Below are 144,179 nucleotides of genomic sequence, written 5' to 3'. Positions count from 1 at the left end.
AAAAAGTGTAAAAAAGTTTTTAAAAAAGTTTGAAAAAGTAAAAAAAAAAGTTTAAAATGCTTACATTTCATCTCCCCTCACGGATCATATCCATGAGGGAGGATGAAATTACATACCTAAGGCCCCCGGATTTATCCGCGGACCTTACCACAGCTTCTGCACACGTGGCCGTCGCCAAAGCGGCAGACGCATGCACAAAAGCTGTGGATTGCCAGGATAACTTAAAATCTTCCTGCTCTTGGCTACAAAACTTAGCCAAGAGCCTAGAAATTTCACGGGGGGTCGCGTTGAGCGGTTCCTGATCACGTGTTCACCGTTATCCAATGGATAATGGCGATCACGTAAAAGTTAAAAAAAAAGTTAGCTTCATCTCCCCTCACCAATGCGATCGGTGAGATGAGACGAAACTTTTTACCGGAGGCCTCTGTATTTGCACCCCGATGCGATCTTCATCCGTGAACTCACCCGGATTCTGCACATGCGACCGCTGGCAAAATACTGGACACATGCGCAGGAGTCGGGGAGCCCAGGAAACTTAAAATCTCCTTGCTCTCGGCGACCAACGGTCGCCAAGAGCCTGGAGCAGTGATGGGTGGCCTCGTTGAGTGGTCCCCGGTCACGTAATAAAAAAGTAGCGATCTAACATAGGTCGGTCTCACATGACCGGATAGGAATTACGGATTCCGCATGCGTTTGATCCGTGGTATTACGCAGATTAATCGCATTGGATTACACAATTCCGCTCACATTAGTGGGTTGGAATTGTGTAATCCACTCGCAGAAAAGAGAATGCAGTAGGTTCTCTTTTACCGCGGCTATCCGCAGCATAGAGCCTATTGTGCTCCATTGTCGTAGATATACCCGCTGCCCATACGTAACTACGTTGTGTACGGGTTGCGGGTACCCGTGTCATCGCTAAGCGACGGTGCGGGAAATACAAACAAACAAAAAAATTTGTACTGCGAATGACCACCTGTGTGAGTAGGCAGTTATGCGCAGTACATTACGCGGCTGTACGCAGGGTCACAGCCGGGCTCACAGCTGGGATCCGCTGCGGGCCTCCGCAAGCAGATTCCGTCTACGGCTGCATGAGCCTGGCGTTATTCAGACCGCTACCTGTAAACCGTAGTTCCAGGAGCAGCTTGTTAAGCGTCTTCTGTGCAAGACCGCCGCACCTCCGCAAGTTTATGAAGAATCACGGAACGCTACTTTTTACACCCCATACCCGCCACTGAGGTCAAAAAATGACCCCCAAAAAGCATGAGAGGAGGGGGATACCGGTTTTATTGCCCCATGTGCCCATTCCAACCAGCCTTCGTAATAACCCCTGTCTTCGGAAATACCACACAGTTCACATTATTACTTTTATCTACGATTTGGGGAATGCCGAAAAGGGCGCGCGGGGGGGGGGTATTTTTAGGGAGTCAATGTTTATTCCGTACAAATGAGCAATGGGGCCTGGAATTTATTCAGTTGTGCCCCGCAATCCAACGGGTGCTCCTTCCATTATAGGCCTTGCCATGGGCCCTGTAAGTAGATTAGGGCCACAATAGGTATGTTTCTGAACTCGGGAAAAACAGGGGTATCCATTTTGGGGTGAATGTCTTCATTCCTATGTACACTGTACAAAAAAAACAGTTTTTAAACTGAAAAAATTGCCAAAAAAATTGAAAATCGTAATTTTTTCCTTCTGCTTTGCTTACATTCATTGAAATACTGTGGGGTCAAAATACACAATATACCCCTAGATGAATTTGTTAAGGGGTCTAGTTTTCAAAATGGGGTCATTTGAGGGGGTTCCTTATCGTTTTGGCCGCCCAATGGCTCTATAAGTGGGCGATGGGGCCTGGAATTTATTCAGTTGTACCCTGCAATCCAACGGGTGCTCCTTCCATTATAGGCCTAGCCATGGGTCCTGTAAGTAGATTAGGGCCACAATGGGTATGTTTCTAAACTCGGGACAAACAGGGGTATCCATTTTGGGGTGAACGTCTTCATTCCTATGTACACTGTACAAAAAAACTGTTTTTAAATTGAGAAAATTCTCAAAAAAATTGAAAATCGTAATTTTTTCCTTCTGCTTTGATAAGATTCATTCAAATACTGTGGGATCACAATACGCAGTATAACCCTAGATGAATTTGTTAAGGGGTCTAGTTTTCAAAATGGTGTCATTTGAAGGGGTTCCTTATCGTTTTAGCCGCTCAATAGCTCTATCAGTGGGCGATGGGACCTGGAATTTATTCAGTTGTACCCTGAAATCCAATGGGTGTTCCTTTCATCATAGGCCTAGCCATGTGTCCTGTAAGTAGATTAGGGCCACAATGTGTATGTTTCTGAACACGGTACAAACAGGGGTGTCCATTTTGGGGTGAAAGTCTTCATTTATATGTGTGCTGTACAAAAAAACCTGTTTTTAAATTGATGCAATTGCCCAAAAAATGAAAATCGTAATTTTTTCCTACTGCTTTGCTTAGATCTATTAAAAAATTGTATGGTTAAAATACACAGTACACCCCTAGATAAATTCGTTAAGGGGTCTAGTTTTCAAAATGGGGTCATTTGTGGGGGTTCTCTATTGTTTTGGGCGCTCAAGAACTCTACAAGTGTGCTATAGAGCCTAAAAGGACTTCAAGCATAATCTATGTTCTGAAAACCACCGATTACTCCTTTCATTTTGGGCCCCGTTGTGCATCCAGACAGAAGATTAGGGCCACAATGGGTATGTCTCTGAGCACAGGACAAACAGGGGTATCCATTTTGGGGTGCAAGTCTTCATTTATATGTGTGCTGTACAAAAAAAGCTGTTTTTAAATTGATGCAATTGCCCAAAAAATGAAAATCGTAATTTTTTCCTACTGCTTTGCTTAGATCTATTAAAAAATTGTATGGTTAAAATACACAGTACACCCCTAGATAAATTCGTTAAGGGGTCTGGTTTTCAAAATGGGGTCATTTGTGGGGGTTCTCTATTGTTTTGGGCGCTCAAGAACTCTACAAGTGTGCTATAGAGCCTAAAAGGACTTCAAGCATAATCTATGTTCTGAAAACCACCGATTACTCCTTTCATTTTGGGCCCCGTTGTGCATCCAGACAGAAGATTAGGGCCACAATGGGTATGTCTCTGAGCACAGGACAAACAGGGGTATCCATTTTGGGGTGCAAGTCTTCATTTATATGTGTGCTGTACAAAAAAAGCTGTTTTTAAAATGACAAGAATTGCCAAAAAAACAAAATAGTTTTTTCTTTTTGCTTTGCTTGAATTCATTTAAAAACCATGGGGTCAAAATGGGCAGTACACCCCTAAATAAATTTGCTAAGGGGTCTAGTTTTCAAAATGGGGTCATTTGTGGTAGTTTTCTATGGTTTTGGGCACTCAAGAACTCTACGTGTGTGCTATGGGGCCTAAAACGCCTTCAAGCTAAATTTCTGTTCTGAAAGACACTGACTACTCCTTTCATTTTGGCTTCCGTTGTGCACTCAGATATAAGATTAGGGCCACATTGGATATATTTTTGAACACAGGACAAACAGGGGGATCCATTTTGCGGTGTAAATCCTCATTTTCATGTAAACTATTGAAAAAAAATGTCTTTAAAATGACATATTTGCAAAAATATGAAATTTTAATTTTTCTCCTCTAAATTGAATTAATTCCTGAAAAGAAACTGTGGGGTCAAAATACTCATGACATCCCTCAGTGAATACATTAAGGGGTGTAGTTTTTAAAATAGGGTCATTTGTGGGGGTATCTATTATTCTGACACTCATGAGCCTTTGCAAACTTGGCTTGGTGCAGGAAAACAAAGTGTTCCTCAAAATGCTAAAAAATAATGTTAAATTTGTACGTCTCCTAAAAATGGTTATGTACAGTATATTTGCACATATTTGATATGTTACAATTGAAAATGTGAAAAAATGATATTTTTTTCAAAAATTTCCCAATATTGGCACTTTTAATAAATATACACAAATTATATTGGACTATTTTCACCACCTAAATGAAGTACAACATGTGGCGAAAAAACAATGTCAGAATCACTTGGATATGCAAAACCTTTACGGAGCTATTCTATGTTAAAGTACACATGTCAGATTTCCAAAACTTGGCCTGGTCATTAAGGCGCAAAGAGACTTGGTCACTAAGGGGTTAAGATTATCCAAGTATAAAAGGCAAAGGAGTCACTTGTGTATGCATCATAAACTGAAAAAGTCTTCATGGCCCATACCTCTCTCATGCTGTTCCGACTTCAAACCTAGCTACTAAAGTTCTAACAAATCTTATGCTGCTTTTCCTCAGTCTCAGAGCTAACGATTATATAGCTCCTAATAGCTCTATTACCCAGCACAAACTTACTGTTTTAAAATCTAATTACTGTTTCAGATGGGCCACTTCTCACCACTCTTACTTGAGCGTCAAGCTCATGCTCTGTTACTCAAACCTCTATTCTGCCAACTACCCACCTACTATATAGTTCTTTCTGGCTTTGATGCTTTCCTGGAGGACACTACCTATTTCCTGGTTCCGTTACATTAATGCAATTTATGTGATTTCAAGTTTTCTGGTATCTGTTCTGCCCTATAGTCTCTTGAACCTTCAGAAAAAAATTGTCATTCAGAAGAATCCCACATCAGTATAGCTAAACATACGCTAAACACTGGGCCAGCACCTTTGTACGAGATAAGCAAAAGACAGATTTGTATTAACTATCCCCACTCTTCAGTCCTGATTTAACTTTTATATTCCTTCCTAGACAAATTGAAAAACAAAACTCAACATATATGCATGTTGGAACGGGATCTGTTGTTCAACAGGGACCCTCAGACTGGGCAAAAATGTGATTAAAGGCCCATTTACACGGAGCAATGCTCGCTCAAAAATCGCTCACACGACAGTTGGAGTGACAGCTTTGAGCGATCATTTTGCATAAACTATTAAGTACCTACTCAGCTACCTAATAGCTTATTAGTGTGCAAATGAAGCCTTTAGTTGAATGCAGTTAATAGCTGGAGGGCTCTTATCTGCATTCAGCTCTACCTGCGGAGAACTCAGCATACGGTCCTGATAAGACCACACAATGATTTTTAGGCTGGCTTGAATTTAACGTTTAACTAGCGGTGCACAAAAAGTGCACGATGGGCGCGTGTTTAGACACAATGATGTAAATGATCCTTAACCACATCAAAGCCATGCAGCTACATATATCTAAATGCTGTATTAACTTCACATTTTTTAGAATCAGACTACAAGGTCCTCATGAAATGCTACTTAGTCATGCAGATAACAAGTTATGTATAGAGTTATTCCTCGTATTGTTTTAGGGGCTGCATTGATCCTGGGAACATGTTATGTACATGTCCTAGAATAGTTCATGTCTGGTCTAGAATATATGGTATCATGCATAGATTATTCTATTTCATCTTTATCAAGATCCCTAGATTGCTCTCTTGCACCATGAAGACTGTCACTCTTGCACCTAATTCCTCCCTCTTTAGCAAGTATAAAAACTATTGTCTACTCATGGAAAAAAATAAATGTTCATAAAGTAAAAGCCAGAATAGATGGGTTTTAATAAATAAAACTTTTCTGAATCCTATTAGACAAGCACAACAAATTCCTAAAAATTTGGCAACCTTGGCTCCATGGTGACCATCCCCATTTATCTTTCTCTCATATCACCCTTTCTCTTTGTCCTGATAGCTTGCACAGGGCTACTCCAAGACCCTATATATATTTTTTCCAATATCTTCCTCGCCTAACCCTCTTCCTGTCTTGCCAGTGTTATCATTGTTAATTTGCTGTTCTGGAGATCTCTTACGTAGGCTGCATGTCCACAGGCAAATTTGAATTGCGTTCCCCGCGTTGCTATGGAGAGCGCTTCCGTCTTGTGACCGGCAAATCACTGCATGCTGCAATTTGCCGCGATTCGCCTGTCTATTAGATAAGGTTGATAGCAGAGATCCATCTGCCGACTCCTGCTCCCGGGCGGTGGCTCCCGCGGAGGATCCGCAACTCCCGTGGACAGGCAGCCTTAGACTCTTACCTTGCCCACTATGTACTACATAAATGATCTTTGATATCACACAATTGCGGGATACGAGTTTTTGGTTTTGTCAGATGGGGCCTGCGGCAAGCCGGAGTCACTCGCCTGCAGATCGCTGACCTCTCCATCGGGAAAATGGAAATGGAAATTGAATTTGTGCAGTACTCTTATCTATATGAGCAATCTTCCAGTATTATATTGGTCAAGCCTTTATATTTCTGTTAGTACTAATAATTATTAGTACTACCGTAACAGAAATATAAAAACTTGACCAATATAATACTTCCCTTCTAACAGTTATCTGATACAGGTGTAATCCTGTGGTTTTATTATGACATGTTTTCTGTATAAACACACACTTACCAAAATGTAGTGGGCCTGCTTCCTAAGGGGACGTGCCTGGTGCAGTATTTCATTCACTACAACATGCTAAGCAACTGCATGACAAATGGGAAAATAAAACCAAAACAGGACACAGGAGGACAAGAGGATAGAAGCATAAACAATTGTGAAATCTCAATGGGCAGTCACAGGAAGCAATTTGAATAATTCACAGTAAGAGAACTAATTAACTGCAGCTCAATCTAGCAGCCAGACAACAGTATGATTACAGCAGCTGCATAACACCCAGCTACAATCATAGCAGGTGCAAGTTCAATGTTTAGTAAAATGGTCTGGTAAGGCATCACTCCATACAATTATGTACAGCTGCATTGTACACAAAACAGTGCTAGTTTACCCTCATATATCTGTTACACACATCCAAAATTTGCTAAAGTGTGTGTATGTATATATATATATATATATATATATACATACACATACATACATACATACACACTACCAGTCAAAGGTTTCAGGACACCTTAATTTTTCCAATTTTTATTCATACCTGCACAGTTTAATGTCTTCTCTACTTTGAAATTAATGCATAGGACGATTAAACAAGTTAAAATGAGTAACAAACAATGGATTAAGGATGCTTTCATACCTGCATTAAGAGTCAGTTCAGGTTTTCCGTCACTTCTGTTTTTGGAGGAAACAAATTAAAATAAAACTGAAAAAAGGGTAAGTTTTTCTCTCCATTGATTTCAATAGCTTTTCAAAAAAATGGAAAGCAAACAAAGGCTTTCATTCCATGGATGGAAAAATAGCACAGTCTGCAGTGTTATTTTTCTTTAAAAAATTAAAAATCGGAAACCTGACGAAATGGAAGCAAATTGAAGCCTGTCAGTTTGCTTTCCACTTTTTTCAGACCTGATTGAAATCAATGGGGGGAAATACATATAAGATTCTCTCCAACAATGGAGCAGAGAGACTAAAACCCTGAACTAAGCCCTAATGCAGGTATGAAAGCAGCCTTACTCTGTTTCACCAAATTAAATCCAGATTTTTTACTCCTCAAATCAGCTTACATAAGTTTTACACAATCAAGGTATTTTTTCTACACTTGCATTCAGATTTTATTTAGAAATTTCCTCCCAAAATTGTTGCAAAAGTTCCCACAAATGTGCTGCTCTAAGGCTAGGGTCACACAGGGCGGATTTGTTGCGGCTTTGCTGCGGTTTTTCCGTTGCGGTTTTGACGCAGAAGAACTGCTTCTGCGGCAAAACCGCTTCAAAAGGTTAATTTGGGCTTGCGGATTTTGCTGCTGATTTTTCGTTTTTTTCCGCAGCGGTTTTTTACTTTTGTCGCGTATTTGTCGCGTATTTGGTGCGATTTTGGCTGCGTCCATAGAGGTCTATGGACAAAAAAGCGCTGCGGAAACGACCAAAGAATGAACATGCTGCATCTTTTAAAACCGCGGCGCAGTTGCATTTCCGCACTGCGGCTGTGCGGAAAAAATCCGTCCTGTGAGAACAGCTTTTTGGCAAATCTCATTTGTGCTGCATTGCACTGCTAACGCAGCGGTTTTGCCGCAGTGCGGATATGCAACGGCAATCCGCGGCAAAACCGCGGCAAATCCGCCCTGTGTGACCCCAGCCTTATAGGTTGCTTTGCCTTTACCCTTCTGTCCAGTTTATCCCAAACAAGCTCAATGGGGTTTGAGTCTGGAGGCTTTCTAGGCCATTCTATTCTTTGCAGTCTACCACATTCTCTTTGTCTTCTTAATTAGTTCTGACATAACCTAAAATTATATTTTGGATCATTGTTTTGTTGACCAACTAGGCGCACACCAGAGAGAATTGCATGGCATATCAAAATGCTGTGGTAGCCCTTTTTATCTAGTGTGCCAGTCACCCTGTGCAAGTTGGCAACTCTTAATCCAGCAAAAGAGCCCCAGACCATCATTCTTCCTTCTCCATATTTTACAGTTGGCGGCACACATTCAGAAACCATCCTTTCACCAACTAGACAGTATACAAATCAGTCCATAAGACCTTGATTAATCAGTCAATAAGACCTTCTTCCACTCTTCAGTACCTCACTGGAGGTGTTGCTTGGCCCAGGGAAGTATTTTTTAATTTTGCAATCTTAGCAAATCTGTCAAACTACAGATAGAAGTCTTCCCTTCACACTGGAAACTAGTTTATTTTTTGCTGCATTTAGCTGTGCTTGAAGATTCTGTGCTGTGTGGTTCCAATTAAGCAAACTGTTGACTCCCCAAAATTGAAATCTGATTTTGTAGTGGCGTTTGCTCTTCCAGACCTTTTCCTTTCAGTTTCCATGGTGCCTTCTGATGGTATGGGAAACTGTACTGTCACATTGGCTTTCTTGGCAATTTCTCTGTAAGACAGACCTACACTTCTTAGAGTTATAATTGTGTGTTGTCTTTCGTTATTTGCCTTTTTCTTGCCATTATGATAGCAATGCGCTCTGTTCTGAAGAGCAAAACTGTCCAAATTCTGCTCTAGAGGGTGTTGTAATGCAGTGTGTTGCAATACTGGTTATACAGAGGTAGGAGGTTTGAAAGTAATCTACAAAAGTGGAGACATTGTTTGCATCTAATTTCAAACTGTAATTTGCTTTCTATGCTGTAGAACAGCTGCCTTTGATGTGTTCACTGAAAAAAGCCCTTTTGTTAAAATCATAAATTCTAACTATGTTTGCATACCAGGTTAAAATTTTATATTTTTGTGTTTTTAACTTACTTTTGAACCATTTCACATTATGTGCTGAACTTTTTAAACTGTCGTAATGTAAAAAATAACTGGGAAAATTGAGGTGTTCTAAAACTTTTGATTAGTAGTGTGCATACCTTATATTTGTGACCCTTGTCACAAATTGAGGTGTTCTAAAACTTTTGATTAGTAGTGTACATACCTTATATTTGTGACCCTTTTTATTAACATTTTTCTACCATGCACACAAGACAACAGAAATGGACTTTATATATAGCAGTCATATTTCACGGGTAGTAACAGTGTCTTCCAGTTCTCAGCCCCAGGAATTACAGTAAAGCCTAAATTTGTCATAATTAGACAGTCAAATCAACAATAACATATGAAGCATATATCAATGCTAGTAGGCAACACAAATTCAAAAATAGGAACTATTCTTGACAATAACTATAAATGACAGGAATTGAATGATAGTTGGTAATCAGATGATGGCACAGATGGATGATGGTCATGGTAATTAGATAATGGAGCAGATGTGGGATAGTGAACCAACAAACAAACTGACAATTTTGCTGCAAGTAGTTCATGATCAGTGCCAGGAAAGGTTTTTATTGCAACGACTGAATGTCGCCAACGATGATTACACAAGATGTAATCAATCTGATTTGGATGGAGGCCATTGGGAGATGTCCATGTTTACAGTCAGCATTTAGGTTTCATAAACCATGTGTTTTCTATCCTGAGCCAATTTTCTTCGCAGAACTGTACCAGGCGATCACCAGCTTCATTTCTTTCACCAAGCCCAAATCTGTGATGGTTGCTTCTGGCTGGCTGCCGACTTTGGAATTGAAGATGCCTCTAATGTAAATGATGTCCTTCTTTGGCACTTCGTTTAGAGTTTTCTGGACGTCGGCATAAAAATCTTCAATGGTTTGCTCATCAGCATCAGTCGTTGGGGCATAGACCTGTAAGATTGGGATGTTCACTGGCTTACCATGTATCTGGATAGCAATGATGCGCTCGCTGATTGTTCTAAAACTTTCTACTGCCTTTGAGGTCTGCTTGTTTGTAATAAAGGCTTCTCCATTCCTCATGATTTCCTTGTGTCCAGCCTAGTGCAATGTGAAGTCATTGGACTGAAAATATCCATTACCTGTCCAGTGCAATTCACTAATTCCAAGAATATAAATTTTAAGTCTTGATATTTCGCGTTTCACAATGTCCAATTTCCCTAGACTCATGCCACACACATTCCAGGTTGCTAGCATGTGAGCTTTGGTACAGCGCAGTCCTTTCTTTCATCATGAGGTGCATCAGCAGCTGGGCTTCCCGAGTGCGTTCCCCCAGTTGCGTCATGGGGAAAACCACGAGTACTTGTACTCAGACCTTACTCTTCCCCAGTAGCATTTAGAGAATCCTTTGATCTGTGTGGCCTGTCATCGGATACCATATCTGAATCATTTGAGAGCTCTTTCATACGGTTTCCAAGGCAAAGTTTTTACAGGGTAGGTCACCGGGTGTTTCTCTAACCCTCCCCATTTATCCGGTCTTGGGACTGGCGTGTATGGATGACTCCTACACGGCTGGGATAAAATGGGGCCATAGGTCAGTGGTAAACACATTATATGTTCCTTGATGTCCCCATATACATATCATGGTTTAACAGTGATTTAATAGTAGCAGCCCATTATATCACCATTAGCAGTGATCTGTATGCAAAGACATGCAGACAAGATGAACATTGCATCTGCTCTGCATACCTCCAAGCCCCCTGTCTGCAGAGTAAATCCCTGTGATGTCATTCTGGTGTCACTGGATTCCCTAGCAACCATCTGCATGTGGAAGCAGTGCTTCTGAATTCTGATACACAATGCTCAATATGACCATGCTCTGTGTGACAGGGAACTGATTTTCAGTTCCTTGTCACAGTACAGAATCGGGCTGTCAGTTGGACAGCCTGATCCTGCCGATGGCGCTGTGTTTAGGAAGCGCACAACACCATTAAACTCGGGATGTAAATTATTGGGCAACAGGTACAAGGACCAGCCTGCTTGCCTGTTAATTTATGTGGTGTGGTTATGAAGGGGTCAAAAGGCTTTTGCAGAACTTTACTATTGATCAGCAGGAGTCACCATTTGGAACCCCTGGCGATCAGTTAATATTGGATATTTGGCTCTCAGTTGGGACCGAGCTGCAATCTGACAGCTTCATCCAAATTGTAGTGGTCCGGTTTTGTAATAGCAGGCAACGCTGCACATTGACAGCGATGCATGTTCTATCTTTGGGCGTTTTCAGCCCTGCACCGTCCATTGAAATGAATGGGTAGCGGTTTCAGCACCGCTGAAAACGCAGCAAAACTTGGTGCTGCATTTTTGGTAGCGTTAACCGCACACCGATTTTCGGAGAGAGGACTTGCAATATAAGCCCTACCCCGAAAATCAGTCCTAGCTACACTAGATGGGAAAAAAAATCAATGCTCACCTAGCAGCTGCTGTCAGGGTCCCAGCCACTGTTCTCTGCCGCGGCTCCGGGCTTCCCCTGCACTGACAGGTCTATTGCTGTAAGCAAGGTTTGAGAGCCCTGCCTCCAGCAATAGATTGCTGTGAATGGGTATTGAGCCAGCGCCGAGAACCAATCACAGCCATTCATTGATTGTCTCAGCCAATCAAAGCTGGCACAGCTGGCAAGCTCCTATTGGCTGAGACAGTTAATGAATGGCTGAGCTTGGGCAGGGGAAGCCCGAAGCAGCAGCAGAGACCAGCGGACCCTGACGGCAGTTGCAAGGTGAGTATTGATTTTTTTTTTTTTGGCATCCTTGGCTGCGTTTGCAGCTGTGCTGAAAACGCTGCGAAAACATTGGCATAAAGAATGCCAGCGCTTCTGAAACCGGGCTGAATCTGCAGTAAACACAGCGTTAAAAAACACTGCGCTTCTGCAAACGCCTGTGTGAGGGAGGCCTAATAGCAAACTGGCAAATAGTGTTTCAATTAAGATGAAATTGGAAGTGTTTTTTTTCCATTAAATAAAGGCAATCAACGCCTGGTTATTGACAAATGTGAAGAAAAATAGCTCCATGTGAACCATGCCTGGATGAAAATAGCTGTCAGAAGAGATATTATAAAGATGCAATAGGCTTGAAAAGCCTACAAAAACATTGCTAAAGACTGAGTGAGTGTCCTGTTAAAGGGGTCTTCCAAGCCATTGAAGAATTAAGGAGAGGGCAGGAAATAAAAAGCTAAGTTATTCTAATCTAACACCCCAGCTGCCATCCTTGCAGCCAGCTTTTGTTTTACTTGAAAGCCGCTGTGACATTTCACACTTGTGATCTTGGTACCTAATCACTGACCTCTGTAGTATACAGGTCAAGACCACTGGTCTCTGATGGTTTGCATTGGTCATCTATATGCAGACACATTACCACAGCAGTTTGTCAAAAATGACTGATGGTGAGGATGGGTGTGTTAGCGATGGACCATAGGGGATCAGAGCAGTGAGTAAAGCTCTGTTTTGTTTTTGTATAAATTCCCATCCTCTTCCCAATTTTTTAATAATTTGTTAAACCACTTTAAAAGGAAGCTGTCACCTTCAAACAGCACCATAAACTAAGTTATGGTATTCGGGGAGGTGACGGGGAGCCAGGGATGGATTTTTTTTATACTCCCCCACTCTCCAGTTCCCACACTGCCCTCCAGTGACGTCCGCGCACAGTCTGAAAATCTGACTAGTTTCAAACTGCTGTTCGCACGCTCTCCCATAGCCTTCTAAAGTTACTTTGCCATGTCGCACACGGACTTCACCGGCACATTCCCTGGCCCTCCATCACTTTACTTGGTTTATGGTGCTCTTCGGAGGAGACATTTTCCCTTCAATAGCCCAATAGGCAATCCTGAAAAAGAACACATGGATAATAACAAAAGACTTTACCAAAAATTCTACAAATTGTGAAAACCTCTGTTCATGTGTCTACTACAGCATTCGCTTGTTCAAACAAGAAATCAGCAAGTCTAAACAGACTCTTAGAATCGTACTTTGAATTGCTCTTTGAAGGGTAATAACTTTTGTAGCACTAGTAAGTGTTTTTTCTCCTAGGCCTGTTAAAAACATTATACACTTAGTTGTCAATTACAGTTGACTGTTGGTGCTTAATGATGTCTACTTCATTAGTCTACTAGAAATGCTATATGGCCAAATTGTAACTACCTGCATCTGACAGTAGGCATATTCATAATTACAGTGTGAGCATGCTCAGAACACTGAAAACATATTCTGCCTGTTTATCATTGCCCCAAGCATAACATTTCTGGAGTGCATGCTTGGGCCATTCATCATTACTGGATCATATCACTGAAAAAGGACAAATCAATTCAAAAATCATTGCCAGCAGCTATACTCGCTGATATACTCATACAAAGATACACAAGGGCAGATATGTATACACAACTTCCCAACAGAATGCAGAGATCCAAACTGCCACATGGCGGAGTTTGCCTGTCTGCATTCTTTTCGGGAAGAGATGTATCATTACTGGGTCGCACTCAACTGAGCATGCTCAGAGTGTGTTTGCAGTGCTCCATCTAAAAGCAAGGTTGAAGGCAGATCACAAATATGGCAGCGCCCAGTTCAAAAACTATATTCCAATTTATCCTTGAAGCACAGTTATACAGCATTGAAATGGATGCAGAAACTGCAAAGCTGTATCAGACAAGTAAATATAAAGCCCTTTCTCTCTCTGATTTAGAAGCACCTAGAAGTAAGGTTAATCTTGGTAATATCCTCAGTGCCTGACCCCGGAGGCAGCCCTTTTGTTTATGTTCAATAGGTCTATAATATGAGGAAGGGCCTGCTCTATTTCTTCAAGTTTGCAACCAAACAAATCATTCCTTGTGGCAGTCCACTACTGCGCCTTTCAGGGCTTAAACACACTGCTCTAGGTACAAGTACACTCAGCGATATGGAGCGTAGTTGCACCTGAACAAAGGAAATTCCTTCTCCTTCGCCACTAATTCAAACTCTGCTCAAGATTTTGAAAAACAGGCGCTGCCCAATTTTCCACGCATGATGTATTCACTAGTGCGGGGAAGCTGGGGAATATCTTTTCTCAGCCGCAGTATTCACAGCCGAGAAATCCCAATAGTGAAAACGAAACCGCACCCCTAAAAAAGCTTATCAAAATCAGTGGTGTGTGTTTGCCTTAGGGATGATGTAGGTGGAGGCTATGAATGCTGTTATGTGTTACGAAGAGATGCGAGCTGATGAGGAAAATGTCTGTTCCAATTTTTATACCATATGGCGGCCTTGGATAGTAATACGGGAGTCCCAGAGATGCATAAATGGCTGTCCAGGGGTTTGATTTGATCATAATTTTTGTCTGAATCATTTCTTAGGGAGATTTCTAGTGGCGTTGCACTAGTGCCTCCCCTTCCCTTTCTTCCTTCCTATTTTACCTTATGCTATGTTTTATTATGTTTGAGTGGTTTTCTATATAATTCACTAAATATTTGACATCTGCATTTATACTTGAATGTATATTGACCACACTGGAGATGTCAGATTTTATTTTAGGATGCATCCATTGTGGAGTTGTATCACTTGTTTCATTCGTGTCTCATTCGTGTCTGAATGCTCTTTTTTTTCTTTGTTATACAGATTTCCAACAAAAATCTTTTTGAACACAGAAATGTACTGGTTTAATTAGCTTTTCTATATGCTCTATCCCAGCCAGTGCCAAAGGCCATGTACATTTCTGAGTTTTCACTCTACCTCTCATTTACATATGGATGTGACTAGCATAAGGAAAGTCAGCAGCTGGATACACATTGCTAAACTTAAGTGCACTGCATAAGGCTAGAAGCTCCAACCCTGTACAATGTATCTTCACCTATCTATTATTACTACATAAGGCTTCTTTCATACCTGCGTTAGGGCTCACTTCAGGGCTTCCATCTCTTTGCTCCATTTTTAGAGGAGAGAACCTGATTTAAAACAAAAAAAACCCAAATGCAAATGGAAAGCCTTCCGTTAGGTTTGCATTTTTTACAGAAAAATAACGCAGTCTGCAGTGTTATTTTTCTGACCAAATGAAACGCAAACGTGGCGGAATAGAAGCAAACAGAAGCTCTCCATTTGCCCGCATTTTTTTGTTGTTTTTTTTCTTAAACCATTAAAATCAAAAAATAGCAGAACCAATTTTTCCATTTTGTTTCAGTTTCTCTCCTCCGAAAACAAAGCAGAGAGATGGAAACTTAGACCTCAGCCCTAATGCTGGTGTGGAAGCAACCTTAGATCCAGCTTTTTGGTTTTGTTTTGTTTTTCTCTTTTTTTTTTTTACACAAAACTATTCACAATTTTATTACTGCAAATACTTCACTGTTTTGTACTTCATAAATCTTTCTCCAGTGTGGAAGGAGCATAGAACGTTTACCCCTAATTGATATATATTATATATTATGTATATATTATTATGTGTTCAAAGGTGATTATTAAACGAAGGGCTCATTTACATCAGGGTTTGGTGAATCTGTTTTCCTGCTCCATTCAGGAAGCAAGAATATGGCACCCTCTGCTGGAACAAAATGGTGCCAAATGCCCCCCATTGACTATAAGAGGGGCCTTTAATTTCCAGCCAGCAGTCCAGCATTCCGTTGAAGTTTACAGCCTGCTGATCTATTTCTTCCTATTTTCAAGCGAAAATCAGCTACGAAGGTACTGAACGAACCCTAATATTCTCCGTTTATCTGTAGACTTTCTACAGAAAACAGAGAATTAGGACAGGCTCACACAAGCGTAATTCTATAATACATTGGAAGTACATTGATTTATTGATCCATTCATACTTGTTTATATACCTTGCGTATAATACACATGTAAAAAAGAACACAGCATGTTCTATTTTACCATGTATTACGTACGATAGAACCCTATTGTTCTCTATGGGCACGTAATAAATGCTCTACATATTACGTCGTGTATGTGTGCCATTTATATGCAACGTCACTATGCGACAGAATAGGAAATAAAAATTATTTTTTTTTAAAGTCAGACTACGCATGACAGCGTGCGTAAGATGCGCTTTCATGGGCAGTGAGAAATCGTTGCCATACACAGGGATAGGCAGGCTCCCGCAGTGGTAGATATATGCGTTATACATGCAGCGTTATAGCGCACGCTGTGTGAGCACATTATAGCGCACACAGCCTTATCGGTAGTTAGAATCACTAAACTTTGAACACCTTAAAATGACATTCCAGCCAGGAATCCTGTCCCACAAGGCTTATCATTATAATGCCTCCTCCAACCCCCATCAGTGCTGTGAAGAGCAGGTTCCTATAGACACGTCCTCCTCCCCCCGGGTGCTGATTGGCAGCCACCCCTTCTAAGGAGCATGTTTTCCTTCCTGGACTCTTTGTTGTTGTTTTTTCGCTGTGCCCTTTCTTATTCCTCAGCTGCCACCATCCCCCTTTAGGCTGCACATGGTGATAACACATGCAGCGCTCCCCGCTCGCCCTGTCCAGTCCGTGCATTGCCCAGGTCACAGCCATCCAGAGGAAGATGTGCTGAGACACATGCGCACGGCGGCAGCGCAGCCCGTCCCCCGGCAGTAAGTGCTCTCTGCTCCACCAGTCTCCGGCAGTAAGTGCTCTCCTGCGGCCGCGGCGCTCTCCGCTCTGTCTGTCCTCCGGCTTGTGCGGCACTTTCTCCTCTCATCATGCAGTGATCAGGTCAGAACTGCTCGCAGACACTTGGATGGAACTAGTGCGGGGTGATCAATGTGAGCCGATAGCCGACTACTGTAGGGTCTATGCTGGAGGCATGGGAGGGTGCCCCCATAGAGGTTTTACATTCTGTATAGCTGAAGGGTAACTGTTTTAGGGGTTTATGTTGATGTCAAATGTAAAACAATCACTTTTGCTCATAGATTGACAACGCTTTATAATTTGTCAGGTATTTTGTGATTATATTGATACATCAGCGGTATTATTGCAGTTAAGTGACTTACAAATATTTTTTGCAAGCTCTGTTAAATTGTTGGATTTGATTGTCAATCTGCACCTTTTACTATCTGTGGTCAAATGGAAATGTATAATAAGGCTGATATATATAAAGACATCTGATACCTACTTTGTAACAATATTACAGATGACAAGGAGAATTATTATTTTTATGAAACTCCCTGCTAGTTAATCTTCCTCTCCTTAAAGAGAATTATTTCCTAAAATACTAATAAGTTATTATATCCCTTGAAACAACAGGTAATGTATTTTTGGCGCACCCCCTAAAAAGCTTAGGCAATAAGAAAAGAACATTTAAATTGCATAGCAAGACATTATTGTTCTGTTACAGTGTGTAGTATGGTACTGACCCCTCCAATCAGCTATGGGTGTGATGGTGAGACAACACCTAGTTTCACCTAATTATCAAATAACTCAATATATACAATATTATACGTAGATAAAACTGATGTATATGACTATTTGAATGTTTTGGGAAGGCACTGTTTTTTCTTGTGGACACCACAATGAGTGTGGATTCTTACAGGCAATGCTTTATTATGGGTCGGACATTGGCTTATAAGGTACCTACCTATAGGTGGCATTAGAGAATCATTTTTCTTCCTTCTGGAGGAGGGCTATTTTGAGAGTGGAAGATATTCTCCTTTTTTTACTCTAAACAGTACATATGAAAATACAAGTTTATTTCCTTACTGAAGATATATGCGAGATGGTTACATGTTAAAAGTAACAACATTAATTATTGGCAGAATATATTATATTCTGTTTAGTTAATAGCTTCCTTGATTTTCTTTCAGATTCTATATCTAATTATTGTTTATATACTAAGCAATTAGTGTTAATAAACAGGTAATATACAACATACATGCACACAAACTAATACGCAGTATTACAAATTTATAAAAAGTGTAATTGAAAAATGTGTAACTAATGTGTAATTAAAACATTGTCTGTAACTGCATCTTTAGCCTTAGGTTCATAATTAGTTAATTTTATTACTATTCATTTTTAATAAAGTGGTTAATCTTATGTAATATTTATAGACCTAACCAATAGTTTTCACTACTTAATCTTCACTTGTAATATATAAATATCCATTTCTTCAAAATAAAACCCATTTTATTTTAGGATTCTGCATTGTGATTTGCTTATGAGAGATTTCTCTCAACAATGAGCACAAATTGGATATTTGCAACGAATATTTGTTTGCTATAAAAAGGTAAATGATGTAAAAAGTCAAACAGGTTTAGTAAATATATATTGTTTTGCTTTATCTAAAGGACCTGTAAAAAAGAAAATCAAACTGATAAGATTAGTTCTTCAGTAATTTTCATGCAGATTTATGTCGCATTTAATCTGTCAGACAAAGATGCTGCCTGCTACTCTTTACTGCAAAATGAATTCTCTGGTTTTAATGAGTGTTTTTTGTATTTTAAGGTGTTAATAAGTGCTCAGGCAGCTGTTCTTTCAGTGTAACTTTTCAGAATCAGAATTTTTTTGTTTGCTTTTACTTTCTTTTCTAGGTCTAATGTTCCTTTGATGGATGATGTGTATAATGAATGCCATACACAAACTATCTTCTTTAGATATAAACACATACTACCTGTAAAGAAAGGCAAGGAAGAGTGCATGGATTTAAAATGTCTACAAATGACTCAGAGTAAACAAAAATAAGTGTATAGGACAGGTCACATTCACACTTTTTTTCAAGACAGATATTGTATGTTATATTTTTTAATCATAGCATTTAATTATTTTAATAAAGGGGTGTATGATGGTTAGTAATTTCAATTAAAACCTCTAGCATGCACTTGCTTCCTTGTATTTTCCGTTTCTCATTTCATTATATTATAGCATTGCATTAAAAGTATAACTTCAGTCACAGATAGTTTGCAATACAAATGAATTTGAAGGGTGTTTTGAGCTAGTAAATGTAGAAGAAAAGGTTAGAAGCAGATATGAGGAAGAATAAAGTACTGATTAAGAAGTGCTAACATTTCATATATATAATAAAATACTAAATTCTGTATTTATATTTTAGTAATCACTCTTTTATAACATAAGTAATGTAATGCTGTATATTCTCAAATAGCTGCTTACATTTCTTGCTCTGTGATATGTGTATATATATATATATATATATATATATATATATATATATATATATATACATACTTTGATTATTCTAAAAACCCATATTATTTGATTGCAACAGACCAGTAATCATTTAAGTTAACAGGAAATTAGTCAGATGAAGAAGCAAATAACATCCATTATAGTAGATTAAAAAGTGGGATTTAACATGATGTGACACAAATCCACTAATATGTTTGTAAAAATATTGCTGAATAAAATATATTTGCAATTAGTTTATGAGAAATAGTTGTAAAATACGTACTAAACTAAAGTTCTACCTGTGAGGTTAGTATATACACATTGGCTATTTAAATAGTAAACATTACAAGTTAAATCCAGAACCAAATTGGAGCTAGTGTTTTATGTTAGAACTTTAATGCTACATTCCCCCAAATTAGTTAATTGACTGCATTATTAAAAATACTTTGTATTAGAAAAATCTGAATGTACTACTCACCTCTCTGTTGCTTGATTTCAAAACTGATGCATACACCTTAGTTATCTGCAGACATCTCCCTTTTTATTACAGCCTACAATCAGAAGTCTGTTTTAAACCTGTATCAAATGGGGATTACCAGACATGGACATTTTCAATCCAAGCAATATCTCCAAAAGGATTTTAGAATTTTATGCAGCTAATATTCGAGGCACTGATTTTTCAAACATCACAAGTAGTGCTTTGTAGAAGCCAATAGATGTTTTTCAGTCTAAAATTATCATAAAATGAGCAGTAGAGTAGGTTTAGTTAGGCAACAAAAATCAAGCAGCAGAGCAGTGACAGTATTCAGATCATTCAAGCTTTTTTAAACAGCTTTAGTTTTTTTTTGCTCATTTATATTAGGAAGGCATTCTTTTCTTAATATTTAGAGTACAGTATAGCTACGTAGTTGAGCAATAAATTAGACATTGCTCTTTATTAAAACATAAAAGTGTTCTTCTACAGCTAGGTGCATAATGTCTCCAGATCAAAAAATGCTTGTTGCTTTATGGCTACTTGCATCCAGGCATCTCTTCCTTACTGCTATGTGTAAGAGGTTTGCAAGGATAAAACGGACATGATTGAAGGAAATGGGAAAAGCGCCTTCACATGTGAGAAAAAAATAAAATTAACTTACACCAAAGTTTGAGTTGGGGGTACACACAGTTTTCCACAGTCCTCCAAAGACACTTCCAAATTACCAAAAACATATTGTTAACCCATCACAGAAAGGCAGTGTCTTGATAACATGAGATTTTGTCAAACATTTTGTTACACTTGAATAAAACACCAACAAAAGCTCATTGATTGGTTCTCTGCTATATAATGCAAAACATAATTTTTGGAATAATTTTGTCTAGTTATTGCTGTTACACATTAGTTCTAATGCTGCCTGGTGTTCCTTTGGTTTTCTTTTAAAGGGGTTTTGTCATTAAAACAAAACCCTGAGCCCTTTCTAAAATGGCAAACAAGGGCATACTCTTCACTCCCAGGACACAGCTGACATTCACCGCTGGCATCAAGGGTGACTTCTGGGTAGACAAGCCAGGCGGAAGCATGTAACCACTGCAGCCAATCAGAGGCCGCATCATCACTCATATCCTGGCCGCTATGATGCCAGGAGTTTGGGGATGTGACGCAGCATCCTGGAGTCAAAGTCGAGGAGAGTATGCCCTGGGGGACAGTCTTTTGTTTTAATGACAAAAATCCATCTATTGTGTCCATACGTGCTCAGTTATATAATATCTACTAATAGAAATATAGCATTATGGTGACTTAAAAATAGTTTGTAGGTACATAGTCACCGACTTGCTCTTCAGTCAGCCACAAAATGAAATTTTGACATTCAGGTATATTTGTTCATATAATAGATGGATAAAAATGTTACATTATTTTATCGAATTCCTATGGCCAGAAACCTAAAACCTGTTCCAATGTGCAGTGGAAATAAAAGCAATATAGCCTTACCATACATTTTTGCCTTTCCCGCTCCTACATTCCTAGTGTCTGTTATAACTGTTCTCTCACGTAGTGGATCCATAGTGGTAGGGCTGTCATCATCATTTTTTTTTAAGGGGGGTCATTTTGGTTATATGGCATAATAAATGACTGCATAAAACCAGGTACAAATCTTGTTCCCTAATAATAATCTTATGGTAAAGGAAGACTTTCCTTTAACATCTGCTATAAGGGGCAGTCAAGATTCCCGGAACACATTAGAAGGTATGGGCAGCTTTAGACTGAAAGATACTTCCACCTTACTCCACAAATGCCCCGCTATACCAGCTGAATCTGAGGAGTACTTAGCGGTATTGTCCAGTTTTATGTAAATAAAGCTTAACCCTTTCCAATCCAATTTGTATCCTGGTTTTCCTAGGGGGCTTACTCTTTTTCTGCCATTATACAACGGCGCTATATTAATCATTGTAGAGTGAAAAGATACTTACATTTCTATTATGGTTTGCATTTCAATTTGCTGTTTGCAAAATCTGTACTTGCTTTCAGTGAATGTATATATTTTTGCTTGCATCTAGACCTTGAAAACTTGTACAGATGTAATAACTCACACTAATGACTTTTGCTACAATGTGTCCAATCTGTGAGGTAAACATCTGATAGCACTTAAGCTCTGCACATACCTGCTTGCGGTGTACAAAAGGGATATACATTAGGAAATACTCCTGACGTATCTGCCGACATAAATACATGTCAGCCATTAGCTCCCATTCTCCATATAAATGAATATATATATATGCATATATCATATCACAAGGTATACATTTTTTCTAAAGTGCAGCAGGCTACGCATTCCTATATGGTAGAGAAAAAAATATATCAATATACACCTGCCCAGGAGATGCAAAAAGGTCACACTTGGCATCTATTAGGTCTATAGAGCATATCGTATATACTTTGGGAGCTTTCCTGACAGACATGCCAAAAGAAAAGGGGAAAACTCTGTGAATGTAGCCTAACATACACTGATGCGGTGATCATATATGCTTACAAACATTACATGAGCAAACCCTCAGAAGACAGACATTTGCTGTGCTTCTGTTGTGTTTAGCTTATAGGCGATGGCCTAGACTAGATACATTATAGAAAACCCTTCTAAAGGGCTTCTTCAAATGAGTGTATGTGCAAATATGCTTGCCGCAGCGCTACCTATTTGCACAGTGAACAACTTTTTTGAGCACGTTTCTGCATATAGAACTGTTACTTTTTTGCGCACACAGCATATGTTCATATGTGCACTCAACACCTTCCCCCATCTTGATTTAAAATTTTATTTAGCCTAATGAGGTCCAGATATGTTCTATTTTATATGGAATTGTGCTGCATACTATGGATTTATGTGCGTATTTGCGCACTCCCTATAGACGTCTATAGAATGTTTGCTACGCAAATATACAGAAAGATATGCGTGCACATGAAATCCATGTACAAAAAATCATTCATGTGAAAATCCATTGACAGCAAAAATGCGCACAAATAGGTTTGTCTGAAGAAGCCCTAAGGCAAGGTGTATATTTCCTATGTGTGTGAGTTGCACCCAAGATGTTCAGGTGCAACTCACATTGGTGTCTGTGTGTTTGTCTGATTTACCCAGAGGTACCACATTGACATGCATTTGCATGGCCTGTTTATCATCTGTGATATGATGATCCACGAGAAAAAATGTCAATGTGCATAGCCTTATAAGCTATAATGGGGCAGTGTGCTGTCCATGGATTAACATGGACAGCACATGGCCTCAAATATGCCTGTGTGCCAAAGGCCTAAGAAGTATTGATGCAAGATAGATTCGCAATCTCTACCTCATTAAGGGCTTTTACAGATGGCCGTATGTGCAATTATGTTCCGTGCTATGGAGCATAGTTGTGCATGAACAAGGTAAAAATCTTTTTTCAATCTCTGAACTATTTCATGCGAGTTTGAAAAAAAAAGCAGGAAGATAGGGCAAGTCCTATCTTTTCTTGGATATTGTATTAACGCCCAGTAATATTGCTAGTGAAAACAAAATCAACCATTGATTTTCACGGCCGCATAACAGGAACAAATCATGTCCATCTGTCTAAGCCCTGACAATAAGAAAAGACCTGGAAAATTGTGGGGAATTGAAACACACTGGTCTTAATTCAAATTATGCTGGAGTGACATGCCAAATTTAATACATTTGGGGCATCTTTTGGCTGTATGTGCTCCAGAAAAGCACATCTATGGCAGCTAAGATCTGACATAGGTTTTGTGCTATAATTTATGCTACTTTCTGATATAAATTTATAGTAAATCTGCTGGGCCATAAGAGACAATGCTCTCCTCAAGTTCTGCCCACTTTTATTTTAAGATGGGAAGAGTGTCAGAAAAAGCCACAAATATCTACACACATATTATGTGCAGAAAACGTCACATTTTTTTTACTCCAGTAAACTGACAAGTGATTCAATACTGGATGGATGGATGTCTTTTCGGCTTAACATACTGTATTACTACTATGTAATAAATTCCCCCCAGAGTATATTAGAAAGATGTATGTAACATATATTTTACATCCTTCCCTACAAAAAAAACTGATAAAATAAAAGGGCATCTTACTTAAAGCCCAATGCAGTAATTTCTCAATATTTGTCTTCGGGATAATCATATTTCACAAGAGTGAATTCTGATGCCTAGCTAAATTCTTGGTAAACTCACAGTCATCACAGAGTATGTTTGAAGTGACCACCACCAACCTCCAAGCAGTTCTGAACCTGGTGCTCCATGTTGCTGAAAGCACTGCCACATGCCCGTATTGATTGCAGCAATTTCACATCTAATGTTCTTGTTCAGTATAGCAACAGAATAGGTTTTATTGGCAAATACTACTATTTAAGTAGCCCCACAGGGAAAAGTCTGCTGGTGTGAGGTCCAGTGATCTTGGTGGCCACAGACTCTTCAAGATGATCCTGTCCTCAAAGAATGAACTGATTTCTCTTATTCTCTGATTTGACATGTGATAAGTCATCCTGTGTTGCTGAAAATAACCATTCTGCAGCTGGCTTTCAAATTCTATGAAAAATGTTGGGTAATGTCCAGTGTTGATGTTGTCATTGAAGAAGATTAATCTCATGATGCCATTTTTTGTCATACTTATTGTTACCTTCGTCCTAGAATTCAAACAGAAACCTGGCACAAGGGCAGCCAGAATAGACATGAAAACTAGTTAATACAGGTGGCTAGATGCAGGCCGGACACAGAAGTGAGGTAATGGACAGAGCAGGGCACTCAGAACCCCTCAGACTGAACCCACCTCACAGCGGAGCACTCGTCCCAAAAGACACAGCCCCACTTTTTTGCATGAAAACAGAACGGGGGTTCAAGGGGAACCAGAGTGCTGGCAACAAAGGAACAAGACAGAGACAGACAATAACTGAAAGACACGAACAGTTGAATGCCAAACAAACAACAGGTACAAAAACAGGGAATAAACCCGAACACAGGAGCTCTGAGCAGGCTGACTGCTCAGGGAACACTGAAAATTATCGGCAACTCCCAGCCAGGAAGAGCGGGATTATATAGGGAAGAGGGAGAAGCTGACTGATTGACAGAAATGTCAATCACCAGCCACACCTTGCTGACAGTTGCAGGCCTAATTAACCTGAACTAGTAAGCACAGGAGATGTTAACCCTAACTAGTCAGAATAGCATCCACAGAAACAAATGTGTGCTGGCAGAGACTTGACCGTGTGCTGACTGTGACGTGACACTAATGTTTTTTAATTTAGATTCTTTTATTATATCTGCTATCGCTGCGTCCATAAAAGTCTGCTCTATCAACGTAGCATGTTATTTATTCCACACGGTGAACGTCATCTGAAAAAAAAAAAAACAATGTCAGAATTATGCTTTTTTGGTCAATCCATTTCCAAGAAAAAATGTAATGAAAAGCGATCAAAAAGTCATATGCATTCTAAACTGGTACTAATAGAAACTACAGGATATCCCGCAAAAATTGAGCTCCACACAACTAAATCGACAGAAAAATAAAAAGTTGGCGATAAAAAAGTTTTTCTCCCAATATATTTAATATTTTAAAAGTAGTACAGGAAAAAAATAAATTATATATAATTTGGCACTGTAGTAATCTTTATCCATAGAATAAAGCTATCATGTCATTTTAGTTGTAGTCTCTACACCTTAGAAACAAGATACCCCCAAACATGGCAGAATTGTCTCTTTTTTCCATTTTACTGCACTCAGAATTTTTTTTTACGTTTTTCAGTACATTATATGGTACTTTCAATAGAACTATTGAAAAATACAACTCATCCTGCAAAAAACAGGCCCTCAGCTTGTTGCTATGTTGCTGGATAAATAAGTTATTTATTTTTTTTAAGTGGGAGGAAAAAATTAAAATGAATTCAAAAAAAGGGCCACGTTCGTAAGGGGTTAAAGGGATTGTCTGCTTTCTACTACTTTTTACAGTTTTTATTTACTTAGTTACAGGCTCATACAATTTTAAAATTCTGCTCACATCCCTTTTTTATAGCTGTGCAGTGTGCCCTGTCTGCACAGTAGAATGGTATAGTCTATAGACTGGACAGTCCATAGTAATGACCATCAGTCAATCACCAAAGATGTCATATGAATCCCCGTTGTGCAAATCACACTGATCAGGTAAATAGTAGATTATTGAGGAGCAGAACTCACACAGTATTTGTAACTGCAGCATCATCATGTGAATGAATGTGATGGCCAATGTGGACTAAAAAGTGAATGTCTGCATCCACAAAACTATGATTCAGCAGACAATCACTTGTTCAACCATTAACCTACTTCTATCTAATGTATATGGTCACCCTTAAAAGAATAGCTGTAGTTTTCACAAACTTTTCACATGTCAGAGAGATAAGTCAAAAGTTTGGATCAGTGGGGGTTCCTGCTACTGAGACTCCTGCAAATCACCAGAACGAGGGGGCTACAGTGCTCACTTCAACACGGTGCTCCTTCGGCTGTCTTTGCTGATTTTATTGCTTCTTTCACACGAGCGATGCATTTTCACATTGGCCGCATCACTGCCAAAAATTGCGTAAATAAAGAATAGCTGCGATCACGTCCCAAGCTTTAGCCGCATTTTCTTGTCCGTTCACACAGGCAGCGTATTAACGAAAATAAGTGCTGCAGTGCGGAGATCCCTTGATCGACATAAATCCTTGGAATGACTTATAATAGTTAAATAGGGGCACCTGTCTTCTTTTCCCAGTGTTGGACGCTGTTAAACTCCCCCTTTTTTTTCAGCTCCTATAGAAGCTTAAGTAGAGTTTGCAATTATGTACTGCAGTGCTCTTTTCTTTGTTACTTGCAAGAAAATGCTTTCTGTAAGTGTGGCAAAATTATGAAGCCAATGGCTTCATGCAAATTTGCGAAGTTTTAACGCTTGCGATGCAGCGTTAAAACAAAATCGAGGCATGTCCATTATTTTTACGTTCTCGCCCATTGTTTCTAATAGGGCCAGCGGCAGCAGTGCCAGCCCCATTGAAATCAATGGGTGAGGATTGCGATCCTCTGCCACTGCTGTATGACAGCAGTGGCAGGGGACTCTGCGACAAGGATTTTTGGGGGCTTCCATTGACTTAAAATGTAGCACACGAAAATGGAGCATGCTGCGATTTGTCCTCCGGGAGCGGAAAATCACAGTCGCTGTCCGCTCGTGTGAGCGGACATGCAGATGCTCCCTTGATTTGGATTGGTGCGTAATGCCGCATATCGTCTGCGCAGGAGACAATTGCGGATTCCGCAATTCAAACCCGGTAGTGTGCAGGCAGCTTAAACATAAATATATTTCTAGACATGGTTTTAATGAAAGCAAAAAAGTTGTAATTTCATATGGAATTTTTTTTTTATTAAGCTGATTATTGAATATTTTGACATTGTATCAAAGTATCAAGCAGGCTACGTAACATGATGCAAGGGTTTCATTTGATAGCCTCATTCTACACTATCCAAAAATATTAGCTATTCTTTCATTTTGGCATTATTGTAAGTTCGGACACTGCTGCTAGATCTCTAATGTACATCCCTAGCCTAAAAAATAGTCTGTAGATGGAACGAACATCCGCAACATTACATAGATTGATTTGTCTAGAGATTATTGCTAGTTATAGAAATAGTGAATGGAATATTTCTTTTGTAGGCCTGCAGTCTCCTCCCATTACATCAAGTAACAGTTCTGCACTAAATGTCAATATAATGATATTTTTGGCACTTTATTGATGACAGATTGCAATAAAGAGGATTAATCAAAATGAATCATAATTTACCATATCTGCATCATTCTGACACAGTAGGTTTGCTGAGAATAATTCATAGGAAATTTGAGCAGTGACCAATCAATGACAAGACAGGACTGTCCCCTAAGCAGAAAACTCTAATTAACCAGATGATCAAGGGTCCATGTTTACACAGTGCCTTTCTCCTATTGACCTCTTGTGTAGTATAAGCACTGTAGGGGAATAATAACTTGTCCTCTGGTTACTTTTTTCCATCAAATATTAATAAGTGGAAAGAACTCATTCTATTGTGCAGGGAGTTTGATGTATTCTTATCTGATACCATTCATTGTTTTCATTATAATGGCAGGGCTTACACTTCCTCATCTGTAATAGGGGATCCCCTCATAGCTTTGGCATTTGTGCATTTGGAAGCAACGTCAGTTAATTTGTGAACACAATCCGAAGGTCATTAGTTCACAATAGCCAATAGTCTGTTATGACTTCTAATGTGGTATTAAAAGTGATGAAAACAAAACGTATCATGAGACTGACAAAACTTTTACTTTTACAATAGGTCCTGTAGAAGATGAGCAAATCTTTAAAGAAGTCGCCTAAGAATCCAGGTCAGTTCTTATGAATGCTTTATTACTTATAAACATTAGTGTTTCATATGACATTTCCGCAGCAGACATTCCATATATTTTCCCTAAACCCGGGTTCAGTGACATCACTTGCTTTTTATGTACGGACTATATATGATACTATGTATATAATAGTTCTAGATACTTGGTTTGAAAGCATAAAGATGATTATAGGCTTAATCACATTACCCAATTCTAGCCCAGATGTCCAATTTTGAATTCTATGTGACACCCTGTGTGTGAAGGTTCTTATTATTCTTATTATTTTGTATTCTTGTCTTGATTTAATAAATAACATAAGAAATATATATATGTGTGTGTGTGTGTGTACATACATACATATATAATAGCTGTAGAAATCCCCATATTGTAGTTTCCCTTTTCATCACCACATATGCATCAATTGTAGTGATCAAAAGGAGCATTGTTATGTAGGTCAATGTATGATTCGATCTGAGTTGGCCTGTCTTGATAAGTACATTCTATGGATCAGTATTTCCAAACTAGTTCTCAAAGTATTCCTACTGGCCATATATTGACTATTTCCTTAAAGGTTTACAGGTGATTGAGTTAGTTTCCCTCAATTAATTAGCTCATGTTTTAAGTGTGGGAAATCCTCAAACTTGGACTGTTGGGGTTCATTGAGGACAGGTTCGGAAAACACTATTAAGGTGGACTCACATGTAGCAAAAATATCTGCCACAGCCAAATCCACTGCAAAATCTACATTCCTTTGCAAATGTGCAACCAATTCACTTGTAAGACGTGAATTTTGTGGTTGATTTTTATGTCAAATGCAAGTCTATCCTTATAGCCAAGATCAATTAACAGTTTTACATCAGAGCTCTATTAAGGCATCTGCAAATGCCTCCTCATCATCTGCAAATAGGATAATTTATTTTAAAAAAATCTAAAGGTTTATTTTACTGTGTACTTTTTAGATTTTCATTAAATCTGATTTTAGTGAATCCCAAGTGTTAGGCTGCTTTTAGACCTGCATTAGGGCTCAGTTCAGAGTTTCCATCTATCTGCACTATTTTTGGTGGAGGGGAACTGGAATTAAATGGAAAAAAAGATAATTTTTTTCCCCCATTGATTTCAATGGGGTTTCAAAAAAGCGGAAAGCAAACGGAAAAGCTTCCATTTCGTTAGGTTTCCGTTTTTTTGGATGGTAAAATAGCTCAGTCTGCGGCGTTATTTTTCCATTAAAAAAACTGAAACCTGATGGAATGGAAGCAAACAGAAGACTTTCCGTTTGCTTTTTGGTCTTTTGAAACACCATTGAAATCAATGGGAAAAATGGATCCATCTTTTTCAGTTTTATTTCAGTTTCTCTCCTCCAAAAATGAGCAAAGAGACAGAAACGGTGTCCACGGCGGCTAAAGTCTAAAACTGTCCTTGAAAGGACATAATGAGAAAATGTTCATCTCCAACCACTTTTAGAATATTTACTGCCTTTTTACTTGCAGTGGGCAGTAACAGAAACAATTTTATTGGTTTCTGTATAGTCTTTGCAAGCATTAAGAAATATCAAGAGTGCATTAATTAACTAATTATGTGTATCCTTTAGTAATCATAATGTTATCTGAAATCTCACAGATTTCCCTGATGAAAGGATTCCATGCCTTTGAATATTTGGGTTAATTATATACACTTAGGCTGGGTTATCACGCTGTATCCATGCTTTTTCATAGTTGCTTCAAATCTGTAATGTTCAGTAAACTGTTATAAAATACACAAGGGGCAACAAGCTTTTGTAAGCTTGTCGTTAATTGCGATTAGCACTGCTGCAGTGTTTTTGTGCTGCTGTTACTTTAAGAAAGAACATTACAACAGGCAGCCTCCTTGTAATAGATTTTACAGTCAGCAATTCAGGGCTTTTCCCTTGCCTACAGCAAGAACACCTATTGGCTGTGTTGCTGAAAGTGGGCAAGGCGAATTAGACACAACAGTGGTATTGCTCCATTGCAGGACTCATACTGTGCAGCGTGTGGGCACAGATGTTTGCCCAAAGTATGACACTCACTTGTTCTGAGGCCAGGATCTGTTAATTATTGAAATACCGATCCAACTACCTGTATCTCAAATGCAGTGATGTGTCAATAGAGCCTATCATCGTGCACAGAGCTAGGAGATGAAGACACTGGGGCAGATTAACTAATACTTTCGAATAGTCAAGACAGTGCAAGGTTAGACTGAACAGTCTTAAAATGCACCAGTTTTATCAAAGTGGCTCTGATGAATGATAAATCTGTCAAATTTTAAGACTGTCTATTCTAACTTTATACCACCTGTTAGCTGGCTTAGGTTACACCAAAAATTGCACCATGATGTTGCATTTGGGCCACACCCCAAAAGCCCATTTGTCAGACGTAGTAAAAAAAAAGTGTTCAAAAGTGTGTAAAACAAAGCAAATCTTGAGCAAAGTATGTAAAACAGTTTTCTGTCGAATTTTCAATAGTAAATCTGTCCCATTATGTTGTTTTTTGCAAGCAGATCTATTTACATACTTTACAATGTTGGCTAAAGGGCCATTTACACCGGATGATTATCGCTCAAAATTCGTTCAAACAAATAAAATTCAGCGATAATCATCCCATGTAAATGCAAAAAAAAATAGTTTACTATTCGTTCACCTCTCATTACCGCTGACTGTCAGTCAGCATAAAATGTCGTTGGATCACGGGATTCTCGCTGCGTGAAAACGCTCCCCTCTCAGCGCTTCACATAGAATGCACTGAGTTAGAAGCAAGCGAGAAGTCCGCAAAACAGCAAGCGCTAACAACCTTAAGGCCACCTGCAGACGGCCGGGTCGGATCCGGCTGAGAGAATTCTTGCAGCGGGACCTGACCAGAGCGTCTGCAGAGAGCAGCGTGACACTCACCTGCTCCCACGGCCCCGGCTCTTTTATGTACCGGCTGCCGGTGCGCAAAGCGGAGCCGGCGGCCGGCGAGTGGAGCGTGCTGCGATTTGTTTGCTGCGCGAGATTTCGCGCGGCCATCTGCATAGGATTGCGTTTGTTAACACAATCCTATGGCAGCTTCCAGGGGTGGAATTTCTGCCCGTCTGCAAGCTGCCTAAAGGTGATATCGGCGCTTGTGCAGTCGTTTAGACTAATGGAACTTTGTGTTGGTTTCACTCGAAAGTTGTTCAAAATAGTCACTACAGTGAGCTGTTAGAGAACAAACAACTGTTGTCTGTTTGCTTTTTGTTCATATTTGCTGTCCCTGAAGCACATACCTCCCTGCAAAGTTTATTAGTTGAAAGACAAACAATTGCCTTTTTATGCCACATGATGATTTAACCAACCAACCAACCAACCAGTGACTATTTTTAGGTAAGCTAAAAAAAGCGACTATTGAATGAATTTGTTTGTCACCCTATTGGTGGCTCGTGGCCGTGTTTACAGAGGACAACTATAACTTACATTTGCTTGATTCAGCGATAATTCGGATAATAGTTGTTCCATGTAAAGCCACCCTTAGAGCTTATTCACACGAGCGTATATCGGCCGCTGTTTTCACGGCCGGCGTTATACGCTACCATCTGATACATTGGATTCCAATGCAGCAGATCCCACAGGTGTATTCCCGCTGCGTAAAAGCGCCCTAATGGCTAATATAGCACTGGACGCTTTTACGCCGGGCAGCAAAATAGTCCTGTAACTATCTTTCTGCCCAGAATACATTGGCTGCTGCATAGACCCCTATGGGAGCCAATGACAGTGGCTGGAGAAGGGAGTTGGGAGTGAGTTTAGCAGCTTGACTGCTAAACTCCATCCTCCTTCTCTCTTCCTCCCCTTTGGCTGTTTGCAATGGGAGGGGGCGGAGTGGAGCTAAGCTCTCCCCCCTACATTGCTGGCTGCGGGCAAGGGACGGGGAAGGTCAGGAGCTTAGCTCCGCCCCCGCCCCCTAACATTGCAAGCAGCCGGAGGGGAGGAGAGAGGATGTAAGCCGGTGAGGGAATGGGAAGACAGCTTAGCAGAGCTAAGGTGTCTCTCCCTGTCCAACAGCATTGCGGCCTTGACGTATATGCGTCGGGCCTAGGCCATCTGAATGGACGCAGAAACGTTAGATTAGATTTTTATGGTTGGCACACATAAACATGCCTACAGCCGTGTGAAAGAGCCCTTAGGGTGCCTTTCCACTAACCTTTTTTTATTGCTGCGTTTTTTTTAAACGCGATTGTCAATGGGACTTTCTAATGTTAAAAATGCAATGCAACGCAACGCAGCACAACTTGCGTTTTTGGTGCACTGCGTTGCGTTTTTAACATTAGAAAGTCCCATGGACAATCGCGTGAAAAATAAACGCAGCAATAAAAAAGGCTAGTGGAAAGGCACCCTTAGGCTAACTTCATACCTGCGAGTGTGATATGGGGCCATGAATCCTGCCTCTATATCACATTGCCCACTATGTGAAAGCCCCCGTGAATGTGAGGTGTTTTCATGGGAAAACAGCATTGCATCACTTCGGGGAAGAAAGGAATTCTCTGGCCGCGCCGCTGTCACAGCCGCCGCAGAGGATCGCGGGGTTCCTCCCATTGCTTTCAATGTGACCGGTGCTGCTGCCAACGGCCCTATTTAGAATAATAGGGCTACAATGTGACATCACTCAGCCAGATAGAATATACAATGATTTGCTCCCACATAGCATTGTGGTGCCACGCAGGGGAAAAAAAAAGATCACTCATGTGTATGACCTCATTCAAAAGAATGGAGTTCATATTTGTGCATCTCAACGCACAAATCTCACGCGATTTTCTCGGCAGTGCGAAACCGGCCTTGCTGTCAGAAGATCTTGCAATATGTTTCTGGTAGGAAGACTTTTTACAATTATATTGGAAATTACTTAAATGGCAGCTTCCAAGTGTAATCCTAGGACAGATGTTAAATCTTTAAAGTTCTTCATTCCCAAATATCACAAATACTGCGAGCCGTCACTAAAGCAAAAGGAGGCAATGCAGAGTTTGATTGGACCTAAGGAATCTTTCTAATAGTGTATGATCACTGCGTATTAGGGCTCATTACCATGGGTGTATGCGTAAAACGCTGCAGGTCTTCCCGCAGTGTTTTACCAATTTGTAAACATTGGCTTTGCCGACAGAGAGCCGCACATTCGTGGTGTGACTCTTCACGCTGCCTATATGCAATGTATTGCGTATGGACAGCGTTTCATACGCAGCCCATACAAATGTATAGGGCTCATGCTGTGAGCAGAGAAATAGAGCGTGCTGCGATCTATTTCTCATGCGTATTGATAAGCAGTGTTTACACGCACATGTGCATCAATCAATGAAAGTCTATTGACTTTCATTAACTCCACTCACTGCGTGTAATGCGCAGTGACAACACAGTCGTGGGCATGAGCCCTAAGTTGTGCAGTTTTTGCATGCATAATACACAGTACCAATCTCCCATACATGTCAAGTGTAGTGTATGGGGATTGTCGGTACATAATAATTGCGTACTTTCTGCTTGCTCGTGTGTGAGAGATACGCACACAGCGCGCAGGTCATTACATCCGTGTGAGAAATGCCTGAGGATATGTAAACTTTTGAACAGGACTATTTTCTTATTTCTTTTGCTACCATAGTTTGTTTACTGGTTGTGTTTTTCTGTGATGTATAGGGTTTTCAGCTGAAACGCATTAAAAATAACATACATATGATTAGTTTGGCCACTCATGTTTTCTTTTAAATTAAAAGTAGACTGCTAAAAAAATCTGCCTGGTGTATGTAAATTTCTGAGCCCAACTGTACACTTGTGAATTTCTTAAAACTAGTGGAACCTATGCACATTGGGTATTAGTGTATCTTGACGCCACCAGGAAATCCTGGTGGAGTAAAGATTGACAGGGGGGTGATGCCCCCTGTACCTGATTGGCTCCACAGTGGCCTGTGCTGCAGGTCCTTTCAGCCGACTAAGGCCAGCTGTGGAGGCAGAGAGCAGCGTGGAATCATTTTTCATTTATGTCAGGGATGGAGGGTTAGGGTGAGAGGTGGGTGTTACAGTTAGGCTTACAGTTTAAATATAAGCCTAACTGTGACGCTTACCCCTCACCCTAACCCTCCATCCCTGACATAAATAATAAAAGACGCCACGCTGCTCTTCCCCACCACTCCCCCTGCGCCCGTGGAGTCCATACTGCTGTTGCTCACCGTGTACCGGCAGTGTATAATTGTGCTGCCGATCCCCCCGCAGCCAAGGCAGCTGGGAGGCGTGTAAGTCTCCTTGGCGCTGGTGTCCCTGGGTTGCACTCCTGCACCTACGGCAAAGTTACCTTCCCCTTGCGGTGCAACAAATGGCCAAGCAGGCTGGAGGGCTGTGAGTTGTGTCCCCACGTAAGTCCGCCACTGCTGCCTCCCGTGTCTGCTTCCCCTGCAGCCAAAGCAGGCGGAGCGCTGTCACTGAGGTTCCCGGGTTTCACTGCTCTTGCAGTATGGCTTCGGCTCCCCCGCGCGTGTCAGTGCTGTCCACAGCTAGTAGGTCCTTCCAGGAGCTTTGGGAACTTTGTTTCTTGACCCTATCAGGAGCTAGGGGTGTGACAGGGGCGTTCCTCCTGTCAAACCCCTAGCTTACTGACAGCGTCAAGAGACACTAATAGCTGCACATTGCTTTGACTGTAATTATCATCATCACAGCCCAAAGCAAATATTCACATTCCAAGCTAGACCTAGATTACTTAAATTTGGAGAATATGATTTTTGCCTAAATTATTCAGAAGAAAAAAAAAGGGATGTCAACAGACTTGGTGGTGATCATTGTGTGGTGTCTTTTTGACTTTCAACAATAAATAGCTTCCTATTATAAGAAACCATGTACACGGCCATATTACATCGCCAATTTGTCCGGAGCCATAAAAGGGCTGTCATAGAGGCATATAGGACTTGTATAGTACATATCTATCAAACTCCATATATACTGATGACTGCTCCTCTACCATCATTCCTTCTAAATAAATCTTCCTATGCACGGCATCACATTGAGATCATGTGGCTTTGCATTAGGGCTCCTTCACACAGCTGTATTGTGTATTTCAATAGGTTTCCAGAATATTCATGCAAGCCCATTGATGCTAGTAGTCGATTTGGGGGTGTAATAGGGACCAAAATAGGACAAGCTGCATTTTTTTACATGTTAAAAAAAAATTGTGTGAAAAATACACAGCCATGAATGAACCCATTGAAAACAATGTGTATTACACTGCGTAATATGCTGCGAATTTATATTCGTGTGAATGAGCCCTTAAGAAGTTGTAAGGTCAACAAGCACTGCCATTCAGGCTCTGTCCTATTTGCATGTTATTCTTCAATGAACAAAAAATATTTTTTATGTCTGAACTGCACATTTTTAATCCATCATGAAAATACTTTGATAATGTTATAATGTTAGAAGGATGTGACCTGAAAACCCCATTGAAAAACCCTTATAACTGTGTGCACCTTTCAGTTGACCATGTAAGGCTGTTGTCAAGTGGGCTTGAGTGCATTCGCGCTGCATATTTGCGTAATGAGCATTGCGTCTTTGCCTGCACGTGTTTTACTGTACTTTTTGCATGTATAAATCATGTGCATTTGTGCACACATAAAAACACACAACCACGCTCTCATTAATTAAAAAAGAAAATTAGTGTAATTAGTATGTGTTCTTTCCCTGCGCAAGTACGCACAAAATAGAGCATGCTGCATATTTTTTCACGCGAACAAAATGCATACACAAAACACGCTTATGTGAACGAACCCATTGAAATCAATGGATTCTATTCACAGCGCATTGTGCGCGCACATTTTTTCACGCTTAATACGCTGCACAAATACCTTCTGGCTTAAGTATCTCAGAAGTAATCTTAGTAAATTTAGTGTATTCTGACAGCTCAACTCTGCTTTCTAATTATTTGCACTTTGGCTAGCTCACAGAATCTTAGTGCAAAGTCTATTGGTAGATGTCCCAAGGGAATGTAGTCACAAGGCTAGATCCGTTTTCTGCTAAATAATGCATAAGGCATTATATAGAGCAAAGTACTGAAATAAAAAAAACTACAGACATATGTACAGTTGTTATCAAACTAATGAGTAGTGTCCAGTGGATCTGTAGAGGTGAATAACATAACAACATGACATATTTAATATTGTAGCTTCTCAACATGGGAATCCAGAAGGGTATAATGCCTTGTGTTTAGGGGACATTTACACTGTTCTCATGCTGTGCAGCAAAGTACATGATAATGGCCTTGGAGTATTTTAGTGTAATTTATTTGAATAAGTGGTATTTGGTTTAGGAACACTGAGAAACACTATTCTATATAACTAGGGACAACTGCAGCATGGTTTATAATTTCTGCTATTCCAGCTTCCTTCAAAAATAATAGGTGCACAGGTGTCCGTAGTATGTGGGAGTTTTCTGACATAAATACGTATGTATCATTTTAATATAGCTTTTTCCACTGAAGTTCATTGTATTAAACGATAAATCTGTTCACTGCCCAGCATGCTGGATTAACACAAAAATTTTCATAGGCTATTCAGTGATTTTAGTTCAGCTTCACGTAGAGATACTAGCCTGAACGAACATGCCTTGTAAGGGCTTCTACCCACTACCATTTTTTTTAATGCTGCGATATCGCTGCTTTTTTTTTCAATGGGACCTGCTAATGTTAAAAATCGCATCACACAAAAGTCACAAAAAAATATATATATATATTGATTTTTGTGCGATGCGATTTTAACATTAGAAAGTCCCATTGAAAAAACGCAGTGATATCGCAGCGTTAAAAAAAAAAAAAACACTACTGGGTAGAAGTCCTTACACCTAACTAGTTCTATGTAGCTTTTATGTTCTAGGAGTTCTTATAGTTTAATTGATTATATGTTGCAGTTTCTGATACAGTTTTTTCACCCCAAGCCAACAGTCGATCCAAAAGAAAGAAAACTTTTGAGTTCGCTAAAAAAAAAAAATGCATATGTTCATCCAACCCAATAAAGGATTGTTCACATCCAATATAATAATGGTTGTGAAAGTTATCTTTGTACAAGCAATAATCATAATAATTGGATCACACTTTGGGTCTTAAAATCGTAGCTTCTTTATTTTATTTATTGCATCACATGTAGAAGGATATCATGTACCTCAGATGTCACTGCCACTTTCTACGGCTAGAAGAAAAGAATATCCAAAACAGAGGTTCATTTATTTTCTAATGTCCAAGGTGTGAAGCTTAATATTTTGGTACATATATGTTTTCTACTAAATAGATCCTGCATACCTTCATCTACAAAGCCAACATGTCAGATTACACGAGTGCTTCAGGCAATGCAATATATTCTATGTGGATGGAAATTTAACTATACGTTATTTTTTGAATAATTTTTGGCAAGTTTAAAACATAAAAGAAAGCAGTTCTTGCTGCCATTTTTGTGTTGGCGCAGTAAGTGGAATTAACACAAATATGTTTCAGATATACGGTAATTGTATTTTATCAAATAAATAACAGTGAAGTGTTTTCTGTTGAACTTTGTGTAAAATTTACAATATTTTCTAACTGCATTTTATATATTTCTTAATGCCGTAGTTTTGAGATTTTTTGACAACATATAAAAATCTTAAAAGACACCCCCCACCCCCAAGTCAAAATTACTGGTATTGTGAAGGACATTGAGAAAAAACTGTATATTATAATGAGCATTAATTAACATTCAAGTGTAGGGTTTCTACTTGACCATGTTAAAAAGCAAGCAAACATCAGTACAGTAGCTGAAAAACTATTGTGACGTGAGATAAAAAAATATATTTTATCCTACCACTTATCTCACATGACTACCTAAATAAAATTCGGGAAAAACGTTAGAGCAAGTGGGGTGAGCTCATGGGTGCTCAACAAAAGGCACACAGCTTCTCATAGTACCCCTCTTTTTATACACAATGATTTCTAGGCATATATGCCTATTAACCCTTGCTATAAATTCCGATATTGGTGAAAGGTTATTGTCTTTCTGTTGAGAAGCAATTAGTTCAGGAGTCTGATATAAAAGCCTGGCTACTGTAATTCTTATGTTTTCTGATACCTCTACCTCAGATACATGCCCCAGCAAGCAAATTATAAGGTCCTGATTAATCAAAGCATTATAGACCTTGTTGATGAATTGAAGAACTTGTTCCCAGCAACCCCGAAGACAAAGGCAGTTCCACATAAGATGAAAGGGTGCTGTGCCTGTCACTCTACATCTTTCACAAGATGATGTATCAATAAAAAAGCCTTGCATATTATTATTTACTTTTGAAACATTACCAAAGTTGTGAATCGCCTATTATTTTACTTATGAAATACTGAAACATGAGTGATTAAAACAGGCTAAAATGTTTGTGACGTGTATTCTAGCAATATAATAATATAATAATAATCTTTATTTGTATAGCGCCAACTTATTCCGCAGCGCTTATATCTAGACAATATCTAGACAATCACTATTCCTGATTGTATTTATTTTTGCAATGAACACTGAAAATCTAATAATGAATGTAATTGGCAGTTGTGCTTGGTAGTCACATCACATTTGAAGTACACACACATTTTATTGATCACTGCTTTCTCTAATAGGTGAAACAATAATATTCCATATATTGTCAAGAATCTGGTTTGCCTTGAACACAGTGTTCATGTGATATAGGCAACAAAAATGGTATTTTTAGAAAGAACGTGTAATAAAACTGCTGGTGTTAGTAACAAATACTATTTTGTTTACAAGCTTTTAATATAATTCAAAAGATCCTTTCTATATGATGCCCAATGCCCATGGATGGAAATTCTGTGGCGAAATTTCCGCCGTTGCATGCTGCCATAGGATTGCATTAATTTATGCAATCCTATACTGACAGCTGCGATTTGACTGCATGGAAACTTGCGCGGTATTAAAATTCTCGGCATGTCGTATTTCTGTATCGGGCCTCACAGAGGCTCGTACAGAAACGTCACCAATGACGCGCCAGCTCTGCTCTGCACATGTGTGGCTGTGCGCCACCCGGCGCATTGCAGACCACAGAGAGAAGACGCTGGACAGATAAGCGGGAGGTCAATGCCGGGGCACAAGTTGCATCCCACTGCGTGAATCTTGCAGTCGGAATCCAACCCGGCTGTGGGCGTGAGGCCTAAGCCCTAATGTCCACATGTGGATTTTAATTATAAAATCCATGCGTGTCTGCCACGAGGGAGATCCGCAGCTCCATAAGTCCATAGGGATGCATTAGCATTCGGAGGGCAATTTAAAGCAAGCGGATGGGATTTTTTTTTCCCACCGTGTGGATTGCACGCGTGGGAAGAAATCGCAGCATTCTACATTTTCGTCTGCAGATCCTGTGGGACGGCTTCCATTGAAGTCGATTAAAGTCATCTTATCTGCAGCAAAGCCACAGCTGTCACTGTGGCTGTGCCACGGATCCACGGCAAAGCAGGACGTTCAAAACAAAAAATGCACTACACATGCATCCGGCACGTTGCTGGCACGTCTGGACGCAATCCGCCGTGCTGAAGTAAGAAGATCTGGCCGGCACAGAGGAGATCCGTGCTGGAGCCCGAGAGGTAAGAAAACCTTTTTTTCTCCCAATGTCTAGGGGGGAAAACAGGATTCCGCTGCGGGATTCAGCAATGGAATCTATGCGTGCAAGTGGACATGAGGCCTAAGAGTGGTTCACCCGTGGCCTATAAAAAGGTTCTCAGAGGATACTTTGGGTGGTGACCTCTTTTTCAGCTTGTGTAGAGCTTGTTGACCAATGTACAATGCAGAGAAGAGGTTTTGCCCAGTTAACAGAGTTTGAGAGGGGTGCATTTAAATGTGAGAAGCTGGATGGTCGTATCAACCTCCCTTTACGTGTTCCGTTTTCTGCAATAAATTATCCTTTTGCTCTTATATTAACGTTCCAATCTCACATATAAAGTTTAATTTGATTCCGACAACTCCTTCTAGGCGCTTGATTTTTTTTTACGACATGAAATTGATTGTCCAGGATTTGAAAAACATGGCTGTTTTTTCCAAAAACAAAGCCATTACACTGCCCTGGTTGCATGACATATTTCAGCTCACCCCCATTCACTTCCAAGAGGCTTAGCTGAAGTACCACAACCGACCTGCAGACAACCTGTTTGTAGAAGAATAATGCCATGTTTTTCTCATCCTGTACAACCATTTGAAGGTGAACTGTATAAAATAAGATTAAACTTTAAAAAGTCACTATTATTCAAATGAAGGTCATGAAACCCGATTGTTGATATTATTTAATTTAGCAAGCCTTTTATGGTTAGGGCTACACAATAACTTTGGCTGCAACACATGCCATGGTGGCCAAAGATCGCAGTATTGACATGCTATACCGCAACCTAATGTAAGTGAATTCAGTCACGTTGTAACTTGCAAGTTTCTGTGACTATGAATTTTCTTTGATTGTCGATTCCTGGCAAGTTGCTTGTTGCTACATGACTGCATTAACTTACATTAGGTTACAATGTAGTATGGCAGTTTGGCTGTGTGACACATGCCTTGGCCAAAGTGCAGCCCTAGCCTCTAGGATTGATATACTGCGCTTTGTAAGTAGTAAGTACAGTGCAACATTTAAAAGTATATTCACACAAATCATCAGTTCATACTTAATGCCTTTTCTAATATTTATACGTGTACCTTCATAGAGGTACAGTATACCCATCATTTTTTTTCCTGATATCTGATGCCTTCTTTTACTATGACTATAGTCCAGTTCAGCTGTATATCGTTGGAAATTGTTGACAAGCTGTGATATATATATTTTGTTTAGAAAAAACAGCTCTGCCCATTGCTACAGCACCCATTATACTAAGTGCTGCATATGAATGTACATGACCCCCAGCACTGTTTGCTTAATGTATGTGTCACCGCTGCAGTAAAGAGAGGCTCTCTGTGCAATGTATGGGTGTCACATAGATTGCTCAGACAGTGAGAGGGGGTAAAGGCCCATTTAGACACCGATTATCTTTCAAAAGATGTCTTTTGAGCGATAATCGTTGTGTCATTTACATCACAAGATCATCGCTTGTTCTCTGCTTCGAGCTGTTCCCCGCTGGAAGCGCCCGGCTGTCATACAAGTGTCCCTGCTTGCCTTCTGCATCCAGCTGTTTCCCGCTCAGAGTGCCCGGGTGTGATACAGCCGAGCGCTCTGAGCGCAGGATGCAGAAGACAAGCGAGGTGTCCCCACTTGCCTTCTGCATCCAGCTGTTCCCCGCTCCGAGTGCCCGGCTGTTATGCAGCCGAGCGCTCTGAACGTAGGATGCAGAAGACAAGGGGGGGGGGGGGGGGGGACACCCACTTGTCTTCTGCATCCAGCTGTTTTCTGCACGGAGCGCCCGACTGTTATACATCCGAGCGCTCCGTGTGGGATTTGGAGAACGCAGCTGGACAGCTGCATCCTTCATACCCCGCCTGTCATCAGGGAGCAGGATACAGCTGAAAGAACAGTATCAGCTGTATCCCGCTGTGAATCCCTGATAAGACTCGTCGTTGTCTTTCAGCATGCTGAAAGACAACGATGAGCGATGGTTTAACGCAAACTGCACATAGTCAGTGCAGTTACACACAACAATTATTGCTCAAAAGACGGCTTTTGTGTCTAAATTGTGTCTGTATGGGCCTTAAGTTATCCTGTATGTTTATATGCAGCAGTGCTCAGTTCAGTGGATGCCATACAATGCGATGATATTTTTGTTAATATACATGTTGCTAAGTCCTCTTAGAGTATGTTCACATGGCGGAATTTACTGCGGAATTTTCAGTGCATTCTACCCTGTCAATTCCTCCATGTGAACATACTCTTATTCTGCAAGAATCTTAAATAAATAGTACAGTGTAGGTTCCTCTTGTACCCCCTGACCTGTTGAGGCCTGGACTCCACAAGACTACTAAGGGTGTCCAGTAGTTTTTGGCATGTTAGAAGCAGATCCTTTAAGTTCCTTAAATAGTAACGTGGGAATCCATGGGTTGGACTTGTTTTTCTAACAAATCCCTCAGATTCTCGATCAGACTGAGATCTTGGGAATCTGGAGGCCAAGTCAACATGTTGCTCCTAAGAAGTGCTGTACTTGGTCAGCAACAATGCTTAGGCACGTGGTACATTAACATCCATATGAATGACCCATAGTTTTCCAGCAGACTATTGCCTTCTTCCTATACCGTACCCTGGTGCCATCTCTTCCCTAACTGACTCACATGCACTCAGCTGTCCACATGAAGTAAAGCAAATTTTGATTACTCAGAACAAGCCATCCTTCTTACATTGCTTTGTGGAGTAAATCTGATGCTCACATGTCCATTGTAGGCAATTTCAGGAGTCAGAATTTGACAGTCTAACCCACAGGTGTCAAATACAAGGCCTGTGGGCCGAATCCGGCCCGCCACCTCATTTTCTGTAGCCCGCCGGCTGTGCACAAAGTTCCCTCACCTCCGTGCTGCTGTCAGTAGGTGATCTCTTGGCTTGTTCTGTCTAGTGCAGACAGTAATAGAGGAGTGCCGACTGACAACGGCTGCGGAGGAGGGAAGAAGAGTGCAGAGACCATAATCTCTGCAGGGAGGAGAGCAACGCTGAGGAGGAGCAGCTGCAGAGTGAGAGCCTGGTCAGCACTGACCTCCTCTCACCGGCCCTAACTCTACTCATGGCTGCAGGCCTGGGAGACATCAGGGGCCCAAGTATGCAGGAGGGCCCCAAGAAGAGAGCAGCCGGTATACCTGCCAGTGGGACCACATTGGATGCAGGCAAGTATAAAAATGTGTATAAAAATGCAGAAGTGTCCTTGTGCGTCACTGGCCGCTATGGGGGACCTTATTACCAATTGGGCCACTGTGGGGTTCACTTTTACTATACTGTCTTACAATTAACAATTAGAATCGGACCATTGAAGGCAACTATAAGGCTGATGAGGCCCTCGGTGAAAAGGAGTTTGACACCCCTGGTCTAACCTGTCTGTGGTTACATAGTCTCATATACAATAACTTCTTATGCACTGTGTGTTCTGACACTTTTCTATTATAGTCAGCATTATAGGGGTTCTCCCAGGATTTAAAAAAAAAAAAAAAACGCCTGCTGGCCATCCTGACAAAAAAAATAAAGGAACAGTGGTGTGCCACTGAGCCTTGAGATTGTCTGCAAACAGTCGGTGGCATTTTGCAATAAGGCTGACTGCAACATTTAAACAGAGCACTGCCAGGGTGAAAAGGAGGTGCGGCACTAGAGCTACAGGAGTCTGGGATAGGTGAGTATATATGTTCATTATTTTTAAGGGTGGCCAGCAGGTTTTTAAAAAATTATCTTGGAAAACCCCTTTAACTTTTCAGCAATTTGTGCTTCAGTAGCTGTTTTGTGGGATCATAGCAGACAGACAAGCCTTTGCTCCCCACGAGCATCAATGAACCTGGGTGCCCATGATCCTGTCACAAGTTCATTGGTTGTCTGCCCTGGAGCACTTTTAGTAGGTACTCACTGCTGTATACTGGGAATACCCCACAAGACCTGCCATTTTGGAGAGGTGCTGAACTAGTTATCTAGCCATCACAAATTGTCCCATGTACAGTCACTCAGATCTCTATGTGAACTGGAAAATGGTGGACATATATTATAAATTGCATTTAATGCATAGAAAGCATAACTTCTGTTACCCTAATAAGCATTTGTGATGAATTGTGTACATAAGTAAAATAAGGTAAAGGTAAAGTCCCCTGGTGCAGGCACCGAGTCGTGACCAACTCACATCATGACGTTTATCTTGGCAGACTGTTTTTGCGTGGTGGTTTGTTATTGCCTTCCCCAGTCATCTCTACTGCAAACTGGGTACTCAATTTACCGACCTCAGAAGGATGGAAGGCTGAGTCAACCTTGAGCCATCTACCTGAACCAGCCCGCAAAAACAGTCTGCCAAGAAAACATCACAATTAGAGATGAGTGAGTATACTCGCTAAGGCACATTACTCGAGTGAGTAGTGCCTTAGCCAAGTATCTCCCCGCTTGTCTCTAAAGATTCGGGGGCCGGCGGGGGGCGATCTCTCTCTCCCCCCCCGCACCCCCCTGCTCCCCGCCGCAACTCACTTGTCACCGGCGCTGACCCCCGAATCTTTAGGGACGAGCGGGGAGATACTCGGCTAAGGCACTACTCACTCGAGTAATGTGCCTTAGCGAGTATACTCGCTCATCTCTAGTCACAATGTGATGTTACCCTAGGAGTAGGTCACGACTCAGTGCTTGTACAAGGGGACTTTACCTTTTTTCTTTACCTAGACTACATGAAAAAAAAGCAATACATTAACTAGCATTACAGGCTGGTCTTCGTAATTACGGTGGGTTTCCTTGCAGTTCTTAGTTGCCGACAGAAGATTGCTTGCTGGTAATAGGGTTTGAAAACCCCGCCTCCAGCAAGCGATTGCTGTGATTGGTTCTCGAGCAGCATGGCTCACCAATCACTGCAGCACTCGATGAACCAATCACAGCCATCACATTATATTTACGCTCATGTGAAAAAGCCCTTAACTTGCATTTGTCGATTGCATGGTGAACTGTGTTCACAGACAATGATTTTTGGAAGTATTGAATTGAATTACAGAATCATACCCATTTTTAATGCAGTGACGCCTGAGCGAAGATCTCAAGCATCCAATATTGACCATCAGCCTTGTCTCTTGTGCACATGAATTTTTCCAAATTCTATGAATCTTTTGATCATGTTATGTACTGTAGATGGTGGGATATTCAAAGTCTTCACAATTTTTCATTGAGGAACATTTTTCTGAACATTTTTAGCCACATTGAAATCAATGGTAGCATTTGACAACATTTAGTTCCGCATTTAAAATGCAGCGTTAAACACTTAAAAAAACGCATGTGTAACAGTGGCCTTATACTTTAATTTTGTGGGTCAGTACAATTACAAGAATACCAAATTTATACAGGTTTGCTCAGCTTTGCTTCTTATATAGCGCCAATTCTATGTGAGTTGTGTAAGCTTCGTAGCACAGGGTATTTGACAGTTCCTGTAAACCTGTTCACCTCTCACGGACTAGATGCAGTGGGCAGATGGACTTGGTAGGATAGGATGAGGTTATTCTTTGAGCAGAGAATACCCCTTTAGCATGCTTAAAGTTTAAAGGGGTATTCCCATTTTGTCAGGTGATAGATTATTACTAGGCTTATTACTTGGATATGCCAACACTTTATGATGGGTGGGGGTCCAACCTTTGTGACCCTGATTGATCCTGAGATGAAGGGGCCATTTAGTGCTAAGGTCCATTTGCAGTTGACTACTTGCTGTGTAGAGAACTGCACTGTGGACCCATTAACCCCTTAAGTATGTGGTGATTTTTGTTTTATACCTTTTTTTTATTGACACATTCAGAAAGTCAAAACGTTCATTTTTTTTATTTTTTTTCGTCGATGTAGCTGTATGAGGGCTAGTTTTTTGTGGGATGAGATGTATTTTTCAATGGCACCACCTTGGAGTATACTTAACTTATTATCTAGCTCTTATTAAATCCTGGGGGCATGGAAAAAAACAAGAATTTCAACATTTTTTTCACACTTACTATGCGGCGAAATAACAAGTTACCTTTTATTCTGTGATCAGTATGATAACAGTGATACGACTTTTTTTATGATTTACTACTTTTGCGTACTAACACTTTTTTTCAGAAAGATTTGAATTTGTCTTTGTATTGCCATATTCTGAGAGCCACAGCTTCTTCTCAATTTTGTGTCGATGGAGGCAAGTGAGGATTTTGTTGTTTGCAAGATGAGCTATAGTTTTTATTACCATTCTCAGATATGTGCAACTTTTTGATCTGCCATTATTTAATATTCTTGTGTTCACCATGCAACAGGTCATTAAGGGAACATAAATATAAATGTCTTTTTGTAATTATTTCAGTTTTATACATAATAAAGCAATATGAAGGTGTAAGGGCATTATTTTTTTGTTTCATTGTATTTTTTTTTACACATTTCATTAAACTTTTTTTCTCATTTTTTTCAGTCCAATTGCAGGACACCACAACGTGATTGCTTGATTAATACACTACAGTAGTTCTGTTTTGCAGTGTATTGTAGATTACCAGCAAATTTTACATTTTTCTGACAGGCTCTAGTATGCTTCTGTAGATGGCAGACTTGGGCGCTATTGTAAGGGTAAATGCACACACAGCAGAACTTTTTCACATAGAAATCCGAACCAAGATCCGCAATGAAATTTGCACATGACTTCAATGCAGATTTACATGCAGATTTTCACCACGGATTTCATTCCTTGCATTGCAGTGAAATAAATACCCTGTGAAAATCTGCCGCTTTCTTTATCAGTCAGACTCCTGACACTGATATGTGGGTACAGTGAAAGTACCCAGGAGAGCAATACTTGATAGGTATATATCTGTCATCGAGCACAAAGTAACCCTCACTCATGATGTATATATCTGCCATGGAGGGTAAAGGCGTTAAAGTGAATGAGACTGGCTGTTATTCCCTGCATAATCAGGTTTGCCATTCTATTCAAACAAGAGACACGGGACCCCCTTTCTTATAATTGGTGCGGGTCCCAACAGTGGAAACCCCAAGTGATCAGACACTTAGCATCTAACCTGCCTTTATCAACTCGCCTTCACAATGGAATTTTAACATGGGTTTTGTTGTGTATTCTATGCTGAAATCCATCAACAAACTGCCTCATTGACTTTAATGGGAGTACTGCATGGTAGTTCAAATGTGGCCAACTTCAAGTGCTGATTTGATACTCACAGTTTGGGAAAAAAACGTGATATCACTTTTTTACAGTAGATTCCACACATACTTTATTCATTGAACTATGGAGACTAAATGTGAGCAGAAGCAGCAGTGAAATGTGTTAAAAATGAGTGTGGGTTATGGAAATGGTTAAAAAGTGAGTCTTTTTCACATAAAGGAATGGATAGCACAGGTGCTTGCCTCATTTTGGGTGGATTTGTGGGTGCAGGACCAATGAGGAAAATTAGGTATAACATAGGCATCCCCAGCCTTAAGCCCACATTGGCATCCCCATTACTTTAGTTTATGGGGTTCATAAGAGATGACAGAGTCTCTTTAAGGTATCCATGGAAGTAACATTAATAATATACTCTTAGGTATGGTTTGGGGCAGCCTCTAGATAGACAATGGACTTGGATTTTCCCAATGCAGATCTGACACTATGATCTGTGGCAGAAATCAGATTCTAAACCTCAGAATTCAGCCGTCGATTTGCATTTGGAACCGCACATGTGTTTAGCCCCACTCAGTGGGGGGAATCTGCATGCAGCCACCCAATGCAGTTTCTGTGCAGAACCTGTGTCAAGAATTGACACATCAATTCTGTTTTTCCCTGCAATACAGATTTCCAAATCTGTGCCGTACAAACTGTTGTGGATTCTACTGTGGAAAATATGCCACATAAGTAGGATATATTGGAAAAGCTCATACACTGTGCTATAGCTAGTGCAAGGTGTGATTGGTCAGGGCATGCTACAAGGAGAACAGAGAAGAGAGAAATCCCTGTGTCATGCAGACTCCCTCTGCAAATCATCAGGAAAAATGTTGGCAATTTCACTTCCCTACACCCCTCCCCCTTCACATCCTGCTATTTAAACAACTTCCTAATACAGCATTTAGAGGGAGCAACTTCACTATTTAGGGTGTATGTCCTGTCATGGTGCAAAGGCCCCTGATTCAGAACTTTAGATCTTTTCATGCCAGTGTACAAAAAGGGCGAACATGTTACATTGTCTTATATGGTATTGTGCATTTGCTACACTGCACACCTTTCCTGTGTGGAAACAAAAAGTCGTAAATCCCAGTGGGAATTCCATGAATTATGTATAATTACAACCCTATACATTTTTTTACAAACATCTTACAAAAGTATAAAGTAAAGGTACCTTTACATGGGGTGATTATCGCCTGAATAATTGCTGGAAACTGCGATTTTCAGTGATAGTCCATGTACACACAGTCACCGGCACTGTATAAGAAATCGCTCACCTACTGGAGTTGCTTGGTTTTTAGCTCACCTAACGACTGAACAACTATTGCACCTGTGTGAAAGCATAGGAACAATAGTCACTGGGACAACAATCAAGTGCTTATATGCCCAACAGTTATCCCATGTAAGGGTACCTTAAAAGATGGAATACTCATCTTACCAGTCCCCTGCTGCTCCCATACTGACACTTGCCTAGTATCCTGCCTTTCCTCCTTTACCTGGCTGCAGTAATGATGCAGCACCGAGATCACTGCGGTGGCTAGTGATTAGCAGCATCGTCACATGTCATATTGACATGACATTGCTGGAACTGGGTAAACAGCAACAGGTAGGGGGCCGGAGAAGCGTTGGCATGGGAACAGAAGGGGACTGGTAAGATATTTGTTATTTTATACCAACATTAGTTGTTTTTTCTTTTTCTTCCTTTCAATTTTTTGGGGTTGGAGACTCCCAATAAACCAGTTTCAATTTGTTGGACAGTCAATCTCTAAGGCTGGGCTGGGTTCACACAGGGCGGATTTACCGCGGTTTTGCCGCAGCAGATCTGCCCGCGGCCGCTAATCTCGGGATTAGCCAGCCATGTGGATGAGATGCAGCATCAAAAGATGCAGCATGTGTATTTACTTTTTTTTGGTTTATTTTCATCGCGGCCGCGCTCTCCTCTATGGGAGCGCCGGCCACAACGGAAAAGCAAGCGGCCGGGCCGCTTCAAAGCCACCGCGGCTTAAACCGCGGCGGTTCTCCCGGCGGAGATCTCGCGGTTTTTGCTGCGGCCAAACCGCGAGATTTCCAACGGGAATCCGCCCTGTGTGAACCCAGCCTAAGGGAACTTTCACATGTGCACGTAAAGACACAGTTTAATCTGCTTCATTTCCCGTAATGTATACATGCAGATTTTGGTGCAGAATTTTCTGCGTCTTTAGGTGTGTCTTTCAGAAAGGTCTCTAAAAGTTGATTAGATTGTAGTTTTGTACAGCAAGGACGGTGTTAAAATACCATGATCTGCTGCGATTTTGCAAAAAAACAAGGCATTTTTGGGTGGTTTTGATAACTGCAGTAAAAATTTAATTCTGTGAGAGCAGTGAGGAAACCCAAAATGGCACCATGCATTATTAGCGGAAAATACTGTAAGGGCGCCTTCACACTGGCGAGAAAAAAAAAGCAATTTTCACGCGATGCGAGAGTGAGCAAAGATGCAGAATTAGGAGAGCAATGATTTTCAATGGTTTTCTTCACATTTGCAATGTTTTTACTCATGCGATGTTGCTAGAAAAAAGTTGCGGCATGTTCTTTCTTTCTGCGATGTGTGATTTATTTTTTTTTATCTCCCATGTTTACCTATGGAGCCTTCTTTTTATCACATTGCAAAGCACAAACTTGCAGTTGTCATGCGAATTCACGCAAGAAAATCACAATCAGCGGTGATGTTTAAGTGAGAATAAGCAGCGCTGACACTCAAAAATCTTGGGAAAAAAAGACGTGGCAAAAATCGCAATTGTCAATGTGAAGGACCCCTAAGGTCGCTGATTTACTGCAGCTTTTGGTGCAGATCTGCAGCTCATTTCACCCTTCGAATTGAATTCAAATTGAAGGATCAATTTCTGTGGATCTGCAGCAAATCAGTGACATGTGAACACACTCTAATACGTCTTTCACACGTGCTGAATATTTCCACAGTATGCACCTAAGGGTGCATTCACACGAGCGCATGCGTATTTACGTGCGCAGCGTATAATCACCGAAAATAACGTTTTTTAGCAATCACGCCCAGAGCTAGAAAGCGTATTCTCGTCTGTTCCTACTTTTCAAACTATCCTTTTTGGCCATCGTATATGCGTTGGCGCGTATTTCAGTCGCGTATGTTCAATTTTCTGCGGGTTGCCGTTTTTACACGCCGTAAAATCGCCCGTGCGAATGAATATATTGGAAGCCAATGCCTGAGATGGTCACGTTTATACGATTGGGCGTAAAAACACACCGTTTATGCGCTTGTGTGAATTCACCCTAAGTATGTGGATTAATCTGTCGCTGCAGATTTCCGCTCCATAACCCACATGTATGCAGATTTTGGAGTGGAATTTTCTGCATCTTCCCATGCATCTTGCAGAAATATTCTGCATGTGTGAAAGGTCCCTAATTGCATGAGGCTGAGTAGGTTGTGTGTAGTAGGGGCATATAAGGGGGTTTAAGTTGCAGGAGCAACTAAGGGCTCAGTGGGAATGCCTGCTGAGGTACTTTGTGAAGTAGGACACACAAAGAAGAGCATCTCTATGTTATGTGTAAAGAGAGCTTGCAAACCTGACCAACTGTGAATGTAGGGGGGATTACTACTGATCTTTTAGTTACCTCCCCAGTTCCAAGCACTATGGTTGGTCAATAATTTATTACAGGACTACTCTTTCAAACTGAGGTGAGAGGTATAGTTGGAAAGGCAGTGAAACAGCTGTAGTGAGGTCTGGGTGTAGCTGCAGTTATTGTCGGGAAGGCAGTGAGACAGCTGTAGTGAGGTCGGGGTGTAGCTGCAGTTATTGTCGGAAAGGTAGTGAGACAGCTGTAGTGAGGTCGGGGTGTAGCTGCAGTTATTGTCGGGAAGGCAGTGAGACAGCTGTAGTGAGGTCGGGGTGTAGCTGCAGTTATTGTCGGAAAGGCAGTGAGACAGCTGGGGTGAGGTCGGGTAAGTGTAGCTGTAGTTATTATCGGGAAGGCAGTGAGACAGTTGTAATGAGGTCTGGGTGTATCTGCAGCTATTGTCTAGAAGGTAGTGAGACCTCTGTAGTGAAATGGGGTAGGTGTAGCTTCAGCTTTTTGTTGAAAAGCCAAGAGACAGCTGTAGTGAGGTCTGGTGTAGCTGCAGCTATTGTCGGGAAGGCAGTGGGACAGCTGTGGTGAGGTCGGGTACGTGTAGCTGCAGCTATCGGTGGGAAGGCAGTGAGACAGTTGAAGTGAGATGGAGTAAGTGTAGCTGCAGCTATTGTCGGGAAGGCAGTGAGACAGCTGTAGTGAGGTCGGGTACGTGTAGCTGCAGCCATTGTCGGGAAAGTGCAGTGATATGGTTTTACTCGGGAAATTTGCGTCCTATGTACGACGGGTTTAGTCTACAAGACAGTTTCAGTTTTATAATTGTTGCTCACCGTGTTTTTCAGCTTAACCAGTAGGCTGAGGCTGTTCAAGTCTGTAACGTGTAATTGTCGGATACTACCACCCGATAACCACTGTGGCTTTATATGGGATGCCTCATGACAGCGCTTGGTCGCTGGTCGTAGCGATGCTCATTCGATTTCCACTTTCTCTGAGGTGGAAGCTTGGTTCCCGTGTATACATGTCTACGTGAGCCATCCTCAGACTCGTCCTTGCCCCATACTTGCATGCGTAAGGTGAGCGTCTGCAGTCAGTGCAGGAAACGAATGAGCAGATTCCATGTGACACCGGTGACCGTTCAATTGACCCCGAATCTGATTCTTTCTCGAGTCGACTGCGGAAATCTAACGGAATATCGGGAGTAGAAGGTGCACCCCTGCCGGGATAGATAGCCTGTGGAGTGATATGGGCTGCTGAGACCTAGCCATGGCTGGGGGAGGACGGATATACACCGGCAGGAAGAAAGAAAATGTTGGGGCAGAGTGGTAGCAGCATCCGACAAATGCCAGCAGAAATTGGGCGACAGCGTTGCCCTGTGCAGGGGGTCGGCAGCTGGCTTCGGGTGACCGATATCTGGGACACAGAATATGCATTTGTATGCTGATCTAGTGCCGCTTTTCATGGCGCTTGTCCGGGACTGGGCTGTGAAGCTTTATTCGTTAGTCCATATTTCGTAGTGACTTGCTAGCTGTATGCATGTGGGCATACAGGCTATACACTTTAATCGAGCATTTAGATAGAGCGACATCCTGCAAAGTTGATACATTTTAGGAAGCTGTGCAGACAAAGTAACCGATTATTCTCAGGGGGCTTGTGGTGTTTTCCCCAAAGCTAATGTGTCTAGAATATAACTGGCAGCAGTGGCACAATCATCGCCCTGTGTAGTAGATGGAGGCTGTGCCAGGCTAGTGACTCCTCACCACCAACATGGGGTAAAGTGTCCCCTTCTCCTTGTACATCATGAGTAACAGATGAGTGTTCTGCTCCACACATCCCACCTATGTACTATTGATGGCTTGCATCGCCCCTCATCGCTCAGCCCATTCGTGCCCCTCCCACAGCTCTATATAGGGCGCTTATAGCCAACAAAACCTATTGCAAATTTACGGTTCAAGACTGCAAAGGAATTTCAGGATTAGGCTTCTGCTTCACTTGTCTGATCGCTGGAATTCTTTCCTTCTCTAACATCTAGTGTTGTGGGAATGGGAAGGTGTGTGTAAAGTCACCCAAGTGTTCCTGTGGACTTTTTGGAAATGTATCCTGTAATTATTGAATTGTGGCCACATAAAATAGCATTCATGTGGACTAGACCCCATGTCCCGCATCGCCTCGGGGGCCGATAATCGCGATAGGATCTGGGGTACTGAGCCCACTTTTACCAGTAGACTGATTTATCTGACAGCTGAGGTCAAGTGCTGCTAGTCTGGGTGGTTATTCCATCCTGTCCCTAAATAGATACTTGACAACTCCGAAACACTTGTCATAGCAAGCAAATAACATTTGTGCCCAAGCAGCTCCTTATGATTTCTTCCTATCATCTCCTCGGGAAAATTCTCTCCTGTCTGAAGTCTTCCTCCTTGTTCTCTTTGCAATCCTAGGCTGGTATTTAGGAAGTCATTAATCACATTCCCTCCCCCCGGAAAGAGATGGCGGATCTAACCTGTGAAGTTGGATCCAGCAGCCGCCTCCTCCCCACCCCCTCGCCTAAAACACACACGCTGCAATATCCCCGTTTAATATCTGGCTTCCTTGCCTTGTGGCGGCACACGGGTTAATAGTGCTAGATTGGGGGAGTCGGCTCCCCGTCTGGTCCGTGCATTGGGAGTCCAGCCGGAGGAGGAGGTGACACGCGTGTCTGCCCTCCACTAGTGTGTGTAAGAGTCGCAGGCGTGTTTAGGGCTTCATTCATAAATGATTTCCGTGCTGGTGAGGAGGGAGCCGGCTATTGGCTGAGCCCGGCCGCTGCCAGCCCCTCCAGGCTCCGTGGTGAGATTAGTAACAAGGAGGCATGTAATTGACAGAGTCACGTGTGCGGGATGAGGGGGCCGGGGAGCGAGCGCAGCGCAGGGAGCAGCACAGGAGGGAGAGCACGCTAGACCATGCGAGCTAAATTTGGGATCGCTCCAAATCAGGATGTCACATTGATGCAGCAGATCACCCGCATCTCCGAGGAAACTTCTCATCTGTCGTTTGTGAAGCAGGCGGCGTCATGGCCGAAGGTTCTTACCCCTGGATTTTGTTGTATCTGCTATAGACAATCGCTGCTTTTGAGTCGGCCGAGCCAGGAGCATAAGCAGGGGGAGGGGAGCTTCAGCCACCTACTAACGCCTGTATAGTGACCCCGGGCACGGGAGAAGGGCTATTGTCTGCAGTACCCAGCGGCTACGAGCAGATGCTCCACCTGTCCCGGGCTCTGCGAGTAACCATATAAGCGGTAGAAACAATGAGCGCTCCGTGCAATAACAAGTTGTTGTGCAATAATTCCCACTCCTCACTTTTCTTCCCTCCCCACCTTACACGCCGGGCGCAGATCACCTACCTATGTGCTTCCCACAGTCTATGGGGTTGTATACAAACATGCTCATGTTATGATAGGGAGCGAGCAGCTAGGTGCCCTGAGATGCCACCGGTTCTGTGTTCACTATGCATCGTTTGTTTGTGCTTTCTTACCCAGGAGGGGCTGGTAAAGGTGGCAGAGAAGAGCAAGGGAAGCTGCCTGAGCAGGAGGAAGAGGAGGAGGACATCCAGGTCCTGCGTGGTGCAGGCCACTGCAAATGGTTCAATGTGCGGATGGGATTCGGCTTCATCTCTATGACCAGTCGGGAGGGAAGTCCTTTGGACAACCCGGTTGATGTTTTTGTACACCAAGTAAGTGGACCTTTTTCCTCCCCCCCTCTCATTGCCACCCACTACGAGATGGATAAACCACCCACTTTGACTCTTTATACACCAGGCGATTTAGGGAGGCATCTGTTTGCCTTGCTAGGCTTTTTTTCTTCACTTCTTTAAACTCTGTTTTCTAAGAGCCTTCTTTAGTGGATGTTTATTACAACTGTAGTGAAGTATTTTTGTACCATAAATTGTAGTCTTTTGCAACCTTTCAGACAGTAATGTTTCACTGATAGTATAGTTAAAGGTGTATTAATATACCACAGTGAGGATTGTATTTAACAGGTAACAGTTTATATAACTCCACCCCAATATAATGGCTTCATGCTTATTTTTTTTAACCGAGAGAACTTGAAATCTGGAGATTTTATTCTTTTAGACTTGATAGTGTTGGTCTAAGAAAGGCCTAAGTGCCACCAAAAGACAAGGAGTCAATAATAAATTTAATGGCTGTGCTTTAAAAGGGCCATGTTGCCTTTACTCTGGTTGTGAACAGCAGGAAATCTCATGAGTCCCAGCTCTGTCTCTTTAAGGGCATTGAAGTCAAGCAAGCATGTGGCCAGAGGCAGTTCATGTTTATACTTTGTGTGGACTGTACATGGTTTGTACTTTCTCCCAGGCCCATGTAGTATGTTTGATATTATGGTCTTTAACACATGCTTATTTCCAGATATAGTGGTTACAAACTACAGCATCTCCTAAGATTAAGCATAAGGGATTAAGAGAGAGAGATGTAGAGTACTATAATACCTGAATGGTATAGCATAGGTCTGTTTGGATTTAAACCTTTTATAAAATGCATAGCTGTTTACAAAGAGCCTGATTACATTTTGTGGTGTTGGTCCAATAAAGAGCTGTGTTGGTACAGAACCACATGACTGGAATATATACTATTAGAAAGTCATTCACTATAACTTAACTTGTGTATGCTTTAAACTATATACATACTGGAAATGATTTCTTTAACTAGGACTAAACATTCCTTTTGTCCTCCACATACTGGTCCAATATCCTCTTGTGATTGCTTTGATTGGGGCCATGATACAGCCCCAAAGAAACAAAGCCCTGGTGACATGGAGCTTGATGGGTCACATGGGGACATCTCTGCTCTTTGCTGGATAACTTATGCCAAGGCCTGGCGCTTGCTGCTTTTGTCTTTTTTTTTTCCTTTTGTTTTTCTTTTCTTTTTCAACAAATAGGTGTTGAGTGTAAAATCAGATGTGGGGGGGTTATTTTTCTGTAATGACTCTTATCTTCCCTCCTTCACTTTTCTTCACCCCCCACCCCCACCCCCTTGTTTTTCTCTGCAGTTTGTCATCCAGTCCATAGTGTGTGTGTGTGTGTGGGTGTTTTTTGAGATCGTTACGTTTCTTTTTTTTTTTTTTTTTAAGATTTAGTTACCTAAATCTTAGTTAAATCTGATGGATATCGGTCTTTTAGCTCCCATTTCATTTAAATCTCCCCAAGGTTGTTAAATTGTTTTTTACGATCCCATAAATTTTCTTTATAGATGAATAAACTGCAAGAGAAAAACAAAACTTCCTCTTTGTGTAACTTTATCTTTGTTTCCTTTTTGTTTCACTTTTGGTAAATTATAGTTCATATGTTTTGTTTGGAGAATACTAAAACTGATGTGCAGAATTTTGCAATAGTATGTTGCCTCCACACTTGCTCAGTTATGCGCTTGTGTACATATTTGTGGAACAGTACTGATCAGCTAGAACAATTGGCTGATCTAGGCAGTAATTTCCTTAACCTTTTATGTACAGTAGATTTTGAGGTTCAGCTGTTGACTGAAGCCTGCTTTTGAAATGCTTGTTTACCAACTATATTGCACGTGTAGAGTTATATGCAACCTTTTATTTTGTACACCTTCAGGCTCAAGACTGATTTTATCATTTATTATTTTAATAACCTGGCATGTCAGCAGTCTCATTTTAAATGAATGCTCCTGTGTGCATACAGATATAATCCACAATGAATAGCAGGGTTCACTATCAATTCTGTTATACTGTAGAATTGGAATGCTGTGGGTTATTTTATGGTACCTTTTTTTAACTTGGGATGTCATGTGTTCCAATATGTAATTATAATGCAGATTGGGAATTTTACTACCTTGCTCTTTATTTCCTAAAGTAAAATGAATTTTAGGGTTATTTTAGGAATATTGGTTATTGAACATGTTATTGTCAACCCAAATAGGCATAGGTTCTTGACTTTCATTTAAATGTATATATTAGTATAGACAGATGATTTATTCCAGTAGTGAACATGGAGTAGAATATTCTCCCTTTAACCATTAAAGGTCCATTACAGCTCAAATGCTGACTGTATATAATTTATGTAGTAGGGGCACTTGACAGAAAGCTTTAGTTATTGGTCTCGCCTCTATTGTAAAATGAATTACAACCCAAATGGGTTCACTTGCAGTGATGTACATACATTGTCCTGCATCTCAAAGTCTGATGTAAAGGGTAGCTGTGGTGTGTGGTAGTAAATGTGATTTACCAATTGATCACTTGGTTAAGTGTATTATAAATGGTGTAATATTTTTCATTCTAAAATCCAGTGAGTATGCATTCTCTTTTGATACTATTTACTCAAGTCCTTTATTTTACATATTGACAATACAGAGTTTAAGCAACAATGTTTCTTGATGTGTATTGGTAGTTCTAATGACATAATACTTTCCTTCTGTGTTTATTTTTCCCCCTTCAGAGTAAATATGTCTTCTGGAGGCAATGGTTATTAAAACTGTTCATAAGTTAAATAAGGGTTTTAATCATTATCTGTGTGTTTTTTGGGTTTTTTTTTTTTTGGTTACTTGTTCTAATTTTGTCAGAGTAACCTGTTATTTTGCAGCTAAAATAGTGTAATGTGATCTATGAAGGAGGGGTCTCTACTATATTGACATTCTATTGCTGAATTTGCTTTCACAGTACTACACTTTTTTTTGGCTTAAATTATTTTCAACAAACTGTTACTATAGCGTAAATGAGTTCTTAGTTGTATAATGAGAATCACAATTTACCAGGCAAACTTCAAGAAATATGTTGTTTTTATATTAAATGTATCAAAGTGCTTCAAATTTTGCAACCCTTTGTTAAATGGCTCTGCAATAATTACATTTTGCTTACAATGCAATGGCTTGTTGCTTAAGCTCTGAATTTGCTTATAAAAACTGTAAACGTATTAGTCTATAAGGAAGTACTTGCCAGCTATTAAGTTTCACTATATTGATTGTGACATATTGTGGCCTTTAACTCAGTATATTAACTCTAATAACCAGTTAAATGGGTTTGTTTTATGGAAATTCTGGAAACAATTAACAAGTGTTCATGGAATTTTTACCCAGATACTTTTTATTTTTGTTTAATTTACATGATTCTGTAAAGTGTTTGTGTGTGTTACATTGACCTGGATTATTGTGAAGGCCACATATTTGTACTTATTTTATGCCTTAGGCTTTTTATTGCTCCATTTTAGCATTACCTTTCTAATTTTTACAGATTTGCTTTTTGCATTGCCTAATTTACATAGGTTTTAAAGGGCTATGACGTAATTTTGCAGTTTTGCCTTGCATAAAAAATGCTTTATCATTTTGAAGCATTAGCATTACATGAGTGTCCTAGTGTTTTTTTACAACTTGACAATTTTAGCTGGTGGTTAATCTTAAAATAGTTCATGTGCTGTTTTAAATAGAAATAAATGGGCATAGCAAATTTCCTGGTAGAATGAATGAAATCCTTTTTATATTGTTGTAAATGAGAAAACAATCAGTACAGATGTTTGTGCTGTAAAGTGTCTGTTTCACAGAAATGGGAGCATTGATTAACCTGTATTTTCATTTGCATGTTTGCTTTTCCTTAGATGATGCCCCCAAAGTTACTAGTGGACCTTGTATTTAAAAATATTAGTGCTTGGTATCTGAGAAGAATAAATTCAAATAAACCTAGAAAAGACAAGCTGCATAATCTGGTTAGGTCTAGAATTGCCAATAACACAAATCAGCCATGTTCCTAGACAGGAGTTGAATAGTTTCCCCATTGACAGCCTGTGCCAGTGATGTAAGTGGTAAGCACCAGATGCTCCTCTTGTGTGTTGTATATTTGTTGTTCAGGGATATGTCTGGTTTATCGTACAGTTCGATGCATTTATAAGCTTTAGCTTTGTAAGCAGCCTAAATGGTGATCAAACAGTAATAATGTTTTTTATTAGTCTTCATCCTAGTGAGACAATTTTACATTTCTTCAATTGGTTGTATAAGCTATTCTTCCTGTGTGGTAGAATGGGTGCCATGGATTAGAAAATTGTGTGTACATGATGTGGTGGGCTTTATATAACTGTTCATGGGAAATGACTTGCTGACTATCTCAAGCTGCTAGATATTTGACTTCTTGATGTTTGTACTGACATTAAAAAGTCTACAGATTTCCCTTAGCACAGTCATTCTGCCATGTGTTCTGTCATATGAACCAATTTGTTTGTGCTCAGCAGCACAAGGGTTAACATTCCTTCCCCCCACTCCATTGAAGATCTTTTGAATGGGAGGAATTTGCACCCTTTGGCTCAGGTTGCAGACTCTCTTGATCAAACTAGGGAAGTTGAGGGTTATAGCTGTTCATTACTTACTACTTCCTTGGGCACTGATGTCCTCTTTAACCTTTAATTCTGTTTGCAGTAGGTGTATAGATGCTTTGGAAAAGCTTTATATATTTGATTTGTGGAATTTCATCCAAACTGCATATTTGCCAATTTTGCTTGTCATTGATTAATTTATATATGTATTCAATTCTTTCTTTTAACCCACTATTAATTGGGTTTGAACAGTGAATGAAAGAGCAGGAAGGCTACTTAGGCTGAAAAGCCCTATTTCAGATTTTGGTGTTTTAGCCTTCTGATTTTCAGTTCTTCAAACCTTTTTAACATTTATAGGTCATCATGTTCAAACAGTATATTTTTCAGAATATTTCGTTTCAGAGGTGGAAGTCTTTTGTACAATGAAAAATTGTACAATCTAGATGTTGCATACAGGATAAGATTTCCCCCCTCAAAAAAAATTGCAATTGAGTTTATTTTTTTTATACTGCCTTATGTGTGTGTTTAAAATTTTACATTTTGTTGCCTGAAAAATGCAGCAGAAACATGGGATATATGGATGCTCTATCACCCATGCCTTCAGAAGCTGCATTACTACAGTACAGCTTATAAATTGTAAACATGTATCAAACCTATATATTAACTCATAATGCTACAAAATATTGGTGTATGCGGTTAATAAAATAATGACTGACTGTTCTGAATGCTGCTTATGGTTTATCATTGGGAACACTAATGTGACAGGAAACCTGTTGGGGGAGGTGGATGCAGTGTTCGCCTTTTTGATGCATTCAAGAGGTTAAAGTGGGGCCCTATTAAGCTTAACCTCAACCTATTACAGCTTTTTTGACATGCAAGCCACACCCATCAATGTCCCTGGACAGCTAATGCCAAGCTTTTGTTTCTCTGGCAGAAAGGTTGTGTGTGTATGTATTTATGTATATATTCTTATTTTTTAACCCCCTTTAACTGTGCTGAAAGGAAACACTCCTTTCTCAATGTTCTGATCAAGTGACTCTTCCCTTCAGTGAGTCAAAGATTGGATTGAAGGTGAATCACAGGATGAATCAGACACTTAAAAAAATCCAATTTTTTTGTCTGAAAATAAATATGGCTCATTTCTAGTAGTTCAATTGTTCATAATAAATAGTAATAGTTGTCTTGTCTTACTGCATGCTTTACATTACGATTCTACTTGCTGGTAACACAGGTTGATCATAAAAGTACATGGTCTGTATGACTGCCTTTTACCTGTCACTCTCTATTTTTACCTTCTATCTTCATAATATCCATGTAGTAAAATTCAATAGGTTAGATAAAAAAAAAAAAATCTATATATATTCTTGTAAGTTTTATATGGCCACTATTACATATATGTGATATATGGTATTGCCTGGTGTAATAACCATCTCCCATGTCATGCTAGCTGTTTGTGAAGATAGTGAATGTTACCATATTTTCCTCAGAACTCGCATGGCAACTACAGTGGGGGAAGGGTCCCACCCACCAAGCTTCTGGTGGGGGCTGGGATTCTTGCCTCAGAATTGCGGTGATAAACACTCCAATCCTTAACAAGGCAACATAATATAAAGCCTACATCGTGTAACCTTCAAAAACAAGATAAGTGACTACCTTTTTAGAAATGAGTCTCTTATGTACAGCACCTTTCTCACACTTGCATGTCTGTTTCTGAGGGTTTCTCAATCAATATAGGTATACAGTCTCCTATATGTGTTTTTGCTGAACATGTTAATGGCAGTTTTTTTGTCCTGAATATATATATCATTTATTCTCTGCCCATGGAGTCCTTTAGTGTAGAGGAGAACAAACCTCTTTTGTTGGAGTCACATTTTGATCATAGACAATAGATGACTAGCAATATTTATTTATATAGGAAACTGGATTTGGTTGCATACAGAATATGGTGAATGAAGTTGAATTTTATTTTTCTAACTTCTATTCACTTGCAACCATGGTTGCCTTGAGAACTCTTTCATAGGATTTGACAAGAGATTGGGAGAGAACTACATACTGCGTGAATTGGGTATCCCTGAAAGTAGCATTTAACTGTTAATAGCTGCATGCTACTCTTGAGTATTTCTCTGCACTGTAGCTTCATAATTAAGAGGTTTCACCTGTTTTTAATATAGATAATATTTTAGTTTTTTAATTGGGGGAATTGAACGAAAATCAGCAGCCCCACCCATCTGACATATTTTCATTCACCTAGTTCATAACATTCCTTTGTTCAATGCATGTATGGAGCAGCCCCTCTTGCATGCCCTGCTGGCGGGGGAAGCAGCCTACCTAGCGCATGCGCAGTCTGTCTGATTACTGTATCTTGCACTAATACAGAGCACCTAACACTCATTCTTTCATGTCTTGCTGTGCCAGCTTGAACATCATGGCTTACTTACCTAGAATGCATGAGTCGCACACATTGTGTCATTTCGCAGTAAAATAATGCACTTTTGCTACATAATGTGAAATCTAGGTATGGTGAGATTGCCATGCATCTATCAAATGTGGTGCATACACTAACCTAGAACCTCCTAACTCATATACCCTACCCACTACACTATAGTAGCTTTGTATAGCATAGAAATTAGACTGCTGGAGTCTAGATTACAATGCTAAAAGCAGTCTGTATATAATAGGTTACACAGGTAGCATGGGTATACATGCACAGTGATAAGATCATACAATCTCACTGGCACGGGCAGTAAAAAGCATGGTTATAGAACAAAGGTTTGGATTCCACATAACGCTTATCATTTCTATAGCACGCAATTTATAACATGTTTTGTTGCAGTTTGAACTTGATTAGCGCTGTGCCTGTAGAACACACTGAAAGGCCAGCTTTTGGAGGGTAGCATCCCTGTATTGGCACAGTAACAAATATTTAAGCCATGGCTTATTTGTTGGATGTGCAGACTTTTGTTTTCTATATGCTGGTATTAGCACAGGTCATGTGACCAGAGCATTAAGCCAATCACTAAGACTCTGCCCAACATGGGAGGGAACACCCAGACTATGAGAATTCCAGCTAATCAAAATAGATTTCTTTCAGTTGCACAGTGATTTGTCTAGATAAAATAACATGTTTCCAGGTCATTTTATTTATTTTTTTTCTGATCTCAAGTAAACAATTTTTAAAACAGAATTGTTGCACCAAAATCTTCATGTTGGCCACAGAGTTTTTGGCTGATAGACATCCTGTGGATAATGCTATAAATGTCTTAGGGCTCAAGTCCATTAGGCATTTTTTTTCTCCACATATTATGCATGCGATGCATGGCCGCATAATACATGGTGAATGGAGTCAATGTACTTTCATTGACCCACAAACATGAACGTGTAGACCTGCTTGAAAAATCACAGTATGCTCTGTTTCTCGGCCTACCACACCAATTCTTTTGTATAGGCAGCATATGGGCGCGATTTCATATGCAGCCCTGCGAGGAAACAGTGGGGAATTAGTCTCACACTGCGCATAACCATATGCAGGAGATACGCGGGCATGCGCAGTACACATTTGCTGTCGGCACTTACAAACATCGGTAAACTGCTGCGGGGAGACCCACAGTGTTTTACTAAAACACCTATGGATAGGAGCCATTAGATGGGAAGTCATACCGTAGGTATGAAAATTTATTTGGATGAACTTTTATCTAATGTGTAAGGGCAACTTGGCCCGCTGTCAGTGAAGTGGACTGGATGTGCATCATAGACTGGAGTGGAAGCGCCCTAGCTGGCTTCACAATCATTAAAATCGATGGGAGCTGAAGTGGCTACTACATTTCCACATCTGTTCCTGGTTTCGGAGGTTGGAGTGTAATAGTCCCTTCAACTTCCATTGATTTCAATAGAAATGAAGCCAGCTAGGGCACTTCCGCTCCCATCTACTATGATGCATGTCAAGCCAGGGTGATCAGGTGACCACCAGGGATCCCATGTGTTGAGTTCTTGGCGATAAACTATTGATGACCTATCCAAACGATAGGTCTCTGAGTAGTTTTTGCCCAATAAACCCCTACAACTTGTGAAGCTAAGATATTGAGACTTACTGATCTTGCTCTGGTAAATGAACGTTGCTCAATGTGATAAGTGCTCGTCATCTGGGCATTTACACGGGCAGATTCATCCTCAATTTGCAAATTAACAATTGGTTGTCCCCACACAGCTGCCATTGGTAGGCTGCACAATTTAATTTCTGCATATTCGGTTGCATTCCCCTCCAGCTGTGAATTACTTCTTGTATCTCATTTCTACATAGAATAAGTGTCCAAATGATCTTCTTTTCAGACCTATAAATACAAATCTATATGACTTGCCATATTGGCATGCATTTGCATAACTTTTTTGCCAATGTAAAATTACCCTAAGGGCCTCTTCTGACTTCCGTATTTCTGTGCTGTGTGTATTTCACAGACAGCCCATAGCCCCATAACTGTTTATGAAGCTACTCACATGGCTGATTTCTCACCTTTGGGCAGTATGGAGAAAAAGTTTGCATGAGCTACTTTTTATCTCTATTCATGGGTGAGAATAGTACATACAAAGCGAACGTGCCATGAATATCAGACTGCAAACAGATGGGTGTCCGTGTGCTGTTCGATGTGAGTTGCACCCAAGTTTCTCAGAAGTAACTCACAGCCATTTGAAAAACCACAAAGCCATCTGTACTTGTAAGCAACACAATATTTATGGGAGCATGTAGTCAACAATTGGAGTAGGGATGGACAATAAATGTTGATCACAATATTACACTATGTATCAGGATTGCATTAAAAAATACAGGGATGTTTATGGCGTTGCACAGCTTGCACCAGGCCAGTTTTCTGCAATGGAATTGTCTGCAGAAAATGTGCAGCATTTATAGTACAAGCATTGTGGAGAGGAATTTGGAAATCGCATCCACAAGCTGTGAACAAAATCGCTGCATAAAGTGACTTGCACTGTGGGTTTTAAATACATAACACGTCAGCTTATGCACTGGATTTTCACAGTGAATTTCACTCCATCAAGAGAAGGAATGAAATCCACACCATTTGGTGTAGATTTTCTGCTGCAGAAAATCTGGAGCAAATCTCCACTAGCATAGCTTTACGATAAAGTGCTGAGTTCTAGGATTTGCTGCACCAGCCTGTGACTTCACATATACAGGTTGCAGCAGCCTGTAAACCCTACGTCACAGGGGAGATACAGAGCTGTGGTGCTGAATATAATGGGCAGTTGGGAGGAACGAGTATACAATCTGTTATTTTTATACATGGGCAGCCTATGTAAATAAAAATTGCGTATGTCCTCGGGCAGGTTGAATTCCACCTGCGGGAGCCGACCCTGCCAGCGGCTGAGGACTTTTTTTGTTTTCTTCTTCAATAACCTGTTCGGGTCTATCTCCTGCACTGCGGATGTGTGCAAGCGCTTGGCACACTTTTTTTTTTTTTTTTAAACCCCTGCGGATCTGCGGCACGCCTGCAGTGTCAGCCACAGGTGTGCCGCGGATTGGATGGCTTCTATTGGCTTTAATGGAAGCTGCCAGTGCGGGATCCGCACAGAAATGGAGCATGCTGCGATTTTGTTTTATAGATCAGAAAATCCACAAATGAAAACCGCATGCTTTAACTAATTCGCGGATGCCCATGCATCCCTATGGACAACTTGATTTGTGGAACTCCCGCGCTGGTGCCCCACGCAGATTCTGCAAATAAATCTTTGATAGAAGTGTCCCTTTTTATTTAAAAAATTAAATAAACTTCTGATTTCAGTGGTAGGCAGTTGTGTATGAAGGTACTGGTGTATTTTGTCTCCACCAGAGTTATGGGTGGTGACATGGGCTGGGCTGCCGGGGCTAGAGAGAACACCCACAGGTCCGGATTGGCTGCCGGATACACACCTGCACCGAGCTGCGGAGATTCAAAAGGCGCTGTTCTGGCTCCCGCTGTGCTAAGCTGCAGCAAGTGTGTTTGCTGCTGTACTATAATACTTTCCCCCTCTAGGCTAATGTCGCAGCCACTCTCCCTTCTCCCCTCCCGGCTCCTGCGCTGACCGTCACCCCCGCGGACTGCCACATACGCTGCAATGCGTGCTGTCTTAGTCCTCCGCCACTGTAGGCAGACGCATTCTGTCTCTCTCCCCGCCCCCCTGCCGACTGTCAGATCTCCCAGTCGGCCAACGCCTAGGAGTGGTGGTAACTTGGGCTCAGCGGGGAGCTAACTCGCCCACAGTGACAGCCGTCCGGCCTCCCTGTATATCAGCGGCTGAGAACTGGTCGGGACAAATTAGACAGTACAGCGGGGGCATGAGGAACAGAGTTGCTGGAGAGTGTGGGGAAAGTGCTTGGGATGAAGCGGGGTCAGGACGAGAAGAAGAAACATACATGCCTGAGGTTAGCAGAGCGGGGGCCAGAAAAGCGGCTTCTGAAAATCAGGTGTGTATTCGGCAGCCAATCCGGTGCTGTGGGTGCTCTCTCTAGCTCCGGCAGGCCAGCCCATGTCACCACCCATAACTTTGCTGGAGACAAGATACACCAGTACCGTGTATGAAACAGTGAGCCCCAGCCTTCAGGCTGCTTGGATGGTCATATGAGTCAGGTTGCACAAGTGGCTTTGGCTTTGAAGCTTTTCTAGTCCCCAAAGTGTAATGTATTCCACAGGTAACATTGTGACAATATGCAAGTTAACACATTGCTGCCCAAGGTATATTACAGTCAGCTTTTCTTGTTGTAGTCCGTAATGTGACATAAGCAGCTGAACATAGAAAAGATAAATGACATTTTATTTTAAGAAAATTAAGTTAATTCAATCTCACAAAGTTTATTCATGTGTAGTAGCAAAAAGCATAAATCACTATGATGAGACAGTCTCTCTTGAGTCTCAGTGGGGAGAGGAAAGGCAGACCAAGCGTTACCTGCCCCGCACAGATTGTGAGTTACCAGACTGCAATTTCCTATTAACAGCACTCAGACTATTATCGGCCACATAAAATGCTTCAGTGAATTTCAATAGCAGACACCATCTAAAGTCAACTGTTCAGAGGAAACTATGAATCAGCTAAAAATGAACTACTAGTGACTTCCTTGAGCTCATTTATTTAGCTTTCTTAGGAGGTACTGACCAACTTAATTCTTTGATGATGATATTATCATTATTCTTTTTTTTTATAACTGACTTGGATGCTGGAGGCTTTGTTTTGGAGCTTCTGGCATGAAATACTGTACAAAATAGCGCAGCATGCCCTATTTTTGTCCAGGAAAATTTCATCCTGCATATTGAAAGCCAGGTGAACTCCTAATGTAGTTAATGGAGTCTGTCTGACCTGTGTTTTTTTCATTGTTCGACTCCAGGGATGGAGGTGAACAATGAAAAGCGCACAGAGGCTTTCCTGCAAGTATGAGTGTATGAGATCCCAACTGCTCTAAGGAATTTGTGTGCCTTTTTCTTATGCATCCTCTTGAGTATGTTCAAACCCCCCCCCCCCCAGTTACACTGTAAACCAGTGAACATCTTCAATGTACACGAGTGCACTCTATTTGATCTTCATTTTTTTTGTAGGCACCATGTAAAAGTGATTATTGTATTCGTCATATAGAAAGCTTTATGGCAGCCCACTTCCACCTCCCCTCTCAAGTGACAGGAAGTTAAATACTATCGGATGGACACAGACTGATGGAATTTAGCTTCCGCTTTCTGTACAACTCTGTGTAGATGATGGTACAGAGAAATAGATTTTTCTTTGTATATCCTTTTATAACCTGCCTTTACTGTGACCTTGGAAAAGTATTTACAAGATACATGAGTGCTAGTACTCTTTCCAGTTAGTGGTGTGCTGAACTATAAAACTTAAGATGTTTTAGACACCAAGCATAATGTGGTTTCCTAAGGAAATAGCCCTTTTAAAGGGCCACTGTCATTTAAGAGAAAAATATGAAGCTCCACCACTTTATAGACACACAAACACTACTCTTTGCAAGATCTTCACATCTCTGTTCAGTCTACAGGGTTATAAACCTGTTTCTTAAACATTTTTATCATTTATGTCTACATTTTGTAACTGCCCTTTTTTATTTATTTATTTTTTACAAAATTTATCAAATGCGCTTAGGCACTTTTTAAACTGCTGGTTCCAATTGGGCAACCCCTTTGCTAACAGCCACTCTCAGCTGATTTCAGGGATAAGGTGCTGTGACAGTGGTAGACTACAGACAGCCACAAGTATGTCCTCTGCAGTGGTTCTAAGGAGAAAAGTAGATCTACTCCAGTTAATACAGAGTCTCCGGTATTAGTGTATCTTGACGCCACTGGAAGCTAGGGGTTTGACAGGAGGAACGCCCCTCTCACACCCCTAGCTCCTGATAGGCTCAAGAGCTGAAGGTCCTACTACCCTGGATTTGTGACTGAAGCCATCGGCACTCAGCGAAATAGGCTACGTACAGTTTCTCCCCTCTGCTCCCCACTCGCGATGCTGACCTCCCCCGGCTGCGCTGCGGCCTACAGCGCTGCACTAAAATGCTCGTTTTCCCCTGTCTCAGCTCCGTGGTTGGCGAATCGCACTGCTTACCTCACCATCGCCTGCTCTGCAGCCTCCGGCGGTGCACTTCAAGCCGTTGCTCAGCTCCCCTCTGCTTCCACTTGACCGCGCTGCGCCGGTCTCTTGTGGTGGCTTAGCGCCTCCGCTCCCCAGTCCTGTGCAGTGTGCCGCTGTGTCACCCGCTGTGCTCCACACTCGCCGCTGGGTTCCGGACTCTGAGCTCGGGCCGGCTGCAGTCTCCCCTCTACTCCGCTTCAGGCTCTGCCGTTCCTATGTCCGCGGCGCTGCTCCCCAATGCCGCTGGGGCTCCCCGTTCCTCTGGCCCTGCAGTGGGAGGCCTCAGAAGGCCTCCGCCGCACCACAAGCAGCACCCAATGGAGTCGTGTGGTACCAGAGACCAACGAGCCGGTCGCCTGGTGAGTAGCACTGCTGCGGGGCACGGCACAACACGGTCACTAACAGTCAATGGGGAGGTAGGGGTGTGACAGGGCCATCTCTCTATGTAAGCCCTGTCGCACCCCTACCTTCCGGTGGCATCAAGATACACTAATACCGGAGTCTCCTGTGGATGTTTTTACCTGACTTGTGAGCAAGAGAACTGTTACTCAACACAAACACAAACCTTTATTACATCCGTGCATGACAAACTCTGTCACCACAATGATCAGTTTTTAGCTGGGGTGTGTTGCTGGGTATATCACTTTCCCTTCAAGATAGCTCCCCTAAGCTTTCCCCACATAGGTGCTTTTTCTTTTATATACGCATTTTTGTTTTTGTTTTTTTTTTAATAGAGAAATCTATGGGAGCACATGAAAATAAAACTAGAGCATGCTGCATTTTGAAAAAACAGCAATGCACCCAAAGTAAAAAGAATCGGGTTCCATAACTTCCTATTGACCTACAGCTATTCTCTGGTGTATTTTGGTTCCAAGAAAAAGTGTTTGCTTTTCTTAAAACGTTATATGTGAAAATCTTCTTAGGCTGGAACCTCGCATGCAGTTTTTATAGGAGTTTTTTGAGCCAAACATTGTGGATACAAATAAAAAGAATTATCAGTCTTTCATTTTACACTTTCCCTTCTTTTTAGATCCACTTCTGGCTTTGGCTCAAAAAACTGCATCAAAAACTGTCACAGCGGTGTACCGCTGATCGACTGTAGCAGTCACATGTTATCTACGTGACGTCACTGTCGCAACCCTGTAATCAAAGACTGGCGGGGAGCAGTGGAGGACTGGCATGGTGGCGATTTCAAGTAGTAAGTAAGACTTATCTTTGTTTTTTGCACCATTCCCTGCCTTTCCTCCAATTTTTGTCAGGTCTTGGCCAACTTTTTAATACACTTTCTAATTACAGTTTGAATACTTTTGAGGGGTGCAGTTTTTAAATCTGGGTGGTTTTTAACATTTTTGCCTCTCAAATTCATGAACAGAATTGTTTAGGAAATTTACTTTCAAATTTAAAGAACTTGCTAATGCTGGGCTCATACGACCATGGCTATACGCTGCATAAAAATCACTGGGTTTTACCAGCGTAGGGAACTGCATATTGCGTATTTTTTCTTTTTACCTAGTCCCTCACTCAAGTATAAGCTGAGGGGGGGCTTTTTCAGCATAAAAAAGTGCTGAAAAAGTCGGCCTATACTCGATTATATACGGTGTATGTATTTAGCATTGCTGTCTTCTTTGTACCGACCCCCTGAATAAAGTCAACCTTGAATGCTGTACTAAAATGAATCAAATAAAATGTCCAAGGGTGGGTTCACACGAGCGTGTTTTTGTGCGTACATACGTGCGCACCTAGGTATGAGCAAAAAACACGCGTGAACACAGCTGCGTGCTTGTTGTCAATGGAGCCGCGGCTGCTGCCGGCGGCTCCATTGAAAACATGCTCTGCCGGCTCCCTGCATTCTTTTTCAGGGAAGGGCTTTACATATAAGCCCTTCCCTGAAAAAGAGACATTTTGGTGGAGAAAAAAAAAAAATTGCCGCTGCAGTGACCCCCGCAGGCATGAAGAGCACATCTGCTGCATGCGGCAGATGTTTCCTTCACCCCTGCTAGTTAAAAGAATTCCCTGCTGCTACATCTGTGACATCTGTGGCAGATGCAGCAGAGGATTTGAAATCCCCGCCTGTTGGTAGCTCTGGCTGAGCGCTCAGTCAATCACAATCAGAGCTACCAGCAGGCGGGGATTTTAAATCCCCAGCTGCTGATAGCCCAGAACTACCGGCAGCTGAAGGTAGGTGAGTATTGATTGTTTTTTGGGGTTTTTTTTACACTTTTTTTTTTTTTTTTTTTAAAGTGGCTTTTCAGGGAAGGGCTTCATAAGCCCTTCCCTGAAAAGCCATTGATGGGGATGCCGACAGCAGGATTCTCTATCGCAGCTGTCATGTGTGACAGCTGCGGTTGAGAATTGAAGAATTCCTCTGCTGCATCTACCACAGCTGTGGCAGATGTAGCAGCAGGGAATTCTTTTAACTAGCGGGGGTGAAGGAAACATCTGCCGCATGCAGGAGATGTGTTCTTCATGCCCGCGGGGGTCACGGCAGCGGTGGAGAGGTAATTTTTTTTACATTTTTTTTTCTCCACTAAAATGTTTCTTTTTCATGGAAGGGCTTATATGTAAAGCCCTTCCCTGAAAAAGAATGCAGGGGTGCCGTCAGCAACCGCGGCTCCATTGAAAACAATGCATGCATTCCCTGGGGTGCACGCATGTCCTAGCTTTGCAGGCACGCACCTGCAAAGTACCGACATATAAACATACCATACGGAATGCAGTGTTGTAAATACAAGCTTGTTTTTGTACATGCGTATGCACGCACATAAACACGCTCATGTGAGCCCACTCTTTAGCCTCAGAAATATGTCTGGCGGTCTTATAAATACATACATATGGAAAATATAAAGGAAGGTCCTATACCTCTCCTTCCTGCTGGATCCACCACTGGCTTTGGCTCAAAATACTGCATGAAAAACTGCAGCTTTCAAAAAAAAGTGTCAGATTACCATCAGCGTGTGTGTGTGTGTGTGTGTGTGTGTGTGTGTATATTTTATGCGCACACACACGATGGGCAAATCCTAGCAATAGAATTCGTCCTTCTACAATTCATCAGACAATATGTGTAAATGTTAACCCCTTAGTGACCCACCTTTTTTGTTTTTCTTCCATTTTCGTTTTTTTCTCGCCCCTTTGTAAAAGAAAAAAATCATAACTCCTTTCATTTAGCCATAGACATGGCTGTATGAGGGCTTGTTTTTTGCGGGACAAGTTGTATTTTTCAATTGTACTAATTAATGTACCATGTAATGTATTGAAAAACCTTAAAAAAAAATTTTAAGTGGAGAAAAATGGAAAACAAATTAAATTCCGCGATCTTTTGGTGCGGCTTGTTTTTATGGCGCACAAACTGCAATACAAATCATATAACTTTATTCTATGGCTTAGTATGATTACTAAGATACCAAACTCATATAGTTTTTTTTCGTTTTTTTTGTTTGTTTGCTTTTTTTGCAGTACTACTTGTATTTTTTTCTTCTAAAAATAATTAATTTTTCAAATTATATTCTGTCGCCATCTTCTGAGCGCAACAACTTTTTGATCACTTTTTATTGCATTTTTTCCCTTAAAGACAGGGTGACGAAAAAGCGAAAATAATGCGTTACTTTGATAGCTCAGACCTTTTACGCAGCCATACTAAATTTGTATTTTTGGTTTTAATTATTGCATTATAAATATGGCAAAATAAATATTAATCTTATTATTTTTTATTTATTTTTTAACATTATACTGCAAACTGAGACGCAGTCTATTAAGCCACCCCACGGAGAATGCTTGATAGGCAAAGCAAGGCCTTTCAGAAGGCTCCCAGTTGCCATGGCACCCACACTGCTCCCTGCGGTCTCATTGCGGGGGGGGCTGTTTGGGACCCCGCGAACATCAGTCAGGAGATTTCAATGCCACGGCTCGTCGGAGCTGTTGCCCACGGGTGTCATCTGTAATAAACAGCCGGCACCTGCTGTGTATGGAGGGAGATAGCCATGCAATCTCCCTTCATGCATGTCCTGCAACGGCGTAAAAACACATAGGACGGTCACTAAAGGGTTAACTAGGATGCATATTAAATACAAAATCGAGTGATCCGATCTATGCAGGAACGTCTGTGTTAAAGTAATCGTCTAATTTAGGTGATGCTCAATAATTTCACTTTACAATCAAAGTATAGCTAGCCTCATACAATAATGTTTTTATTATTTTATTTATTTGTGTGTGTGTGTGAGACCGGTCTTGGATTTGAATTGCGGATTCCGAAATCGACGCCCACACAGACAATCGATGGTGAAACGTGGGCATTAAAAGGCATTTTTTTTCCCTTTACTTTCGCATACACATTGTGTATGCCGCAAATGGAAGAAAAATCACAGCATGCTCTATTTTATTGTGGTTTCTGCGTGGACTGCTTCCATTGATGTCAATGGAGGCGACTGATCCACAGCCCATACACAATTAACATGGCATATGGGTACGCGCATCATCGCTAAGTGACAGCGTGGGAAATGCAAAAAAAACTTACTACTGCGCATGACCACCTGTGAGCCACCGCAGTCATGCGCACAACAGTAACGTGCCATTCACAAGGTCACCAGGTGGACTCTCAGCCTGAATTCGCTCTGAGCCTTCTGCATGGGAAAACCAACGTGTGTGTGTGTGTGTGTGTGTGTGTGTGTGTGTGAATGTGAATATTTTATGTATTTATAAATTTATTTAAGCAATAGGGGAAGCCCTGGAGAGAAATTTCCTCTTGGGACCAGATCGATTTAGGCTGAATTCAGATGTGGATCTGCCATAAATCCACCAAGAATTCATTTCAAATTCTGCATGTGATATATGCATTATACCGCAACAGAATGAGCATGCTCAGATTTCCGTCAGGAAATTGTACTGTTCGGGTCATGTGATCTGGTTTTGAAAACCTCAACCACTTGTATTGTACGTAAATTGCCTCGAATTTGTTGTATAGAATCTATACTGAAAATTTACAGCTCTTGCCATGTCTTGAAGCAGCCTAATTACAGAATTGCCTTTTAAGTCCTAAAAAATGCAAAGCACTGCAAAATTAAGACCCCAGGAAATCATACCAAAAATTAATGCAAACCCAAGTTACCAAGCCTCAATTAAATTCAGAGGTCAGAGCCTCAACAGCAGAATTGATGCAGCCATCAGACTATACAATTCAGTCATTAGCCTCAACAACAAATGCAGCGTTGACAGTTAGACTCCTTGAGTGAATAATGGCCACCCTCCTCAACTCCTCTCTGGCGAGCAGAGCCAAGGGAGGGTCTACTGGCAGATGTGCTTAGTTTGCTAGATGTAGACAGAAATTTTATTTTTGTTTCCTCAAAGTTCTGGAGTGTTGCGGCATCTCTGGTGGGTTCTCATGGCACCCCAGGGTGAGGCGTCTATGGGCACTGGTCTTGAAGAACTGTGAAAAACTAGTGTATGAAACCCAGAACTTTACAATCTCATGTTACTGAAGAGCTAATAGCTCGCAATTAATACGAGGATACCTAGATGTGAAGTTCAAATGTCAAAAGGACATTCATATATAATATCACTCTGGAGCCAAGTCTTTAGGTCCAAGAACTAGACTGGATTCCTATCGGCACAAAAACATGCATAGCTACACTAATGGGTCATAAGATGGGTGAGGTGAATAACATTATCTCATGAGAATGGCAGTAGTGGGGTATACAGGCTGTTTCAAAAGTAATTAATCCACCTTGCTGTGTTTCCTGTTTTGTTAGCATACAATTCTTTAAGGACGCGGCCGAGGAAGCAACAATTTTTAGGAATTTTCATTGCTACTGTTTAAAAGCCATAACTTTTTAGATTTCTCCAATGAGGGCATGTTCGTTTGCTTGGCAAGCTGTAGTTCTTATTGGTACCATATTGGGAAAGGTTAAATATATAGGTTGTTTTTTAAATATTATTTATTTTTTTGGGTGGGGAGGGTGATAGGGCACATCAATTCTGCCATATCTTTTTTTTCTTTTTTTTTTTTCCGGGAAAATAACTTTCTGGCATTGCTGGATTCAAAGACCCATATTTTTTTTTCCTCATGAACAGAGCTGAGTAAGGGCTCCTTTACACTCGGTAGCCCGATATCACCCCAAGAAAGTCTCGGCAATATCACATTTTTATGCAATGTCTGAGCGACAGTGATGCTTTTTCCTGCAAAAACATCGCATTACAGTATGCTGCAATTTTTCGTGCGTATTAGATATCAGAGTCTCTAATGTTAAGACATCGCACAAACCTCTTAAGTTCGTGTGTTGTGATGCGATAGATCGGACGCTGCATAGGGAAACCTGAGCGGGGGGAGAGGGGAATCACAAAACGCAGAAAGATAGGGCATGCAGTGATTTTCAAATATCGCAGCATCACATGAGAGAAAACCTCACAGATGTGAATGAAGTCATTCAAAAGCTTGCATTTCATAATTGTGTTTTTTCACACCTTGCAAAAAAACGCATAACAGGTTGCTCCCCTGCTGACCTAAAGGGACAGGAAGAGGCAGAGCATACAAAAAACCTCCCATCCACCAACACCAGTGTTTTTCCTGTCCCTTCAGGACAGCAGCGGAGAGCTCCAGCGTATGCTTCACATTCCGCTGAATCAGAACTCCTCATGATTCCTGGGGTAACTTGGCCGCCCCGGTTACCCCAGTGGGAAGTACCTCACCTGGGTGCTTACTGGGGACTGCGTGGGCCTGGATCCAAGGACGGGCTTTCCGGCACCACCATGGCCGCCACATTGGGTCTCCTGGCATTGTGGATGACGGCAGACGCTCCGCAAGGGGGCAGGGCGTCGCACAGAGCGCACAAAGGGGGTGTGGCCTAGCAGAGCTTTGTGCCAGATTTGAAATTAAAAGCCCCTGCATCGCATGTACGCTACAGGCAGCTTCTACAAGCTGAGATCCCTTCCAAGGACAGGAATCTGAACCCACAAGCGCAGGGTGTCAGCCAGGGAGGACCCAGACAATTTCCAAACTGTAAGTGGTCCTGTGGGCCAACCTACAAAACACCTGCACTTTACTCCCTTTACGAACAGAGTTATCCCTTGTAATTTCAGAGAGGGATACTCAAAAACCTAGGGAGGCTAGGAGAAGTAAAGTGTCCAGTATGCTTAGCAAAGCTTCACGACTCCTATGCTAAAACACTATGCGCTTCCTCTTCAGCAAAAATTTAGCAGGAAGAAAAATCTTCCCTTATCTCCGAAATCTGGTCAGTACAATCCTCCTTCTCTGACCTCCAACCAGGGCCCTCAGGGCCGCAAGAAGGTCCGCTATGGCAATGTCAGAGTCCGACTCTAACATGGCTGATGAATTAGATCTGGAAGAACTAGGTGAAGTGACGCAGGGAGAGAAAAAATATCTTTTCTCCGCCACTAACATGGAACAATTATTAAAAGCAGTTCGCAGAACCATGCAAGTGGAGAAAGAAATTCAGCAACCTCGCACAGCGCAGGATGACCTATTCGCAGGTCTGCTTCCACAACGTAGAGCCACGTTTCCAGTAAATGCCACACTTAAGCAGTTGATCCTTAATGAATGGAATTGTGTGGATCAAGCTCCGTTAATTTCTAAAGAATTTAAGGAGCGTCTTTTGTTTTCTGACGAAGACGTGGCTATCTTTGACGAAACGCCAAAGGTTGATACAGCCATCTCTATGGTAACAAAGAGAATAGGGCTATCCTTTGAGGATATGTCCCATTTAAAAGATTCTATGGATAACAAGGTGGATATTACCATGCGGAAGGCTTGGTCCACGTCCAGTTTGATAATGAAATCCAACATTGCGGCCACTTCTGTGGCTCGCTCCATGGCAGTTTGGCTAGATCAGCTTACTTCCTTAATTGGTCAAAAAGCCTCCAGAGAGGAGAGGAAATTGTGGGCGGCATCCCTTTGCTTCAGATGGCCACAGGATTCCTAGCGGATGCATGGCAGCCTTATCTAACACTGCCAGAAGGGCAGTTTGGGTAAAAGAATGGTCAGGAGACCTAACCCTTCAAGAAAAAAACGGTGTACTTTACCCTTTCGCGGTCTATGCATTTTCAGACCAGACCCGGATTGCCTTCTTGAAAAGGCAGCAGACAAAAACCAGGGACTACCAGCTATCAGACCTCCCAAAAGACCCTTCACTCCGCGTCCCTCAGTTACGGCTTACGTAGGGAAAGGAAAGACCGGAAGCTGGTCTTATCCGAAGGGAGGCAAGGGTAAGCCTCTTACAGTTGTCCCTCAGTCTACATCTCTGTGCCTGGTGGGCGGAAGATTAGCTCATTTTTGTACCAGTTGGCGAAATATAACAACCAACGAATGGGTGTTACATCTGGTGGTGGAGGGTTACAGGATTGAGCTAGAATCTCGCCCTCCGGATAGGTTTGTGTTAACCTCGGTGCAGTCTCCAATTCTAGAGCAAGCTCTCCTTAAGGGAGTACAGAACCTGTTGGATCTTGGTGCTGTTATCCCTGTCCCCTAAAGGAAATGGGGGGGAAAGGGTTTTACTCCCCACTTTTTTTCACAAAAATTCTCAGAATGGATGTGTCAAGATATCCAGCAGTTAGAGCAACCAGATATCCGTAGAATTCTAGATTTCCTCCAGGAGGGCCTGGATAAAGGATTGAGTCCAAATACTCCAAGTCCAAGTGGCGGCTTTGGGGGCATTCTTTGCTCACGCTTGCGGAGCACAGATGGATTAGGAGATTTCTTAGAGGGGCGAGTAGACTCCATCTGTTCACTAGGCTTACTGCGTTCCCCCCCGGATTTGTCTATAGTCCTTCAGGCCCTTTGTGAACCCCTGTTTGAACCTCTTGGTGACCTTTTCCACCGCCATGCTGACGTTTAAGGTAGCACTTCTTGTGGCAGTTATGTCGGCTAGGCGCGTGGGTGAAATCCAGGCCCTTTCACAGAGGGCCCCATATATGACTATTCACCCTGACAAAATCTTATTCACCTTTTAAACCCTTCCTTCCAACCAAAAGTCTTGTCAGATTTCCATAGAGGCCAGTCAATTGTTATTCCAGCCTTTTGTCAAAACTTCAAAAATGAAAGGGAGCAGAAGCTCCATAATCTAGACATTAAAAGAGCTGTTCTAGCGTACCTTGAGGCGACGGAAAGTTTCAGACAGACTGACAAACTTTTCATTCAATTTCAGGGGCAGGCCAAAGGAATGGCCGCTCTAGAGATTCGATCACCTGGTGGCTCAGCGAGCTGTCCAGGAGGCTTACATGGCCAAGGGCATCCCTCCCCCAGAAGGACTGAAAGTCCACTCTACCTGGGCGGTGGCGTGTTCCTGGGCGGAAAGAGCCACGCCTCAATTGAACCAATCTGTAATGCGGCCACGTGGACTTCTAGTCATACATTTATCAAACATTACAGGCTGGACATTAAATCCAGTCAGGATGCAACCTTCGGGAGGAAGGTGCTACAAGCGGTAGTTCCTCCCTAAAAAAGCCCCTGACATTTATTTGGTATTCCTCCAGCATATGCTGTCATGATGTAGGGAAATAGGGAATTATTGGTAAGAAAAATTCCCCTTCTTGAAGACGACATGACAGCATACGGGCTTCTCCACTCCACCCTACCAACATGTTTAACTTTATTTTGTTTACACATGAGGTAATGTGTATGCATAAAATTTATTTGTCTGAGGTCTGTGATGCCAATAAAAACACACCTTCTGGTTAAGTATTCTGTCACTGTAGTTATTTGGAACGCACTGGTGTTTGGTGGAGGGGAGGTTTCTCTTAAGCTCTGCCTCTTCCTGTCCCTTCAGGGGAGCAACCTCCAGCGTATGTTATGATGTCTTCAAGAAAGGGAATTATCGGTAAGAAAAATTCCCGTTTTTTTTTTTTTTTCTAATTTTCTTAGGTTTTTCCATTTTTTCCTGCAAGAAAACACTTTTTTTTTTTATATTTGTTTTTCTAAATTGCTGCATTCAAAGTTCTTTCCATGGATGAAGCTCTGTGAGGGCTTGTTTTTTGCGTGACAAGCGGTAGTTTTATTGGGTACCATTTTGGGTTACCTATGGCTAAATTGATTACTTGTATTGCTTTTTTGGGAGGCAAAATGAAAAAATAAGTATTTTGCCTTAGTTTTTTAGCGTCTTCTTTTTTTTTTTTTTTTTTTTTTTTTTTTTTCCCTCCGCTTTTTGCTGTGCAGGATAAAAAGTGTGTTTTTTTAATTTGTTGTACAAGTCGTTACAGATACGACTATACCAAATATGTGGGATTTTAATCTTTAAAAAATGTTTTTATACTAAGGGGAAAAAGCACAAAGTGTTTTTTGCACATATTTTTATAGATCTCCATCTATATATTATATATATTTTTTACACTATGTTCCTGTGGGGGACCTGATCCATAGCACCTACGATCGCTATGATAAAGCATTGCAGGACTTCTGTCCTGCGGTGCCTTATCACTTGTAATTAGTGATCATAGGCATGTAGCTGGTGTCCTGTTGCCATGGCAACCCATTGGGCCTCCTCGATTATATCGCGAGAGTCCGATGACGTCAGCGGGAGTGCGCTGATGGCAGGGAATCACGGCAGGGAAGGGGTTAACAGCGGGGGGGGCGCTGTCCCGATGCACCCTCACAGTTGCAGGCAGAGGCCAGCTATCGGTGACAGCCGGCTCCCGCTGCCGGATAGCGTGGGATTACTCCTGATCTCGCGCTATCCACGGGACGTAAGCCAGGATGTACAGTTACGCCCTGTGGCGTTCAGGAGTTAAAAATTGCGCAGAATCCCACCCCCCCCCACCCCCACCCTTTTTTTTTTAACTGTACAGGACTTGGGCCTGTGATCCTATGATTAATCAGATAATACATTGCAGTACTACAGCATATTATGTATCTATGCTGTGGCACACCTTGAGGACATTGGTTGCCATGATAGCCAGTTAGCTGTCAACCGACACTCCCCGATTTGATGGCACAGAGCCAATTACGTCGTAAAGGGAGCTCATTTTACAATTCACATTGATCACAGCATATAAAGGGTTAACGGTGGCAAACTGAGTTCTCTCCAATCCCCACTGTTGCAGTAGGATCCCGGCTGTTGGTTTAGCTGGCTTTCCTAGTGGATGGAGTGGCTTCTGAACCCACACAATCTACAAACTGTACATGTATGGCATTTTGTGCAAACCACTTTCCTCCCATGATATACATGTACATCATGGGGTGGGAAGGGTTTAATGTAGATTTTTATTTAATAGTTGAATGAAGAAAAACTTGTGAATACACTAAACTTCTCAGCTTTTTAAAATTTATTTATTTATTTTTATCCCTTTTCTATGAGATCCCTTTTAATAAGATCTGGTCGAACTAATTAACTTCCAAAGTCAAATAATTAGATGTTTCCATTATTTTGATAAACCTTAAGGCTCATTGATGTGCTTAGGGAATGAAAGGTACTCTGCCTTATCTAAGGGAGAAAACAATTTGCTGAAAGTTATGATTGAAAGCAGTTAGAACAGTGTCATCACAGCTTGCTACATATGGGCTTCTGTAGCTGCAGACTAATCCAAGCTGACCCTTGTCCACCACTGAAAGAGCCTACAGTGGGCATAACCGCATCAGAACTGGACCATGCAGCATATAACCAAGAGAGGCTGTTGAGAAAATGCTTTATTGTAACCTAGAATCTCACTGTGCTGGCAAAAAGCTGATGGAAGGACATGCTCCACAGGTTTTGTCCCTGCAGAGTGATGAAAGCTTGTAGATATTTTGCACTAAATATTAATGCCAATGGCCCTTGTATAATGGTCCATACTGTAGTGTGTAACACACAAGTTATATGTAAATTGCCACATAGCAGCGGGTATAAAACTGTTCAAGACACAATGGGGCAAATCTATTAAACTGTCTTAAGGGCCATTTAGACACAATGATTATCGCTCAAAAGATGTATTTTGAGCGATAATCATTGTCATTTACATCGCAAGATGATCGTTCAAACGTTGAGCAATCACCTTGCGCTCCGCGTCGCCGCTTGTTCTCTGCATCCAGCTGTTCCCTGCTGGGAGTGCCCAGTTGTCATACAGCTGAGTGCTCCCAGAGGAGGATGCAGAAGACAAGCGGGGTGTCCCCACTTGTCTCCTGCATCCAGCTGTTTTCTGCACGGAGTGCCCGGCTGTTATACAGCTGAGCGCTCCGTACGGGGTATTCTTCATACCCTGCCTGTCATCAGGGAGTGGGATACCGCTGTAACAATAGTATTAGCTGTATCCCGCTGTGAATCCCTGATAAGACTCATCGTTGTCCTTCAGCATGCTAAAAGACAACGATGAGCGATGGTTTAACAAAAACTGCACGATGTCAGTGTAGTTACACAACGATTATCGCTCAAAAGATGGCTTTGAGTGATTTTTGAGCGATAATTGTTGTCTAAGTGGGCCTAGCAACCAATCAAAACGCAGCCTTCATTTTACCAGAGCAGCATACAAAATGAAAGTTGCGTTATGACTGCACGCTATAGACAGCTAAGACAGGTTTTCTTTTTGACCATTTCACAAATGTGGCCCAATGCCCCTACTTTTGTAGTAAGCTTATTCCCTCTGTGGCCCCACACTAGCCAAATAGCCGCCACAAAGTCTGCAACTAAGCCAACCATACCGTGTTACTGTATCCTGGATAATGTATGTGCAAAACTTTACACAGATGCTCCTGAAATTGGTGTGGTTATTAATCGTATGAATGAACATAATAGTTCAGTTGTCAAAAACGTTAAGAAAAATCTGACTTTTTTTCAGTTCTCTTATAGAAATGTAATGCAAAAGCTGTTTTTAATGGTTGACATTTCTGTGCGTATTGTATGTGTCTTCTCAAGCAGTTTTTGAGCTTTTTCACATTTTTAACATGATAAAGCTGTATGTTTTTAGTCATGTTATATAGTAACTAGAGATGAGCGGGCCTACTCGGTAAGGCAGTTACTTGAGCGAGTATCGCTCTTGAGTAACTGCTTAGTGATCTGAGCAGGTTCGGGTGGGCTGCAGGTGGGGGGGGGGGGAGAGCGGAGCAGGAGGACGAGTGTGAGAGAGATCTCTCTCTTCCCCCCTGCTCCGCTCCATTTCCACCCCACCCCCCCCCCCTCCCCGCAGCCCACCCGAGCCTGCTCGGATCACTAAGCAATTACTCGAGAAGTGCTATGCGCGCTCGAGTAACGGAGTTGGCTTGCTCATCTCTGATAGTAACACTAAAAATAAAAAATAAAAGAGGTACTATGTTTCACCATGTTGCTAGTATGTTGTGAATGTTGGCTGAAGTTACTGTTCGTGCATAAACTTGAGACCAGTGGAATAAAATATTCCAATGGACTTGCTTAAATAATTTAATGCCACTTGATATCACTGTACACTTTTGTGATGGATCTTACTGGATATGAACGGTAGTGAAACAAGGTATGGTTATTGTTTTAAGGTAGTCTCACATTTTATAGCTGTATATTTTAGAAAAGGGTTTTTAGTCCACGTTTCTGTTTAATGCCTAAAGAAGTCAGTTCCTACATGTAGATAATTAAAACACACTATCTCTATCCTATTATATTGAACAAGTTTGCAATGACACCAATGCACTGAAGTGTAGGGTAGATTACCATTTTACTACAGTTTTTTAGAATATTGGTGCCAAAGTATCGCTCCCTTGTCAGAATTATGACACTTGTGTCCTGATACAACATTTGAGAAGTACATGTCACGTGTGTAATTACATTTTTTAATGCTTCCATCCAGTGTATATGCAGTGGTAGTCTACTGGCATACAGTATGTGCTGAATATAAAGCTCTTGACATATACTATACAGTCGTATGCCACGTATAGGCCCACAAGCACAGAAAACATACAGTGCAGTGTATAAATACTTTTTATTGTAGCTGCCAGTATAGGAAAGCCTAGCAAACAGTTGTTTAAAAAGAAAAGGAAATCTGTTGGATTTGGCATATGCCCTGGAAGTATTTCTGGCAGATACTCTAAACATGCCCAAAAGGTATGCTGTGAATAGACCCTCGGGCTACGTTAAAACACATTAGGTTTTTAATCTCTCAGATTTGATGTTGGAAGACCTACTAGTGAACTGTTGACATATTGTCTATGGAAATCTTTCACAACAACAATGTATTCACTTGTCCTGCACTTAAACAATTTTAGTATTTACTAACCTTCTATTTGAGGTCTCTTTGCTACCAGAATTGTGTGGAGGGCTAATTGTTCACCATTTGCCTATTTAAATAAATGGACAACCATATAAAAAGTAATCATTTTGAGCCTTTCAGATCCCTTATTGTAGCTCGACAAGAAGGGCCCCAGGCACAGGACAATGGGATGATGTCTTTAACAAAAATTAAACTGCCGCAAAACCAGAACGGATCCACATGTGCTAATATAAGTGTGAAGAAGGCTTAGTAACTGATGCAAGATTTAAAGTTTGCCTTCCTAAGTGGCCGTTTACATCTGTTCGTTTGCTCTAGTTGGGGTATATGCTCCAGTTGATGTATATACGTTATTTGAAGGCTGTGATGGATGCCTAACACTGGCATCTGTTGCCATAGACTAGAGTGACATACTTGTAACGGATACATTGTAATCTTTTTCACGACGGATCTGTTAAACATATGCCATTATAGCCTGTGCGTGACAGATGTTGCTGTTAGGCATCCTTTTAATATATCAGTCGTCCTTCAGAAGCTATAACTGTATCCATTTAATTGATCAATTATGAAAATGTATTGAAAAATAGCCTAGCAGACTGTTTAATACAATAGTGTGTGTGTGTATATATGTATGTTATATATATATATTTATTTATTTATTTTTTTTGCGATGTGCTGATGTATAATGCCCAGACAGAAGCCAAAAAAACATTTTCCTGTAATACTTGTGTGGTTTTTGTTTTGTATTTTTAAAACCAGTATTAATCAACACACACAAAAAGCATATGGCAAAGAATTTAGCAATTTTAGGGGTGGGGGAACTTCTATGCTTGCTTCAACTGACAGAGCTGGCTATTCTTTTGGATTAAAAATAACCAGTATGATACCATCTCAAGAACATAAGAGAATGTTTCAGAACAACTTGTCTCCCTGGAACACCATTAACCCTTGACAAACTTGGGAAAGTCTAATTTTTAATTAGTTTTACTTCTGGACAGTGCAGAAAAATGCAAAACTGGAACAAAAAAACCAAACAAACAAGGGGAATAAAACACTCTCCTTCCCTTAAGTTGCCCATACACATTAGAATAAAGTTGATAAAAACTAACCATTTCCATAGTCCACCAGGTGAAATTTAACAATAAATGATCGCTTCAGCCCTCCAATGGCACACCACCATGGCATAGAAAGATGTTAGCTGTGTCTGACATTATTGGCCAATAGACTAGGCGGAAAAGGGACTTGTTTTTTACATAGCGCCAACTTATTCCGCAACGCTTTCAGGTAATTTTTATTCATTACCCCCCCCCCCCCCCCCCCACCAAGCTGGGTACTAATTTTACTGATCTTGGAAGGATGGAAGGCTGAGTCAACCTTGAGCCGGCTACTTGAACCACGTGGAGATTGAACCTGCAACCTTCAGGTAGTCAGCAAGAGCTTAGGACTGCATCTCTGCTGCCTTAATACTCTGCACCACACAGCCAAAGTGCAGCAGGGATCCAGTTCCACTATGTGAATATGGTTTTCCAGAGAAAACAAAGTGTTTCCTGCATGAAACTCTTATCTCAGGGGAAAATGGTACAGTTTTCCAATAGCAACTAAAGAAAGATCTCTTGTATAAAATCTTTTGTACATCTAGCTTGGTGTCATTTTAGCAATTATAATGGCCAATATGGACTAAAATGTGTGTGGCTGCATCTGCAAAATGATCAGTCACTGGACAAACATTAATTCAATGGTGGTTTAACCTTATTGGCATACTTTTCTGTAATGTGTATGGTCACCTTTATTCTCCAATCACCTTAACCCTACTATTGTAAACCGTCGTGTAGTACTGGTCTGGTTTGCTTAACTCTTGACCAGTTATTCATTAAATGGGGCCCTAAGGTTATATTCTAACCATAATTCATAATACAGTGTTTATCACCTCATTAAACATAAAACTTTATTCCTTTTTTAATTCTTGGCTATTACTATTCAAGTTGCTGCCAAAATCCTGAACACCACCTAGACAACATCTAGCCTTCAAGGGCAACTGATCAAAACCTCTGTCTAGCATAGCCAACTCTGATTGTAGTAACCTCCTGTGTGGTGAGGGAGGGGATATTAACAGGAATAGTTTCTTGCACAGAGACCTGGTATGGGTACAGTTCCATCACTTATACACTAAGGTACCTTCCTGTAAATAGCCCCTAAAGCATAACTTTGAACTAGTTAATGTAAACACTGCTAATCTTTTTGGCAAATAATGCCAACATAATTGAGTCTTGCATACAATCTCCATGTGGTTAATAGATTGCGTATGTTTTATGGACTGTAACCTGGCCGTCTGCCAAGTCTCTATGGGAAAGGAAATGACCAGGTACTTCTCCCATTTTAGCATAAATATTTTTTAAGTTGTTCGTTACATTTAGCAAATCTTTGTAAATTAATGCTAAAACCCCTTGTTCCCCTCTGTTTTACAAGAATCTGAGAATTCACTTACACTCTCTCACTTGATTGTATGCTATCTCTCATATGATTGTATGCTACCACATTTTATTCGGTACCAATCGGTATTAGTGTATCTTGACGCCACCAGAAGGTAGGGGTGTAACAGGGCTTACATAGAGGGATGGCTCTATTGCACCCCTGCCTCCGCATTGGCAGTTAGTGAGCGTGTAGGGCCGTGCCCAGCAGGGGCTAGGGGTGTGCGAAGGGGAGTTCCTCCTGCCAAACCCCTAGCTTCTGGTGGCGTCAAGATGCACTAATACTGTACCAATCTTTACATTGACTTTAAGTTGTACGTTATTACAACTGAAGATGGTGTATTACTCATTGCATACTTGCTGTGTGCTCCTGTGTCAGAGACACGCCTGCAGTGCCCTAAGTGACTTCTTGCTGTCCACCACTTTTATCCTTACTGAGCAAACTACTTAAAGGGGTTGTCTCGGGGCAGCAAGTGGGGTTATACACTTCTGTATGGCCATATTAATGCACTTTGTAATATACATCGTGCATTAAATATGAGCCATACAGAAGTTATTCACTTACCTGCTCCGTTGCTAGCGTCCCCGTCGCCATGGATCCGTCTAATTCTGATGTCGTCTTGCTTTTTTAGACGCGCTTGCGCTGTGCGGTCTTCTTCCTGGTGAATGGGGCCGCTCGTGCCGGAGAGCTGGTCCTCGTAGTTCCGCCCCGTCACGTGTGCCGATTCCAGCCAATCAGGAGGCTGGAATCGGCAATGGCCTGCACAGAGCCCACGGTGCACCATGGGAGAAGACCCACGGTGCATCGTGGGTGAAGATCCCAGCGGCCATCTTGGTGAAGGAAAGAAGGAAGACGTCGCAGAGCGGGGATTCGGGTGAGTAATAAAATTTTTTTTTTTTTTTTTTTTAACACATCCTTTGGGGTTGTCCTGCGCCGAATGGGGGGCCTATGGGAAAAAAAAAAAACCTGTTTCGGCGCGAGACAACCCCTTTAATTTTAGGTATTGATATAAACTCAAAAAGAAGTTCTAACTTCCTTGTAGCTCTTTAAGGGACCAGAGTGTCATTATCAAACAGCCTAATCATTATTATCCATTTAGGTCTTGTTCACATCTGCACTATAGATTCAATTTTCCTGTTTTGTCTTAGGAGCAGGAAACTGGTATCTCTGGCCGAAACAGATTCATCCTATGACTAAAATTAAGACCTCATTGGCTTTAAGAAAGTCTGTTTAGCTTTCATTATGCCCTCCAGCATTTAGCAGGATTGAAGAACGCTGTATGCACCACTATTTCTTCTAGTATTTTAGCGGAAATCTGCGATAGAGGCTTTGAATGGAACATTGACGCAGATGTGAGCAAACCCTAAGCCACCAGCTAAAATAAGGGACTTGTTTAAAGTCAGTGTTACAGAATGTTAACCTAAGGTCCTATGTCTAATAGCTTGTGGGCCTTTCAACTGTTGGTGGTTAGAAAAAGCTAGGGCATAATCCATTACTTTGCAAAAAATGCCCACTCCTGCCATAATCTCTGAAATATGAGATGAAATGGCATTAAAACTGAAGGTACCCATTCATATTAGACTAAAGTTGTTGAAAACTGACATCGGGTGAAATTTAATAACAAATAATTTAGCAGGGCAATGACCCTGTCATCGCCTGGAAAGAAGTCCGCCACATATGAAATGTTTGTCTGATAGTCAGATGAAGGATCATTTTATTCACAAGTAATAAGTCTTTGAAAGAACATTTCCAGAAAGCTCGGTTGTCCGTTTACCTGTTGTCATTGAATGGTCAGTTCAAACAACTGTAATGGACAATGTGGATTAACGTCATAGAATCATAGAATGGTAGAGTTGGAAGGGACCTCCAGGGTCATCAGGTCCTACCGCCTGCTCAATGCAGGATTCATTAAATCATCTCGGACAGATGTCTGTCCACCCTCTGAAGACTTCCATTTAGGGAGAACTCACCACTTCTCGTGGCAACCTGTTCCACTCATTGATCACCCTCACTGTCAGAGAGCTTCTTTTCTAATATCTAATTTGTGTCTCCTCCCTTTCAGTTTCATCCCATTGCTTCTAGTCTTTACTTGTGTAAATGAGAATAGGGCTGATCCCTCTGCACTGTGACAACCCTTCAGATATTTGTAGGCAGCTATTAAGTCTCCTCTCAGCTTTCTTTTTTTGCAAGCTAAGCATTCCCAGATCCTTTAACCCAGTGGTCCCCAACCTTTTTAGCACCAGGGACCGGCTTCAAGCAAGACCATTTTTACAAGGCCCGGCAGGGTGGGGCGGGACATGGGTGGGGCTTTGGTTATATGGGGCGGGGTTATGAAGGGAGTTGGCGTTTAGTGCATTCTTATTTAATTATGACATTTAGAATGTCCTGGCAGTACACACATATGGCAGTATATAATCTACCCCCCCCCAAGCACACACATAGGGCAGCATATAATTTATCTCCCCCACCCCTCAGTAATAGACAGCCCCCACCACTCAGTAATAAGCAGCCCCCTCCAGTAATAAGCAGGCCCCCCCCCCGTAATAGGCAGGTCCCCCCCCCCCGTAATAGGCAGGTCCCCCCCCCCCCGTAATAGGCAGGTCCCCCCCCCCCCGTAATAGGCAGGTCCCCCCCCCCCCGTAATAGGCAGGTCCCCCCCCCCCCGTAATAGGCAGGTCCCCCCCCCCCCCGTAATAGGCAGGCCCCCCCCCCCCGTAATAGGCAGGCCCCCCCCCCCGTAATAGGCAGGCCCCCCCCCCCCCGTAATAGGCAGGTCCCCCCCCCCCGTAATAGGCAGGTCCCCCCCCCCCGTAATAGGCAGGTCCCCCCCCCCCGTAATAGGCAGGTCCCCCCCCCCCGTAATAGGCAGGTCCCCCCCCCCCGTAATAGGCAGGTCCCCCCCCCCCGTAATAGGCAGGTCTCCCCCCCCCCCCCCCCGTAATAGGCAGGTCTCCTCCCCCCCCCCCGTAATAGGCAGGTCTCTTCCCCCCCCGTAATAGGCAGGTCTCTCCCCCCCCCCCCCCGTAATAGGCAGGTCCCTCCCCCCCATCAATAGGCAGCCCCCTTCCCCTGTAATAGGCAGCCCCCCAACCCATATACTTACCACCTCCCTGCTGTCAGCGTCGCTCCCTCTCTGCTTGCCCTGACGTCAGTGTGCAGCCCGGAACGCTTTCTCCCCGAGTCCTCTCCTGCGGAACTAATGAGCAGGGGACTCGGGGAGGAAGCGTTCCGGGCTGCACACGTCAGTGTGTGCGCTGGGATCAGCGCGATTACCAGTGGGGAGCTGCGGTGCCCCCGCTGGTAATCGCTTCGATGGTCAGAGGCGTCGGCACGCCCTGGGCCACATAGCACAAGGTAGCGGGCCGGATTCGGCCCACGGGCCTTGTGTTTAGAGCAAAAGTTCCCGGCGGTGCCGCGGACCGGCGCTAAACACCCAACGGCCCGGCCCCAGTCCGTGGACTGGTGGTTGGGGACCCCTGCTTTAACCGTTCTGCATAGGACATGATTTGCAGATGGCTCACCATCTTGGGAACTCTTCTCTGAACTTCCTCCAGTTTGCCGGTCTTTTTAAAATTTGGGTGCCTAGAACTGGACACTTTATTCCAGATGATGTCTGACTAAGGAAGAGTAGAGGGGGAGAATTACCTCACGTGATCTAGACTCTATGCTTTTGATAATACATCCTAGAATTTTTTGCTACTGCATCACACTGTTGACTCATATGCGCTATTCATTTTTCTTGCCCAAATGTAGTACTTTGCATTTCTCATTGTTAAATACCATTGTTAGTCGCCACCCACTATTCAAGTTTATCCAGAGCTTCTTGAATGCTCGCTCTCTTCCCTAGTGTCCAGCCTCTAGATCATTTTTAAAAATGTTGAACAACACTGGGCCTAGGACAAAGCCTTGTGGTACCCCACTTGATACATTTTTCCATTTTGCATGTGCAGCCATTTATGACCACTCTTTGAGTACAATCACTCAGCCAGTTGTTAATCCACCAAACGGTTGCCTTGTCAATCCCATATTTGTTCATTTTTTTGTAAGTATGGTATGAGATACTTTGTCAAATGCTTTATTAAAGTCAAGATAAAGTATATCTACTGCATTTCCCTGATCAACCCAGACGGTGATTCTGTCATAGAAGGAAATTGGATTAGTCTGACATGAGTTATGTTACAAACCCATGCTGGCTCTGGTTAATTACTCCATTCTCATCCAGGTACTTGCATACATGCTGTTTTAATAATTTGTAATACTCGCCATGAAAGAACATGCTGCGTTTTTAATTTTTTTTTCCCGTGTGCGCATAATTTCTGTAATTCGTGTGAGGGGCAACATGACTGCCTATAGGATATTGGTACAGCGTATTATGCACGCAAAACCCACACACGTAATGCATGATTACCATACGCTTGCCTAAGATAGCCCTAACTGTTCAAATTAATGTTACAAATTGCTTTACACAGGGCAATTATTGTCACAACTTGAACCATTTAGGCTGGGTTCACACCGGGCGGAATTTCCATGCGGACTTTCTGCACTCAAATTCCGCAGGCATATTTAAAGCTGAGACTAAGCAGTATGCAAAAATCTCGTTCATATGCTGCTGGCAAGCCACGTGGATACTCGCATGCGGCGTGGAATTCAAATCCACAACGTCAATTGTATCGCAGTTTCCACTGCGGGCTCCTTTCTCTATTTCGGGGGAGATTTCCGCAGCGAAGTACAGGCGGAAAAGTCCCTTCAAACCCTCGCCAATTGAATTTAGAAGTAGCTTTTCTACTGTGGAAATCTCGAGGAATTTCCATGCAGTCCTGCTGTGGACATTCTGCGAGATTTCTGTCCTGTGGGAACCCAGCACTAGGCAGCCTGCACACAGGTGGGTTTTTCTGCAGAATTTGAGGTGGGCGTCCACAGCATACTTTTGAAAAAAGATCTGTCCTGCGCAGTTGTGGAAACCAGTTGCAGTTTTCGCAAGCATCAGAAATATTGCAGCATGCTCCATTTTTGTGCGGATTCTGCGTGGATGGCTTCCCTTGAAGTTAATGTAAGCCGTTTGACCCAGGGCCCGTCCACAATCAACGTTGGAGACAGCTTGTGGATTCCAAGTCATCGTCTAGCGACAGCGCGTGGTTGAAAAGAAAAAAAAAAAATTGGGAAAAATCTGTACTGCGCGTGTCCAATGGCGAGCCGCCGGGTCCATCCGCAGTACAGATAAAAATGCAAAAATGACAGGTATGCACGGATGCATTTAAGGCTAAGAAGGGGCTGCAACCTCCAATCTGGGGGTAAATTCGAATAAAAAGGGGTGTTACCTTTTAAGGGTAAAAAGTGAGTAGAATGGGAGGGGTGGCACTTTCTGCAGAGGGACATCAGTACCTGCAGTCTGAGGAGAATCTAACACTCCTCTCCTTTCCGTGCGAACAACAGATAAACACCTGTACCAAGTTAACTCGGGCGAAGCCAGGTGTAGCAGCTAGTATGGTATAACAGGCAAAGCAGCTGTATTACAGTCGGTGGATTTTCATAATATAGATGTTAAATGTATGTGTCTTTCTTTGCATGGAATAGATTAGACTACTAAACTATACAGTGAAAAATAAAAAATGTACCGATGCACAAAGGACAACGGGACTTCATGAATAATTTAGGCTGGAGAGTTTCCCAACACATGCGTTGGACATAACACATAGATTAAATTTGAACAAAGACTTAAACGGAGCTGATCAGCTTGAATTGAACATGTCTAAACTGGAGGTAGTATGTTATTGAGCAGGAGGAGCTGAGTACACTGATTGTATAGATTTGTGGAAAAAGATTCAGAATAGCTTATATTTTTTTAATACATTTTACACCTTATTGTTCTGGGGTTAATAGTCCAGTGGGCGGTCCTATCATTGATTTAACATCTATCTGTGTGGGATTGTAACTTGTATAACCACCCACTGGACCTATTAACCCCAGAACGAGAGGAGATTTAAATGTATAAAATACAAGTTAGGAAACAGACCAGCGTATTTCAGTCACACTAATACAGCTGTGTGTCCCGCTTGACCAAACTCTAAGCATCTAAGACTTCTGTGATGCTCGATGTTGGGGTCAAGTGACTCGCTTTCAAGCTGGGACACTCATCTGTATTACTGATGCATAAATATGACTGGAATATGCTAGTGTCACTGGCCTTATACTAAATCTCTTCCCTCGTCTCAGTAAACAAACTACAGTGTATATAAATCTGCTTTTTTTTTTTATTTTTTTTTATTTTGTTTATTTTTAGTTTTGCGAAAACATTTTGAACATCAGAAAAATAAAGCTTCAAAAATATGATACACAAATCATGAGGTATTACAGATAGCTGCTGCTTTAATAAATATCGCTTGGTTCTCCATTTGTGGTTATGTGAAGAGGGGCTATGTGGTAATAAGCTAATAGAGTACTGAGCAATCCTTTTTTTTAATTTTTTTTTTTAATGTGTTTTATTGCAGTATGTTTTTGAATAAATCCTTATTAAAATCACCTATTTTCACAATATATTTATTTAGGTGCTGTTTCCAGTCTTCCTAGTCTCACTGCCTATTTAAACCCACTTAAGTCTTCAATCTACCTATTTAAAGGAGTTTGATGGTTGGTTTCTTTTAAAAGAACACGGCAATTCTCTTGACTAGGCTGTCGTGCTGATAAATTGACACTGCTAATTTGACAAAGAAGTAGATTAATTTTGTTACTGAAATGACAAAAATGGTGCCAGATGTTTAATTGACAGGTTTCCAATATTAAAATGATCATTTCATTGCTTCTTATAAAAAGAATCAACTAATAGATTAATAAACAATTAATAAAAGTAACCAAAAATTACCAAAACGCCTCACTCTTCTAGTGTAAGCACATATATTTCTCATGCATTCTCTATAGGGCCACCTGCACACGGTCAGAACTGATTCCGCATGTGGGCTCCCGCAGCGGAATCCAACCCTGGGGTCTGCTGGTGACCCCATCGTACCTGTCCACCGTCTTCATATCTATGCTGCGGATGTGTCGGCCAGCGCACATGCGCAGGACAGATTATGCCACGCCGTCAGACGAATACCTGCTAGCTTTCCGCAATGATGGTGGAAGGGTCATGGGGCGGACAACTTCCATTGACTTCAATGCAAGCCTTCCGCACAGAATTACAGTATGCTGCGATTTCTTCTCTGCGAGAGGAAATCGCAGCCTGTCTTTTTTTTTTCTCCACGGAATAGCGTTTTGCCATTGCATGCTATGGGCGGCATTTGCTGCTGAATCCGGAGGCAGACGCCCACTATGGATTCCACAATGCAAATCGCCTGTTTGCAGGCAGCCTAAAACAAATGCTCTATCAGAATGCCAAGAAAAAAAAGCCCCTGTTCTCTTTTCATGCTCTTATTGCCGCCTTCTAATCTGTTCTTAAACTTGAAGGGGTATTGATAGCCTTCAGGATAGGTCATCAATAATTAATCAATGAGGGCCTGCCGCTCTGCATCCTTACCAATCAGTTGATCATTTGACCCACTGTCAGTGCAGCGGGTTTGACAGTCCTTGCTGGTCAGCGCCGAAAGTGTAATCGTTGGCTTCACTACCATTAAAATCAGTGGGAGGGTTGCCTCCTAAAATGAGAAAAAACACAAATATTGGTAGACTATGCAATTTTTTTTAAAAGTCAACCTTATTCCTTAAGCCTCCTGCTCACGGGCAGATATTTGCTGCGGCATCCACACCGCCGTTTTGCAGCAAATGGCACCCATAGCATGCTATGGGAAATTGATTATTCCTGCACACTTGCAGAAACAAATTGTTTATGTAAGTGGAAGAAAAATTGCAGCATGCCCCATTTTTGTATGGATTATGCACTGACAGCTTCCATTGAAGCCAATGGAATCCATCTGATCCGCCGCCCTTCTGCAATTGATATTGTGGAAAGGTCGCAGATTCCATGTCATCACTAGGTGATGACGCTGGAAAAGCAGTAAAAAAAAACTGTACTGCTCATGTCCTACGGCTTGCCATGCGGACCATCCGCAGTACAGATGAAAATGAAAGTAAGCAGGTACGCATGGACGCCATTGCTCCCAGGGCGGGATTCCGCTGTGGGATTCTGCATGCGGAATCCGGCTTTGCTGTGTGCAGGAGGCCTTAGTCCTAAGAGTTAAAAAGAGAGAGGAAGAAAGCCTGTTGTCCTCGCTAAACCAAAGAGGCTTTCAAACTGTATTGGCTAGCGTAACATAGCCTTCATATAAGCAGCAGTAAAAATTAATAAATTCTACCCCTCGAACTCCCCCCTCTACATGATTCACAAGCCAAAAATAAACATATGCTATTGGTTTCAGTACTGGTCTTATAACAGGACATAGTAAAAACTGAGTAATAATTTTCCTACCAATTCAAATTTTAACATAAAATCTTTATTTCATATATATTGAGGTGATAGAAAATCACATTATGAATTGGTAATCTGTGACCAATTTATGTTGCCCTATTACATAGACAGAGCCATTCTCCTAATAACCAAAAGAGCATAAAAATTGAATAAAAAAAAAAATATATATATAAGTCGTCAAAGAATATAGCGGAACAACAACTGAATCCGCAGTATCCCTAAGAGCGCTCTCTATTTCTCCCCATGCCTACCAATGGTGCAAGGTGATTGTTCCCAGCAAGAGAAACCAAGTAATCTTGTAGATATACCTTTTAATAGCTAACAAAATACATGATATTATAGCGAGCTTTCCGATCTACTCAGGGTTCTTTCTCAAGCGTTTGGTTAGCAATTACAAGGTAGTATATCTACAAGATTACTTGGTTTCCCGTAATGAGAACAATTACATTTTGCTCTACTGGCTATAGGTTTTGTCAGTGGTGATTGACAGGATGCTGTGTATCAATGTAAATACAGCAGTCTGCTAGACTCCACTGCATTCTTTCATCTCTTCTGTTAGCCAAATGACACAATTTTCCTCTGCTGTTTTGACTAATGGGGGTATGGAACTGTCCATACAATATGCTACCCTTGCATGGGCCAGCAAATTTTGGTGACAAATCTGTTTTAATCTATTAATAAAGCACCCCTTCTGTAAAATACAGGAACACTGAAGGTTTCAAAACTCCATTGACTATTCATTTTTGAATGGGGGCTACATTGCTTAGTATAATGCATGCCTCAATTGTTGCAGAATTAGCTTTAAGATGAACTATGCTCTTTCAAAGCAAGATAGTAAAAGGTATGGAGTGTACTACATTACTTGCTACTATGTGCTTTCCCCTTCAATGCTAGCCACAGCGTGTATAACCTCCCTTCCCATTCAGCACCAGCTGCAGTATAAACCCCAAGCCTAAATTGAGTGCCACTAGCTGTGTGACCTCCTTTTATGATGTGCTCTCCAAGCAATTCTGTATATCAATTTTCTAACCTACGCTAGTGTGACATGAGGGTGAGCAATACTGGGGTAGCTGCAGGTTTCTCAGAATTGTTAACTACTGAGTGGAGTTTCAATTTAAAAGTATGTGCGTGTATACATATATATAATTTTTTTTCTTTTTGTCGTTATGTTGCAGAGCAAACTTTATATGGAAGGTTTTAGAAGTCTTAAAGAAGGAGAGCCGGTAGAATTCACATTTAAGAAATCTTCCAAAGGCCTTGAGTCATTACGGGTAACTGGTCCAGGAGGGAGTCCCTGCATAGGAAGTGAAAGAAGACCCAAGGGAAAAATGATTCAAAAGCGAAAACCAAAGGGCGATAGGTATATGAATTTATTTTCTAATGACCTTCTGTGAAACCACATTTAAAAGCAAGTTAGATTGTTGTCGACACTTAGGAAGTAGTCATCAACAGCCGTTACTTTCTCATACATGTGATCTTTACATTCACTTTTCATATTAAATAATTTGGATACTGGTTTGCAGAATTCTATTTAAAGTGAACCTGTCACTAGGTTCATGCTGCCTTATCCACGGGCACTACAATTGCAGTCATTTGTTTTTATTCTCAAGATTCTGAAGTGCTGTGGTGTTTTAGCTGCTCGTAACAGGTTTTGGAGTCATATGGGCTGGCTAGATATACTCTTCTATACTTAAATGGGGAGAGACCTGTCAATCTATCTGATCTGAGTGGGAAGAAGCCAGAGTGGCCACACCTCAGTGACTCCTAACCTCACTCTAAGTGACTTTTTAAAGTATGCTTTTTTTTTTCTGAAACACTGCAGCATTTTAGAATATATAGTTAGGTATCCAGGTTTCTCATCCATGTAGAGGCTTTTTAGCCCAAAGAGAGGTGTCTGTAGATGTGGGTACACATCCATTAAGGTTCACCTTGACATTGTGGATGGACGCACACGAATTTGATTAACTTGTACTTTAAGAACCTTGCAATTTTTTAATGTAGTTAGTATAAACAGTTCTGCATTTCTATACGGATATTAAGTGTGTATGAGTACTGAGGCATGATTGTTAGAGTATTTTATTACATAAAGCCTTATTAAAGGGATGTTTGGTAACCTGACAATCCCTTTAACTTAACACAATAGTGTACAGTTTAGACTGTAATGGTGGGTAATATTACTAGCCATTTTGTTTGTTTGGGATGAACGGAATTGTCTTCTAGAAACACTGAAAAGCTTTAATGCCATTTGTATGCACTTTACATACTATCTTGTATACCATATTAATATCAATATTAAACTACTCCGTATTTAGGCAAAATCTGGAGTTAACAGTTACCAAGGAAAGCTATGGTCTAAACCAATTGCATTAAGGAGTTAAAGGGGTTCTATCAGCAAAATAAAAAAATAAAAAATTAGACTCTCCTGCATCCTGCCATGCATCCCTGTAGAGTCTAACCTGTGGAAAGAAGAGTTAAAAAAAACAAAGTAAACTTGCCTAATCCCGTTGTATTTCTTCCGTCCATTGTCACATGAGGGGTTATCTCCCAGTGGCTCTTGTGCGCTGACACCAACCTGGCCGCATCTAACCTCTGACGTTCTCGGAGAGTTAACGGCAAGTACACAAGCGTGCTCGCCATCGATTCTTCGAGGACTTCAGAGGTTAGACATTGCAAGGCCAATCAGTGGGCGACGCGTCACTTGTGACGCATCGACCACTGACCCGAGCGGTAGTACTTGCCGTCCATCAGCGGTCAGAACAGCGACAGAAGCTGGCACTTTGCCAGCTTCTGCCCTGTGATAAAAAGCCTGCCGGCGGAACATCAGGAGGGCAGCGGGTTTGTGGTGAACGGCCTGGTAAGGTGAGGTATAAAATTTATTTATTTTTTCCTGACAGAACCCCTTTTTAAAGCAATCTGATGTGTATGTGCGCACATTATCAAGCACCCCACCTCTTTGTAATCCAGAACGTGGACCACCGCAAATATCCCAGAGATTAAAAAATTATTGGGAATTGTCCTACTGGTCCACTACTGGTGTTCACGCAATCCCTGTAACTGCGTCAGTAATGCCCCGACAACTATTTGAAAATATAATGCGATTTTTCCATTTTGCCTAGAATACCCAAATCCTCCCCAAGAAATGCCCCTGTGTATGACATGTTATGTAAACTAAGGCCCCTAATATCCATGTAAAAAGATTCTTTTAAAAATATATACACCCCAATTAAAAATGTGTCTGTGGACAAGCCTCTAATGAGCCTTAAGGGCTGCCTATCATGCCGCCAGTTCATACCCTATAAACACGTCAGGTATGGCGTTAAGTTATACAAAGTGTGCAAGAGCACAACAGGCTATACCTGTGGGGTTTTTAAAAAATTTTTTTATGAAGGCAGGGACCACCACTCATATACCTTTAACTGCCATGTGTATATCAAAAATTATTATACCAGTCTCCAACTTTATAAAGCCCTATGCGACGCAAATACCGGGGCCTGCAGTACACAAAAATAGGGTGGGATTCCCACAATCCCTGGTGTCCAGGCGAGTGTAAAAGGTGGGAGGAGGGGGAACGTCATATGCACTGGCAAGTGACCCCTTGCCGTAAAGTGGGGTGACAGGAAAGATGCCTATATGCTATGGACCGTACATGCATACACCTCCGTTGTTATAAGGGAGAGGGGGGGCGGCAACAGAGAAAAGAAAACCTGTCTCATGGCTAACGATAAATTTATGGCTGGCATAGATCTATCCAACCAGGTGCTTTAGCCATATCTGGTGAAGTGTAAGTTTCAGGGCCTGGTATATCTGATTCAGATCGCTACATATAATGCCTACATCATTTAGAAGATATCCTGGGGAACACTAAGCTTCCTGCAGTTCCAGGAGCAGCTTGTTTAGCACCTTTTGTTTGAGCCCACCACACCCCAGGAATCTTTACAGTCTAAGGTGCGAAGGCTCACAGAGCAACATTTTCTAAGCCCCATCCCTGCCACTGAGGACTAAAAATACCTCCAAAAAAAGTGTCTGGTTTGCAACAAGCAAGGGAGAAGGGAAGAATACCTGATTTTATTGCCTCGTGTGCCCATCCAAACCAGGACTCTGTGATTACCCCTGTTTAGGGAATGCCAAAAAAAAGGGGAGGGGATTATTTTTAGGGAGTCAAATTTTTTTTTTCTGCACAAGTGAGCAATGAGGCCTAGCATTCAGTTGTGCCCTGAATTCCAATGGGTGTTCCCTCAATTATAGGCCTAGTCATATGTCTAGTAAGCAGATTGGGGCTACGATGGGGGTATTGCTGAACACAGAAGAACTACTGCTATAACATTTGGGGTGCGTCTCCCCAGTTTTTCCCTACATGAAACAAAACTGTCATGAAAGTGATACATTTGTGAAAAAGATGAAATTGTATGCATGTTTCACTTGCTTTATTATTTTTGCAAACACGTGGAGTCAGAATGCTCCGTGCACACCTAGGTAAATGGGCTAAAGGGTCTAGATTTCAAACTAGGGTAACGTGTGTGTGTGTGTGTGTGTGTGTGTGTTGGGGGGGGGGTGTTCTATTGTTTTGGCAGTCTTATGGCTCTACAAGGGAGCAAAGGGGTCTGGAATTTATTCAGTTGTGCCCTGAAATTCAATTGGTGTTCCCTCCATTCCAGGCCTAGTCATGTGTCCATTAAGCAGATTGGGGCCACAATGGGTATGTTTCTGAACACACGACAAACGGGGGTATCCGTTTTGGGGTGAAAGCCTTCATTCATGTGTGTGCTGAACAAAAAAAACTTTTTAAAATTACACAATTGCCAAAAAAATTAAAATCATAAGTTTCCTTCTGCTTTGCTTAGATTCATTCAAAAACTGTGTTGTCAAAATAGGCAGTACACCTCTAGATGAATTGGTTAAGAGGTCTAGTTTTCAAAATGGGGTCATTTGTACAGATTATTTTATAAAAGATTTTTATGTAAAAAACTGTGGGGTCAAAATACTCATGACACCCCTCAGTAAATACATTAAGGGGTGTAGTTTTTAAAATGGGGTCATTTGTGGGGGTATCTATCATACTGACACCTATGAGCCTTTGTAATCTTGGCTTGGTATAGGAAAAGAGAATGTTCCGCAACATGTTAATAATTGTTACATTTGTACATCTCCTAAATGATTACAAAAAACTCCAAGTTTTTCAAAAGTGCATCCAGAATAAAGTAAATGGAAATATATATCTTATCAAAAATGTGTACAACAGGTTTGCATATATTTGACATTGCAGTTGAAAATGTGAAAAAAATGACCGTTTGTTTTCAAAATTTTCCCAATTTTGGCACTTATAATAAATATACACAAATTTTATTGGTCTATTTCTATCACCTAAATGAAGTACAACATGTGGCGAAAAAAACAATGTCAGAATTACTTGGATATGCAAAACATTTACAGAGTTATTCTATATTAAAGTGACAGTCAGGTTTCCAAAATTTGGCTTTGTCACTAAGGCGCATACAGGCTTCGTCACTAGGGGGTTAAAGATTTTGGTTTAGATGGCTTAAAAATACAGTATAAATCCATGGAAAGACCAGGTTTAAAAAAAAAAAAAAAAATTAAAAAAAATGACCCATTGAGACATTCTTTCTACTTTCTGTTAGACATATTATGTCCTGAAATTTTTAGTGCAGCATCTCCAAAAGATAGTATAATGTGGAAGTTGCTTGGCAACGAGAAAATGCAGGTCCTGCGTGATCCGCCGTGTCAGGTAGAGCTTTTTAGTTCTCGGTGCTTGTGTTGCTAAGTAACGGGAGGTAATCGCAAGGCCCTCGGATAAAATGGATGCTTTTGAAAATAGACAAGATGTTGAACACCACAGCCACCAACCGACTGTTAGATGTTTTGACACTGACTGCTTTGTGTATATATTGAGCAAATACTTAATTCCCTATAGCAATGCCTGTGATTGTGACAGAAAACAAGAGAGACTTGGCATATATTTGTCATTTGTTCTTCAGCTCTCTATTATTACCTATGTGGCTTTGTTCTTCCACATCTATGCCACTGCTTTACTGTAAGGCTACTAATTGCTCTATTAATTATCTAGATAAGGACACCATTTGTTTAAAATGTGGCTTTAATGTAAAATGATACTTTCTAGGAATTGGGTAAAACCCAAACATGAAATTTTTAAGCTTTTAAGTCTAACTTTGGTATGGTTTCCTTATTGATATGTCAAACTTTGCCAGTCAACACCCAGAAAACAATGAGCACAGTGAGGCCGAATGCAGACGGCCGGGTCGGATTCCGACTGCGGGATTCTTGCAGCGGGATGCGACCCTGCAGTGACCTCCGGCTTATCTGTCCGGCGCCTTCACTCTGCGCTGTGGATGTGCCATCTGGAAATAGTACCTGCTGCGATTTCCACCCCACGAGTGTAATATCGCAATTGATTTCCACTCATGGGTATGGAAATGCATTTTTCAATGCATGTTCTAGGGGCTGTATTTGCTGCGGGATCCGGAGCTCTGGTTCCCGCAGTGCAAATACGCCCGTGTGCATTAGGTCTTTACAGCAACATGTCCTGTGAAAATTATACGTAGTTAGATGCCACTCTCCACTTTTTAAAATGTTGTGATGTGGCAAATCTCAAGGTAGTGCAGCATCCCATAGGGAGACCCCGGACACCTGACATACGTGGGAAGCTGGGAGGGTAAAGTGATGGGTTGTCATGGAGGCACTTGCCAATCTCCTTTCTTGGACGGATGACACACCATCAAGGCCAGAGTATTACTGCATGCCACCAAAGACACCCCTATGATAGGGAATGCCAATAATACAGGAAAATGGTGTTGTAGTTGTCATGGGTGATGCCACCGCTCCTACACATCGGCATGACCTTTGGCGGAGAATAAATGCAGACAGACAGTCTTTGAGTACCACGGGTTCCTAGGAACGGTTAGGGCCCGGAATAATCTTTTACTTGCAAACTCTAACAGATTACACAAGGCAGTTCAGTAAGATTTGACAGTGCAGGCAAATGACTTTTTCAAATGTAGTAAAGATTATTCTCTTGCAGTACCTCCACCCTGACACAAAGACGCATGGGTGTGACAGTTAACGGGTATACCTTTTATGTGGTGATCCTGGCTCTGGATGGCCGCGTAGAAAAAATTAGACAGAGAGCTAGTACCTCTCCACTCACATCCAGAATTCAGAAATCACAGGAAAATCTCTTCCTCCTTTTCCATCTTCTCCACTAGGAACCTGAAGGTGTTTCAATGTGACTCTGTATTAGGTGAAACTTGAGTAGCAGACAAGATGCAAGACCCCTTCCCCCTCTCAATCACTTCTATTTATACCTTCTCTCATACCGTGTGACATGACAAACATGATACATTTACACACAGACTTGGATTTTATTAAAGTCAACCTCTTGAGCACTGCAGCTGTGCAACACACATACTGGAAATGACAAGACAGGTTTGCACAGTGCATCCACATAAGACAAACATATATGGCATTTATGGAGGGGACCAGGATGATGTACTAGGTCACTACAAAAGGCTAGCACTTTATAAATGAACACCACCAAACAATCCTGTAGGGGCTGAACAGGCAGGCCACGACAAATTCAGTATTTTATATTCCAATGAAATTCCACAACCTTTGTGCATCCAAAACTGAGTAAAAATCTGCACGATTGATGCAAATTCTGACTCCAAATCGTCTACGCTTCCGCATCTAATTTCAGAAAATAAGATGCTCCCCCTTCCTTCCGAAGCTTTTGCGCACTCATTGATTCCTTCACTGTGCATCTGGCGGCCTCAAATGACCATCAGTTGACCAGCAGTGCTGCACTCACTAGAGGCTGCCGGGTGCCTGAAGTGGGAAACACAGAGCACGAAAACTTCAGAAGTAAGGGGGAGTGCGTTATCTTCTAAAATCAGCTTCAGCTGATTTCAAGTCAAAGTCCGTGCCAATGGTGTGGCTTTTGACACTGACTTTTGCTGAAATGCTTCAGATGTTGCTGCAGAATTTTCCGCTGTGGAGATTTCACAGCATTTCCACTGTATGTACTTTAGGCTGGGTTCACATCCATGCTATGACTTTCTGTTTTTAGTTCCGTTCATTTTGTGCCCGAAGGGAAAAAAATCTTCATGCTTTTAATAAGAGGAACTAATCTAATCTTGTAGTAAACGTTTTGTTAATGGCAAACCAGCAATAGAAATGGTTAAACAGCCAGCTTTTGAGACTCATTTAGCATTCTTCAAGCATGATATAACAATGTATCTAAAGAAACACACATTATATTACGTACACACAAAAGAACATTACTGGATAAAAGTTTGGAGATAGTGTAAAAATTTTGCCGCAATTGATGTACCTTCAGAGACCTGATGCCCCCTTTATCTCTGGACCAGATTCCTTAGATGTTTTAGCAGAACCTAAATCCCTCTAACAAATTTAGTCTTGTGCTAAAAGTGTCAAAGACCGTCATAAATTTGTATTCTCAGATTCTTTGGGATTTAATTTAAAGTTGCCATATAACTACTTTTGTTTGTTTAACCCCTTAAGGACCAGGCTGTCTTGTAGCTGAAGGACCAGAACCCATGTGGTGGTTTTACTCCCCCTTTTTATTTATTTTAGCTATCAAAATTATTTTTGCTGTGTTTTTTTTTTCCATGACACGTAGGGCTATTTTTTTATTTAAAAAAAAAACTTTCACTGACTTTTTTTTTTTTTTTGGTGTAAAAAGCTAAAAAAAAGATGTTATTTTAATTAGTATATTTACACTAAAATAAAGTGTGGGACTGGATTCCTCATTTTTTGTTTCGGACATTTTGATATATAATATGTGTGGTTTTGGATTACAGGGCGCTTATAGCGACGTTTTTGGTTGGCGAGAGGGTTAAATACCCCTCCTGCCTTCTCCGAGTTATCAGCTGTCACTAACAGCTGATAAACCCGTTCCTGCCTCTGATTGATTGCAGAGTAGGAGGCTTAAAGCGCCGCTGTAATTTTACATATGGCGGTGCTTTAAGCCCAGGTCCAGCGCCATAAATTTACAGTGCCTGGTCCTAAACTGGTTAATATTGTGTCTTGGGCTGCAAAAATGATTAGCCACAGGTAAATGTATTTTCGATTTTTCTTTAATTATTTGAGTATTAAATGCTTGAGAACTAAAATGCTACTGACTGGGGACTGACTGTAGTATCTGGTTCATAAAGGTTGTATGTGGTGAACTGGAGAAATTATCTGTAGTGTTACTAACTTGCACATCTAATTTAACAAGGCCCTTCATGAACTAGAAAAAGATTAAAATATTGTAGTAAAACCTGCAGATAAAGGGGGAAACTTGGACCAGGAACAGTAACGTGAGGTGTCTTAGAAAAGTTATAAATCTTTTAATGAATGATCCCACAGCAAAATATAAGGCAGAGCTGATTCTGATTCTAAATTAAACCTGCACACGAGCTAATAGACAAGGGAATTTTTATTAATTTTTTTTAATTTCCACGAGTGGCCTTTTATGACCTCCATAAGGGTCTGAACCCTGGGCTAATGGGAAGATGCTGAAACAGCTGTCTATGAATGGATTCTGGCTTGGTTTTCAATTCCCAATCATTGTTATAAGGCTTGTCTAAAGAGTCTAACATTGGCTTGCAGGAATGTTGCAGAGGTATTATGCCATCTTCCTTATTTGCATATCTCCCAGAGGAGCATGGATGGCCTTCAGCCTCTTTGCTCACCTTCTAGGTGCTCTCCTTGAGGAGAAACGACACCCACAGTGGCACTTCTATATATGTGTATGCAAATTTGTTATTTTATTATTCAGACACTGTGATGCCATGTTGGTGATTTTCTAGAACTGGTATTATTTCTACATTAAGACAATTGGATGTTGCTATGATATGATACCTTTATGTTTACACTATTATAACTTTGTAATTTTAAAAAACAAAGTGCAGCGTGTACACCAAGGCTTTATTTACTCTTGTTGTTACTTGGTCTGGTTTCCGAGACTTGGAATGCCAGAATACCATGGTATGTTGCACTTTTCAATCCTGCATTAAAAAAGTTAAATGGACAACTATTGAACCCATTATAAATCAATGGCATCCATTTAAAACTTTTACAACAGATTCTTCATGGAATTTAATGAACTACATAAAAATGGAGACGGATACCAGTGTGAACAAGGTCTAAATAGGGGGTATATTTTAACCCTGTGCTAGGGCATTGTGATCTGTAAACCTTCGCTGTACTTGTAGGCTGTTTTATAAAATGATAAAGTTTAGAGAAACAATGGTATTTAACAGGAATCCAATATTGATAACGGTTTCCTTAAAAATAGGTCATCAGTATTTGATTTGTGGGGGGTCTGCCACTTTGGAACCCTGATGATCAACTGTTTAGAGGGATTGTAGTGCCTGGGTGAGCACTGCATCCTTTTCTCAGGCCAGTGGTGTTGGGTTCATTTATCACATGGCCTGAGAGCAGCTTAGCCCCTTTCATGTGAATGGGATTCAGCTGCTATACTAGAGGCCGCCGCCGCTGTGCATGGCAAGCAGTGATGAGGCCAAATGGCTCGCCCCCCCTCAAAAAGCTGATTGGCGGGGTGTATTCACCAATGACCTAATAACCTATCCTAAGCATAGGTCATCAGTACTGGAGTCCTGAAAAGCCTCTCTAAGGCCAGGCACACACAAACGGGTTGGTTTCCGCATGCCGTAGGCCCGAAGCAGATTCCGGCTGTGAGCCTGGACGGTCACCTTGCGTGCCTGATTTCTCTATTGCGGATGACCGTGTACAGTGGGTTTTTTTTCGAATTGTTTGCATTTTTTTTCGCCTTGACTAAGTGATCACGCGGGTACCCACATCAAATACGCAATGGAGGCCATCCGCGGCAAAATCTAGCATGCTGCGATTTTTCTTTCGCTCTGAGAATATGCAACCTGTATCTGGAAGTGTGAAGGAAAATCGAAAGTTCATACCTTTCCCAATGTTTGTGTTTTGCTGCAGATCCACCGTGCGGACGGCAAACGCGGATTCTGCAATTTATAATCTGTTTGCGTAAGACCCCTTTTAATCTAGATTTCAATTTATTTTTTTCTCGGTTCTAATACCCAGCAGCGATTCCTGCCTTGTGGATGCACTGTATTTAAAGTTGTGGATTTGTAATGCATATTTTTCATAGCCAATCAGCAACTAATCGGCTGCAAGGAAACAAGAGATGTGCGAATATATAAAAATACATGCATGCCCATTTCCGTGCCATTTGTAACAGACTGAGTTATTTCTGAACATGATATTGACATAAAATGTTACAGAGCACAGTTTAAAGTAGCATTTTAGTCTGGGTTGACTGGTAAAGCAGTGTGTTTTATCTTAATCCTTTTGTTGGGCTCATAAATTTATTCAAATCTACCCACTTGTTGGCCTTGAATCTAATGTGGTGACAAGGCTTCTCCAAACGTTTTGAAACCATTGGTTTTTAAGCACTGATGGCTTCAGTTGATGAAAACAGCATCTGCTTCGCTTCTTGAAGATGCTGCTGGTGCATTGTTTGCAGATGCAAATGATTCAATGGACAAAATAGCTAGAACTCCATATTTCATCAGGACTGCTGTGGCAGATGCACTGCCTTTTAAGAGTTAAATTTATGCAGCGAGTATTCAATCTGTTTTATACTGAACATTTGCATTAAGACGCGGTTTAATGCTATATAGTTTAAATACAATTTTGAGCAGCTTTGCTGTAATTATATGCAGTGCTTAGAGGAAAAGAAAACGTACCTAGTCTACAGTGTTCCAGCTTTCAAGTCATCTGGCACTTCCTTTTGAAGACTCGCATATCCGTTGTACAGTAGCTGCTTTAACAACAGCTTACAAGTTAATCGGTGATTGGCCAAACTACTGTAGTCGGCACAGTAAAGACAGTCTTTACTAACGTGCAGTAAGTGCTGTTGTATATGCGCTCAGGCATTCAATATGCAGGATAGATTTCTTTTCATTTAAACAATGTGAAATATTTAGAATTTTTTTTTTTTTTTTTGCAGAGACTTGTCATTTGAATTTTTAAATTATTCTTTCAGGCAGAAGTTGATGGTCTCAGTCTTTTGAGGCCTGTCTCTCTCTAACCCCTGACCTTTACTCGCATAGAGTCAACATCCGAGGGCAGGAGATTAAGGCAGTTTAAAGACTAGAGTGGGAAGTGAAACGGAAAAATTAGCTTGCATATTTAGGTGCAAACATCAAAGTCCAGAAATGTGCTTGTAGTGAATCCTATGTTGGAGCTTAATAAAGTTTATTTTCTGTTCGTTTCAAGGTGGATAACTCTTTTTAAAAGAGATGTATGTTATTGTTAATACAACAGTTATTGCTGTCTGCAGCCATTTTAGGGTGTGGCCATTTAATGACCCGAATTCTTTTTAGCAGCTTAGAAATTTTATCTATTTTTTTTTTTTAAAGACTTCTGTTTTATCATTTAAAAAGAAAAAAAAAAAGTGGCCATTTTGAAAACACAGTAAGATCATGGTCAGAAACCACTTCCAAGTGGTTTTAGCAATAGTCGTTTATTTGGTAAGCCTTTTGTGTGTGTGTGTGTGTGTGTGTGTGTGTGTGTGTGTGTGTATATATGTATATATATGTGTATATATGTATATATATGTATATATATGTATATATATGTGTGTATATATATATATATATGTGCTATATATAATATAAATATATATATATTATGTGTATGTATATAATATATATATTTCACTGTAAAAGAAAAAAATCAAGTTGTCATTTTGCTCCAAAACTCGGCATGCAGTTACATCTCAGGCAGATATACAAATAATTAGTTGTGGGGTGATTTGATGAATGGTCATACCATCTGAGGCCCTACAGGTGGTTCCAACATTATTAAAAAGGCTCCCAGAGGCTGCTTGTGTGTAGTGGACCTCATTTTCTGCTTTAACAGAGTTTGAGAGGGGGCACATTATTGGAATGCAATAAGCTGGATGGTCATATCGACGAATTGTCCACCATATGGGCCGTTCTGATCAGACTGTTAGGAGGTGTTGGGACCTGTGGATGCGAGAGGTCACACACAGAAGGTGACCAGGTTCAGGATGCCCTTGATAGACCACCAGTAGTAGTAGAGAGGATCATCTACTCATCTGACAAGTACGAGCAGCTCCAACTGTTTCATTGTCCGCCATCCAGAGACAGGTGGCGCCATAGTTGTAGGCCTCTATGTCTGTCTCAACCATTTCCAGGGGCTTGGCTGAAGGACATTCGGTCTTACGGCGCCCATTATGTGTTTTGCCTTTGACACCCACCCACTGTCACCTCCTTTTGTAGTGGAGGAGTTGTAGAGGTGGCGGAGCTGCAGCTACTGCTTCTGAGCGACTCCCTGTCTGCTGCAGAGCCTCATCGGCCTCTCTGTGGTGGTATTGGGTGGTTATTTAAAATAATTTGTGATGCCAGTGCTGAATAGCACAAAATGTGGAGTGTGAAGAAAATATGAAATCGCACAAAGTCAAGGATTAAGATTAAATGTAATGAATTGTTGTTTTTTCCTCTCAGGTGAAATCAGGCAAATCATTCGTCAGTGTACAGTTGAAGACCAATGCATTTATTTTATGGTTTATCTTTATCAAAGCTCATGAAACTCACGATTTATGAATAATGTGCAAGGGATCCTCTACGACAAGTCAGACAATAGGGTGCGATCAGATGGAGTCTCTGACTGATTAAAGGCCCATTTAGACGGGACACTCGTCCCTGCACCTGCTAGTATCGCTGGCTTACAGTGGGGCAGATGGAGATTTCTCTACTCGCTCTCCCCCGCCCCTCTCCATTGACCTAACACAGTGGCCGTTCAGTACTAGACGGCTGCTCTTTACACTGAGCGATCAGTGATCTGCTCATCATCCATGCTGCATAAATGATGGTTGATGAGTTGATTGCTCAGTGTAAATAACTGTCCACTATTGATCGGCTGCCATGTTAAGGCAATGGAGAGAGGCAGGGGAGCGCAAGGAGTGTAATCTCCTGCAGCCTCCCCGCTGTGAGTCAGCGATACTAGCTCCCGTGCAGCAGCTCGAGAACGAGTGTCGGACATTGTTTGCCTGACACTCATCCCATCTAAATTGGCCTTTACATCTAACTCTGCTGCTCTCCTCACTCACTATCCCTTCAGACTGACTAGTTAACTGTTCTCTTCTCCAACTAAAAACTCAGTACTCACTCGACTGCTGCTCTGCTCTGACACTCGACTAACTCATTATAATGATACAACTGCTTTCCTGACTCTCCCCGCTTCTCTCAATGACCTCTCTCTCCTATATCCTCCACAAACTGACTCTAGAAATCCTTCTCTGCTCTCTCACTGTAACACTTGGCTGAATTGACCTCTCACTACTGTTTTCCCCAACGACTAACTGACACAAACTGCCTGTACACACTTGTTGTTGTTTCACTTCCCGTGCGGGCTCTGGCGTTGCATAGCAACCAGCGCGCCAATCATGGAAGCCCTCGCTCCTGTCACCCCACGGCTTTACAGCTCATCAGGGTGCTCCGCTCATCTGTGCTGCTGCCCCATTAGAGCTGAATCTGCCAGCAGCCAATGAGAATAAACTCGTTGCCGGGCAGATTAATTGCTCAGTTGCAGGGCAGGTTAACCCCTGCTTGGCCTACAGAAATTAAACGCCAACAAATAATGGCAAAAGCGCTTTTTTAGGATCCATTTATGGGCCATTACAACGTGAACGGCAAAACTAGACTACTATAGATTGGAAATGGGTAGTATTCAGCAATGAACATAGATTTAATTTGGACACTGGTCGTGTTTGTATCTAGAGACCTCGGGGTGATTGCCTCAATCCTGCCTTTGCTGTGGAGCAGCAAATTGCCTCCACTGCTGGTATGATGGTCTGGGGGGGGGGGGCCATCACATATGGGAGTCGGTCACCCTTAGTAGTGGTACAAGGGACAATGACAGCTCAGCGATATGTTCAGGACATCCTGAAGCCACATGTGTTGCCTCTCATGGCAGCTTCCAACAGGAATTTCCTAGTAGGATAATGCTCGGCAGCACACAAGGGGTCATAGGAATGTCTCCACAACATTGCCACATTTCTGTGGTCTGTCCGGTCACCAGATTTATCACCAATAGTACATGTATGGGACCATCTGGGATGCCATCTTCAACAGCCTGAGTTTGTATGATCTAGAAGCTCAGTCACAGCAAATGTGGACGGATATGCCGTAGGATGCCTCCACGACGCCCGTATTACATCTTGCATCCAAACTAGAGGTGGTACAACAGCATACTAGACCCTCCCTTCCAGTGTTTTCAATAAATGTTATCCTCGTGCTTTGATATTGCAATCACTCAGATCAATGTTAGAATCATATGAAGTATCATTTGATTCCAACAGCTCCTTCTAGGTGCTTGATTTTATTTATTTTTTTGGTTGTGTGTATAAAGGTGAAAGCCATGACTCGCCACTAGTTCTCTAACCTCCCAATATCGTACAAACATGAAATTTGGCACAAGCATTCTTTAGGTCCTAAATAGGAAAAGTAAAAGGGTCACAACTTGATTATTCAATGCTAATTGCAAAAGTAACTGCACCCCTATGTAATGTAACTTCCTGGTGTTGTACAACCGTGAAATTTGGCACATCAATTTAACTGACCCCTGTGTGCATATAATGAGGAGAATCTACCTCACCTCTATGTATATACTGAGGAGAATATAACGGACCTCTATGTGCATACACTGCAAGACTGTAAAGTACATAAGTAAGCGGCCATGGACTGCAGGGATAGAGCATGCCATTAAGGCTAAGAAAGGGCTGCAACCTCCAGTCTGGGGTTCAATTTGAATAAAAAGGGGCATTACCTTTTAAGGGTAAAGTGAGGAGAATTAGAGGGGTAGCATATTCTGCAGAGGGACATAGATTCTCTGCAGACTGCATGTACCAAACGCTTCTCTATGTATATACATATTTTACTCCTCAGTTCCTCTGACCTCATAACTTCATCAAAATTTTCCGTGCGAACAACCGGTGAACACCTGCACCAAATTAACTCAGATGAAGCCGGGTATATCAGTGTGTGTGTGATATATATTACTCACGACTTACCTGATTAGCAGATGACTGTTGAATGGCCGGTTTATTAGAGATTTCCATCTAGTAGCCTGTTGTATCTCCTTTTGGCCTTCAGAGCTTCAGTAATCTTGCTGTGGCATACATTTCACCAGGTGTTTAATTTGTGCTCCTAGGAATATTGGTTCATGTGGACAGGATAGCTTCTTGCAGTGCAGTTGCCACAAAAATAATATAGATGTACTGACATGCCATTCTATCTCATCCCAAAGATGCACTACTGGATTAATATCTGGGGACTGTCAAAGCCAGAGATGCATTGGGGGACAAAAAGTGAATGGAGCAATGGTCATATATGCACACCACTACTCCGTTTTACTCTGACTCTGGGTACTCTGTTTTGCATGAGACCTATGGGTCCCGATGTTCAGACTCCCAGTGATGAATTATCACCTATACTGTAGCTATGTGATTAATTTTTTTGTGGGATAACCCTTTAAGTGTATTCTGTAAGTGGGGGGAAATTGGCAGAACTTTTTTCAAATAGGATTATCCAGTTCTTTAAAATAATCTAAGGGCAGGCCATCCATATTAGATCGTGTAGGTTTTAGTCTCTGCACCTCCCGTGATTAGCTCTTTGCAGGACCGTGGTGCTTTTAGAAGTATTGTGTCCAATTAACTGTTTACACGGCTTCATATTGCATAATGCCATACTTCTAGTATCAGCTGTGCTGGGTGTTGCAGATTTGTACGATTCTCTTGAATGGGGCAGAGACAGCTATGCCAAACATAGCCGCTACTAAAAGTAAAGGCAAATGGGGTAATAGTCACAGAATTGGGTAGGGAGGGTGCTGGAGAAGAGAGGTGCCAAAATGTGTGGGCAGCAAACTCTGCAGACACAAGTAGTGGGTGGAAGATGTTCTCATAGCAGTTTGTCTCAGGAAAAGAAGAGAAAAGTAAAGAATGCAATTGTATAAGTGATTACAATACTGTCAAGTGCCTCTGTAGAATTGGTATCTACCATTGTATATCCACTGAGTGGTATTAATATTGCTCTTTGATTACTGGCTTTTATTCAGTAACAGTATGGTAATATGGAGTCACTAAGTAGTGGTCATGGTGTGGCGATTTTAGGTTGTCTTTTGTGTAGCGATTGTTATTTGGGAGTTGTATAGTCGTAGTAATGATCTTTCTAGATTGTTTAGGTTTTTTTGTTCAATTTCAGTCTTGAGGTAATATATAATCATTGGGTGGTTGAAACTTTTGGTCATGGTATAGTGTAATTGGATAACTATATGTATAGAAATCCCTTTTTTTTTATTTTATTTTTTTATAGGAACATATGCCTTTGGGCTGTGTCCCTGATCTTTTAAGATCCTAGCAATACCCGGGGAAGAGCTGGAGATCAGCCTTGCCGCTTACTGCATGCAGTCTTCTGATAGTGTCACTGTTTTTAGTATAATAATTCTGCACTTGGGGCCACACTCTAATTTTACATAGGGTCACACTTTGCTAAAACTGGTCCCTGTGCACACCAATGGGAAGTGAGGATGTGAAATTGCCGTAATTTCACTAAATTTGAGGTTTATGTATTATAGCATAACTTTGGATGTTTATGATCATGAAGTGTCAAAAGAAATGTGGAGTAGTAGCAGCAGCCAAAAGTGAATTTTATCTGCCCTTCCCCCTTTTTACTTCAGTCAAAGATGTTACCAAGCATAACCTTTATACAGCTTTCCCAAACTCCTAATTCAGGTTTGTACTTGAAATGTTAAAACCAGCCTACATCATAAAATTAAGCAGAAATGCAAATTTTTCTTATACCATCCCCAAATTTTCCTGTATTTTAGGGAAAGGTAAAGCATTTATATTGAAGTTCAAATGGCTATAAATTAATCAACTCCTAAAAATGGATGTTTTAACTGAAAACTATATAAAGAACATTGGGGGACTGTTCGACATTGTACAAGGCACGCATGTCGAAACCTCAGTTTGGCTGCTGTCACTCTTGGAGAAGCTTGCTCTACTGAAAATATATTTTTATTTTTCATGGAGCTTGATAATGCTCCTCCAGACGCACGCACGCGCACACATGCTCACACACAACCGCTGGGATCAGTGTCCCATAGTGTTCTGACAGACCTGGTACGAGCAGGGTTGCCAGGGTTTAAATACATATAGCCCTGCCTCCCCTGCAGGGGGCTCGTCTTACCCAGCACCAATCATGGCCGCGCAAGCTGTAGAGAGGCGTTCCCGGAGGCTCCGATCACATGACCGCTGATAGTCTCTGTCATTATCACAAGACCTCTCGGGTGCCGTTCTAGTCTGCGCATGTGTGCAATTTCTCCCTATTTTCCGGAGTACATCGCTCACATGAAAGAAAGCTGTCATTGCCTTTCACTTTACAGGTTTATGTAATATAGTGCACATGCTTTTTATCTCTATTATCATGACAGGTATACAATGTATTAAAAGACCACAGGTTTTTATTCTCTCATTGTATATATTTATGCACTTTATAATGTTTTTCAACATGACAGTTAGATTGACTAAGGCCGCCTGCACACGGGCGGAAATCCCGCGGCGGGATTTCCCGCGGGATTTCCGCCACTGAAAGTTTGCATAGGAGTGCATTACAATACGCACTCCTATGCAGACGGCCGCAGTTTGGCCGCGCGACATCTCGCGTGGCAAACAAACCGCGGCATGTCCTATTTTTGTGCGGGGCTCGCACTCACCGGCCGCCGGCGGGACCCGACCCGAGAGCCTGCAGGGACGAGCGCGTACTCACCCGCGCCTGGCGGCCCCGGCTCTTTCATGTGCCGGCTGCCGCGCAGCCGGCGCATGCGCGGACCGGAGCCGGCGGCCGGGTGAGTACGAGCCCCGCACAAAAATAGGACATGCCGCGCTTTGTTTGCCACGCGAAATCTCGTGCGGCCAAACCGCGGCCGTCTGCATAGGAGTGCGTATTGTAATGCACTCCTATGCATACTTTCAGTGGCGGAAATCCCGCCGCGGGATTTCCGCCTGTGTGCAGGCGGCCTAATTCAGATAGATGCCGGGTTTTTTTATTATTATTTTGGGACTGAACAGAAAAGTAAATAAAAGTATCGTAACTAAGTGCACCTAGCAATCTATGATTAATATACATACATATGAGATTTACAATACTGAATTGAAATAATTTTCATCTAATATACACGATTGAGACCAAGTATCTCATTATAGCAGACCATAATTAGGGTGGCTATATATATCTACACCTCTAGGAAAGAAGCAATATAGGTCTTTATACACCGTCAGGATTCGCATTGTTTAAAATAAATAGAGGTGTTATTAATTTGTGTCACTACAAGCTCTTGTCTTTATTTTTAACAGAATAAATAAAAGTTAATTTTTAAATAATATAGGATATTTCTTTAGTGGGTCCTTTTCAGTGAATAAATATAGATAAAATAAGAACCCTACTGTCTCAGTGAATAAACATTTTAAATTGCTATTTTGAAAATGCTGCATTTAAAACATGCCGTGTTTACAGGCACCTGTGTGAGAGCAGCCTAACTGTTTATTTTAAAGGGTTTCTCTTATCAGAACAAATTCTGTCCATACATCCTAATATGGCATATGGATGTCATAGAAGGGATGTTACGTCCCAAAAATATGCCAGAAATGAGAGGCGCCGTGCTGGACCTGGCAGTCTACTATTACATGGACTACATCTCCCTGGCAATGACTTCTGCAAGGAAAATATGTGGCTGGCTGTAGCTTTCCCTGGCAGCTGATTGCCAGAAAGAGCGAACCCAGACCCTCCGAGTTCAGCTGATCATGACACCTTCTGTTGGAAATGAAAATAACCTTTAATCAGTGTCTGTAATTCTTCATTCAATGCTTTTCCGGCAAATGGATGTACCGTTATAGACAAACGCAGACTATTAAAAAGAAGCTGTGCTCTTTCTTCCTATCTTACGATCAAGATAGGGAAGAGAAGTAAGAGACTACGCCAATATTCCAAATAAGATATACGTTTGTGGACATTTTAAAGGGACCCTATCATCACAGAGCATCGCCATAAACTAAATTATGGTGCTGTTCCGCGAGGTGACAGGGAGCACCTGGATGTATCTTTTATACTTGCCTACTCCCTGGTTCCTCCCATGAAGTCTACGCAGTATCTGAAAATTTGCACATGCTCTGCCATAGAGTTCAACTAGAGAGTTTGCACATAGCGGTCTGAAAGGAGTCAAATTGTCAGAGATAGAAGAAAAACTCCAACATCAGCCCGGACTTCATTAAAACTTCCTTCTGTATTCATACATCATTAAAATACAGGGCATAGTACACATGTTGAGTTGCTACACATTTCAGAAATGACTTTCCTTCATCATGGCATATCCTCCATTAAACCCACACTCCCCTTAAAGGGGTTGTCCCGCGAAAGCAAGTGGGGTTATACACTTCTGTATGACCATATTAATGCACTTTGTAATGTACATTGTGCATTAATTATGAGCCATACAGAAGTTATCAGAAATTTTTCACTTACCTGTTCCGTTGCTAGCGTCCTCGTTTCCATGGAGCCGTCTAATTTTCAGCGTCTAATCGCCAGATTAGACGCGCTTGCGCAGTCCGGGTCTTCTTCTTTTCTCAATGGGGCCGCTCGTGCCTGAGAGCGTCTCCTGGTAGCTCCGCCCCGTCACGTGCCGATTCCAGCCAATCAGGAGGCTGGAATCGGCAATGGACCGCACAGAAGCCCTGCGGTCCACCGAGGGAGAAGATCCCGGCGGCCATCTTCAACCGGTAAGTAAGAAGTCACCGGAGCGCGGGGATTCAGGTAAGCGCTGTGCGGATTTTTTTTTAGGTCCCTGCATCGGGTTTGTCTCGCGCCGAACGGGGGGGCTGTTGGAAAAAAAAAAAACCCGTTTCGGCGCGGGACAGCCCCTTTTAAGTCTACTACAAAAACCTCACCAGTTAAAAACATCCAAAGACAGATTAACAAAGGAAAAGCACCTCTAATTGGTCTCCTTTTTCTATTGCCTGAAAAAACAATCCATCAGAGCAACCTGCATGTTCTGCAAAGTGTTGCGGTAGATTTGCCTCCAAATGAGAGCTTTTAATGCTCCAGTTGTGAAACCAACATGCTGTACATTGCAAGATTTATATGTGATCAAATATACCCCAAAAGTGGAATTGCAATTTATGTATGTTCTGATAGTTTCTGGAGTATGCATGGACTTCACAGCGGGAACCTGGGAGTGGGTGTAAAAGATACATCCCAGCTCCCTGTCTCCTCCCGCAAGAGCACAATTACTTTAGTTTATGATGCTGTACTGTGGGGAGTGTTACATACAATAATATTTACTTAAAGGAACACTGTCATTTCCTAAAAAATGATCCAAACCTTAGTGCCCTTTCCAGGCTAAAATTCTAAACTGCTTTTCCACACTAGGATTCCTACCTCCCTGCTCACGCTTACTATGCATCATCTATCCCTCCCGGAAAGGGAACCTGTCGTCTGCCTAAGGCACTATAAACTAACATATGGTGCTGTGAGGGCAGGTGATAGGGAGACGGGTGGTGGTGTTTTTTGTTGGTTTTCGATACTTTGCCACTTCCTGGTTCCCTCGGTGCCTGCCTGCAAAGTCTGCTTGCCAGCTGAAAATATTTGGTTTACACTTTCTTCATTGTCTCCTTTCAAAAGCAAAAAAAATATTATTTTCTTCATCAACCTTAGCATATAATGACTTGTTTTATGCAGGACAAGCTGTATTTTCTTTTAATGACATAATTTAGGCTGCCTGTCCACGGGCGTTTGCGGTATCCCGCGGCAGATTGCCGCCGCCCGGGAGCAGGAGTCGGCAGACGGATCTCCGTCAGCCTTATGTAATAGATAGGCTGACTGCGGAGAATCGCATTATGCTCTCAGCGGGATACCAGCTGATGGCTCCGAGAACAAAGCAGCTGTATGCAGATGACAGCGCTCCCGCAGTCTTCTGCATACAGTGGCCACCTTCATTTACACACTAATAAACTCTAAGTAGCTAAGTGATTGCTCAAAACTGTAACTCAAACTGCCGTTTGAGCAATTTTTGAATGATCAGCTTTCTGTGTAAATGGGCATATACTGTAGATTTTGCTTAACATTTTTGGGTCCATGGAGCTTTTTGATCACTTTAATTTTTTTGTGTGATAGTGATAAACTGCAATTTCTGTAATCTGTATATTTATGACCTACTTTAGAGACCTCTGTCACAAAGATATTCCTATACATGTATTCTGGCATCTACTTTTTTTCTTTTTTTGTTCCCTTAGGCCCCCTGTCCACGGATGTTGCGGTATCCCGCTGACTCTCTTCCGGTCAGCCCTATCTGATAAGTTGACTGCGGAGAATCGGGGAAATTCGCAGCATGCTGCGAATTGCCCGCCGCAAGCGGAGAATCGCAATTCTCCGCTCGTGGACAGTGTGTCAGCGCTTTCCATAGCAGTGGAACAATCGCTATGGAAAGCTTCAGAGGGTGTGATTCGCCCATGGACAGGCACCCTAAACTGGTTTTGCTTCATAAGAACAGAAAACACCTGAGAGACTGTATAATTTTGTGCGTTTGGTGACCTGGCAGCTGCAGTTACAATGGAAAACTGATTTGCTATGAACGTGTATTTATTTGCATGTTTGCAATGCTGGCATATACATACTAATTATTTTTATGAAAGTGTTTTTGTTTTTTTTATTTTTGTGTTTTTTCTTTCCGGAACAATTAAATTCTAATTTTGCCTTTGGATGCATGGTTGGTTTTGTTTTTTTTTGTCTGGGTGGGATTAATTACGTTGTCTGTAGTGCCATATATCTGCAGACAGGAATTACTATGTCGTTCTATTTCAGATTAACATTTAATGATTGCTTTGGACATTGCTTGAACTTGTAGATTGAAATGGCGTTCTGCACTTTTAGAGGCTTGCATCACAATTAAGAAAATAAATTCTAAAGCAAAATACTCCTATTCCTTAGCAGCAAACTAATAGTGACAATGGAAAGACATTTTTCCTCCCCTCTCTCCTCCTCAGGAATGTTGATTCATAAAGGCACTCATCACTTCCTGCTATTCTCACTTAATGTGCAGTTTTGGTGCAATCATGTCTTTGCATGTTCCCTTTTACAAATGTTCGGTATTTGAATGCTTTAGTGTAGGGGTTTCACCTGATAATTTGAATTATTAGATTGCGCTGGATTCCATCTACTGAAAAGCATTAAACGTGCTGTTTAGGACAATGTTTCACAAAGTATCTGCTTTTAAAATAAATTAAAGAGGGACTTCACACTGCAGACATTATTGTATTGATATTAGACCTGATGAAGCTGGCGTACTTGCGTTCAAAGCTGACTAGACAGCCATTCTGACATGAATCAAAGTTTTTTTCTCACCTGATATTAAAAAGGGCATTTAAACTACATGGTGAGTGAGCTCAGTTGTTTAGTGTATTCAGAGTTAAACTCCATTATGTATTTATTTCTACCTAGCCTAATTGACAAACTGCTTCTTTCAGTGTACTTTTTACTGCAAGCTACAGTCTTCTTGGTTCTTTCCGGCAGCAGCTTAAGTGTGCAGTTACCCTTTCCAACTCAATGTGCTTATTTCCCTCCTTCCTGTATAACCAAGGAGACTGCAGTCTGTACTAAAAAGTATGTGTCCATTTATAAGCAAGAAAGTATACTGTGCTGGGCTGCAGGTTGACTCTGAGGTTTATTCTAACACGATCTGTATGAATGGGGTTTGTATGTTCTCCCTTTTGTGGGTGGCATCAGATGAATGTTGGTGCAAAAATATTCGCTGCAGTTTATTTGCACTTGAACGCAGTTTGAACATGACCCTAAATCTGCATGTGTCTGCGCATATTACTCTACTTTTTGAACGCGCAGGGCCAGTTCACACGTGTGTAACACACCTCTTCTGTGGGATTTAATGGCTATTTAAGCCTAATCAGGTCCAGATGATGTGTTCTTCTTCCTACATTTTGTGCAGTGTCATACCCTTCTCCTTACGTGTTTTCGCACCTGCCATAGATTTCTACATATGCAAAGCGCAGGAAAATAGAATAGGACCTATGAGAATTAACCTATTGCAATCAATGGGTTCTATTTGTTTAGCGTGCACAGATTTTGCAAATGCAAATAAGCTCGTGCACCACCCTAAGTACTCTAATTTCCTCTCACACACCAAAAATTTACTCAGAGGTTATGTGGCTTCCTATGAAATTAATTCACTGAGAATAGGAAAATGAGCTCCTATGTGGCAGCCACTGACTTTCCTGCTCCACAACTCTTCTTATAACACTAATTTCCAAGCTATGCTTTAAGTGCCTTGTATGAGAAAAGCACATTACAGATAATCATTGTTGTATTATACTGTGGGATGCCTCTGTATTACCGAAAGGATACTTTTTGCATGTCAAGTCTGTAGGATTCTTTGGATAAGTTCGGCTCCTTGGCTGATTCTTTATCCTTTTAGCTGAAGTAAACTTAATAGGTTGACCACCAGATTTGTCAGTAACCAGGCTTTGTGTGCCTTTATTTAATGGCCAAAGGACCTGTGAAATGCACACTTCCAATCTCATCTCTATAATTGAAACATCTTTTGCTCTTAAAGTCAGTAATACAGTGGTGCACTTTCTCCGTGCATTGTGGATGTTTATTCAATGTCCCATAAACAAAGTGTGTTTGTGGTTTTGCAGAGTGTGTATATATAGGAACTATTTTATGGGTATTTCTACCTCTGTACTAATCTAAATTAAACCAAATTGCTGATATAGAAGTTGGAGAGAGGCAACAGGTGTATTTATATCTATGTAGGTTGAGTGAACCACCCTCAGCCACCCCCCCACCCCCGACCCCCAAAAAAACAAAAACGCATCCCCTCTGCTAATCAGTCGCCACACTAGTTGCTTATGATTGTTACATCCTGTCAGTTATAGAAGGAGGAGCAGCTATGGTGTCACAAACAGCTGCTTTAACCAGTACAGTACCATGCTGAATAAGGAACATGAGCATTCAGAGGTGCACATGGTGTTTGGTCAGAGTTCTTTGCTCTAGATTTATGGCCATGCATTTTTCTACCGTAACCTTAGTTACTAGAAATTGTATTGATTCATTATCTATCCAAAACTATAATGCCAGAGGATAATACTGTATTAGTACTTGCAGAATATGGATTTTTTGCTGAACAGAACTGCTTGAATATTTTTAAATCATTGTGCTGAATAGGATTTTAAATATGTTGCAGGATGGCTGATACTTTTTAGAAGTTTTCCTATTTTGTTTTTATTGCACATATGAGCTAAATGGATTGTGCCTCTTATTTTACATGGGGTTTGCAATTTGCTTGGTCCTAGATAGTGATAACCTGTAGTACACATTCACATCTGCATTAGGGCTTTAAGTTACAATTCATTTTCTCTGTTTCATTTTGGAGCAGAAAAATGCAATAAAATGAAAGTTTCCCATTAATTTTCATGAATTTAAAAAAAAAAGAAAGAAAAGGCTTTGTTCGTTTCTATTCCGTTAGGTTTCGTTATTGGTTTACTTTTTTTTTTTTACCGGAACAAATTGTGCTACAGACTGCACTATTTGTTCCGATTAAAAAAACAAACGTAATCAATTGGAAGCAAACTGAAAGCATTGCATATTTTTTTCTAAACCCATTGAAATCAATGGTGAAAAAAGGAATAGTTTTTCTGTTTTCATTTTATTTTTTCTGTTCCAAGACCAGAACAGAGAGGGAAAAAAACAGTGACTGAAACACTAATACAGGTGTGAATGAGCCCTTAGCTAGTTTATTTTCTTGTTTCTTATACTTTAATGTTGGAATCAGATCTTTGTATCCCTGAGGCCACATTGCAGTCTCTAAATCCAGAAATTTAAAGCATTCTTTCAGTGGCTCTCTAGTCATGCTGTCCTCACACAGCATTGCTGTAAAATCTAAAATGGATTAGGTGGGTTAAACATTTCACTATTAAAATAGAGTCATTTAATTGCAGTAATAAAAGCCATTTTTGACATTTTTTAATCCTATTTACCGAAGAGACCTTTCTGCTGTAATGCCTGTATTCTAGGTGTACCACCGCCAAGTATACACACAATAACATCACCACTACTACTTCAATGATAAAAGCAATGGATGTCTTTCATTTGGCTATTTTAAAATGGTTAGTTATAACTATAAGCCAATCCCAAATAGCTGCCACCTGATCTGACGTGTCTTAGTTTATGGGGAATAAAACAATCTTTTAGAACCTTGTCTTATAACTCTGTTGTGCTGTTCCCATATTATTCCTCCTAGAAATGTATGATTTAAAGTGACAACTGGGTATTGCCATTCATTGTAAAGTTGCTACAGTTGCAGGAACAACCCCCCCCCCCCCCCCGCCCAACTGGTAACGCCCAGTTGTCAATGAAATCCTACATTTCCAGGAGAAGTAACACTGGAACGTTACAATGTAGATAGAGTTCTAAGAAAAGGTAAGTTGAAATTGTTATTTCTGGGCAATGTGAGTATTTGCAGAAGTTAAATACTTACAACCGTTACACTGTCTATTTGCTCTGTCACATCTTAGTACTTATTTATTACCAGTCAACGAAGATCGTATTACATGAACATATAGCTATTCATGGACCTATGACAGTATTTCCTGCAGTATCTGATCACTCCCCTGTGTGTGTGTTTTGGTCATCACTGAACCTTTTTTCCTCTTTAATAATGTTTCTGAATGCTCGTTGGTCCTTGTGGGTTTTGTTGCTGTCATCTTACGGCTTTAGTTTATTACTTAGTTGTGTATCTCTTGCCATAATTTAACTCCAATACATTTGGTGTTGGTGCCTTTCGGTTTGATATAAATGCTGTTTTATCATGATTTACACACTTAGAAAAAAAAAAAAGAAAAAAGATTGATTGCCATGACCAATTATATTTTCCAACTGGCAGCTGTGCTACTTGAAGGCCCTAGAAGCAGCTGAAGAGACGTTTCTCTGTATGTGTGCTACATGAGCCATCATTAATAGAGGTTTGTGCAATGTCACTTGACAAGATTATGTCAAAGACCTATTTTTGTTTTTTTTTTCCTTTTGTGTATATAGTACACTAAAACAAAAGTAAGACAAACGATGTTAATGTTGTGGATGGTAGCGCAGAGTTAATATTAATCATTGCTTATGAAAAGGGTTTACACATTTTACTGCAAATCCTTAATGGAAAAAAACAACAAAAAACTAAAGACTGGCGTAATTTGTGCTGTTGGTAAGAATGATTGACACAAAGTGAACCATACTCAAAAGGATGGAATAAATGCCTCCCATCCCCCTTTGGCCAGTACTTATAAACTGGAGCAGATAGCATCTGAGGCATTGCCTCAGCAGGGAAGCAAATGTGATGGGGGTTAGGAATCCGGAAAACGACATTGTGCAGTAATTAGAATTTTTGTGGGCAATAATCAGTACATGCTATAAAATCTGGATGCACCAACTTTAATACCTTTTGGTCAAAATGCACTTGCAGCAGTAAGTATTGCAAAAGTGTGTTGATTGAAAGAAGGTAGCTGAAGAGCGTTTTTTGGTCAATTGGTGACGTGAAATGGTTCACTGAATCAGATAACACAGTGCATACCATAGTGACTGATTAAATTGATTTGTCCATGACAGCAGGCGGCACCACTTTGGAAGCCCTTTAACCCCTTCTCTCTTGGAGGATGAGGTGTTTGTGAATACCTTTTAACATAAATTTCTGTGTGTGTGTATATTATCACAATCTAAATGGGCTACAGTAATACATATATCAAACAGAATGTGTGCATTTTCTTCTGGACTTGGTAATGTTTCTATTCCATGTATGTATGTTTATAGAAGGATGGATATTTTAAGATCTATTTTTTAAGTTGTGTTTTAGATGCTTTGAATGAATATGAAATTTGAAGAGAATGTAACAGTGTACTATAATTTCTTTCTTTTCCACATTTTTTATGTTGTTGTAAAACATGACCATCTAGATTTATGAAATGTTTTTTCCCTTTTTTGATGATTTTATCTTCCTCAAACCATTTACTCTTTTTTCTTTTTCTTTTTCATTTCTAAGAGTACGACACAAGTCCTATTTTTTTTTTTTTAATTTAATAAAAAAATCTAAAAGGTTGATATTGTGAAACTTTTATAAGTTGCCCAACAAGAATTTTTAGTAATTTCTTAAAGAATTAGGCCTGTCTTCAAAATGGGTTTATTTTAAAAATAAAAAAAGGAGTTATACATATTTGAATCAGTGACTGGTTTTACTACTCTTTATATGATGTATAAACTACACTCTGTACAATTTTCATGAAGCCGAAACCAACATTACTGCTTTTTCGACTAGTAGGGAATGCATATGTTAGAATGATTCTAAGACCTACAGTAAGTATTATAAATACTGCATTAATCTACATTAACTGAATACTATATTTTAATGAGTATGTCGCCCCCTTGTGGAGCTCAGGTTATTTCTGTTTCTTTTTCCTAAATTAAAAAAAAGGCAAATAGCCAATTGTTTTAAGTCCTGCAATTCGTCTATTTGTTGGTTCTTGGTATTGGAAAATTTGTACTGTTCAGTTTAAAACCAAATTTGAAGTCCAGTAAGTCGTGTTTCTTGTTAGTAAAAGAAAAAAAAATTTGTTTAGGTGCAAAACTAAATTGTGATTTGAACCTTGTAAAAACGATAGTGTAGTCTTTAAAGACTTTATATACAATTTGTCTGCTTGGTAATTATGCGTGTTAGCACATTATACTTTTAGTTGATATTGAACTTGGCTTCAGTTTTTGGTGATATGGATACAGGTTCTCCACTTATGTGATTCTCTACTAAATATTAAATATAATAGGAAGTCCAATATTGTCATCACTGAGGAGTTATTACACTATGAAAACACAGGGCTATTGGTCACAAACGACAAGGGAATAATGGCATCCATCCCATAGTAGGTTGTTGATGTGTAGTGACGCACGTAAATTGTTGTAAAGAGACGACATACAAGGACATGGAGGAATATACACTTATAACATATTGTACACCTAATTAGGGTAGGGATTGAGTCTTGTAATCTTTCAGGTTTATGCAGTGTCTCTCTTTTGTTTTACAGATGCTACAACTGTGGTGGCCTTGACCATCATGCTAAAGAATGTAATCTACCTCCTCAGCCAAAAAAGTGCCATTACTGTCAAAGCATAATGCATATGGTAGCTAACTGCCCCCACAAGATGGTTCCACAACATCCAGCAGCCTCTCAGGGAAGATATGAAGCAGAACAGCAGCCTTCCACTTCTGCTTTTCAGCGAGAAGGAGGAGGGGCCTTTGGCTATTCATCTCCATCATATTCTCAGGAGGGAAGATCAGAGCACTCAGAACGTTCAAGCAGGTCACCGCAAGAAGCTTCCTTAAGTAAGATATCTACATCGCCTGAAGAACAAAGCAGAAAGGGGCCTTCTGTTCAAAAAAGAAAAAAAACTTAGCATTGTCTCGGGGGTCTCCCTTAAATTTGCCTTTTCTGGGATGTTCTACCTCATATAAATACAGGGGAAGTCATTTCATTATTCGCAACTGACCTGGAATTTTAACTACTGTTTCGGAACTGTGAATTTTAAAGACGAAAATAATCTGCTAATGGACAAATCACTCCAAGCAAATTTGAACATGCAGGGTGTTTATACCTCATTGTGTGTGTGTGTGTGTATGAATGAATGTGTGTGTGTGCACCATGCCCTTTAGTACACACGAATATATTTTTTTTTAAAAAGGAGTATATATGGACATGTATATATATTCGCAACAATTTGCATTCCCATTCTTGGCCAACATATGAAGCAATATTGATTGTTCTTCTTACAGTTTTCTCTGGAACACTCCTGCTATTTATTTTATTCTGCGCAACCAGTTTGTGAGTGTTGTGGTGTAGCTTGTGATTTGACACCTGTAGTATTACTATATCCCACAAGGGGTTCTTGCTTTGTTTAGTCTTCATCTGTTAGAAAGTGTGACTTTGTCAAAGCAATATTTGTTAGCTATGTATGATGTCCGCATACTGAAATGGTATGTTCAGCCACGAGAAATGCCAAAACACACACACAGATTTAAAGTGCTGTGCTTAATATAACGAATGATGTGTGGATGAAAAGTAATGCGTTATCAAATGGAAGAATCTCACTGGGTTAGTACTGAGAATCCAATACCCAATAGCAATGTATACTGCCGTTTGTGCCAGCTATTATGAGTGGAATCATAGTGACACACAAATTATTTTAGATACACAATGTCTACTGTAACTGTAAACAGTTTTGTGTAATGTGTTAGCATAAGCACATAATGATGAAGTCTTTACATGAGAACTGCCTCATGTTGAAGATTATCTATGCACATCATACCATGTTACAGCTCATGAGCCGTTACAAAGTCTACTTGCACTGCCTTACATCGTGTGCTTCTAGTTATGAAAACTAATACAGGCAAAGGCCCAATGCCCATTGATGGATTTTTGCTGAGGAATTCACGGACGGACGCCAGCCGCAAATTCCATAGCAATGTCCGTCCATTGACATGCTACGTTAAAAGATTCTTCCATGCCCACGAGCAGAAATCATTTTCCACTCACGGGGAAAAATCGCAGCATGCTCTATTTGGTGCCGGAAATTGCACGGACGGCCTCCAGTGCAGTCAATGGAAGCCATCCGATCCGCGGCGATTCCAAAATGTCAGTTTTGAAATCACAGCGGATCCACGTCATCACTGGTGCGACGGCCGAGACACTCGTGGTCGATCCGGACAGGTGAGTATGGGTCTTTGGCTGGGCACCGGGTTTGATTCTGCTGTGAGATTTCGCAGTCAGAATCTGACCTAGCCGTGGGCATGGGGCCTTGTTGAAGGGCCAGGAACAGCAACCAAACTGTTTAACCTGTGCTGAACAAACGATTCCTCTGTTTTTCCTGTAAGTTTCTATAAATGAGCCCTACTGTTATATGGTAAGACATACAATGATTTATTTCCCCTGGCCATTTGCTGAATGTAGAATGATAATGTCTGAACGGAACCTAAGTGTAAATAGTTACACATCAAAGGCTAGCATGTTATGTTACTATCTTTGTGTTTGCAAAGTAGTGTCATATAGTACAGTGCCATAATAAGTCATTTATTTAGAAATTCTATGTGAATGTGTGTGGTTATTATATAGAATTATAATATATTCACATATAACACAATTTTATTTTCATTATACAGGGTTACTATTAAAGAGTTACACTTTCAACTTTATACATAGAACCAAAACCTTCAAACGGGTGGGGGAACAGAGTAGTGGCATAGAGTTGGGATGAAAGTTTTTGCAGCTGCAGCCTTTTGTGACATCAGCATCACTTTAGCTCTCAAGGAACAAGAAATTTCAGAACACAGACTGTTTATGCAAATAATTATTTGGGACACCCGTAGCAGAGGAACAAGTGGTTAATCACAAGGCTCGGATAGAACATTTGTAATTTAATCATACAAACTCAGGGCGGCTGCACACGACCAGGTTGGATTCCGCATGCAGGAGCCTGCAGTGAAATCCGACCCTATGCCCAGCTGGCATCTGCGTGTACCTGACCTTCTTCTGTACAAACAGTGAGCCATCAGACATGCGCAGTACTGTTTTTTTTGTTTTTTTCGTTAGTTTTTTTTTAAATCCCTTCTTTCCAGCAATGTGTCCTTTCTGCAATGTGATTGCAGAAGGGCCGCGGGTCGGACAGCTCCCATTGACTTCAATGGAAGCCGCCCGTGTGGAATCCACACTGAAATAAAGCATGTTGCGATTTTTTATTTTTATTTTTTTCTTCGAACGGAAATCACAGAATTAAACTTTTTTTTTTCCATAGTATGCTATGGGTGGTATTTGCTGTAGAATCTAGAGGCACCATTTCCAATCCAATTTTTGATTCAAGGTTTCCTAAAAAAGGCTTTCTCTTTTTGCTGTTATACAATGGTGCCATCTGCTGGCTAAAGCCAGTGTGTGTGCACCAGAGCGGCTCAGACAGAGGAGTGGCTGGCAATAGACGGTAAGAATACCCTATCCGACGTCTTCTGACATTGGAGCTGTATAAGCTTCAATCAGAATGTAGGAAGACGTGAGCCAGTTGACTGGAAAGGGTTAAACATACAATAAACAGCATGTAACTATTTTGGCTGTTAATAGTGCCTGTAAATAGTTCTTTAAAATGCTGAAAGTGTCTTTCTTTTATAATAACCCTGTATATATATTATATATAAAATTAGATTTTTCTGACATCATAAGATGTTGTATTACCTTATTCAGGCCGACTAGTATGGAGCTGATTTACTGATGTGACTTATTGCTATATGTGATATATAGCATTTTAATTGCAGTTTATGATTTTGGTACCAAACTTCCGTCATGTTGTCTTTTTCCAGGTTAGTAAGGTATGCAAGTCTATGGGAGAGCATGCACATAGCACTGAAAAGAGTCAGATTATTTGTCTCGTGCACGATCTTCAGTGCCAGGCAATAGGGGGATACAGGGAGCGGGTGATTATAAAAAAAAAAATACATCACCCAGCTCCCTGTCACGTCCCCTAACCGCACCATAACTTAGCTTGTGGTGCTATGGGGACGTGGCATGTTCCTTTTATTGTGAGCCATGAGGCACAAAGTCTTAGATCTCTAGAAGAAGGCTCCTATGCTTATACTAATAGTTTGAGATTTTCAGCATCCTTACAAAAAAAAAATAATCCTCTTTCAAAAGAATATTACTGTCATGAGTTTTACATCAAGTGTGTCTATATGAACTAACCAATCCTTGTGTCCTGAATGTATACATTTAAATTGGGTAACGCACATTGCAAGGTTTGGTTGCAACTTAAAAGATTTCTAGTTACTAAGAATTTTATAGGCTGGAGAATATTTTGATTCTTTGTATAAACTGCAATTTTGTATGTTTTTTTTTTTTAATATTCCTGTGCATTTCTATTCTCTCGAAAGGACTATACATTTGGTTTTCTATAGTGCTACTGCTGATTTGGATGTCGCCCAGTAACTAATCATTATAGCAGCTTTGAGACCTAATTTCTCCACTCTGCTTGCTGGGTGTATATTTGCTCAAGGCAAAGCTACACTGGGCAAATATTATCACATCTGTAAAGCCAGCTGTTTCAATATGAAAACACCATGATGTAGATAAGATTGGTTGATTTCGTGATATTACAATATTGATGCTGCTCATCATGATTATTGTATCCACTGGCACATGTCAAGTCACTACGCTTGAATTCCATGAGTGTGCTTTTTAATGTACAGTAGTACTGGTAACTGTATTTTATTTCTCGTTGTGGTCTAAGGCAAAGTTTGACGATATTGAATGTGATGAATTCATGAAATGCTTCCTTGCCTTTTGTAAAGAAAAAAATGTCTTATTTAAGTTATGTAGATGAATCAAAGTAGAGTTGAATAACCCGAATACCATGTGCTCAGAGCACACGGCATTGTCCTGATGCTTCTGTACTGTGGCTACTACAGCAAGTGCTTGAAAGAAAATCATAATGTCACTGTCTATGAAACCAAAGTGTGTGGAATTTGAAAAATGGGTATTCCCTGTTTAATTCGAGCTCAGAACTGGAATGTAGTTGTCGGTCAGGCTGTCACTGCTCCTTTCACCCCTTTAGTTTAAACTACATGGAATCTCTAACAAAGTCAGAGTGTGTGAGGCTGAAACAAAGACCTATGTCCATCTGGTTCAGCCTATTACCCCCCAATGTTAGGCCTGCCTATGTTAACACTGGGCTTTATTTTTGTATATGAGAATTCTATCACTATTTCAAAATCTACTCAGGACTAAGAACTTTGCTCAGGGAATATACTATATGATATCTTACTTCCCACTACCCAATCGTCTACAGACCTGTTGTATTCGAACAAACTAAATAGATGTAGAACATATATCTAATATATTAAGTGTTGTATTCTGGTATTAGTAACTACCTCTCATATTTCATATCAACCCACAATTCTGGTAATCGCATACATATTTTTGTTTTTTAAAATCCTGTTACCTTTTTAAAACTGTTTTATTAACTATGTGGATATTTGTGATTTGAGTTTTATTTTTGACTGTATTCACAATGCTTACATTTTGGTGTTTTTTTTTTTCCTTTATTCTGTTTACAGCAAAAGGCTACCTCATTCAACCATATAGCATATTATAGTCTTCAAAACGAATAGGTAATTGTAGTATCAGTGGTACATTTTTAAGTCTGCTTTAAGTTTATCCTTTAAAAATGAATGCAATTTGATTAGGGCTGCAATAGATGACATATTATTTAATTCCTATTGAATGTTTTTGTGATTTTCTTTGGAAAGAGGTATTTTGGGTGTTTTTTTTTTTTTTTACAGGTTGCTTTATGCAGTTTTTATTGCAGTTTTTTAATATAGTTTGTAAGCCAAAGCCATAAGTGGATACAGTAGGAAGGAGGAATTATAATTCCTCTCATTTCCCATATATAAATCCACCCTTGTCTTTAACAAAACTGCCATGAAAACTGCATATTTTTTTTTCAAGCAAAACCTGTATGTGAAACCATCCTTGGCTTGCTTGTGAGCTTTTGTTAAGACATTCCGCTAGGAGACCTGATTAGCCTGGACTGGTGGTCATGCCCATGTGATTCACCTAGAAACTCATTCTCAAGAATCTACCTCTTATTCTGATTTTAGCTGTGCCATTTAAAATATTAATATGAAAAATCTGCTGAGATTTTCAAACAACTGCTTTGCAGATTATGGTGCAGGAGTTGTTGCAGTCTGTCTTCAAATTATTGAAGGTACTAAGATAAGGTACGGGAAGTCTTTTACGGTAGTGTTGCACATTGCAAAAATACAAAGAAGCCAGTGTAATAAAATTTCACAATTTCCACCCTTTTTAAGAGTGCCTTCGTATATTTCAAAGGTTTCATGTGAGACTTGTATTATTTATTTTTGTCCACTTGAATCTACACTTGGCTGTTCATTGCACCTAAGGTTACATTTTCAAAGAAAGGTGTTTTTTTTTTTGTTTTTTGGGGGGGGGGGGGGGGGGTCTTTTTCCTAGTATTTGGCAGTGGGAATCTCCATTTATCCTGAGTATTAAGAATTTTGTATTTTGATGTCTGCCTTTGCTTAAAGAGGTATTCCAATCTTATCTTTATGGTATAGCCACACAGTCGCATAGATATTCAAAACGATATGCTTCCGGCCTGGTAGTGCTGCACTGGGATTCCACAACTGTACCTGAATGAAATATATATAACACCAGCAAACTTTCAAAGCATTTTTTATATATCCTACCTAAAAATACATCAGGAGGAGTATCAGAGCCTGGGAAGCAGTGTGGATACACACAAGCAGTGCTATTTCAGGGGGTCCACCCAAAATGTTGCTAGTGTGTATCCACACTGCTTCCCAAACCTCTAATCCTTAGCCTGTGGATGAATTACATGGGATTTCGGGAGTACTTGTGTGAATATTCCTGATGTATTTTTGAAGTAGGATATAATAACGAGTGCATTGAAAAGTTGCTGGTGTTTGCACTTTTATGGCATATACTGTGGATTTATACAAAAAGTCTGATAAATGCAGGTCTCGCCTATCTTGAGATCTGACTTTCTCGAACCAGTGTTACTGTAACTTGCATTGAAGTGAATGGAGGTTTGGGAAATGGCATGGCACAGTGACCTACACAGTTTCTGCAGCTCATGAGTTACGAAACAGCATAGTTCAATGTGGTATCCTGTTTCTGTAACTTGCATTCAATTCCATCAGATTTGCAGAAACTTCCCAATCGGCTATTTTTGTGCTTCTGGTCATGGCATACATAGCTTTATTCTCATTGTGACCAAGATGGGCCACAATACTCCTTTAAGGATATATTATGTCATAATGTAAAATTTAAAGTTATAATAACAAAAAAAAAACTGAAAAAATGGCCGCATAATTATAATACCTTTTTTGAAACTTTTCTGTTATCCAATTAAAATCACAACTGGGTTATTAGTTTTATTTAGGAATCATACTGTTATGTTTTATGCAGCAGATAACATTCTTTATGAAGACAAGTAATGAACTAAGGAATCTCACTAAGACTTGAAAGTAATTTAAGTTAATTTATCTCCTGTAAAATATGTTTATCAAAGTTATATATATCAATATGCCCCATTTAAAACATAGACCAGGGTTGGGGAATATGTGCATACGCACTGATATCTTTATGTAGATGTATTTCATGACCAGGACAAGTTTTTAGAAAATTAATCAGCTTTTTTTTTAATCTGTTACGACTTTAGTGATATACCCTCTGAATTTTACTCTGTAGTAACTCATATGCCGTGAGGTTTGCATATGAACTATTTATTTCTTTATTCATCTAGTAATGAAAGTATGATAATGTTGTGTTTTTCTCCATTACACCATGTGAGGTTCTAACTACTACTGAAGCCATTAGTAAACCTAAGAGGGTTGCTGAAGTTCAGCCTTGTTTTCAGCATTGATAGAACAATAGTCACTACCTCTTGAACTGCCAGTTTTAGCTTCAGATATCTTAGGGACTTGAATGTTCTCAGTCTTTAAACCTTCCTGCTTGAGAATAATTGTATTAACCACATTGAAAAACAAAAAAAACACCTTCCTTAGCTTTGTATCTAGTTTATGTTAACCATTGTAGAATAGAGTACTTTTCCGTTCTTTTATTAAAACACATTTACAACAACTAAATATTGTGCGACTTTATATGTACTATTTCTTTACAAGGAAACCACAAAAACAGTGAATTAAAGTTGAGGGTCATAATGCCTGTTTACTGTCTTCTCAATGGACTAAAGCACTGATTGCCTTTCTGCATATCATGTATTTTATTTTTTCAGTTCATGTATTTTTATAACTGTCAATTATGAAAATTGTGAGGTTTAATATGAATTACTTGATTAAAAAAAATTAAATAAAACGTATAACTTTGGCATTTATCATATACCCCTGTGTCTGTTTTTCTAGTAATTATGCTGTATATTCACAATAGGGTTTTAAATGAATGTTGTTGGAGTGAAAGATGACCGATATATAAAACAGGTGTCAAATGAAATACAAAAGGAGCAGATATGCTAATCCTGTCTAACAGGCAGTGTAAATTTTAGTCTCCGGCTAACACCTGCCCACAACAGCTGTGATCAGCGATCATGCTGATCGCGGCTGTTAACACTTTAAATACTCCGATCAGTATTCAGGGGTCCCAAACGCTCCCCTCTTAGCAAACAGACTGTGTTTTGCTGCCTGGAGCTTTCTGAAGGCCCCCAAGGCTGCCATGACTGTTTGCTATCACGTCTTGATACTTTGTTTGAATAGTATTATACTGTAAGAGTGATTTAAACAATCGCAAGTTCAAGGCCTCTATTGGAACTAAAAAGAAAAAAATTATTAGAAAAAAATGTTTAAAGCCCCCTCCCCTTTTCCCTTATCTATAATAGAAAAATAAAAAACCCAAAAGCATATTTGCTAGTCTCTTCCGGAAAAGTCAGTTCTATTAAAGTAACACATTTGACATGCACATTCAACGACGTCAGAGGAAACCCCGCAACGCTAGCATTGTGCTTTTTTGGTCACACAATCTTCAAGAAGTGATCAAAAAGTCATGTGAACTCAAAAAATGGTACCAATAAAAATTATAGGATATCTTACAAAATAAGAGCCCTGACACCACTATATCAATGGAAAAGGTAGATTATACCTACTGATCAGGGTTTTAGGGAGTCTCCATGACAGCACACATAAGATCGCCTCCTTCTGATAGGGCAGAAACATAGAGAGAGGGTTAAAGCAACCCCTTTCCCAACTTCCGCAGTGATTTATAACGAAACTTCCAGGGGAAGAATCCTCAACTAAATTAACTACCTGAATTGGTATCAAAACAGAAAAAATGCAGTTCCTTTTTTTTCCTTAGGGGGGATGTACGGGTGCTGTCGTGGAGACTCCCTAAAAACCCGATTTTATCTAAGTATAATTTACCTTTTACCCTATAGTCTCCTCGACAGAACACCTGAGATGTACCAACTAAATTTTTTTTAGGGTGGGACTATGGCTGAAAGTCAGATTCTCGTTTGCCTGGACATCTAGTGTATAGTGTGGTAAATGTATGTGTATTTTTCCAAACTGCTGCTCTACAAATCTGTTCTACTGATGCTGATGATCTCTCTGCCCAGAATGTGGACACAGCCCTCGTTGAATGAGTGCTAAGATTTTTTGGGACTCTAATATCTATTACGGTGTATGCTTGTGCGATAGCTAATTTAATCCACCTAGCTATGGAGTTTTGCACTGCCTTTTTTTCCTTTGGGCAAATAAATTAGACAAAAAGGTTGTCTTGTATTCACTGGCTTGTGGTGGTAATATATTGGAGTACTGCCCTTCTGATATCTAGGCAATGGAATTCCTTCTCATTTTAACCCCTTAAGGACCAGGTTATTTTGTACCTTAAGGACCAGACAATTTTTAGGGATTTTACCCATGTCCGGTTTTACTGCTCTATTTTTTTTCCTTTTAACTACCAAAATTATTTTTGCTGCTTTTTTTTTTTTCCGTGACCTATAGGACTATTTTTTTAATATCTTTTTCACTGACTTTTTTCCGTTATATTTTTAGTTTTATTGGGGGTAAAAAGCTAAGAAAACGATTTTTCTTTAAACATTTTATAGTTTTTTTTAAATTTATTTTTATATTTACACTAAAATAAAGTATGGGAATGGGTTCCTCTATTTGTTTCAGACATTTTGATATATAGTATGCATTGTTTTGGTTTACAGGGCGCATACGGCGACTGTTTTTGTTGGCGTCTGCTTTGTGTTATTTTCTTTCTTATGTATATATTGTTGCTTTATTCTGTTATTTTGTTTTACTGATGTATGCAATTATGTTTTTTACTATCTGCGTCCCCCATGACGTCATGTAAGACCTCCTGGGGGACATTCACTTTTTTTTGTTTTCTTTATTTGACACTTTCCCAGAGTAGCTGGGGCGTCCATAGGAGCCCCAGTTACAGGGGAAAGCAACCCCTGTAGTGACATTAGTTTGACCCTCCAGCTCTGCAGTAGCAGGGAATCCCAGGAGGTCACATGGCCCCCTGGGCTCCCATAGTGAAAGTGCATGTTACTTTCACTTTCCCCACACAGTGCTCATTGAGCACTGTATATTGGGGAAGCAGAAGGAAGGGTTAAAAACCCCTCCTGCCTTCTGCTCCAGGTTATCAGCTGTCACTAACAGCTGATAACTCGTTCCTGCCTCTGATTGATTGCAGAGGCGGGAGACTTCAAGCACCGCCGTAATTATACGATCGGCGGTGCTCTAAGCCCAGAACCAGCCGCCGTAAATTTACAGTGGCTGGTCCTAAACAGGTTACGGATTACTACAAAACGAGGGGATGACTGTCTTGATCTATGGAAAGAAGATACGACCTTTGAAAGGGAGGACAAATCTAGTTTAAGATGATCTGTCGCTACCTCTTGTTGAGGTAATGGCCACTAACAATATGGTTTTTAAGGTTAGGTTTCTAATGGAGACCGAATCTATAGGTTCAAACTGGGACCTGGACAGACTCCTAAGAACCCAATTTAGGTTCCATTGGGGCACTATCCTAGGCTTCAGCCTGTCTACTGCCCTAAGGAATCTTGCTATCCAGGGGTTCTCTGAAAGCCGGGTGTCAAAAAAGGCTTTGAGTGCCACTACCTGGACACTTGGGTGTCTCGAGAGGTTCTTGTCCAGACCCCCTGAAGGAACTCCAGAATCATGTGGATGTCGGTAGAGGAAAAACTGGTTTTGTTTTCCTTACACCAAGCTACAAATCTATTCCAGCTCTCTTGGTAAATTTTGCTTTGTTGATTCCTTCCTACTGAGTAGTAGCGTGTTAACTACTTTGAGGAGAAATCCCATCCTAATAACATGGATTTCTCAAAATCCAAACTGATGGATGAAGGCTTGTCTGGTCTGGGTGCTTCAGAGGACCCTGAGTTTGTAGGTCTGGATTTACTGACAACAGGACTGGAACCAGCCAACGTAAAAAAAAGGGGCCAAAAATGGAGCTATTAAACTAAGGGTGCACTTCTGGGAGCAAAATTTCTACAGAACCCTTAGAATCAATGGAATCTGAGGGAAAGCGTAGACCAGTGCTTGACCCTTATCCTGTGTCAGTCTCCCATCTGGTTGTTAGTTCATTGATGACCTCCTGTGAAAGGGGAGCATTCTCTGGGATGAATTTGTTGTCTGCTTAAGAAGTCTGGCTCCTGGTTTAGAGCTCCTTTTAGATGGACTGCTGAGGTTGATAAGACATTCCTCTCTGCCCACAGGAAGATCTTTTGTGCTATACTTTTTAAAGCCCCGCATCTTGTCCCTCCTGATGTCTGATGTGGGCTACTGCCATTGTGTTGTCCAGCAGGATCTTCAGATGTCTGCCTCGGACTACCCCATCTATTTTCTGAAGGTACTTTAGGATCACTAAAAGCTCTCTGACATTTGAGGACTGTTGCCTTATCCTCTGAGACCAGGTCCCCTGAAAATACAGTTCTTATACATGCGCTTACCAACCCATTGCGCTTGAATCCTTAGTGATGCATTGCACTGGGTCCTGTGACGAGTGAACGCCTTGTGAAAGATTCTGGGTTGATTTTCTAAATACATTGATTTTCTAAATACAGCAAAACTCAAAGAAAAACCTTCTAACTGGGTGTCGTATCTGATTTTGTTTTTCCAATTGATTATTCACCCTAGATATTGGAGGAAGTGGATTACTGTTGTCAGGTGATCTTCTAGACGCTCCTTGGAGTCCACCACTACCAATATATTGTCAAAATATGCTATGATCAAGATTGATTCCCCCCCCCCCCCCTAAAGCTGGCTACTAGTTCCCCCATGATCTTGGTGAAGATGCGGGGAGCAGAGGATATCCCAAATGGGAGAAGGGTAAACAGGAAATGGCTTGAACTTCTCTTCATGCATAATGCGAACCTTGAATATCTTTGGGAGTCCTCATGGATCGGCATTTGAAAATCTGCATCTTTTAGGTCTATTGATTCCATGAATGCTCCCTTCTTAGCTTTGTAACTGAATTTATCATCTCCATCTTGAAACCATTGCCTAATCATATAAAGTACAGAAAATTCAAGTTTATTATCATCCTTGATTTTCCGCATGGTTTCCTCACTAGAAAAAAACTATAGTGGCTCCCTGGTTCTTATTCTTGAGAGACCGGTATTACTGCCCCCATTTGTAGTAGTTCCCTTACTGCTTGCTGAAGCGGTTTCAACTGTCTGTCTGAGCCTGTTAAAAAAAATTTTTCTTGGGCAAGACACGAATTCTATTTGGTAACCGCCTTTTAGGATCCTGGGAACCCAAGTGTCCCCACAGATATGGACCCACCGGCTTGCGAAGGCCCCCAGTCTCTCTCCCACAGAGATGGCGTCAGTGCCTGGACCTGGAGGCTTCCCTATGATTAGGGTTAAAGAGAGTTTTTCCCTTACCCCCTTTGGGGTAGCTCCAATGGCCCATCTTTCCTTTACGCCAGTAGGATTCTGCCTGCTGCACTGGCGTGTAAAGGGGGTCTTTTTTGGATGTTCCTCTTCGGGACACCCTTTTTTGTTATCCACTGCCTTTTCAAGTATCCTATTCAAATCCGGTCTTAACAGGAATTGGCTGTGGAAAGGCAAAGAACATAGTTTGCTCTTGAACGCTAGGTCCCCTGACGGACTTCAGCCATAGTACCCTACTTGTTGAGTTTGAGAGCACTGCATGCGGAAAGCCTGACCATCTCTGCTGATGCATCGGCCAAGAAATTAGCCACCATTGTTAAGACCAGGAAGGATTCCAGTATTTGATCTTTCAGGGTCATGTTTAATAGATGCACCTCTAAATCGTTCAACCACACATTTAGTGTTCTAGTGACACAAGTAGCTGCTATTCCCAGCCTCAATATATTGGAGGCTGCTTCCCAGGTCTGTTTTTAGGAGGCTTTGCCTTTCTGTCCATTGGGTCTCAACTGGGTGGCGTCTTCAAATGGCAGAGTTGTACGTTTGGCCACTTAAGCCATGGGAACATCTACCCTGGGGATTTCTTCACAGTTTACACAGGCCTCTTTTTCAAAGGGGTAGCGCCTCTTGATAGCCCTAGAAGAAAAAAGCCTTTGTTTGGCCTGCTCCATTCTTTTTTGATCAATTATTGCACGTTAATGTGAACAGGGAAGGTATGCTTGTGCCTCTCCCCTAAGCCACCGAACACTTCGTCCTGTATTGTGCATCTTTTTCTGGGCTCCTCCATGTTTAATGTGGCTCTGATGACCTTAAAGGGGTTGTCCCGCGCCGAAACGGGTTTTTTTTTTTTTCAATAGCACCCCCCCCCCGTTCGGCGCGAGACAAACCCGATGCAGGGATAAAAAACAAACAAACGGGTAGTACTTACCCGAATCCCCGCGCTCCGGTGACTTCTTACTTACCTTGTGAAGATGGCCACCGGGATCTTCACCCTCGGTGGACCGCAGGTCTTCTGTGCGGTCCATTGCCAATTCCAGCCTCCTGATTGGCTGGAATCGGCACACGTGACGGGGCGGAGCTACGAGGAGCAGCTCTCCAGCACGAGCAGCCCCATTCAACACGGAGAAGACCGGACTGCGCAAGCGCGTCTAATCGGGCGATTAGACGCTGAAGATTAGACGGCACCATGGAGACGAGGACGCTAGCAACGGAACAGGTAAGTGAATAACTTCTGTATGGCTCATAATTAATGCACAATGTACATTACAAAGTGCATTAATATGGCCATACAGAAGTGAATACCCCCACTTTGTTTCGCGGGACAACCCCTTTAATTAACTCCACAATATCCTTGGGGTTAAACAAAAAATTGTTAGGCCAGCTGCACACGGCCATGACGGGCTCCGCTGCGTAATATTCCGCGGCGAAGCCCGTCACGGCGCCCCCCAGAGACCCCATACTTAGCAGCGGATCTGGCATTCTGGGTCCCGCATGACGCTTCGGCGTGACGCGCCGCAGCGTCGTGACACGCCGGCTACGTCACAGGAAACGCCCACAGCGTCACATGACGTGGCTGGCTGTGTCATATGACGCGGCGGCGGTGGGCAGAGAGGCAATTTCACGCTATCACGCTAGCAGAAGATAGCGTGAGTGGACGGCTTCCATTGACTGCAATGGAAGCCGGCCGCACGTACACCCGCGGCAAATAGAGCATGCCGCGGGTGAGGATTAGAGATTTTACGGTGCGGAATTCCGCACCGTGAGCATTCAGCTATTAGGTTCAATAGAACCTAATAGCTGCGGGCAACACGGCGGATTTTCGCCGCGTAATACGCCCGTGGGAAGGAGGCCTATACTCCTCGTCAGAAGGTTCTGCTGGATATGATTGTTCTTCTGAGTTTGAATTAAAAGAACTTTTTTCAGAATCAGAGAACTGATCTGGACTGCTTGGTCCCCCCTACCATCTCCGAGAAGAGGCGGCAACTTCCCACATGTACATTTACACAGCAACTTTATACCCAAACGGGCCACTTATGACCCCAGAGGCAGTAGCAGAGTCGGTTACATCCAATACTGGAGTACTCATGGTATGAGGTATTGCAGAAATATTGGATAAAGGTCCTGAACACCGCAGGATCAAAACACTGGCGTCCACCTTCTTTACTTCTCTTAGATTCCATTTTATTATAAAACTTGCTGCTCTGCCATTAGGCCACGCCCCTGATGCCGACCCGATCGCATCATCGTGTCAGTCACATGGCCCTGCAGGCTCCGCCTCTCCCCCACCCCCAAAGTACTGACGAGAGAAGCGACGAAAAGCCGCGCCTGCACTATGCAGGCGCACAGTTAATTTGCCAGCAGCATGGTGGGGAGAGAACGCCGCCAGTGGACCCCACGTAAAGCCTGCCTGGAGCGTGGTGGGGTGGGATCTGGCTCAGGTGAACCGCGCCTGCAGTGTCCTGAGTGTAGGTCTGGAAGGGAGAACCAGCATCTGCTGCCTCCGATTCAGCGTGAGAATGCTTCTTTTTTTTCTTGCTAGGAGCTGCATCCCCCAGCACATCTCTGGGATGGGCAGGAAAACCCTAAGGAAGGGGGGGGGGTGCGTTAACCCTCTTTGTGTGTTCCTGTCCTATCAAGAGGAGGCGATCTCAGGTGTGCTGTCATGAAGACTATAGGGAAAAATAATGTTATGTCTGTCAGAGGTTGGCAACAGAAAATTGTTTTTTTGGGTCCCAAAGTTATATTTTTTTTAAGCTGGCTTCACACTGGCAATGGGCTATCTTGCGATGCGAGAGTAAGTGAAAATGCATGAAAATGAAACCAATAATTTTCAATGGTTTCATTCTCATTTGTGATGCCTTCACTGCACACTCGCAGCAGTAAGAAAAGTCTGCGCTATCGCCCATTGAAGCACTGGCCCCATTGAAAACATAGGCAGTACGTCGCGCTCCCCTGACACAGCTGTGACAGTTATGGCAGAGGATTCTTTCATCCCCGCAGGGATGAAGGAATCCTCTGCCATAGCTGTCACAGCTGTAGCAGAGGTCTACGATGCTATCCATTGCTTTCAATGGGGCCGGCGGTGCTCCTGCCCCATTGAAAGCAATGGGTTGAAGGCAACCACCACAGCGATGATTTTCAGGGAAGGGCTTGAAATCATTAAATGGCAGCTGACCGCTGCCTGTGATTAGTTACAGCGCTCAGCCAATCGCAGGCAGCGCTCAGCCATTCATTGATGAATTGCGTAATCATACTCGGCACCTCATATGCCATATAACGAGACTCTTGTGAAACTTAAATCTCATTCACCTGAGATGTTGCTTCTCTTTATCATGTGCTCACGGAGCAGCTGTGACTAGGCACTCCAATCTGCAATTTGCCAAATGTCAGAAGTAAGTAAACATCTGGGCCTCAGTCTCTGAGGAATAAGACACTTGCATTTCACTATAAAGGGTGCTATTACATGCACACTGCTCATAATTTTTCTCTAATTGCCAGGTTATATGAAGTATTTTACTAGGTTATGTGTAGGCAGGATAAATAAGATAGCAATCTACTGATAAAACGTATAAATGTGTGTTTAGGAGCATAATTTTACCGTGAAGAAGTGGTAACAGATTAAACGTTTTTCGATCATTCTTAATTTCAAAACAAAATTATATAAATAAAGGCCTTTATGGATTGCTGAATAAATTGAGTTTATATGATGAAAAAAATATAAACTTTATTATTGCTGCAGTGTAACTATGCATGTTTATCTACAGATGCGTTTTACTGGCTGCTGAAAGCCAAAACACTAAAGACTACTTGTCAGTATGTGAGTGCTTCTGATGCTGTGCTCTGTGTGACGTCATTGCTCTTCCCCCCGTGTGACGCCATTGATTTGCCCCTCTGTGTGGCATTATCGCTCTGCCCCCTTGTGTGGCGTCATTGAAGGTCCTACAACATTATATAAAACTCAGAGCCTTACCAGCAGAAGAACAACACCGTTATGGCTCTTGGAAGGGGAGGACAAAAATAACACAATTAGAACAGAACTAAGCAGTTATCTCAGACACAATGCAGCAGTCCTGACAGGAGACACTGACCTACTATCCCCTCAGAGATCCGGTGGGCTGAAATACCTGTGGTGACGTCATTGCTGTGGGAGTACCCATTGTGCAGTTTGGTAGAAAGTACTGGATAAACCGACAGCAGCTATGAGGGCCTGTGATGTCACTGTCATGTGATCACATGCATGGGTGGAGTCAGGAATCACATGACCAGGTGCTCATTACTGTATCCAGGAGTCTGGTGATGTGTGGAAATCTGTGTGTGTGTGTGAGAGAGAGAATCAGGATGTAGCAGAGCTGTGCGTGTCATGTGCTGTGTGATATGTGTGGGGTCACGATGGATGTAATAGTGATGTGTGTGAATCAGGATTAGCAGGGCTGTGTGTAATGTGTGTGAATCAGGATGTAGCAGAGCTGTGTGTGTAATGTGTGGGAATCGGGATGGATGCAGTAGAGCTGTGTGGGAATCGGGATGGATGCAGTAGAGCTGTGTGGGAATCGGGATGGATGCAGTAGAGCTGTGTGGGAATCGGGATGGATGCAGTAGAGCTGTGTGGGAATCGGGATGGATGCAGTAGAGCTGTGTGGGAATCGGGATGGATGCAGTAGAGCTGTGTGGGAATCGAGATGGATGCAGTAGAGATGTGTGGGAATCGAGATGGATGCAGTAGAGATGTGTGGGAATCGAGATGGATGCAGTAGAGATGTGTGGGAATCGAGATGGATGCAGTAGAGATGTGTGGGAATCGGGATGGATGCAGTAGAGCTGTGTGGGAATCGGGATGGATGCAGTAGAGCTGTGTGGGAATCGGGATGGATGCAGTAGAGCTGTGTGGGAATCGGGATGGATGCAGTAGAGCTGTGTGGGAATCGGGATGGATGCAGTAGAGCTGTGTGGGAATCGGGATGGATGCAGTAGAGCTGTATGGGAATCGGGATGGATGCAGTAGAGCTGTGTGTGTCGTGTGCCAATCAGGATGGATGCAGTAGAGCTGTGTGTGTGATCTGTAGGGATCATAATGGGTCTACCATGCAGCACTGGTGTGCTATGAGACATTGCCATGGATGCTGCCTGTTTTGTTTTCTTTTCTTTGTTTCTTTTGTATTGTTTTTTTATGGAATTTTCTTTCTTCTTTAGATTAAACTTTTATTGAACTTTTTTGATGCCATTTTTTTAGTCAATGTAGTGCATTCTACTAGGCCGATGACAACAGTCTATTAGACTATGTGGAGCAAATATAGTCCTTAGTCTGGCTTCTGGCTACCATGGGAATCCATTGGCACCTTGTGATTGCACTGCGAGGTGCTGGTGAGTGACAGAGCCCCTGTCATTTGCTTACATTCTAAAGTTACTATTAATTGTGGCATGTAAGTGGTTCAACTGCCAGGATCTGAGGTTTCTCACTTCCTGGCTGTTATAACAGAAGACTAGCTATCAGTAGTCTGCTAAGTCACCGCCTTAGGCCTCTTTCACACGAGTGTTGCGATGTTCGGCTGGCCAGATCTCTGCCGAAAATCACATTTACAAGAAATAGTTGCAAGAAAGTCGTAACTAAATCTCGCGTTTTCTTGCCCATTCACACAGCCAGGTGTGACGTGTATATATGCCGCAGGCTTGAATTCCTTCAGCCGACATAAATGCTCAGCATGGCTTCTTTTCTTGAAATAAATTTTCACTGTAGCAGAAAAATCCTAAGAGAATTTTTACTGGGTTGATTCTTTTCTTTTTGTTTAAAATCTTTAAATATAACTTTTAATAATTTTATTTAAAACCAACTAGACCAGGCTTCAACTAGCAAACACATTGGTACAACAGACATTACCTGGGTGACAAGATAAGTAGTAGTTTGGAGGGGAAATAAATCACTGAAACCTCCACAAACTTATTCGTTTCCTGTGTTTAATACTGTTCTCATGTGCGGACTTAAACCTCGAATATATTAGGGCATAACAGGAACTCATTTTGGAGCCAAAATCTCTGACCTCATTGAGCCAACAGTCAGATACAAAGGACCAGAAGCATCCCTGTGTTTATTAATATATACATGCACAGAAAATTGCCGGTAATCCATATAGCTCCAAAATAGAAAAAATTCTCTCTAGGGTGATTCTGAAGAAAGGTCATTAACAAAAAGTAAGGATAGGTAATGCCCCAGTTTTCACAGGAAACTCAATATTGGGGAATCCTTTCCGAATGACCTAATGCAAAAGTGTTCTGAATGAAAAATAGGTTAAACTCATACTGATATTCTAATTCTTAGCAGTACACTGATTAAATAGTACACTGGTTCAACGTGTTTCTGTTGTAATGGCCCAACTTCATCTGGAACCAACAAATGAGCTAAATAGTTTCTCTAGAATGATCCATTTAAATTCCTACAAAAGGATTCACCCTGAACAATCACAAGTGCTGAACTGCTGTTGAGGTATAGTTCAATGACTCTTGCTAAGATATATTGATACATCATGTTTTTCATATCTTTTTAAAATCTGTTAGTAATTTCTATCTGAAGTGTTAATCTCTATAGTATTATATTAACTATGTACTGCTGTTAGGATATAGCTCTTGTCCCATAGACTATTCATTTTTTATTACTAATCAATAATAGAGTGATGCTTTTATCCACTTTATTATAGGTCTTGTCTTGGTGGACTGCCTTTTTTTTAATAATTCTGGCCGCTGACATTTGTGCACTAGAGCTGGCAGCGCTAGGCAGTATGGGTATTGTAGTTTTCCCTTGCTGTTTGAGAATGATATGCACCGCGATCTTGTCGCACTGCGCATGCAGGACTGGCCGTGCTTTTAGCCTTACTCTCATGGGATTTGTGCCATCTCGTGAATGTGCAATTGGAATATGGTGGCACGTCTGGGTTTGTTCTCACAGTGCTAGTGTTTTCACACATGCCCATGTGAATTTGGCACTTGTCACACTTACTCAAATAAGTGCCTGCCCCCTTTTCCCTACTTTCAACACATCAACTTAAAGAGTTGACTATTCACTCTATGCCTAATCTATGCCACCACTTGATATGTGACATTGCAATGAGATGATCAATATTACTCACTTCATCTGTCAGTGCTAGTTTTATGACAGCGTGGTGTGTTTGTGTGTGTATAAATATATTGGGTATCACATACACCAATCATTCACAGCAGGGGCATAGCTAAGGCCTCATGGGCCCAGGTGCAAAAGTTTATCTTGGGGGCCCCCCAACTTCTCTTAATCCCTTAACGCAAAGGCATAACTTGAAGCTCCTGGGCCCCAGTGCAAAATCCCAAACCATAATGCTTTATGAATAGTACTGGGCTTCCTATATGGAGAAGAGAGGCCTTATGGGCCCCCTATGGCTCCAGGGCCCGGGTGCAAATGCATACTCTGCATCCCCTATAATTACGCAGTGATTCACAGCATAAAACCAATTGCCGGATGCTGTGTAGGTCCCCCTTATTCTGCTTTAACAGCTCTGACTTGCCAAGGCAACAGCTGTTCAAAACCTCTGAGGGTATCTTGTACTTGGCAGGAAGACATTGGCAGTACATACATTTCTGTCTTGTAATTTGGGAAGTGGGGCCTCCATAGATTGGATTTGTTTTTCCAGCGCATCCCACAAACATTTGATTGGATTGAGATCTGGGAATTTGGAGCAATGCTTTGATCTGTCTTGTTACTTTAATCATTCCTGTAAAATTTCTGCAGTGTGGCTTGGTATATTCGGGTCTAAACAACATTACCCAGGCAAGGGTTTAAAATGCGGTGTGTGAGGTGGCGTTTTTTATTTTTTAAGCTGAAGATTTTGCAGGACCAATATAGCAATGCATCAGGCACTGCAGTGTTGTAGGGAATATATATAATGAGGCGAGGCTAGTGCAAAAACAAACAACTGTAGTGTCCCAGAGTTAGATTCCTTTAGTTCTTGCTTGTCCACCTGATTGTCTTTGTGTGTGTATTTACATTGCTGTTGGTCGTTTGTCCTGTATGTGGTGTCTGTATACCTGACACCCTCACCTGGTCTGTGTGGTATGATTGGTCGGGGTGTAAGTCAGGGGGCGGGGACAGTCGGTGAAGGGAGTTAAGATATGTAGTCGGTAGAGGAGGACGTGTGTGGAGGCGGCTGATGCTCTGACACTTTCACCTGGGCTAAGCCTTGGCTCATCTTATTTAGCCATGGGATGCAACCCCGCCGGAGACCCGAAATCAGAACCAGCTCTGGGAGAAGGAGTCAATGGTGAATGTTACACACTCCCCTGCGTAACTACAGAGTTGAGGGACAGGACCAACTCCACTGCTTCAAGTCGGAGGACAAGTCTGGCGTGAGTGTCTGCCCCACAGAGGTCGCTAGGTCAGCAAAGACAGGGCTTAAGTACTGAAAAGACCATTTATGTTTTCCCTCCCGTATCAGGAACGCTCTCCAAAGAATTTCCCATCAGATAACTGAGACTTATGGTGTCTGTCTTTCAGTGAAGGAGTATCTAATGCAAGTGTGTTGGGAAAACATGTGCCAGAAGTATTGTACCTAAACTGTTGCAGTTTATTTGTGGAAAAGTGAACTTGCAAATGGGGAATAAAAAACATGTGCCACCGTTTTAAACTACACTTTGATTTTCTCTAACATGAACAGTTACATTATAATATCCATCTGCTTGGCTAATAACCTTTACCACTGCGAATGGTTGGACAAGGCCACATCTTGAGGAGTTGGGAGAAAACAGTAGAGCCACCGTGAATGACCATTGTCTTCCCCGTTGTCTTCCAACTAAAGGCCTGAGCCCGGCTGTTGCACAACCAGCAGAGAAACTACAGAGACCGATATAGAGATTTGCCGTAGCTGCAATTATTGAGAACCTAGCTTCAAGTTAGTTTACTATACACACACCCACCCATCTACCTAAAGGCTCAGGGGCCCGTGTGCAAAAATCGTGCTGCATACAGCTGCAACATTAACTTCCATACATGATCTAGGCCCTTGGCGTAATCTTTTAAAACATGATGCATTTCCTGCACTACATGTAAATTTGTTTGTAGCCCTTAGGCCACTCTCGCACACACTGCCTTCTACCGCTATAAGCACGGTGCCGCCAACGCTGTGCTAACCGTGGTACAATGCTCCAATGGATTTTAATGGGGTTACTCAGACCTGAGCTCCAATGCAGTGTTTCTAACGCTGTGATTTTACGAGAGCTGTCTGTGCTCTTTTTGCGGTTTCACGTTTTTAACACACATCCTCACCCATCACAATGATGGGTTGCCTTAAAAAGCACTGTCAAAATGCTGTATCATGCTTTCAAAAACACAGCTGAAAATTGCAGTTAAAATGCCATGATTATGAGCTGCATTTTCTGAACGCATGTGTGAAAGTATCCTTAGCGTGTGCATGTTTTTTGTTGTACTTTTGAACCATAATTAGGAAAAACACATTAAAAAAACTGCATGAGGTATTTAAAGACCACATACGTTTTTAAGAAACTGCATACACTACTAAAAACCATGCGTGTTTTTGATGCGCTTTTTAAAATTGTGTGTAAAGTGTGCAGAGTATACAGGGAGATGTATAACTTATACAAGCTATGGATAGAGAGAGAGTTGTGGGAGATGAATAGCGAGATATGAGATGGATGGATGGATGAATAGATAGATATGATAGTGAGAGAGAGATGGATGGATATGAGATAGTGATAGATGGATAGATATGAGATGGTGAGAGAGATGGATATGAGATGGAATGGATTGGTGGATGGATATGAGATAGGTATGAGATAAATAGTGAGAGAAAGAGAGAGATGGTGAGAGAGAAAGATGGTAAGATAGATAACAGTATTTACTACCTCCTCCGGTCTCCTATGCTCCCCAACACTGCTGGATGCATGATTAGTCAGTGCACCACTGAGCGGACCAATCACGCGGCCAGCAGTGCACTGATGGACTGCATTTGTGACCAATCACAACTGCAGTCTCTCAGTGGGAGGAGCACTGGTAACGGGCCTCCCCTTCCTGAGTGCCATTTGCAGAGGGGCCCGGTCGGCATTGCGACCTCTAGCAGTATGCCAGTATTTATATGTGTATATAATATATATGATGAGA

General features: G+C 41.3%; 1 protein-coding gene across 1 annotated transcript; it reads left to right on the top strand.

Moving 5' to 3' along the window:
• The first annotated feature begins 53,394 nt into the window (after positions 1-53,394).
• On the top strand, positions 53,395-123,682 carry LIN28B (lin-28 homolog B). Its single transcript, XM_066608060.1, has 4 exons — positions 53,395-53,517; positions 53,973-54,166; positions 93,560-93,744; positions 121,621-123,682. The coding sequence occupies exons 1-4, from the start codon at positions 53,508-53,510 to the stop codon at positions 121,988-121,990; spliced, it is 759 nt and encodes a 252-aa protein (XP_066464157.1). The 5' UTR covers positions 53,395-53,507; the 3' UTR covers positions 121,991-123,682.
• Positions 123,683-144,179: the final 20,497 nt, after the last annotated feature.

This window comes from Eleutherodactylus coqui, chromosome 1 (genome assembly GCF_035609145.1).
Source record: "Eleutherodactylus coqui strain aEleCoq1 chromosome 1, aEleCoq1.hap1, whole genome shotgun sequence".
NCBI lineage: Eukaryota > Metazoa > Chordata > Amphibia > Anura > Eleutherodactylidae > Eleutherodactylus > Eleutherodactylus coqui.
This window is presented reverse-complemented; position numbering and strand designations above follow the sequence as displayed.

Coding starts and splice junctions, on each gene's coding strand:
- LIN28B (XM_066608060.1), top strand. Junction 54,167..93,559: donor TTGATGTTTTTGTACACCAA/GTAAGTGGACCT, acceptor GTTATGTTGCAG/AGCAAACTTTATATGGAAGG. Junction 93,745..121,620: donor CGAAAACCAAAGGGCGATAG/GTATATGAATTT, acceptor TTTGTTTTACAG/ATGCTACAACTGTGGTGGCC.